The sequence below is a fragment of the Sphaeramia orbicularis genome, chromosome 19, assembly GCF_902148855.1.
Source record: "Sphaeramia orbicularis chromosome 19, fSphaOr1.1, whole genome shotgun sequence".
NCBI classification, from domain to species: Eukaryota; Metazoa; Chordata; class Actinopteri; order Kurtiformes; family Apogonidae; genus Sphaeramia; species Sphaeramia orbicularis.
In genome coordinates this window covers 33,870,053-33,989,036 of record NC_043975.1, presented here as the reverse complement: position 1 = coordinate 33,989,036, position 118,984 = coordinate 33,870,053, and the positions used below count along the sequence as shown (strand labels likewise).

Sequence of the window (118,984 nt, the reverse complement as noted above, 5' to 3'; positions counted from 1 at the left end):
AAGGAAAGTTGTCACCTTTAGATTAATTCTGTGCACTATTAAAAGGAGTATTAGAGGCTTTAAGTTGGTAGGACAGGATTAAAGAATTCCTAATAGCTTCACACTTGAGTAAATTAACTAACATTACACTGGCCTTACATAAATAAGATAAAAAGAAAAATCTCAGGAAATAATTAGTATTCCAACAACCTGCTTTTGCATTTAAACACTGAATGGTTTGCACTGAGTTGCTGATAAGAAACTGGATGGGCCTAAAGCTTTTTGAATGACGCAGTCCCTCCCACCCTGCAGCCTGACACTGTGTCTGACTTAAATTAATATGAATAACAACCACATATTTCCTAGTACTGCTTTTCTCTGGAATTGTATTAGTAAGCTTTACGAGACAAACAGGTTTTCAGCTCAGCACATCTGAAGAAGGAGCAGGAGTCACACTCGGATCACCGCGTAAAGAACACACCCTTATTTTAACTGTGAACCCAGTTACATTTCCAGACAACTGACTCCACACACAGTCATTGTTCTTGAGCTCCATTAGTACACGGTGCATGTTTAACTTGCTGTTTTATGCAACAAAGGATGCACAGGAAAAATAATGTAATGTGATGTGAGTCATTTCCAAGGACCTATAGTTTAAGCACAGAGTTGGTGGTGAACACTGTGCATTGAGACAGAGAATAGAGGATCAGGAAAGAGGTCAGCAAAGTGATGTGAAGTGGAAGAAAGAGGAGAGGGAAAGTTTGAAGGCTTATCTCGGTAATGTGCAGGGACAGTTGAGCAATGATGAGTGCTGCAGTCACCGCTGTCTCCTCCTTAACCCTTTCCAAACCTCCTCTGACAATGCCAGTTGATATTAAGCTTGCCTTTTTATTCTAAGGGTTGCATTTTATTTCTACAGATGTCACATTTTTGCTTTTTATTGCCACATGATCCGGCTTCTCAGTACCACGTCCTGCGCCCCCTTTGTCTCCTGACTGTTTCTGACATCCATGACTATTCATTACTCACTATCATTATTCACAATAATGAGCGAGACCTGTCTGCTTGGACTCTATTGAGGTTTATTTAAATCTCTTGAACGCAGCCTTCCTCCTCTGTGATGCCAGTGCGCCTGCGCTCTGCTGACACTCCAGTAATCCGCTGTTAGGAGGAGATTGCATCCTTGTCCACTGCGCCCAGGGCTTTCAGTGTGGAAGAATTAAAGCCGGTGGGAAAAAATAATATAGAATGGGAACATACGAATGTAAAAAAGGAGCGTAACAGTCCCACCTGAGATCATTAAACACTGCGATTCTTGGATGGAGCAGTTTTTTTTTTCTTTTTTTTTTTTACTATGGGTGATCTTCCATTCAAGGCGACAACGGGACTGGAGCTCGGATGTCTTCTAACATAAAACAACAAGGCTCAGCATCTGTAACAAATCCCGGGAATATGAGGTGAAGGCAGGCTGGAATAGACCCGACACAAGGCGGTTCATGCGGGATTGAGTGCGCCTCCCGGAATGACATCCTCACGGCTATTTTGACGTTTCGAGCAAAGCGTGTGTGTGTGCATGTCGCCTCTTGCACCCTCCTCTGGCTTGTGTTCCGACTGTGGAAGCGAACCCCCGACCACCTTTTCATGCACAAGTAATGATTTGCGGTGCAGACTTAATTAAAAAGCGCACATTCGCTTTCATTAACAGCGATTAATCGTCCCATAACGTGAGCTGAGCATGTAAATCCAACCCCAGAGAAGCCCATGTGATCTACTTCTCATATTATTGACTGTGTTCCTCATTTAAAGACTGAAGAACCCGGAATAACGCCGACTTGTGCTCCAGGGGTTTGTCAGTACTCATCAGAATGCACGCAAACGCGGTGACTCTTTGCATTCTTTCTCTGGTATGATACTTGTTTGCCTTCAGCCTGTGCAGACTTGCAATGACAGTCTGGGAAGTCCACATAAATCCAAGCGCAAGTTGATGAACTAGACTGGCCGGCCTCAGCTCTGGGATCAGACACAAATTAAGCTGTGCCTTTCAGACAGAGGAAACTAGGATCATCTCCCGTCCTGTCCTGGTGCTGGCAGAAGCACCGCAGCCTGAAACGGAACATTCCTCTTGGGTGTTTTATCGGATATTACCCAGAATATGAGGCTGAGCTGTAAACATTTTCCCTTCTCTGACACATTGGAAGTTTTCAAATCCAGCTTCCTGTATCTGGGCTGTGTTCATGTTCAATTCTGGAGTTCAAGTCTTTTTTTTTTTTTTTTTTTTTGTCTCATGTTGAGATGCAGAAATCTGGGAATACCAAAGTCATCTATTCACTAAGGGGTTTGAACACAAAAGCTTTATCCAGTGGGAGAAATGCAGTTGGGGTGTTTTACTGGTAACCTCCCCAGCAGCTGTTAGTCAGACTGGGTTTCTGAAAGATGAGACTTGGATATTAACATAGTTGTAGTTTTGCCAACACCCTACCCAGGAAATACACCGATGCGTCAATCTCCAGTGCCCACTGCTGTGAAGATATTCCTTTCTGCTGTTTATTTCAACAAAAGCCATCCCACTATTGAGCGCTGTCAGCTGTCTTTATGGGCTGCTATGTTGTTGCGATGTCCCACCTAGATATTACCTTTTCGACCGTTGGAAGCTTAAACACTCCGACAGTATACTGGTTAAACTGCTGAGATGCAGATATACAGTGAATACATTCACACACCTTTTCCTGTTCTTGCCAATCTGCTGAGCATGAGCAGAGGAAACAGGAGCCAGGCATGAGACTGCACAGACGTGGAAGATGTGTCAGAGGGAACGCTGGAGGAATTATGAGTGGCACTGTGGAAGACATGGTGCAGAGTGTTACAAGCTTAAAATCTACAAGAGAGAGAGAATTATGGGCCTGTGCTGTGAGAAAATAGTATTCTCCTCTCTGAGATCAACCGCTGAATTGGAATCGGTGTTTCATGAATCAATTTACTACTTCATTTGAGAACTTCTTCCCTGTGGTATCTTGGAAATTAATCCTAATCTGCGTACATGGACCCCTGCATGTTACAACTCTATTTTGAGCGCCCTCATCATTGATCACTGTTGGTGTATTTTTCTTTTTTTTCCATTCTTACTTCAGTGTGGGAGTTCTCCTATAAGAGTGAATTAAGCCTGTTTGAAGCAAAGTTGCCAACAGGAAGTTTATTGCGTGAACTGAAACATGATGAGGGTTGCAGATGTGGTCCAAATAATCACAGCGAGTGTACTGAGTGTAACTTAACTAAAATCAATTTCCGTGCACTTGGAGGGTAAAAAGAAACAGATATCTTATCAGAGTGCATTCAGAGACTTTTTCCCCTGGCCGTGGTGATGGGGAGCTCAGCCTCGTCTCTCACTGCAGAGACAGAGTCGGACCATGGCTTCCGAAGCACCCCGTACCCATCATCACCTCCTGTGGGCTGGCTCAGGAACAGCCACAGCAGCCCGGTGTGGGGTACCACCTTCATCACACGTCAGCAGCAGCACCCGCTCCCTCATCGAGAGCGCAGGTAAGGGAGCCGGTGGAATCCAGCACATCTCTCAGCTGAGTGAACTTGGAGCAGTGGGCAGTTGGCCGGTTGTTGTAGAAGTAGTAGTGTTGTGTTACATTGGATTGTGTCATTTATCTGTGAGTGTACACATCGCAGAAGGCATTACTTAACGGCCCTTTTGCTGATGACGTCTGTGGCTTCAGTGTGTATGTGAAATACACATCATGCTGTAAACACACTTTTCATCAGCATTGTTTACTTGAGAAACGTACTACTTTCTCACATAAAAGCAACTACTGTTTCACACTGTTTTGGAAAACATTACTGAGGATTCAATAACCTCACAGCTATGGATCAAATCCACTGATTCATCAAAGCTTATCTAATCAAAGCCTGCATTTTGATGTTTTTCTATGATGCGTCCAAAATCTGGCTAAGCCGGATTTGTGAACCAAAATCCCACCCCTTTGGTTTCTCTCAGCACATACAGCTGTGCTAGAGTTTAGGCTGAGTGGATTGCCTGGACTGATAGTTTGACCTGACCTTGGCGAGTCCACTGAAAAGCAGCCTGACGGTAATTATTAAAATGAGTTTTTGCTTTGTTTTTTGATAGGAAATGGCTACATGAATGCGGTGACACTCATTTGCTGCTGAGCCATTAAATAACCTCTGCTTGGGATCGACACAGCCTTCGTTCATTGGATTTTCTGAAGTTGTTAAAGTTTGCAGATAAAATACTTTTGAAAGAGTTTTTTTTTTTTTTAATTTAATTTTTTTTTTTTTTTAACTTTTTATCGAGCTACCAGCAGCTGTCTAATTTAGAAAGGTTTATGTCTAGCAGAGCAGCCTATTTGTGGAGAAGACATGCTGTTCAAATAGACTGTGATCCTTAGAATTGACTGCAAAGAAAATATGTATTCAGTTACTGTATCTACTAGAAAGACTGGACTGCAGTAATCCATTGTTCCAGTCACTGGCTTCTGAATCACTGTCAATTTATTGAAAGGCCTATCAGCAGTGTTTAAGAAGCTCAGTTTGAATGTGCAGCTCATCCACCACTTCTGAGTAAGTTTCTTCCAAAAGATGATCTTCTTTACCGCCCTCACAGAAACTTGTTTAGAAGTGTTTCCAGTTTTTCTTGTACGTTTTGGGTCATGTCTCTCAGAATGAGAACAGGCAGTTGATCGACCGCCTGTAGTGTATTGAAGTTGTTGCTGAGTCACTCAGGGCATCATGGTCCGGTTGTTAGTTATTGATTTTCAGAGAGCCCGATCACATTTCCCCACAATGGATGTCATTATTTATTCAGCATCAGTCTCCAGTTGGGCTTTCATCTTTCTTGATTCCTGCCCTCTGCTGTCAATGTTTTCCTTGCAGTTGCTCTACATTTAACAGTTAAGACTGTCATGGCTTCCACAGCCTGGTCCTCCAAGGCTTTTAAACAATAGACAGGATTGGCCTTAGCTCATGCATAAACATACCATTGGGGTTTTAACTGTATTTGATCAATTATTGTGCGTTATTATTTCATTAATTATTCATTTAATGGTGGGGAAAAACAGCCAATTGATTCCATCGATTATTAAAATAATTGACAATTATTGCCTTTGTAATTACTGATAGATCAATTAGTTGTTGCATCTCTAGATTCCACTAACCAAAGAATGAAACTGTGTAGCCTGTATTGTCAACATAGTTCTGCATCATAGAGTAAACTTGTTCATTTATTCAGCAGTCTGCTCTGTTGTGTACCTGTGTAGAAACAAGCCTCTGCCTCCATCACCAATCAGGGTCCACCCTCTGTCACTTGAACACATAAACACGTACAGATACACATCATTCCATTCCACTACTGTGAGGCAAACTCATAAATACATATTCTGATAATGGAGGTTTTAGACATTCTCTGCCGTCTCATACTAGAAACATGCGCTCTTATCTAGCCTCATTCGTTTCCTCCATGTGCACACTGACTGTCTCATGCACATATACACACAGCTGCATGAGCCTAACAACGTTAGGCAAGCTTTGCTGAGCTGTGACAGAGCATGAAATATAGAAACAACAGAGCAGTATGAACCCTGCTTAACTTTGGCCATGCTTACACAGTATATTCTGTAATATATTGTCCTATAAAACATTTTCTGTCCTTTCTTCTTCCCTAAGAGACTGCACAAACAGTCTTGTCCTTGGGTAATTTCAATTTGTTTTCACCCAGCAGTGACTTTGGAAAGTGTTTATGTGCACTGATTCAGTACCTCAACTGTAAAGGTGTCCTCAGAGGGTAGTTGTATGAACCACAGTGTGCCACAACTTAAAATCTTTCAAATAGCACCATAATATTGTTTTATCAAAATACAGTATTATTCAAGGCAGCATTATGGCTTTACTTCAGCACAAAGGTGCTAGTGTGCTTTTCTGCAGTGAACTTTGGAGCTGTGAGCTCTTAGACTCAGTGCAAGCTCTCTCCTGAGTTGGCCCCACTGTCTCCTACTGTTCCAATGTGATGGATGATGGCGTTTATCGTAGCTCCGTTCCACTGGCTCTTCTCCCTTTAATTGGATTAAAACTGGTCCACTTGGAATCGACCAGCATGGTCACTAGCTGTGTTTATATCTGAATTATTTTGAGCGTCTTTTCCCCTGGTATTGCCTTGTCTGATGAAGACAAGGCCACGTCAGGACAGCCTCTGTTCAAGCCACTAGAATAGATTTGGCACACAGGCATTGTCTCACAGTGTGGCTTTCTTTGGAAAACACTGCATTGATGCTGCAAAAAAAATAGCCTGTTGGCTCTACAACTGACATGATTCCAGATTCCCCCACTCTTGTTGCCATGGAAATCTGTAGCATATGTTCACTAACCTAATTCCATCAGGCCCTAGATAAGACCACACATGGTAACCTGGCTGTTACTCAAAAAGAAAGAAATGTGTTGGCAACTTACACCTCTGGCAGAATATGTTATGACCCACCAATTATTTTTTGATTTTGGATAAAAAGCAACTGACCTAGAGCAACCTTTTTATTTGTCTGCCTTTTGAGGGTTAAATTCGTGTTGTGATAACTGGAATTAAAACTCCACTCTGTGCTGCTTGTTTTTTGAGTAGTTTCCCCCTCTGGCTGGAGGCACCGCTGTGTCAGCAGTCCTCATGCCCTCCAGGTTTGGGCGCCTGTAGGAGCGTTATATTAGCACAGCGACAGTAGCACAGTGTCCCTGCCATCTCTTCCCCTTCTTCTTCGCTGATTCTGGAACTTCCTGCCAGTTTCCTGCTCACTCCAGCTTTGCTCTATGCCACTGTTGTGTGTTGAAACTTGGTCTGACAGTTTCCTCTGTTTAAAGATTCAAATGTCTGAAGTTGTCTCCACCACTGACAGATTCACTTGTCAAAAATGAACACTAGTCATGAATTTTTTACTAAGGCCACAGCTGGAGGTCAGAAGCTACTCCCAGTTTTCTTTTTCTTGCTGCTTCCCTCTCCTTGACCCAGCATTAGGCCACATTCGTAGCAGTTGTTTGTGAGAAATTTGTGTCAGGCTTGCATGGAGAAAAAAAAACAGTAACAGCAGTCAAGTGTCTTGAACTTTATGTCATAACAACCATAAATGCACTGAGATACTGTTATGCATTTAAACAACATCACCATTGTTTCTCAGGGATCCCACCATAAGCTTTTCTACAGCCCTCCCTCAGAAGAGAAGAGTATTTGTTGAGTTTTTAAAATAGTTAGTCTGTAGCCTCACTGAGGTTTATTATAGGAATGTCTTGGCCTAAGGACACATGTTCAAAAGACTCTTTGTCTCCTTTGCTTTGGCATAACTTTTTCTGCCACCATCAGCTACATAACAAGCCTTTTCTAAATCTATTCTGCCTTCAGATCCAAGTTAAGTGTTTGCTTATATTCAATTTATGAAAAGCTAAGCTAGTTTTACGGTGTGTTTTTCATGTGACTGTTAGTCATTGGCACTAATCCTGTTTATCTTGTCACCACATATCCGTATGTCAGAGTTGACATTCTCTCCCTTCTGCGACGGTTTGGGAAACTTGTTTCAGATAAGAAGTAGTTCCTGGCTCAGGCCCAAGGTGTTTGTTAATGAATAAATCCTGTCAGCAGTGTCTTGTCAGTAATGACTCATACACTGTACTTTACGTGCTGCAACATATTACCTGGCAGGTAGAAGGGAAGCTCTTACGGTTAATTTTGAGTCTGACCCTGAGTCATCAAGTCCTCTGAAAAACTGGAAGGAATGTTTGCCAGGGGAGAATGACTTTTAACTGCAAGGGTTCCTCCAATTTTTGCAAGCAGGAAAAATGCCACAAAGAAGTGATCAAGAAAAACGCATGCCAATAAAACTGCTGCAGACGAACCGCATTCATTACTAAAGGGGGTAAAATACATTCTGTCAGTTTTCTCAAGTGTGGTAAAGAATTTGCAAAAGTGCTGATCTCACCCCTGTCACTGGAGTTTTCTGGGTGTGTTCAGATGCAGCAGAATGTTTCAACATTCATTATCCTTTTTTTACTGCTTGTCTGATCCAAGGCTGTTTTTGGCCTCTGATAAGTCTCATTTTTTAATTACAAGCTCTGCTCTGTTAAACAAGAATCACTACTCTGTTGGCATTATCATTCTGTCAGCAAGTGTTGTTTGAGTGGAGGAGGTAAAGCACATAAAGAGACAAGGAAGCTAAAGACCTTGGGTAATTCCCTTGCATCTGGTAGTTTGAGGAAAAAAATCACTCCCTGCACCCTTGTCACTTCTAGAACTACAACATTTTTATCATCAAGTGTCCCACAGCCGAGATATTTTTCTAATCATAAACATTTTATAAGCCACAGTGTCCACATCCACAGTTCTTTCCCTTCTGTTCTCACAAAACAGCGCTTGTAAATATTTATCAGAAGAATGACTCACTTTATTCGAGCGTGTTTGTGTTGGAGGGTTGACATCTGGAACCTGTCTGAGTCCAACGCAGTCAAGTTCGAGTTATCAGTTTCATGCAGGCTATTCATAATCCCAGATAAATGATATTGCAATGTCTTTATCAAGAAATTTGTTGCCTAGGGGATTTGTAGCAAAAACAGAATGTTTTATGAGTGTAGGTGAAGATGTAGATTTCTGTGGCTAAAAGACCATTTTCCAGTTGCATAAAGTAACAGTTGGCCATAAGGTGTTGTGCAACACACATCTAACAGCCTAAAGGAACCAGTAGAAAATCCAAATAATCCAACAATACTTTGAAGAAGTGGAGACAAGATCCATTCATCAGATCATTTCCATTATTTTTTATCATTTGTTTGTCAAATCCATAAATTAATCCACACCATAAGAAGAGCCTGATTATTGACCACCCTTGTATGTTTTTGTTTAAAAAAAAACAAACAACAATTTCAGATACTCTACCAATCTACCAATTAGGCTGAAATTCATCAGTTTCCACACTGGTCTAAAAAATGTCCCACCCACAACATTATCTGATTGGTTAAATGTGAGAAATAAAAACTGATCAACAGTGAAATGAGAAAAGAAAATGCCTATATTTAGTTGTTATAATTCCTTAAAGATAATAGGGAAGAAATTCAGGATACACGTTGAAATCTTGTACTTTCATCTGATTTGACAGTCATCGTACAAGTATTTCAACATAGAAAGTTGACATCACGATTTTTATTTTTACTGCTATTGTGTATTGGTTCCAAATATTGGCTGTTGGTCACAGTAGTTGCTTTTCCATAGGATATATGCGCAAAACTTTATCGATATTTACTAAATGTTGAAAAACTGAAGTGCATTACATTGGGATTGGTAGGTAGGTAGGTAGGTAGCAGTTTTGTGTGATATACCATTTGCGCGATGCTCGAAAAACCACCTCTTGCTAGCGCAAAAACCTTTAATCGAAAAACGAGAGATTTGGCGAAATTGTCGTTTTTTCATTAGGTACATTTTTATGCGCAAGTTATACTATGGAAAAGCGACTATTGATGTTGACACTGTTTTCACATATAAGGCCTGGAAAAACATCCAAATATCCATCACTAAAACAATAGCACACTTTGTTTGCAATAGGTAAAAAATAGGGATGCACCGATACCAATACGAGTATCAGGCATCAGCCCCGATTCTCAGTGTGTGTACTCGTATTCGTACTCGTAAAAGATATCCGATACAAATGCACCGATACCACTTACGGTCATGTGACATTCACAGTTCAGTGCAGCAGGTACGCGGCGCTGGAATAATGTGTGGGGAGTGTGAAGAGTGTGGAGATTTTTCAAAATAAATGACGGTGATAAAAGTAACGCTGACTGCAAGTAACGTTAAAGACACAGACAGATACGGACGCAGCATTCTGTCTGTCCTCTGTGTACATTCCATCCGTTTTCCAGGTGCTGGTGGATGCGTACCCAGACAGAGAATACCAGTGGGAGTACAGAGCAGTGCAGACCGCCGCCAGCGGAAGTGAAAACAAAACTTATCACTCTTTTCTCTTTTCTCTTCCTGCTGAAGCTAAGCTTTTAAACCTTACTAGTGAAAACACTGCAACATTAGTATCACATTAGTGTTGCCTCTGTCGTCTCCATGTTTGTTATTACTGACTTTTTCTTCTTCTCAAAAAACTTTACTCTTCTTCCTGGTATTTGTCCAGTATGGTTAATTCAGAGCAGTGCTCCCTGGTGGATTAATTGACAAACGCTCATTCCAACACATTCAATGTCAGTAGCAGCACTTTGTCCCAGTCAGACTAATGACAACGACAATAAAGCACATTTACAAAAGGAACTAAGAACTGGATGGGATTATTAAGTACTCGTATCGGTACTCGGTATCAGCAAGTACTCAAATGTAAGTACTCGTACTCGGTCTGGAAAAAAGTGGTATCGGTGCATCCCTAGTAAAATACCTTTCTAAATTTGATGATAAACCATTCAACCTTCTAGTGATAAGCATCATACTTTAGTGATAAATATTGTAACAACAGAATAACTGCTGTTACACTATTTATGGCTTACTGGATTGAGTTCTTAATTTCTCTTATTTTCTTTCAGCATGTTTTTGCTGCTATTAAGCTCAAGTCGTAGCTATAGAGCTCCATCAAAGACACATGGAAGGTTTTCCGACAAGCTTGATCCTGCTCTGTTTGGACTGACTACATTATTAACGACGAGCACCCCCCATGGAGGCAACTTCACCACATCCTGCTGCACACGCTCACACAAGGAAGTTGCCTCCGTATGTTACCCTCAGATAGAGATCGCATACACGCAAAAAGATTAAGTGTTTAGTTATTAGCTTTGTGGGCAGGAGGTGTAAAGAGTAAACATTATGATGAGTGTGCTTGCAGTGAAAGCTTTCAGAAAGCCTACGTTTTGGTTTTTAAAGCACAGTCATAGCCAGTCACAAGATGAACTGCCATGGAAACCCTTGGTGACACTTGCTGTGCAGTGACTGACAGGCCATCTGTTATATCAGATCTCTGAGGTGCTGACTAACTCCTTTTATGTCCTGGCCCACACAAACGTGGGCACTCATTCACTATGAACAAATTCAAGTATTTTGTTGATTGAACATTGAGATTGTGATTTTTGTGTTGTGTTTTAGGCATCTGTTATCTTAATAATCATTAAACCACATCAATGTGTTCATCAGTGTAGCACAGGCTTGTTGTAGCACTTGGCATTCGGTAATACTCTATTCTTCTGAAATAGCTGACGGCAACGTAAGGGAAACATGTAAAGAGACACTATTAAATGTAGGTTAGAGAAGTGTGGCCTTTACTCACAGGGGGAAATGACTTAATATAGCCATTTGTTAACATATATATGTACTAATAAAATTCACTTCTGTGCTGATGCTCGTTTGTAGTTGCAATAAAAATAAATAAATAAATAAATAAAACAGGAAAACCCTGCTACCGTTGGTCAAGAAGGGGAATGCGTTTTCTTTGCCTCAGGCCCTGGGCTCAGGGCCAACCTTGGAAAGGCAGTGCTAATGACTGTCGCACAAAGGCCAAATGTCTCACAGTGAAGCAGGGAGAAGCTGGCGAGCCTCGGCTCACTTGATCTCGCACCAGACTTAAAGTGTGTGGAGGGAATCCAAGGAGCCAGCCATAGGTAGCATACTCCCTACCATCAGCAGTACTTGCATAGTCTGAGTCTATACTGTAGCTCTTTTAACCTTACTGATCTGTCTTACAGCCAAGATAATTTACACCGCAACTTATAGCTCCTGCTTTTTGTGAAGCGTCCTGATATCTCAGTTGTGGCAGTTAATTTGCCTTTATTCAACATCGTGAAAATACCACTTTGCTCAATTTCACTGAGAGTTTTAGAGCTTGCTCTGCTTAGAATTGTCTGCTGAAGTGCTCTATGATTGTCTTACATCCAGTGAAGCATTGAACAATTGTCCAGGGTTCAGTGGAGCTCTTACTTAAATGAATTTAGACTAGGAACAGGTACTTTATGGGCAGCAGGCTGTACACTGTGGACCTCATTGCAAAGAGATGGGCTTTCTAGAGGTGAGGCTGTCTTTCCTCTCTCTCTCTCCCTGTCTCTCTCTCTCCCCCTTCACTGTAAGCTATTGGCTATCCGCCCAGGTCTGCGACACTGAGGAACTGAGGAGCTGAAGTGGGCACTTTTAGAGCAGCTTCACTGAACACAGGGCCAAGGACAAAAGGTGTGTGTATACCATATATCTGTTTTGTGTGCAGTCCTTTCAGTGTCTGGAGCATGTACACAAAACGCAGACCCTTAAGTAGGGTCCAATGATGACAGGCTGAAGTAGTTTGTCTGATGCAGGCATGTGTGTTTGTGTGCATTTGCATTCACGATTTTTATCCTTTTAAGCCAGGACTAGGAACATAGCAGGTGTTCATGTGTAACTTGCATGTAATAAGCAGAGTAATAATGCAATAATTAGGCCAGATATTAGATTTTACTTAGGAGACTCCAGCTGCGCACAGAAATATAATGAATTTGCGATCCCCACTTTCCAGTGAGAACCAAATCAATTGCTTTGACAAAGTCTCCGTGTGGCTGACACCACGACTTTGCTCTCTCGCTGGAGATGAAAGAGAGCTGACAGTTATGAAAGTGGCCGCAGGGAGAAACCTGTCATCAGATGTGAGGTGTTGACACTTGTTGTTGTTGTTGTTGTTGCCGTCGTCATCATCGTTGCTGTTTGCAGCCCTCAGATATTCAAGCCTTTGGAAAGCGTAGCACAGTGCGAACATGTGCCGTCACTGCTCGCGTGGGGCTGCCACTCAATGCAAACACATACTGCTGAGAGGCTGGAAAATGTGTTACAGGCCCCTCTGTGAGGACACCACACAGGTTGATCGGGGACAAATATTTCCAGAACATATTAAATAATCATCATGGGCAAGCTGTTCACATGCTGCATTAATATTTCACCTATGCTTATGCTCTTTGTCACAGAATATATCATTGCTGTGGGGATGATATGACCAATAATATGCAGTGAAAAACTGAGCAAAACAAAGAGCTAGGTCCGGGTTTTTGCCTGTGTTTGTGTGTCTTTACAAAAAGGGTGTTTTCCTAGATTTGCTCATTGTTGTCATTGGAAGGCTGAGTTTCCGTCTCTCCCATGGGGGCCTAATTTATGTTGGACTGCCTACACCGGCCCAGGAGAATGAATGTAGCTCTAACGGCTTCTGACATTCATCAGCACTGGGACTTCCATCCTTTTGCTACCCCTAGGGCTGAGAACACACACAAAGCAAGTCACATGTACTTTCACAATAAAACAAGCTATATCTATGAATAAATATAGCTACAAGAATGCATACACACACTCATACTCACCCGGCAGCAAAGACACACACACACACAAACTCACACACACAAAGACACCCTAAGAGACACATTAGAATCTCTTCATGCTGTCATTCTCCTGCTTACCTTAGGGAGGAGAGCTGACAAGAGGAGAGTACAGTGTGCTTGTCTATAAGAAGTTCCCATGGGTGCTGAGGATTTGCCTGGTTTGAAAGGGTTTAATGGAGTTGAACTAGGGGCAGTTTTCTGGCTGGGACACTTGGTGCTACAGTCCAGAGGAGCAACACCTAACCCGACCAACTGGCAGTCACCTATAGACAGTAGTCGCTTTTCCATTGACCCTCAAATTGCACAAATATAACTTGCACATAAAAATTTACCTAATGTAAAAATGACAATTTCGCCAAAAGTCTCATTTTTCAATTAAAAGTTTTTGCGCTGGCAAGAGGTGTTTTTTTGGGCGTAGCACAAATGGCATGTCACGCAAAACTATGATGGAAAGACCTTCTTTCACAACTAGAGTCAGGTGAATTATAAAACAGGATGTTGACATACGTTACAACAAGCGAAGAAGAAGAAGAAACGTGTCGCGGTATGTGTGGACACATCAGGAAATCCAATCATGTTTTAATTTAGTATGAGATAGAGAAGTAATGTATAATAATAATGAATATATCTGTACATCAACACTATATTTACGTTCGTCACCATGTTTATGGAATGACTTCTCGTGTCGTCTCACGATAATAAATAAACAAATCATCGCATTTGTGATTTAATGGAAAAACGACATTACGCACTTTTGTTTTTCGACATTTAGTAAATATCGGTAAAATTTTGCGCACATGTCCAATGGAAAAGCGGCTAGTGTTAGTTATTCTGTAGTTACAGTTATAATTCAGATATGAATGAATGAATGAGTTTTTATTATTGTGTCCTGCACAAGAATATGCCCAGCCCTTACATGGGTTTATAAGACACCAAAAATACAAACCAAAGACCAAATACCAGACAATAAGCACAATAGACAGTAACAACACAATATACTGACCTATTTTAATAAACACATCGGCTGCTTTTTCCAAGCTTTACAAACAAATAATGCCAATTTATATACATTTGACCTAAACAACCATTTCATCTAAGATAAGTGGTGAAGCAAGTACAATTCCATTCTTACAGTAAATAGATTATTTAAAAGGATTATTTTTAAGTCTTTATTCAGGAGACGTCACTAGTTTCCCATAAGCCCCTGATTGAAACATAACACAAGCATATCTGCACCACATTGGCTATGTACACTGTGTAACTGTCCACACATAAGATGAGAGGACAGGGTTGAATATGAGCAGGGTTTATCGAACAGTATTTGTGTTCTTATTTATAAATGTTTCACCCGCTCCATGTGGGAAAAGTAAAAACAGTCTGTTTTTATTTTAGTTGCAAGGCATCAAAAAACACTTCTAAAATTAAGGGAAAACAAAATGTTCTACTCCAGAGCTGCAAAGTCACAAAGTTTTATTCTCATCTTTGTTTACTGTTTTTCACTACTTGAAAAATAAAAGGTCAAAGGAAAATTGGGTCTTCATGGTTTTTGCCAGACAGAACATCACACCGTTTTTGAGTTTACTTTCACCTCGCATCCCTATAGCAAGTGTTACATTCAATCACTCCTTTGTTCCGTCAACTGTGTGAATGCGACTTCTCAGAGACAATGTTGAATAATCAAAAAAACAAAACAAAACAGTATTTACTTTTATTAATCTGGTGGAAATCTTACAAATGACATTTAAGAATGTGTAATATTCCTTCATCTGTAATTAAATACATTTCAAAAGTAAGCCCTCTTCTCCACCTGAGAACAAAAAATGTCTCATGGACTCTGATATATTTTTTTTTGAAAGTCCCAGTTGTGCAAACAATGGAGATTTATCAGAATATGGGGAGTTTTGACGTTTTACACAGTGAGCAGTGTTTTTCCATGAAAGCCTTTTTAGGTTTCCAACCAAAGTGTTTTCCAACCAGGACAAATATGACCAGACAAGTTCTCTGATCGTTTTGTGGGCAACATCATTACCACTGGGATCTATTTGAAGTGATGCACGGTGTTCTAGATCTCTGCAGCATACCTTTCACTACCCCGTTATTTTTACATTATTTTCTGTGTTCACACATGAGCAGCCTAAGTGACAGTGACATTTATGGACTTGTCCAGGAAGCAGCCATGTGCATCCCTCAGGTCATCCCTCAGCATAGCCACCACTTTCCATGCACTCCAAAAGTATCCAGCTGTGAAGCCCCCCCTTAGCCCCACTCTCAAAACCCCAAATACGCCTAAAAATCAATAAGTCTGTTTGATTTAACTACAGGCACACAGGATGTTGAACACCAGACAGCAAACTGTCTAAGCTTGATTTGTTTTTCTCTACTGAAAATGCTTCTTTCCCCACACTGTTTACATCAGTCCTGTTACTTTAAATCCTGATCTGTGAAGAGTCTGTCATTAAAATATGCCAAAGCCATAAGTGCTGCCAGAATTATTAGACCCATGCATTCAAAATTCATTTGGATATTAATTTGGGCATGAGATTGACACGACCTTAAGTTGCCCCTGTACCCTCAGTGACGGGAAGAGAGGTGCTAATATGAAGTGTTGAACATCCCAAGTGTTTTCTTTCCTAATAAATGTCAGTCAGAAAGATTGTAGATTGCTTTACTGAGTATTTTCGGCAGAATTAGCCTCCTCTTCTCACCTCTGTGTGCTGTCTTCCAGGCTCTAATCATGTGACTGTTATGTATAGATTTACTGCCCTCAGTGCCTCTGGAGGGAGATTTGATTTTGTTTTTCTCCCTCTGCAGTGTATAATTGTTTTCTGTTCACACATTGCACTTCTTTTCTCATTCAGTCAATCTCCCCTCCTCTTGCAGCATCACTTTTTGCTCTTGCCTCCCTTTAAACAACCATATTTGTGACATGATCTTGCTTCTGATGGGTGATAGAACATTCAATGACAAATTCAATATATATCATTACTAATCAATTACAGCCTTATTCCTGTATTTATTATTTGACACTGCTTGAATTTGCCTTGACTCTTTATTTATTGTCTTCCAGCCACTCCCATTCGCCTGGCTCCATGGCAGCAGCAGTGCGAGGAAGTGAATGGTCATGTGGACGCTGCACCTTCTTAAATGCCGGCGCAGCACCTCGCTGTTCCATCTGTGAGGCACCACGCCAAAAACCAGACCTGAACCAAATCCTCCGCCTGAGTAGCACTGAAGAGCATCGCTGGGCCTGCCCCCGCTGCACGCTTAACAATCCCCAAGGATCTGGAGCCTGTTCTGTCTGCGGCTTTGGACCATCCCCTGCCACTCACACACCCCCTACCACCACCATAGCTGCCACTGCCAATGGCCTCCCACCAGCTCCGACCGAATCACCAACAGCTACTGTCACTCCCAGTGTGCTACTTGAGCCTCATGGACAGCATCCAGCCAAAGAGGAAGCTCTGCGACGTTCAGAGAGCAATGGAGAAGTGTGTGGTCCAGAGGGGCAGCACCAGGGATGGGCTTGCCCTCGCTGCACACTACACAATACACCTGTGGCGCTGTCCTGCTCCGCCTGTGGTGGACCCAGAAAACTGTCCTTGCCTAAAATTCCTCCTGAGGCACTGGTTGTGCCGGAGGTGCGCACACCTGTACTGGGGTTTCCTGTGCACTCAGCTGGCACTACACCACTACTTATAGACTTAACAGATGACTCTCCCCCACCTCCTCCATGTGATCCTCAAGAACCTCCCCATGTTTCCTCACAATCCCTCTCCTCCCCTTTTGCTTCTTTTTCCTCTCTCCAGAACAACCCTGTGCCACGCAGCAGGAGAGAGGTGCCCCCTCCAGGACGCCCACCAAACCCGGGCACCAACACACCCAGTCCAACATCACCCTCAACGGCCATTGTGCCACCCCAGCCCGGTCCACAGCGGCCAGCCAAGCCCAAACATGCGCAACCCCAGGAACCTTCATATCCAAGCAAGCGACTCAGTATCTTGGAAGAAGAAGACCCTCAACACCCCCCACTGACCACTCATCTCCCTGTTGCTCCTTCTGGTGCCCCCACCTGGAAGTGCCCTAGCTGCTCATTGCCTAACCCAGGTAACACGTCGAAGTGTGAGGCCTGCCGATCATCACGGGCTGGTGCTGACCTCATTGACCTAGTAGGCTGCGAAACGGTACGATTTACCCCAGCCAGCCCCTCCAGCCCAGATTTTAGCACCTGGGCCTGTTCAAAATGTACACTGCGCAACCCCACAGGTGCACCCAAGTGCTCAGCCTGTGGTTCTTCCAAGCTACATGGATTTCAGGAGCAGCAGACACCTCTACCCCGCTGCTGCCCAGTCTGTGGCCTAACGTTAGGGCCTAGTGCAACATCATGTTCCTGTACACCACCTTCTTCATCCTCTACGAGTCATAAAACACGAAAACAGGCACGAGGCTTCCCTTCATCCTCTGCTATTGCCTCATCTAGTTCCTCCTCCTCCTCCTCATCAGGCCTTCAGGAGAAGGTAGGACAGTGGGGCTGCCCAGCATGTACACTGCTCAATGACATCAAGGCCAAAAACTGTGCAGCGTGCCACACGCCCCAGCAGTACCTCACTCTACGCAAGGTGGTGAAACCTCTGAAAAGGAGGGAGAGCATGCATGTAGAGGCCCGCCGAAGAAATGACGAGGGCGAGGCAAAGGAGCTGTGGGAGAATATAGTCACCTTCTGCAGAGAGGTAAGAGAAAAGTGATATGATGCTGAAAAATATAGGAAGACAAATTGTCATGGCCACAACTTGTACGCTTTGATGGTTGTACTGTTTTGAATTTGTGTCATATTTAAAGCTTGTACTAGTAAATGTGTAGTCCAAGATCCAAGTTTTCATCCACAGACAAATGACATTATTATTGTATCTCATCATTAGGATTTCTTTTTATTTGATTTGGCTTGTTCAAGAATTCAAAGGCTCATTTCACAATATAATGCGTCATAGGGTGTGCATTGCCTTTCAGAGCACACTTCCCTCATTGTAATTCCTCTTTTTGTTATGGCACTGGCATTGTTCCCACTCCCTCAATCTCTTTAATTTCAGAAAAATGCTAATAGGCTTTGTCATTGCCTCTGTTTGCACTTGCTTCGTTAGCAAGTTTTAAGTGAGCTGCATTGTGAATGTTGGCCACCTAAATGAGCTGCAGATATCCAGTGTCTGGTTTTTCTGCCCAAATCTAAAACCTGCCCTCAGTCACAGAAAAGCCTCTGTTTCTATATTGTAACTTGGGAGATACATTGAGCCTGGTTTAATTTGCTTGTTCTGACTCTTCTAGACTCTGCTGGGATGACAGCTTAGTCAGACCTTCTATTTCCTGTCCTCAGTTGACACTCTAGCAGAAGTTCTTGAAGTCTTAACTTACTCTCTAAAAAAACATTATAACTCTATATATGTCTATGAGTGATTAAAAACAGTTTGAGAATGTAATTTTACTGTTAGTGAACTTTAGCACTGCAATTTTACCAAGTTATTAAAAGATGATAATTATGATACTTGTTTTAACGGGAGCAAAACCTCATTTTTCATCACACTTAAACACATTTTCATTAAACAGTGTAAATAGTACTTGACAAAAGAAGTGTGTGTGTGTTTTTGACAGAAAAAAACTAATTGCGCTTTTGCAATTACAGGCTTGCACGTTGTCATATCAACCTAATCATATTCAAAGATCAAAAAAGGTCATTCATGTGTCATGGAAGAGCTCTGATTGGCCTGGTTCACAGCTGTTTAGAGAAACAGAGATGCTTCCCCTAGCAACAGGACATTATCAAGAACCATTCTTGCTGTTTCTTTGTATCACACCACTTTATGTTCACTTTATCAGAGCCTTTGTTAAGCCTGTATTATGTTGTCATGGCTGTAGTGCTTGGGACTGTCAGAAGGGTTTAGATGAGAATGCTAGGGTCTGTGCGCATGACAAAGGCATGCTTGGATAAATGTAAACCTTAGTGAAATATGGAAACTGCATGACACACAATCAAAACCGTTAATGAGTTACGTTTTGAATCAGAATCAGCTTTATTGGCCAAGTATGCGAACACATACAAGGAATTTGTCTTCAGTTTTTACATTGCTCACGACATACAGTTCCAACATGAACCCAGACAACATGTGGACCTAGACATAATATAGACAAACATTCGACTAGAGACAAGGACAACAATGGGTTGAGATTTACAGTGGATTTATAATGTAATATGTACAGAGTGCAAATTGGAGTTTTTATCCAGTAAGTGGATGTGTGGATACGATCTATTAAAAATATATGTTTATGTATATATTGTTTACAGTGGGTTTTACATTGTAATATGTACAGAAAGTGCAAATTGAAGTTTTTATACAGTGAGTGGATATGTACAGGAATATGGTCTGTAAATATATGTTTATATTATAGTAGTGCAAATAGTCAGATTTTTTTTTTGTATTAGTTGCATATTGGTTCGCTCATTCAATCTGTCCTGATAATCCCACTTAATAATAATTTATTCTATATAATATTACTCTACAACTACTCTGTCTATAAGTAACAGTTTTCCCTCAGTAACCTAAGGAAGTTGTTATATATGGATAGAAGCTGTACAGGAAAAGATATTATAATTTGGGAATACACAGCATACTTTCGCAGTTGTCTCCTCACAGTCCAAATAAAAGGACTTCTAAAGATATATGGTCTGATGTAGTTTCATGCCAAAAGGACACAAGCCAAAGGAGTAACATGGGTGAGACAGGCTGGACTTGTACACAGCAGACCCGCGTTCTGGAATCAAAGGGGCGGAGACACAACATATAGTGTGACATATTACTTCCGCATCGGAAATACCCCGAGCATAGCGGTATTGCTAACTTCTCCAAAGTTGGCCCATCATTCATTTTTCCACAAATGTTAGCATGGATAGAGTCCACCTCCCAAAGTGACAGCAGCTTGTGGATCTCGGTGTCTGCCTAGTTCAGTATCTCTCTGGTCGCGATGATGTTTTGTTTATTGTACACAGCCTGCGCTCGTTTTTAAAACCCTCAGCGTGGGGGTCACACGCAATACGTCATCAAAACAACACCTTGGTTGCAGAACGAGAGGTGTTCCTTTTACACAGCGTTCCAGAATCATGATTCCACCTTTATCACGGCTCTGTTGCTACCCCCAGAAGCGTTACAAAGCAGCGATAAAGGTCGGACCAAACAATCCCACCATTTCGTTTACACAGACGTCGTTCCTGAATAAAGGCAAAATATTCCCGCAACAGAAGTGCTGTGTAAAAGGGGCCATAGTCTCGTCCAGGTTGCATCTGACAGAATCTGGTCAACAATTGGTCTTTGCAGCTGTCAATCACGCATTTAGCCACCTCAAGCTGTCTGAAGACACCTGTGACAAGAAAAAAATCTGGGCGTCACAGGGTAGATTTACCACAGCCTGAAAACACAGGGAAGGATTAGATGCAGTAGATTGAATTACAGTATCCTGAAAGGCATCCTGCAGCTCTAGGTATCTACCTTATACGTTAGTAGTACCCCTGCATAATAATAAATGTACAGAAACATCATTACAATTAAAAAGGAATAATAAGTAGGTTACTGAAGGAAAATTTAATTATAAAAAGGTAATTATTTGTTATTTGTACATTTCAGTCATGCAGTACAATAAGTATTTCCTAATGACCAATAAAGATCCAGTTTACTTCATCTGAACTCTAATAAGCAACACTGTCATATAAATGGGGGCCGTATGTATTCAGGGATTCTCTATCTGAATCTATTAGAGCGTCTGATGCATGCCCTCTTTAATACACTGCCTTGGCACCCACCATGCCATGTTTACAATAGCATGAAGTGATCTTTAGAATGCATTATTAATGGCTTCTTTGAAAGTCACAGGGCTCACTGCTGGGAGCGTGGGAGGGAGGTTGCTTCAGCAGGAAGAGAGGAAGGATATTGGAGTTCTATCATCCCCACCTCCCCCTTCTCTTTTTTTCCCCTTAATTTAAGATCGACATTTCAGCTAGTTTTTCTTTTATCATCTTCCCTTCTTCTCCTCCAAATATTTTAGACCTCCCTCTCACTGCCTCTGCCCCTCTGCACTCTTCAAAGTGTTTTCCCTTCTTCATCTCCTTTTCATCCCATCTCCCACCATCACATCTATTCCCACATTTCACTCTGTTTTTTTTTTCTCGCTGTGCTAATATCTCAAAATATGCTTTTCCCCTTGCCACTCGCTACACCCATCCCCCCCTCCCCATCCCCATCCTCCGCCCCCATCCCACCCTCTCCACACGACTGCACTCAATTCTCCAGTGTAGCAGTCAATGCGTGGCTGACTGTGTATGTGTTAAGGTGAACACAGGGGCTGGCCTATTTTTAGCAGCAGAGCTACAGAGGGGAGGAGCAGAAATGATTCCCTTCCCTATAGTGAATACAATCAGCAACACCATCAACAGCAGGAACTCAGGTTTAGGGGTCAAAGAGATGTACGGGGCTAAAATTGATGCACAAGAGGTGTTAGTCTGTCTTACCCCACCAAAACACCACTGGTGAAAATAAAACAACTCTAAAGCTTTTAATTCCTCTGTTGCAAGGCATGTGTTTCAGACTGTGTGCATCTTTTTAATGACTTGGAATGTTCTCTCTAGATTTGTTGGATTCTAGCAGAAAATGTTGCTGATGAAAAATGCTGTCTGAGGTACCAAAGTGTCCAATCTAGATTACAGCAATCAACCATGGCCCAAAGAGATGATGCTACACATATTCTCTCTTTAACCGAGTGTAGTTTGTCTCCCGTGCTCTTTACTTTTCTACTCCTCTTGATTGGTTTCAAGAGCGAGATGTGTGTGCTTGATACCAATGCCCCAGAGCTTGTCCGCTTACTCACTCAGCCAAACAAGTAAATGCTGCTAACAGGCCTCAGCCCTGCGTGTAAACTGTAAAACCCAGCATGGCTGGAACTCGTTTCTCTATTCCCATTCCATGTGTCTGCGGGAGCAACAAAAAGATGCTCCAGTGCGACAGATTGACTCTGATTTAATTCATTTTTCTTTGCTCTACTCTTGTGCCACATTAGGAATTTATCTTTGATTTGTTTAGCATGTTTTATTGGAAGTATGTCTGCCTGCAGTGACAGGTTTTCAGCGCTTGCCTACGTGCCAGGCTGTTCTGGGATGCTTTTGTCTGGGTTTGATAAGTGTGGCACTGTAAAATCCAGCTCAATACTCCCTTGTTAGGAGATTTTTGTGAGATCAATAGGTTGTCTGTAACATGTAGATATCTAGCTAGGAGCGTACTTCCCTCAAAGCAGGCCTTGTATGGCTGCCAGGTCTGTGTAGCCTTGGAGAGCAGCAGGTTTTCTTTGCTCAGCACTGAACTGGCTGATTGCAGTCTAAGGTTTACAGGCTGGCGTGTGCCCAGTGATAGAATCAGAGACAAGGTTTACCTGGTGAGGACTCGGCTAGACTTACACTAATGGACGTCACAACACTGCAGCCTGAATAACGGGAAAGTGTTCTTAGTGTAGGTACATGTACACACACACACACACACACACTCACAAAATAATAATCGTTGTTTGTATATTATACACAAACTATAACATTCATGCATCTTAAACGTATGCTTTAGATTTTGGTCCTGATGTAAATGTAACAAAATTTCACTTGACTCCTTGCACACTCTGGGAATGACTAAACTAATTGCAGCATGTGCACCACAGTCTTGGCCTTGTGGGCAAACTGCAGTAGATCTGATTATTATGTCTTTTAAATGACTCAGAACAATCCTTTCAAATGTGTTCATTATATTAAAGGATCCTCTAGTAGCAGTTCTTGCTGGTAGTAAAAGTAAAGAGACGCAGACATATGGCAGATGTTCCTAGAACAAGGGCTTTTGGCCAGAACCTCATATCCTCATATAAGTCACATCAAGTACAGGTAACAATACATATCTCCATAAAGTAAATTTCCTGTAAATTCATTGATTTAATTGTGACCAAAATGGCCACTTTGAAAGGCCTACTTCTTACTAAACTTATATACTCAAAAAATAATTCTTGTTTTCTTCCAAATACTAATTTCTTTTTACTAATATTTATTATTTTCCTTCTTTCAGACAATTTTCAGTTAAAAAGCAAATTATTTACTACTGTGTAAAAAAGCAGTAAATATGGAAAATACTTTTTAACCATATTTGCAAAGAATATAAAATAAGCAATGAGACTGTGGTGAAAAATATCCAAACCAAATGCATAATGTGCTGTTTGAATTAACTGTTTGAAATGAGCCCATTAAACGCTGAATGTTGACATGGAACAGTTTTAAGATGAATTTAAAACAGAAAATAGGGCTCACAAACTGAATCTGATTATGTGAAATACAACAAGTTAAAAATACACTGTTTTCTGGTTCGTGTCAGACCTGTCATTTTTGTTCCCTTTTAGATACGGGTTCCTTGTTTGGAGTCTCCTCCTGTTCAGAATTTCCTTGTTCTGTGCCACTTTCTCTCTCTTCCATGTTTGCAGTCATGCATATTTTCAGCCTAGACAGTGTATTACCTCTATCTGTGAAGTTAAGGTTCATCTTAACTCGGTCTCTGCATTCTACCCATCCTTATCAATCAAGTCAAAGTTTATTTATATAGCACTTTACAACATAACAAAGACCAAAGTGCTTTACATCTAAAAGCATGATTGAATTATAAAGTACACATTATAAAGTATAAATACTTATCAAGTATAATATAAAACTAAAGATATTTTTATATCATCACACATTGCATATATCATACCACACAACTTTACTTAACATACCGGGAAGTGCCATATAATTTCCTGTTTTACATGAGTTGGACTCAACTCTTTGTCTAAGGGCTCATTTATGCTCTATGTTAAAGACACAGATGGATACGGACAGAGCGTTCTGTCCATCCTCTGCATACATTACACGCGTAAGTCTGCCATTCTCCGGGAGGTTGCGAATGTGTACCCTGATGGAGAATATAGAGCAGTACCACCGGAAATCGTGGAGGCAGTGTTGAGATTTGAAGAGAATAATTTCCAGAAATAGCGATACTTTTTGAAGAGTAACTGTGTGAGTTAGTGAAAAACTATCAACATATGTCTGACAACTACCCTTCACAATATCAACATTAGTATCCACATTACTATTACGTCCTCTGTCGTCGCCATGCTTGTTATTATTGACTTTCTTCTCAAAAATCTTTATTCTTCTTTGTGGTATTTGGCCAGTATGCTAATTAAGAGCAGCACTCTCTGGTGGATTGATTGAGAAACGCTCATTCCAACTCAGTGGACGCATGGAAGTATGACGGCAGTGACGTTTCGCAACATTAGAAACAGATGTATCTATTTACGTGCGTAAAGTGAGCATAAATGAGCCTTAACCCTTTAACCCCTGATTTCAATTTGTGTCTGTAGAAGTGTCATAAAAGCTGCTGTTTTTGTTCCTTTGTGTGTTTTAAGTGTCAAAACACGGTGGAATAACAGAAAAAGACAGAGAGGAATTGAACTTTGGCAGGTTTTTACTAAATAAGGCACTCAGAATGTATATCAGTAAGAGATTTAAGATGCTTAATGTGAACTGTGAACTGGAGCACACCGAACAACAAGTATTTGAATTTTGGCCCAGTCATTTTTGTTTTGGGCTCTTTCTTTTTCTAAATCAGTCCAGCTGCTTTTTGACTCCTGGTTGACCCCTGAAAAGCAATTACATGGTCAAAACTCTGGAAAACTCAGTAAAAAAAAATAAAGGAAATCATGACAACACTGCAAACAACAGTAAAAAAAAAAACACAAGGAAAACAGTGTTAAAAAAAACCCAAAAAAAAACACCCAAAACCATCTATTTTTATAGCGAGTCAGTCTCCCTCACTGCTCTGTTTTACCTCCCATTACCCAGACATTGGGGGGTGTACTGAGCATGCTCAGATGTCTATGGAAAGCGCAACGTCTATTCTATCAGCACTTTTTTTTTTTTTGAGCAAACAGTTGCATTTTTATGAATATTTAAAATAAATCCTATATTCAGAACACTCACCACAGACATGTCAGGGGTTAAAGGGTTAAGGGTGCTGGAGGTGGATGGCAGTGAATGCATTTTTGAGTGGGTAGTACATGAAGATGAGTGTTTTTTCAATCTTCAGTTTCTTTTCTTTAGCTCCTCTAGGAACACTTTCCCAGTTATGATAATTAGCTGTCATTAGTAGTGATTATGTTGACATCTGTCAAACTTAACCTTGCGTTCTTTCGCCCTTTTTCTTTTTCGTCTCTTATTTATACGTAAGTGCCTGTTCACTGTGAGATTATGAGGCATGCTGTTTTAAGGTATTGGTTTGAAGTCCGGAGTTTCCCCTCCACCGCTGCACTAAATCCATTTTGGCCCCTAAGCCCATACAGTATAAGCCCGTACAGAGGTCATACATAATCTAGTGAAGTACACAATCAGTAAGCGACATGGAGACCCTGAACAGGCCGGGTGGTGAGGCAGCTTTGAAATGATTCTGTCTGGTAGCCCCTGCTTCATCGAGGCAACAGAATTGGATTGTGGGGGATGACGACTAATCAATTTGCTCCACAGTTAGCGGCCCAGTGGTGCGCCCACATTACATCCCCTGCCAGCCTCACAGCACGACCGCCCGAACCCCTCCTGACACCACAAATAGGAAACCGGATAGGGTTGAGTGTGTGGCTGTTTGTCCTCTCAGGTTTGTACAGGAGAGTTTTAGATGGACAGATAATGTGTCAGATTGGGTGTCTCCTAATGTATCCATGTAGTCCAGGTCATGTGTACAGTACGGCTACATTTCAGAGGCCTTTCCGGAGTGTTAAAATCCAGTTTGTCATTTTAAATGCTTGATGCTCAGCAGGAAACGTGTCAGAGAGTGTCATGCTTCAAAAGCTGTTTGCATATATGTCCTGTATCCCGGCTGTTGCATGGCAGCACATATGGACTCCTGCTGTGGACACATGTGATGCCACACTAAACAGCGGATGCCATTCCTTTGGCCACATGAATAATTAGGTAGGGAATGCATTGCCCTTGTTTGTCCCAGAATACAGGAAGTGTGTCTCTGCCAGGGACACCATGATAATGAAATTTTAGTTTACAGCTAATTTTCATGGAAACAGGTATTGTTCTTCTTTTCCTTTAAGCTAAATTAATCGGCTTTATAAGTTAATTCATGCCACTATTAAACTGTAAGTCTTTTACAGTATATAGTTTATACACATACAGTGAAGAAGGGCATTTTTTTAAGTATTGTTTTACCATCTACACAAAAAAGTTTTCACAAACCATATTTATCAATTAACTAGAAGGCATAATGCCGGTATCTATAGATACACACACACATCTGTGTTTCATGCTAAACATTTGGACGGGAATAGGGATGTAAACAGTTAATTGACTATCAATTAATTGTCGATAAGAATTTGCTCGATTTAAATTATTAATTGTCGGTTAATCGCCCTTTTCCACAGCGGGATTTGTGGTGTTGACAGTAGGGGGCGCCACTGCCCAAACTAGGCTTCAACGCTGAAGTTGAATAACGCTGCGGCTGGGATAGCTGGTCATCGAACCGGATCATGATGTTGATGAGTTAGAGGGGGGGGCATCATCTCCACTAAAATCTCACTCCATCGTGTCAGATAGTGATGCAAAGTCAGAAATTCCCAAGTCCTCTAAACTGCCCCTCTTCAGATCCATTTATTTTATTGAATTTTTCTGCAGAATTTATTTAGTTCTACTCCTTAAATGTCATTGTCTGTACTGTATCCAATGGTACAATAAATCAGTCATTAAGGAATATAACATGCTTTTTTCATGAAGTATATAAACAATATTTAGCTTTTATTCTTATAGACCGTATCGAAAGAGAAATTCAGGTTCACAGGAAAATTGCTGCTTATCAGTTAATCGTTGATCGATCGATAAGGTCAACCAACTAACGATTAATGGATTAATCGATAATTTGCATCTCAAGAAGGGATTAATGAAGTCTGGTTTTAATTGAATTTACTGATGTTATTTCCTGGTTTTGTGGTCAAAACCAGGTTCACCACTCACAGATAACTGAGCTAAGACAGAAAAACATTTCTTTCTATAGCTGTCATGCATTTCATCCATCTCATCATTACTTTTCTGAAGGATTTAAGTGAAAATCCAAGCTATACCGTGATATGAAACCACATGAATTTGCACCCACTTTTAAAACTTTCATATATCACCAGTAGCACGGACACCATCCTTCTCAACCAGGAAATAGGCTGAATAAATGTGTTGACAAAACAAAATATATTTCTCATCACCACGAAATTGCAAAGATGTTGATTTGCATGGTAGTATCATTATCACTAATATCATTTTTCTGTTTGCTGAAATATGGTAGGCAGTTTGTGGTGGAATTTTTCCTTTACAAATTAAAAAAACAAACAAAACATGATAGATTTACACAGTATTAAGATTAGCAAGAGACAAGACGACCTCTACAATTATTACAGATTACCTGAGGCTCACGGATTATACTACTCCCATGGGAATAAGGCTGAAGTCATTAAGACAGTGTCATTCAAATCTCACACAAAGGAAATGGATATGGAAATAGTGAATGGAATATTACATCTATATTAGTGTTATCCAGTGGCTTTTATAGAGGTAAATGAAGGAAGTTGTCATGATGATGCAAAAGAATCATAGTTTGCTTAAAAAATGGCAATATAAAATGATTATGTAATTATAACAGGCCTGGTGATGCGTTGTATTAATTACCATTTGCAGAATGATAGGCAAAATTTAAAAAAGCATATTTGCCAGCTGTTGCATAATGAGTCATGATTTTATTAGGAAAAGTAATTCCTGCATTTTATTTTCACTGACAAAACTATAAAGCACATTTGCTTCACACAGAAAGTTATGATTTGTTGTGTGATTCATCTCTGTAGCGTCACAGTGTGTCACTTCTAATGGTACACTGTGATACATTCCACTTTTATTTAAGAAAACTCAGCTCAAATTTTTACATTATACTCGGCTATATTTTGATGAAATGTTCAGTCCTAACAGAGTGTAGTAACAGTAGTGAAAATGTCTAAATTCTCAATTAAATATATATATTTATTTAGTTTAATTCGAATGAATGAATGAATGAAATCTTTATTTCGAACATGTAGACAGTGAAATCAAAACAAAATGAACCAACAAAATAAAAGTACTGGTACATAAATGATTGATAAGCAAGCAAACAACAAAATAAATAAATAAATAATAATAGTAATAGTAAATAATAATAATAATAATAATAATAATAATAATAATAATAATAAAACAAATGAAATGAAATTATACATGCTCGAAAAGGAGTAGGAAGAAGTAAAAACTTATGTACTCCTACCCCCAATTTCTATTCATTTCAAATATGGAACAAAACAAAATAATCCTACTTAGTCCTCATAAATGAAACAGATTATAAGAAAACAAAAACAAAAAACAAAACCTATGCATATACATGGCAACAAAATATGACTTCATTTGTGTATTCGAAAGGAGTGGGAGGAAGTATAACTTATTTAACCCTTAGGGGTCCACGGTCACGGCCCCATGACTCAATCACATGACATTTTCAACACATCGTAGCGTCGGAAGTCGGTTACGTAGACCACTGGGGACAACTGAAACATTCGAAAGTGTGGACTTGAAACTCTTTTATTTGATGTTGATAGAACAAATACAATCGGAGATATGACTGTTTGAAACCGGAGCAAACAAACGTGAATAAAAGTATGAAAATGAGGTGGGCGGGCGTTATGTTTCTTACCATATCTTCGTCATTTTTTGTCTTTTTTCAAAATGGAAAAACTGGCCGAATCTGCGGATTCTAATTCTAGCATTACAGGTAAGGTGAAAATGACCCCACCTGACCTGGATGCGGAAACCGGGGAGGACCGGGGGTGGGTGAGTGGGGGGAGAAGACCGGAGAACAGAGAAAACGGCTTTTATGTGAAATATTTGAGTATAGTTTGAATTTATTACAATTTTAATTTTATATACTGAATATTTGGAACTAATATTAAGTTTTAAAGTCTTTGAAAAGGTTTGTTAAACATCTTTGTGTTATTGATGCAATAAATTATATACATTTTTCAAATTGGATTTTATCTTTTTTGTGTGTTTTTTGGCATTTTGTGTTGATATAGAAGGTTAAAGTGAAAAAATAATAGGCAGATTACATAGATGAAGCTGAGCTGAAAAAAAAAAGATACCAAACATGGGTAAACATTTCTTTATATAGTATGTAAAGGCAAAATCAAAAGTACTCAAAAATGGCCAAAATAGGCTCAGACCCCTAAGGGTTAATCCCACCTCTTCTCCACACAACAGTCTATCGTTCAGCTTCCTATCAGTCTAATATATTGTGTTATTATTATAAAATTTGAAATGACGTCTCACTCCCTTGTGTCCTTTCTGCTTTTCCTCTCCGCCCTCTCCCTGTCATCTCCTGCATCCAGAACACTGTGAACTTCGTGGATGACAGTTTCCCCCCGGGACCATCGCTCTGTGGGCTTCCCTGACGGTGACAGCGTCCAGCAGCGAATCCAAAAAGTGGCTCCGTCCCCATGAGATCAACTGCAGCAACTTCAAGGACCGCGGTGTCAAGTGGTCCGTCTTCCGCACGCCACGACCCTCCGACATCTGCAAGGCCTGCTCGGAAACTGCTGGTGAGCTGTCAGAACGGAACGCAAGGGCACGCAGGACACCGCTGTTTAGGCTAATTAACCCAGATAGAAAGTCTAAGGACAACTGTTTACTGTATTTCCAGACAATCTTTTATGCGAACAAAAAAAAAAAAAAAAAAGCCAATTTGCCCGGATTAGTGCTCAGGGACAAACAAAATAGGCGAAAAGAAGATGATTTTATTCTGGTCAGTGTCTGAAAACTCAGACGAATATGAAAGAACAACAACAACAGTGAAGGCCTGTGATGTTTTGTGAGCCTACTTTAGAGGAACACTGCAGCCCGAAGCTAGCAGACAGAGAGATAGAGACAATGACAAACAGGCAGAGAGGCGGTGAAACAGTAAGTAAAGGAGGAAGCGAGAAAATGAAAAATTTGTGAGGCAGAAAAAAGGAAGAAGACAAGCATTAAATGAAAGTGAAAGAGGGAGTAGGTAGGAGTTGGACAGATGTACAGATACACCTGACAGGCAGATTATTCACAGGAATGCTGCTCTGGACACTTACTTATCTCCCTGCCCTTGTGTGTGTGTCCTTTGAGGTGTTGTGTGTGTGTGTGTGTGTATGTGTGTGTAGTGCTTTTCCCATCACACACATACACACAAATGAACAGTCACTCACAAATTTGTCCCGATACAAATTTCACTTCATCACCAGCACACTCTGCTTATCAAAAATAACCCTCCCCCAGAGTCGAATCTGCCTCACTCGCAACAGGATGTAACCCAAATTCCTCCTCTTTGGTTGTGTCTCTTCACTCTCTCTCTCTCGCTGACTTACCACACACACACCACACCACACCACACCACACACCACTTGTCCTAATAAACCGGCAAACAACTTGCTCCTGCCAGCCAAAAAAGAAAAAAATGCACACAAAAATACACACCCTCTTCCTGCAGCTCTCCTCTCTCCATCCTAATCTCCCATCAGACTAACGCAGGCGTATGCATTGTAGAGCAGCCAGTAGGAATGCCCTCTCTCCTGACTGCTGAAGTCCGCCCCATCACAGACCAGGTTTTTATAAAGGAGCGCAAAACACTACAGGCCTTCCACTAAAGACCGGTTATACTCGCGATCGTGAGGGGGAGACATGATAGCCTAATTAAATGGCCCAAGATTATGTCTGCCCCTCCCCCCAAAAACGGTCATTTCTTACCACTTTAATCTCTCATTTGATTAGTCACCGGATAATTGATCAATCAAAATATTAAACTAGAAAAGAAATCGGAAAGCGCAGACCTCCACCAGGGCAGATCCGCACCCCACCCCGATCACCACCAAAATTTAATCATTTGTTCCTTGTGTCAGTATCAACATTTCCTGAAAATTTCATCAAAATCCGTCCGTCTGCCCCCCCAAATCACCACCAAAATTTAATCATTTGTTCCTTGTGTCAGTATCAACATTTCCTGTAAATTTCATCGAAATTCTTCCATAACTTTTTGAGTTATCTTGCTAACAGACAGACAAACAAACAAAAAATCTGCCCCCTGTCCCCCGATCACCACCAAAATTTAATCATTTGGTCCTTGTGTCAGTATCAACATTTCCTGAAAATTTCATCCAAATCCATTCATAAATTTTGAGTTATCTTGCTAACAGGCAAACAAACAGACAAACAAACCCTGATGAAAACATAACCTCCACCGTTCCTTAGTGGAGGTAAAAAAAAAAAATCTAAATTCGTCTGACTCACGTCAAGATCAGACTTCTTAGTAATTTATTATTAAACTGAAATCAGATGAAGCGTAAATATCTATGAGGTGTTGTGTTTTTTAAATCTTTTTGAGCTATTATTTCCCTGTTTTCCAGTTATGAAGACTTATATCACCACTATTAGTACCCAACATCTGTTGACAGACTTTAAAACACTTTAGTGTTAACAGGTTTATCTCCAGTATACATATGTGACAATATTCATCCTCCTCTGCAGGGTGTGTATTTTCATCTTTAGACTGGCTGGATGACAGTGTGTGATTTCTTTTGCTCATGGCTTCAGAACGGTGGTCCAATGGTTCCACTACAAGGTCAAGACAGCCAATTGTCATGGTCCCCCCCCCCCCCCCCCCACACGGTAGCCTAGGACAAAATTTCTGAACAGGGCTACAGTAAAGCGAGGTCTCTTTTTTTCCCCCCCTTGGGCAGGACAAGGTCAACATTCTCCTCATCCTTTGATCTTGTTTCCATACATGTAAATACCACTATTTCAAGGTCTTATTTCTTAGTGTAGCTTAGCTTCTCTGGCCCTGTTCAGACTGTGTATTAACATACACCCTGAATAACCCGGTCACATGTGGACAGCTGTAATCACATCTTTTCAGACCAGAGTGTGTCTCTAAATGTGTCTTGAATGGTCACCTCTTATCTCACCCCACTCATGCAAATAGACAAGCTCATCTGTTGTGTTCTAGTTCAACAGACTGGTTTTAAGATGTTTCTTTGTGTACTTAATTCACTGTTAATCTCCAAGGTTAAGGGTAGCTTGTAAAGAATGTTTTCTTGCATATTACTCAGTTTAGTTGATGTGAATCAGTCAACGTTCCTTAAATGCCCATATGACAGCACTGTTTTCTTGCACAGCATACACTGTAGTGATGATTGAAACTTTAAGCATTTAAAATATGCATATGAATTGGTCATAAATTATACAAACTCAGGGTTTGTACAGGTGCTTGAAATCCTTGGAAATACTTGAGTTCAATGTTGTGTTTTCAAGGTCTGGAAAAGCGCTTGAATTTTAGTTGAGTGCTTGGAAAGTGTTTGCAATTCTAACTCTGTGATGTGATTTGATTGATTTACTTTAATATTACCTCTGCCAGGTTAGCTGCCAAGCCAAAGCTACTTCAGAGAGGTGATACAGTTTGAAAAATACAGCTTCATGTCAAAAAAGAAAATTGCCAGGTGCTCTCAGGTCGCTCCAGGTACATTTTTATTCTAATCTTGGCTCGGCGCGAGTGGTGTACTGAAGAATGTCAAGTGGCTTCCCTTTTTATGGCTAAACTGGTGTTCTCCTTCAATTTCTAAATTTTTGTTTTTATGAAACCTAATTTTAGATTGTTATTAACACTAATAAATGTCATCATTGTGATAAAAAGTGACAAAAAAAAAAAAGTATTCTGTAGGTATTTATTTTCCCCCAGTGATAAGGTGCTGTGCTGGAAAATATGAAAATGACCCTTGAAAGTGCTTAAAAAGTACTTGAATTTGACCGTGAAATGTGTACGAACCCTGCAAAACTGCTGAATATTTGTGTGTGCTCTCATCATTCAGTGTGCAATCGCACAGCTTTACACATACAGTCACGGAAAAAATATTAGACACCCTTGTTTCTTCAATTTCTTGCGTTCATTTTAATGCACTGGTACAACTTAAGAAAGATTTGTTTGGACAAATATAATGATAACAACAAAAAAAGTGATAAGAGTTTAATATCAGAGCCGATATCTAGCCATTTTCCTGGTTTTCTTGATAATAACCAAACTCACGTCAGTTCTACATCAGTTAGCTATGCCAACAACAGTGCTTTAAGCCTTCCATGTTTTCTTTTCTGTTTGTTTAGTCAAATGATACACACGGGAGTTAGTACTTGATTGCATAACCATTATTTTGATGACTTTGATGGTCTAATACTTTTTTTCCGCAACTATATAACCACAATATACAACAGCAGCTGTGTAAGACAGCCTTCAATCCATCCCACACACATTTGTGCATCTGCGTCCCCAGACACATCTGATGCATCCCCAATTATCACATCTCAGTGCATCCAAACTGGGGTCACACCTTCCATTAGGGCTCCAGTCCAGTTACGATCCGAAACACTCCAAACCCATGTTATGCCAGGTCTGAACAGCACCACTGTTCTCTGTTACAGTGACTCCACTGGGTCTTTGATTGATCTGTGTCTACATATTGCCAAAGCTGTAGTCCGCCATAGAGAATCGAAAAAAGCCAAGTGAGGTGCAGAGGACAGTTTCCGCTCAGACCACTTGAATAACACACTGAAAGTTATTATGAAATTTTTGGCCAGTGATGCCAAAAAAATTACGACTGACATTCGAGTCACATTATGACACGGCTAATTGGATTTTCATTTGATTCTTTTTAGCCGATTGTTTTCCATCAGCGGTTGAATAGTCTGATCGGCCTTGCTCGGCTGCCACTTGAACAGATTGGATATAGCTTTAATAAAACACATTTCCCAACACCAAAGAGTTCCAGTCTAAATACCTGTTACCACGGACCACACAGTGACAGATAAATGAAAAGGATATTTCTTACAATCTCTATATTGTACCAAAAACCTCTGTGTAGTGCAGTAACAAAAACTTTGTGTATGCAAATAAACAATGAGACAGTCGCATCCTTTTAGGTCCGTGTTTTCAAATCCTTTTCGTTTTCAGCGTATTCATCTCTATCTCTTTCATACTTTGAAATGTTACTGCGTTCACTTTCAAAAGTGTAGCTTTAGATGGATTATGTGTCCCCTGATGCTCTGTGTAAGTTTCTCTGAATTAGCATTTTCCAATGTATCAATGCATTTTTTGATGAACTAATTTTTCTCGCAAGTTAATTAGGGGGAGGCAAGTCAGTTTGTCATTGCGCAGGGTGAAAAAAAACAGTAAGTAGGTAACCAGAAGGGCACAGAGGCTTGACTCATTGAATGTGATTGATTTGAATGAGAGACAATTATGTACAGAATGAAATCTTTCATAACTGCTTGAGTTCACCTTGGTGAAAAGGATGTTTAATTCTGCATTTGCAGTTGATGGCTGCCTTTCAGACTGTTTTTCTTTTGCTTCATCTCTGATTTCACCTGTCAGTCAACATTCCTTCTACCTGCCCGCATTCAACATGCCAGCCTGTCATTTGCCTAATGTAGGCGTCCGTTCAGCCATCCACATCTGTCACAATCGGCCGATCATTCACGTCTCTTCTTCTCGCTTTGTTTCACTGCTCGAGTCACACTTTCTCTGCTCTTTGTTTCAATCACCTCCCCCGTCACCCATCTGTTCATTCTGATCCGACGTTTCATTTTGTGCTCATTGAGTTTTATCTCTCCCCAGGTTCCTGAGTGCGCTGGCGGTGCTGGCGGAACGTCCGGAGCTGGTGGAGAGGGTGATGATCACCAGGACGATCTGCCCAGAGGGAGCCTACCAGGTTCGGTTATGTAAGATGGTACGTGGACGACGGTGCTGGTGGATGACATGCTGCCTGTGACGACTACGGCTACCTCCTCCTTCTCCCAGGTCAGAAACAAAGACGTTAAAATACATAAACAAAGCTTTTAACACTGCGGATCCCAAACTTCTAAAACGATATTTATGTGTCCTCAGGTTCTGAATTTGCAAAAACATGTCATGAATTCCCATTAAGTCTACATTTTCAACATTGTTTTGTCCACCAATTCACTTGACACCAATAAACAGCTGCACGAATAAACAATTTGAAGGCTGTCACACACAATCATGACTGACTGACTGATGTTTCCACTATTAAAACACTGTCTGAAAGTCTCTTTTTACAATGTAGTTGTTTTGCTACATTTTCTCCACCCTGTACTGTTTATTCTGCTTTTTACATTGTTTTTATCTTTGTCATTTTTGTCTTGATTCATCTTGTTTTGTGTTTTTGTCACTTTGACTTGTGTTTTTTAGATTATTGTTGTGTTGTTGCGTCTATTTTGTTGTTGTTTCATCCTTTATGTTGTTTTCCTTTGTTTTTTCTTTTACGTTATTTTCTTCTTGTTTCATCTTATTGAATCTCATATTTTTTTCATCTTGTTATATTGTTCTGTCTTGTGGCATATTTTGCATCACTTTTACCTACACCTCTTTTAATCAGGAAAATTAACTTGTATATTATTATTATTATCATTATTATCATTATTATTATTATTATATATATTATCAGGGTGCTTGCACAGGCCTTGAAAGTCGGTAAAAGTATGGAATTTTAAACACTGTTTTCCAGACCTTGAAAAGTCTGGAATTTTATGTGACAAATTTAATAAAGTATGGAAAAAAAGTTTCTCTCATAGTGGAATTTTAAAGCATGCTCAAAGATAAGAAACAGCCTACATGAGGAAAGCATATGAAAAAAACTTGATATGATTTTGCTAACCAGTTGGTACTGGAATGATTCTAGTGAAACCTGTTTGTGTGATATATATGCACTTTTGTGATTTTCATATGTTTTAAAACAGAAAACATAATTTACTTTTCTACGGACACACAACAGGTACAATCGCAACCAAAAAAGTAGGAACGCAAGTATAAAAGTACATAAGTACCTAAAGAAAAAGTCTGGAATTTTTATTTGGATAAAGAGCAAAGCACCCTGTATTATGTATTTTAGTCGTCCTGTTGGTGACAAAGAACCTCTGAGTTTGGGAAATATTACCAGACGGAAAAAAAATACTAGAGGAAACACACAGGGGGACACAAGCAACACGCATACATGCAGTCCATGGATAATAGTTAATTTCAGACATTTGACCTAGACGAGCGCGAATTCACCTATGGGTAGGGTTGTAGCCTAACATCAGTGTAATATTATTCTTAGTAATTCAAGTACATGTTAATTCATTATCACAAGCCTGTCTCAAAGGACCAGTTGACAAATGTACCCACAAGTATAATTAATCAAAAGTCAATTACAGCACAAATACGTGTTACAATAAGCCACAAGTAAAGGGGAGCAAAACAAGACACAAACACTGGAGGGACGTAAGAAACACTCATAACAACATAGATTAATCAAGACCCAGAGGGGTCTGGATGCAGACCTCCACTGTCAGACCCCTCCCCCACAGACCGCCACTGTGAGACACCTCCACTGTCAGAACTGGAAAAGGTGGAGCTTTGATATGCTTCCACTGGAAGAAGAAGAAGATAGAAGAAGATATCCACACCTGAGCGAACGGTCTGACCATCTTGTCAAGACCTGTTACATTATCAGACTACACACTAAAACACTCATGTTTGTTTTGTGAAAGAGATTCATGTTGATTTTGAACTTAACACAATACAATCTGTTGGGGGTTCAGTATGACGACTATCCCAAATAGTGAATCAGTTATAATAAGAAATGATTTTCATGAAAATTTATGTAATGTAATTATATTAACTCCGCCTTCGCCCATAAGTAGCTGGGATAGGCTCCAGCACCCCCCATGACCCTAGTGAGGATAAAGCAGGTCAGAAGATGAATGAATAAATAATGATATTAAACTCTCAGTCAAAAACTATTTTCTTATAAAAAAAAAAAAAAATACTACAACAGTCCATACAAAAGACGATGTTCCTCTAGAAAAACAGGTTTATTTCTAATGTAGTTTCAATTTCTAACATTGTGGTGCTTTCAGTTTAATAATTGGAATGACTGAGTGGATCTATTTGTATTTGTCCTCTATTTTGTTTATTTGTTTTTTTTCCATTTGTAAATTTTTGTTGTTATGTTATCCTGTTATGTTTTCATGTGTATGTTGTTTGTCCATATTAGATAAATGTCATTGTAAAGATGCCGTGCCTGTCAGATTAAATGAATGAATTCTGAATGTTAACATGGATTATGACGATAACATAGGAACAGATAATTAATTACAACATTACTTCTTTTATGGTTAAAGGTTAACTCACTTCATTATCCTTTTATTTTATTCAAATACACGCAGCACCTAGCGTTAGCATTAGCACTTAGCACATTAGGAACAGTGAACTGCCATTAAAGGCGCTCAGGGGACCAGCACCGTGGTCAAGGCCACTGACAGAAGAATTAACCTATATGTACCTGTTTTTAATGGTGGTGGGAAACTAGAGGAAACCATATGAATGTGCTGCTACATTTGCAGTCGCCTGTATTAAAACAAGCCCCATACTACAGATATTCTGACACACACAGAAACTGACTATTTCCTCTTGGTTTCCTATCGTTCCAGGCTCAGAGGAAGCAGCTGTGGGTGGCGCTGATAGAGAAGGCCTTGGCCAAACTCCATGGCTCCTACTTTGCCCTGCAGGCAGGGCGTGCCATCGAAGGCTTGGCCACGTTGACGGGGGCTCCCTGTGACTCCCTGATGCTCCAGGTCAGCTCCACCAACCCACGGGAGGAACCCATCGACACTGACCTCATCTGGGCAAAGATGCTCAGCTCCAAGGAGGCTGGGTAAGAGGAGAACTCCCATAGGCATTTGAATTACAGAAAAAATACATATGTACTCTATATGGACAAAAGTATTGGGACACGTTGAATTCAGGTGTTTGTCATTGCTTTGTATCCCAGACACCTGTTCGAAAACAAACGTCATAATATAGTTTTATATTGTGATAAATATCATTGCATTGGTTGGTTTTGTTTAAGTTTTTATCTTTTCTTCTAAAGTGCCTCAGACATGGTTTTTACTTCATTTCTCTCAACATTGATTTTGTTTTTTTAATCCATGACTATGGTTTTAAATGTTCTACCTCTAAATTTCTAAAATATTTTTCATGCTCTGACTGTAAACAATAATTTTCTACCACATGATTGATGGACAAAAATATTGGGACATATCATGACTGCAGCTCATAAGATGTCCTGGTCATGCTCACTTGAAATATAAGCCCCTTTGACACAGCACTACTGTTATGGGAATATTTCACCTTTATTCCGAAATGGCATCTGTGTGAACGAAATGCTGAGATCATTAGGTGCCACCTTTATCGCGGTTCTGTAACACCTCTGGAAGTAGTAGCAGAGCCGTGATAAAGGTGGAATCATGATTCTGGAGCGCTATGTAAAAGGAACACTTCTCATTCCGCAACCAAGGTGTGTCGTTTTGATGACATTTTGCGTGTGCGACTCCCGTGCTGGGGGATTTAAAAATGAGCATGGGCCATGTACAGTAAACAAACATATCAACACGACCAGAAAGATGCCGAACTGGGGAGATTTCGAGATCCGTGAGCTGTTGTCACTTTGGGCGGTGGACTTTATCTGTGCTAACATTTGTGGAACGGTAAAAGACAGGCCAACTCTGGAGAGGTTAGCAACACCACTATGCTCTGGGTATTTCCGACGTGCAAGTCATGCATCACACTATGTGCTGCGCTGCCTCACTGCCCCTTTGATTCCAGAAACGCAGGTCCGCTGTGTAAAAGTCCAGCCTGTCTCACCTCTGTTACTCCTTTGGCTTGGCTGGGGAAATCAGTCAATGGTGGAAAAAAGGTGGGATCACCTTCTCACCTTTTTTCAGGAATCTCTGAATAAAAGTGGCTATAAGCATCAATATTTCCTTAAAGTTTAATGGAAGATTTTTCTTCCTAAGTAAGATGTGAAGAAAGTAGGTGGTTAGTTATGGGTGAAAATTATTATTCAAAATCAGTCACGGATAAAAAATAAAATCAATGTTGAGAGAAATTTAGTTAAAACCATCTCTGGCGCATTTTGGAGGCAAAAATAACAATTTACCCAAAACTAACCAACGTAATGCTGTGATATTTATTACAATATAAAACTATATTATGACATTTGTCCTTATTGTTTTGTATACCAGACCCCTGTTAGAAAAGAAACACCTGAATTCAACATGTCCATATAGTGTATGTGTGGAATTTGCAGATAAATAATGGTGGATTTACAGTATAATGTTTTTGAGATGGATTTCTGTATTATAGTTATCCAGAGGTCATAAACATCCTATTGGAGGAGACTGTAACTCTAAAGCTATGAAGGGTGAAGGGCCAACCTTGAGCTTACTGTGTGTCAGTAATAAAAGAGCTCTGGTAATGAACACTTTGATATCTGAGCTTTCAACTCACATGAGACAACTAGCAGAGTTCCTAAGGGGCCAAATTATCGGTGCCCAAACTGCAGGTCCATCTGTCAGAAAGCCTGCACTCTTTTTTTTATTATATCAAAAGGAAACAACCTGGAAAACCATGACAACATACAGCGCACTGCAGGAAACACAGACAAGCTGCAGCTGTCGCAAACTGGAGCAAGATCAACACAGTGTATCAGACGCATACACTCATTTATTGTTTTTTTGTTTTGTTTTTTTTGCTATTAGACAGATAAAAGTTTAAGGCAGAGAATATTCAGCTTTTCATGTGATGACAAATGGCCGCAGCCTTGCGTCATATATATGTTGTGTTCATCTCGTAGGTTTCTGATGGGTGCATCATGCGGAGGAGGCAACATGAAAGTAGATGATGTTGTTTATGAGTCGCTGGGTCTGCGGCCTCGTCATGCCTACTCCATCTTGGATGTACGAGACGTTCAGGGTTACAGGTGAGCGTACCTGCTCGTCTTTTCATGCTTCTGTCAGTCTCTTTAGTTTCTGTGCTCTTTAATTATTTACATCCCATCTTCAATCTGTGCATACTGATCGCCAGCTGCTTCTAATGGTACCTCATTTCACCTCTGTCCTTCCATCTACTCTTTACACCACACTACGTAGTAGATGGAATGAAGTAGAGTGTGTCATTTTGGCGTCCTGCCCACATATGGCCTGGCACATAATGTTCATTCACCGAAGCATCGCATTCACCCTTTCTGGTTGAGTGCTGTTCCGCCTACAAAATCCATATCCTAGTTATTATAAGGCTCAAGCATGTCCCATTTGTCTCCCTTCCCAGGACTATTTTCTATTAGTATATAATAAAATCCTGCAAATAGGAGTGGTTTCGTCAGGTGTGTACATTCACAGTCTGTTATGATGATTTAACTCAAACATGAGATTATTTTGTCGATTTCATAAGTGAAGCACCCAAAGTTTAGAGATGATCACGCAGGTGCACACTTTGTACTTAATTGGGATAGTCGCTCGATGCCAGTGAACAGCAGGTGCTCACCAGTTTGGTTTGATCGCTTTGATCAGGGATGCATTATGAGTCTGCACAATGGAGCCTTCTTCTTTCCTACCTGTGAGAGCAAGTTGAGTGTAGCCATAAATCCCAGATGTAATTTGCTCAAGAGCCACACACAGCCACTTTAATTTACTGCCATAAGCAATCGGATTGGAAGATTGGGCCACAGCGCTGATCTAAAATGAGTTGGAGTCCTCCTGCGTGGAGCCAGAGGAGATGAAAAGCAGCTTGGAAACAGTGATTCACCTGCCCTTCTTTTTTGGAAAGTGGGGACTCTCCAATATGGTTTTCTATTATAACTCCTAAGTTTTTCACTGTAGGGAGGACGCCATAAAGGGAAATGGGTTGTTAAGAAGTAGGCAATCATCCATAATAGGAGCAGTGTGAGTCTGCAGAGATGGAGATGCTGCATTGACTAAAAATTCTTGTCACTTTAACCAGAGGCAGTATTTTCCCCAGCTGAGTTTCTGTCCTTTCCGTCCCTCCATGGCTCCAGGTTGTTGCGGCTTCGTAACCCGTGGGGTCGCTTTTCGTGGAATGGCAGCTGGTCGGACGAGTGGGCAGACTGGCCGCAGCATCTGCGTCATGAGCTCATGGCCAACGGCAGCAGTGAGGGGGTCTTCTGGATGGAGTACACCGACTTCATAAAGTAGGATTCTTTGAGTAATAGGTTGATATGTATATAATTAGGCTAATTTATACAGACTGATTTCTAGGTTAACCTATGCTCCCCCTGGTGGTCCATCAGTGGAATGGTAGCTCCTATAGCCGTACCTTGACCTATTATGTCAACAAATGTTAGTCTTTTTCTGGATATATGTAATTAGGGCATGATAGATGTAAAGAGTAAGTGTTTTATAATTAATTTTGATCAGGGGTGATAAAATGATAATAATATTGCAATTTTCATTATCATTTAGTACCAGACATTTACACCCCCTGTGCAAGAAGGAGCGATTCTGCAGATCATTCCCCACAGCCATCAGACTCAAGCAGTTCCCAATTTTTTCCGTTATATTTTCATTTTCTCACTCGTTTATGGGTTGTTGTTTTTTTTATATACCTGTCTTTTTCTGTGCACTTGCTGGTTGTATGTTGCTGTTGCTATCTGTGAAATTTCCCCACGGTGGAATGAATAAAATCTTATCTTATCTTAGTTTATCTTAGCTTTACTTACTTATCTTTTATTTCTTATCTTATTACGTCACAACATAGTTTTTTTTAGTGTATCATGATGATTTCTGTGGAGGATAAAGGACTATGATGATCACAATATAATCTAGATTTTGTTTATTATTATCATTTTATTTTACATTATCAAATCAAACCCGAAATGTTTCAGTGTTTTAACGTACTTTTACTCATATATGCTCCGATGTTGAAAATCAACCAACATCTACCTTTATATTTCTGAATTTTCTGACTATTTATAAAAGCTAAAAAACACAAAAATAACCCTGTTGTTTCTTCACCTTCCACTCCATCTTACACTTTTAGCCGTTTCGCCCCAGTTCCAGCTAATGTGCTTGTAACTACACTTACCCTTGTGTTGATTACAGAAACATATAATTCTGTATGGATTTATTCCAAGAAGGATTTACCCAACAACTCTCAAAATGTCCCTTCATTTCATCATGATGGACATATGATGGTTGGCTTAGTAATCTCATACATTTGCGGATTTTAGTGACCATCTGTTATTGACACAACGCTGTGTGACAGGGCCTTTTTTTTTTTCTGTGTTTGTTGACAAGCACATTATACACTGGTTCCCACACCATTGTATTATAGAATCGTGGTGGTTTTTTGTTTTGCTTCTGGTTGCCAGGGATTTGGCAGGCAGAAGCTTGTCATAGCTCACAGTGTGTTTTGTCATATTAGATTAATCCTGTCATTCAGTCAAACACAGTATCAATTATTGATCGGTGTTTTTTTTCCCTGTTCTTCTTCTTTGCTTTTTAATACAAGCCTGAATATCCTTCCCTTTCTTTAAAACCGTTCTGTCTTTGGCTATCTAGAGGAAGTTGTGGGGTAAAATTGAATATTTTATGTATTTTATTTCAGCAAAAACATCGGAATAAATAAACCTGATTATACTTTTCCATGGCATAGTTTCACTGACCAGACTAAGGCAGCTCAGCAAAAGGTCTGTCATATTGTCAGCAACATATGTGAGCGATGGATTACATTAGTCCGCCTCTGTTGCAGGTCCACCTTAAACGGACAGTCTGAGTGTACATGGGGTCTGTTACTCATGCCGCTCCTGTCTAACAAAATCACAGCTGCAATAAGTCCAAAAGGATGACTGTAACTGTCCTCAACGACTCCAACCTGAAAAATACATTTGGCCCAGATAAAGATCCCATTTGTCTTGTGGCTGTTATTGCTTTTTCTGACAGACAAATAATCCGTGTGCTCGATGGCGTACGACAAATGTATAGCCTTCGACTGCACTGCATTTAATTTTTTGCAGCGGGCAAAATGAAAAAGTGAGTGTTACAGTTCTACAAATTGGGATAAATATGTCTAATTTAATATTAATAAATACATTGTTGTAGTTTGTTTCTCTTGGTATCTTGATTAAATAGTAACAATTTTATAACTGAGTTATACTATGTGTTTTATGTACATTTTTAGCCTGTATGTATGACTGAAATTTCAATTTTTTTTACTATCTGCTGCTGCTGTCTTTGTTTGGAGACTCTTGCAAACTAGATTTTTTTTTTTTCACATGTGTTTTTATTGAGTATCCTTTCAACTTATAAACCAAAGCAATATATAAAATGGGGATGATACACTTTTTTTAAAACATAAATGAACAGATGAAGAAAATAACAGATAGAGCATTTCAGATATCAACAATTAAACTACAAAAATACTGATGAAAATGAAAATGTGCATACTTTTAAAGATAACCATACACAATTAAATAAATGAATAAAATAAAATAGTAATTTACAAATAATTAATAATAAGTAGAAGAACAAAAGAAAAAGCATACATATATGCACAAATATACACACGTACATACATACATTAAAATAAAGAAAATAAAACCTATTAAAGGTACAGAGGATGTGTTACACAGCAAACTAGATTTTTTTTAAATTTTTTCCCTGATTAAAGAAAGATTAATAAATAAATACAATTAAATACAAACATAAGGCTCTAACAGCATAAGTACCTGACTAGCCATATATGTCTCTAGTGACCAAAATCCACTGTAAAACTTCACCCTACCTGCCTCTTCTACTTCTTCATGTCCTTTTCCTCGTGTTTTTTTCACGAGACAAAGGTAAGATGTAAGGCAGTTGTCAGAGCGGGGTTCGGAAGTGATGAAACTGTGAAAAGCAGACTGAAAGTAAGGAAGAAGGTGGTCTCTGGGGGGCTCCGTCTTTGAAAGAAGGTCTGATATCTTAGCAAGGTAAATGCTGTTTGTACAGCCCTCGGAGGCTATGCTAATGTTTAAAGAGTCACTTGGATACATACAAATAGACTCGGCTCATGACTGGGGGAGATCAACCGGTCCAATTTGCTGTAGTCTCAGTAGAACGCTATCGGAAAAGGTGAATGATATCTTTCAAATGCAGACACTCGCCGTGCTTATTTAAGGCGTTTCTTTCCACCCTGCCTCTCTAGGTACTTTGACTCTGTGGACATCTGTAAGATCCACTCAGACTGGCAGGAGGTGAGGGCTACAGGGTGCTTCCCCAGTAGGCGAGCGGGCCGGTCACCGTCACAGCCCTCACTGTGCTGGAGAGGACGGCGCTGGAGTTCGCCCTCTTTCAGGAGGGAAGCAGGTAAATGGAGCCGTCAGGAACACTCAGGACTCATACTTTGCTGCTGTCAGCTTTTAGTCCTCCTTCAAACCTTTATTTTCTTCCCATGCACAAGGGCGATCCATTTCAATGCTTTTCAAATCACTGGACAACGCAGGAGACCAAGAGGTCAAATAACTATATAGCTCCTCACTCTCTATTTTCGTTTCCTTTTTGCTTGGCTCCTATCTGTTATCACCTGTGTAAAATGTGAAATAAAATGTAAAAAAAATGATCAGACAGCAGTAATAAGAACAAGTGGTGCCAGGCACAACAAACCCCACCCCTTGCATGTATTGTAGCTTATTTTGGCATTAATCCTGCTGATGTCATCATGTCTATGTGTGCAGTGATGTCAGCATAACAGTTGCCTCTATATATATGCCAAGTTTGAACTAAATTGAAACAAAATCGATATTTTTCTTTTATAGACATGAAAATTCGCCCATTATAAGTAAATGAGAGAAGAAAAAGATTTTAACAATTTATTAAAAAGTTTGAACTAATAATAATGATACTGGATAGATTTATATAGTGCTTTTCTATGAACGCATAGGTTAAAGCGCGTACATTGGATCCATTATTCATTCACTCACACGCTGGTGGTGGTAAACTACATTTGTATCCACAGCTGCCCTGGGGCAGACTGATGAAAGCGTGGCTGCCAATTTGCGCCTACAGCCCCTCCGACTACCACCAAACATTCACACACATTCATACACCAGTGTGAGTAGCAGCACTGGAGGCAAGGAGGGTGAAGTGTCTTGCCCAAGGACACAACAGCACATGACTAGAACCGCCAACCCTTGGTTACTAGATGACCCGCTCTACCTCCTGAGCCAACTTTGACCTACTCTTCTCAAAATTTAATAACATCTGTTGCTGGGTCACTAGCAATCTATAAACGCACTTGGTTTGAATTCAACCAATAGTTTTGCTGCTACAGACATTTGAATTTGCACCCATTATGAGTAAATGGAAGAAAACAAGATTTGAAAAAATTCATTAAAATTTGAACTTCGACCTACGTTCCCAAAATGTAATCAGATCTATTCTTGGTCACTGGCAATCTATAAAGCAAATTTGGTTTGAATTCACCAATAGTTTTGCTGCTAGGGTGTTAAAAACAAACAAACAACCAAACCAAAAACAATACTCCTTGCCTCCCCTTCAGGGGGGTGGTGTAATAATCAGAATCATAATAAACTATTTCAAAATAGCATTAGCCTCATAGCATAATTGCTATGTCATATTTTTGGTCAAATTGTGAAAGCAGCATAACTTTACTCTCCTTAATACTGCCGCTTCATTTTATGCATGAATGACATTTGGCTAAAATATGACGTAGGCAATTATGGTGAGGCTAACGATATGTAAATTAAGTGAGTTTCTTGCTTTTTAAATAATCATGCACATTCTAAATGGATTCAACACCTTATTTTACTGTTGTACCTCAACTATAGACACTGTAAATATTCCCATCTATTAATGACCTGTATAAATGACTGTAACACACACATAAGTCATTCACTTGAAACGATGGTTTTTAAATAATGCTAATGCGATAATGATATGAGCATCCACAGTGATGAACGCTGAGGCCAAACATATGCTGTGCAATCCAGCTGTGCCTGAGTCCTAAAATGAATATTGATGATCCATTACTGCTTTAGGATGCACTGTGGAATATATTTGTTCCACACAAGAGCGCAGATTAGTACAGTGGTCTTTAAACGTATTCTGTCAGTATTAAGGCGGACTTATTGAAATGCATAGAATCGCTTTCTCCCCATCTTTGCATGCAGCGGCTATTTTCAACGAAATTCAACACTGTTTTTTGTTTTCTTATTTTGTAAATGACCTGTAAAATCATATATATGTTGTTTGCTGGTCAGGGTTTTCTAACGTTAGATTGCTCTGAGAGTCTGAATGTGATCCCAGTGATATGACCAACCCCTTCAAAACCATCATACGCACATTTTTCTTGGTAGTTCTTCTCTATTCAGCTGGACTGATTTTGCTCTTTTTGAAAATGTTTCATCTCTCATCCAAGACACTTCTTCAGTTCTGAAGTGACGATATGATAGTCTTACCAATGAGTCTATTTACATGCACATCAGTACTCTGATCATTATTCAGTTTCTGGAGTTGTCAGATTATTTAAGTGGCCATGTAAACAGGATAATCTGATATGTTTTATCAGATACCAACAGTAATATAACAGATACCAGATTAACACACCTGGATTTATCCCCGATACTCTGATATCATCCTGCATGTATACAGGTTAATTTGATTTATTTTGTTCTTTTACTACTGCGCATGTGTAAAAACAATTAAAATCATAGAGAACGGAAGTTACACAGTCAAATGTCAGCAGAAGACAACAGGAAGTTTAAGTCTAACATCACTATGTACATATGAATGTACCCGGAAAGAAATCTGATAACAGACTGGAGCGTCTAAACCAGGGTTAAGTGTATGTAAATTGCATAGATCTGACAATTACAATTATCTGATTAATCCCAGTTATCGGACTTTTATGGTCATGTAAACAGGCTCATTGTCGTATCTGTTCTCTAACCTGTTGGTTGACTCCTCCCTCCCCAGGCGCTCAGACACGGCCGACAGCCACCTGCTGGACCTGTGCATCATGGTATTTCGCGCGTCCTTCGGCAGCAGCAACAAGCTGACTCTGGGCCGACTGTTGGCCCACAGCAAGCGAGCTGTGAAGAAGTTCGTTGGCTGTGATGTAATGCTGGAGCCGGGCGAGTACGCCGTGGTCTGCTGCGCCTTCAACCACTGGCAGATGAACGTCAGCGGGTCTGGAGGTCCACCAACGCCAAGTATGTACAGACGTAACAAGACAGCGGTGTAAGTTTAACACAAACAGACATGAGTACTAATTCTCAAACCCATCACAATCTCCCTTCCAGTCTCGAGCCCTACTAGCGGAGCAGTACGGAGGCCCAGCCAGGACTTTCCAGGCTACATCCTCGCCATCTACAGCTCGCGACAGGTGATGGTGGAGCAGGTGGAGGCGACTGCCACCACGCTGGCCGATGCCATCATCCTCCTCACGGAAAACAAAGGCGAAAGACATGAGGTGAGACGCAACACGAGCAAACTCGCAGCTTGCATTGAAACTTTCCCCTGCTTTCACTTTCACCCCCCCCCAGACACGCACATGCACCTGTTCATCTTTTATGAATATAAAATAAGCGCCTCTAACACTGGAGGATACTTGTAACACCTCTGTAAGTCACTTTGAGATTGTACTTTTAGATTTTCTCAGCAGAGTCCCGAATCCTACTGTGCTTTACACGTGCATGTCTGAGCATGTAATCTTCTCACACACACACACATACACACACATGCACACACACACCCACAGGCACTCATACCCAGGGAAACAAATTATTCTGGCTCTCCTGAACAGCATCCTCTTGAAAGTGCTGTCACATTGGCTGATATTTTGGATGATGACAGAGCTTTTTAAACACACGAGTTCATCTTTGTTAAATCATTCAGATCCTCAGCTCTCCAGGAATTCACAACTCACTGTAGGTGGGCCCTCCGTGTTGGAATTCATGACAGCCACTACATAAACAGTGGTGATTTTGAGATGGGAATAAATGATTGGAACAGCCCCTGACACCTGAAACAAAAGCTTTTTACTTAGAGACGCAGACATTGTAAGACAGGAGGGTTTTTTGTTGTCTTCTTTTTGCAGATACGATGTGATTATTAGATGGTTTTACTGAGGCTCTAGAGGTGAAATGATGGCAGCCTAAGCCGTTTAACTGGTCCTTCTATTCACAATTACAGGCCCCAGAGGAGAGATCAGCAGCCACCACAAAAGAGATGGAAACTATCTCAGTTTAAGAGAGTCTTTGTGAATACATGTTGCAGCCTTTAAAGCAATTTAATGTAAATACAGTGACTGGTAATACACTTTTACAGTGGAGCTATCCAAAAGTTAGATTATTTTTCAGGCATCTGATGGTTTTGAGAGTTTAATATATCATTTGACAACTGTAATATAAAGTATTCTCACTGCACATAATAGATTCAGTATAAACTAAAATACAACACAAGCTCCAGTAAGTTTTACATCTGACTGCCGAAACTGATGACAGTAGAGATCCAGTAATTTTTTTGGTTAAATATATACTGTAATAAATGAACTGCATTCATAAAGCACTTTTCATTCAGCGGAATCTCCAAGTGCTACAGAGAGAAGGCAGTCCAATAAAATGAAAAAAATAAATAATGTACTATATCAAGACTAAAAGACTAAGCAAATAAAACAAAGCATCATGGTGGGCCTGTCTATATAGGAATGTCTTTAGCCCCTTTTTGAAAGAGTCCAGTGACTGTGGAGCTCTGAGGGAGTCAGGGAGGGAGTTCCAGATATGGGGGGTGGCAGAGGAGTATTTATTTATTTATTTTTAATATCTGCATCAAGTAAGTAAGTACGAGTAGGCCCGGTCTCCCATGGTCCGAAATTTAGTTCTGGGGGGAGAAGGAGGGTGTAGTTGTGGGGCTGGAGGCTGCGGGAAGAAGTGTCAGGGGTGAGGAGGTGCTTGAAGTAATCGGGGGCATTTCCATGGATGCACTTGAAGGTGAAGGTTGATTCTGAAAAGGATTGGTAGCCAGTGGAGGTTATGGAGTACAGGAGTGATGTGTATGTTCTCGATGGTTAATTGCAAATGTCAATCAGTCAATCAGATTTTATCTATACAGGGTGTTTAAAAAAAACTATACATTTTGAAAAATTACTCCCAGTTCTGCATTTAATAATTTTTTGGAATTTTGTTTTATGGATGTCGGTAGGTAGGGGATTGGTGGATATTTGTCCAAATTTACAGACCCAGGTTTTCATGCATGAGTGAGCAGGGTCAAATTGCGCAATCCAAGTTAAAACTGGTTTGCACGAAATAGCAGTGGGATTTAAATCCAATCAAAGGTCATAGGAGGGGACAATGGGCATCCATCTTGTCTTCCACAAAATTGCCAGGTTACAGCATTAACACTTTGGCCACCATGTCAATTTCATTTCTTTACCCATGGCAGCTGTTCCTGCCTTTCAAAGTTAATTGAACTTGTTTAGCCCTGAAAATGTCACTGAGGACAAGCCAGGTTAGGGTTAAGGTTGACATTTTCAGGCCTAAACAAGGGGAATATCCATCAATCCCCTACCTACCGACATCCATAAATGAAAATTCCAAAAATTATCAAATGCGGAACTGGGGGTAATTTTTAATAATGTACAGGGTGGGGAAGCAAAATTTACAATGTTTTGAGGCAGGGATTGAAAGACAGTGTATGACCAATTAGTTTATTGAAAGTCATGAGAGTTTATTTGCCACAAGAAAATTTACATAATAGAAAATGTTTTTATTCTGTGTGTCCTCCTTTCTCAATAACTGCCTTCACACGCTTCCTGAAACTTGTGCAAGTGTTCCTCAAATATTCGGGTGACAACTTCTCCCATTCTTCTTTAATAGTATCTTCCAGACTTTCTCGTAATAGTTTTGCTCATAGTCATTCTCTTTTTTCCATTATAAACAGTCTTTATGGACACTCCAACTATTTTTGAAATCTCCTTTGGTGTGACGAGTGCATTCAGCAAATCACACACTCTTTGACGTTTGCTTTCCTGATTACTCATATGGGCAAAAGTTTCTGAAAAGGTATGGATAATAGTGTTAGGTATGATTATGACATCAATATATGTTTGGTTTCAAAACAATTGACGTAGTGCCTGCTGAGAAAAAACAACTAAATGTTCATTGTAAATGTTGCTTCCCCACCCTGTATATATTTTTTTGATACACCCTGTATAGGGCCACATCATAACAATATCTAAACCAGACTCTTAATAAGCCAAGTAACAGAACCTCAACAGAATTCTCCAGGACCAAACCCTTGGTGACAGTGGTGAGGAAAAGCTTCCTTTTAACATGAAGAAGCCTTGAGCAGACCCCAGCTGGAGGATGGTTGTCTGCCTTGACCAGTTGGGGTTAAAGAAAGAGAGAGAGAGATATTGGGCGACATGGGAGGAAACGGGGGGCAAAACATGTCACCTAAGTCTTTCTGCTTCTGTTTCCTCAGGGACGCGAGGGAATGACTTGCTACTACTTAACCCACGGCTGGGCAGGGCTCATAGTGGTGGTAGAGAACCGCCACCCCAAGTACTACCTCCACGTCTCCTGCGACTGCACTGACAGCTTCAATGTAGTGTCCACACGTGGCAGCCTCAAGACCATCGACAGCGTACCACCTTTGCACCGGTACACCTTCTCCTTCCACATACACGCAAAACTAACTTTTTTTTTTTCATATATACAGCTGTGTTGAGATGAAATGCTCCGGAAACATATGCCACAGGTGCAGCAAAAGGTGCACCTATTGAGATGATTAAATCTTTACGCACATGTCCGCTTATATAAACGCAGTGATCCTGGAGGATTAGCAGTCTGTATATCTTAATAATCCACTCTAGGCTCGGTATAAGCACAGTTAGAGCTCCCTTTGTTTTATCTTGAACTCAGGCGTACACTAGCCAATTAAACCCACTGCTTTAAAAGCTCGAATATATTGTCGCCAGATACACACGTCCGAAATCAAGCATGGTAAAGCTGTTCACGTATCATTAGGTTCCTCTGAATTTAGATTTTTGGACATCCATAAACGTTTCAGCTGCAAATTAATATATATTTACTACCTAATCACCTCGATGTTATGTACCATATAATAAGAAACTGTAAAAAGTCACCATGTGTGAGGATCATGTCATTTTCTTTCTCAATTAACAAGAGTTTAATATCAATAAAGCCCCGGTTGCTGCAATATCACAGTCCCATTTTGTGATACTCTACTTCATTGGTTATTATACTGTCAGTCTATAGGCGACAGCATTGAGGAGCTAAGTAATCATTAAATGTAACTGTCTCTGAAGAGTGGATGTATAATTAGTTTGACATGAGATGGTGTAAATGATTGTATCAAGTGGTGTTTTCCTGTTCCTTCTCACCTTACTACCTCGTCGTGTTCTCAAAATGTATCCGGAAATTAAGCAAATCCACTGCTCATTAATCAATGTATCTTCCTCCAGTCCAAGGTTTAATCATTCAGCACAAGTCTTTAAGTGTTTCCACATCAGCGCAGTCTAATAGTTTGGAATTGTTCATGTATTTTTATTTAGTCAGTTTGGTTTTTAAGTATTAAAGTTTTTTGTCTTTGTGTTTTTTAGCTCGGTATATAACTGCTTATACATGTGCTCAAGTAATTTTAGTATTCATTAGTTTTAGTTTTAATACCTTGATTTTAGTATTTTTTTGTATTTATTTAGTTTTTTCAGCTGTTTTAAGGAAAGCCATGATTTACAGGACATAAAAAAGATATGACAGGATGCGTGACACTGAATCTACACTGAGGGAAAACAATGTTATTCATTTGCTCATGTTGCTTTTTTCATTGTAGTTGTTATTTGAGTTTCATGTTTTTTATATATTTATTGCATTTAGTCAAATCTTATTTTCACTATGCGGGTTAGTTTTTGTTTATGCTGTGGTGCTTGATAATTTTTTAGCATCACTACATAAAAATTCCCATTTACCTCTCAGCTTGACATAATTCAACTGGTCTGAGAGGAAACAAAAATGATACACTCCATTTCCAGGCTCTAGAAAATCAATGCAGCGATGCAGACTTTGGCAAATCATGATATTTTCAGACAAGTAGGCGGTTTCAGTATGTGATGGCACCTGTAATCCACGATTGCTCAGATTGTGATCCTGATCTACTGCACGGTTCAACGTGAAAATTTGAAAAAGTGTCTTCTCTTTTCCAACACTGATACAGTACAGAGTCGTTAATCTTTTTTACCTCCACCAAGGAACGGCAGAGGTTATGTTTTCATTGGGGTTTGTCTGTTTGTCTGTTAGCAAGATAACTCAAAAAGTTATGGATGGATTTTGATGAAATTTTCAGGAAATGTTGATACTGGCACAAGGAACAAGTGATTAAATTTTTGTGGTGATCGGGGGGGGGGGGGGGTGATCTGCCTTGGCGGAGGTCTCTGCTCTCCAAGTGCTTTTCTAGTTTTAATATTGTCTTTTAATTTGGACCTAAAGGAAAGAGCTGCAGAAAGACGGTTATTTTCCATCTCTGGCTCCTTTAGCTTTAACTGTAGCAAACCTCTGGATCCATGACTTACCACTCTTCATCATTTTCGATAGTGTGTTGTATTCGGACTGAACAATGGGATGCCTTGAGTAAAACCAGGCTGGTCTGTAACTAGACGCCTCTCTGTGCTGCTCTCTGTCTCCCCCTGCAGGCAGGTACTGGTGGTGCTCTCACAGCTGGAGGGAAACGCCGGTTTCTCTATCACCCATCGTCTGGCTCATCGTAAGGCGGCCCAAGCCTCTCTGGGAGATTGGACCCCGACCAAGGCCACCCACAGTCCTCAACTCACCCCGGACATTGACGGCTTGCACCGACCCAGACCCCTATGACCACCGCCCTCCTGCACACACACATGCACAGACTCTAAACCAATGAACTGTCAGAGCACTGGAAACCAGGCAGGGGGTAAACGCGGTGCATCATTAAAACAAGGAGTACGATGTGTATATGTGTGGTTCTTTTGGTGAACACACACCTGAATGTAAAGCATTATGGGCTGCATTTGTGTGCTCTCCTTCTTAAGCTCCATAAAATGCTACCGCTTTCATCCGGCCCACACACGCGCTCTGTTTTTGCCAAGTGGATGTGCCATGTCAGGATGAAATGAGGGAAGTGGGGCAACCGGGACTCCCCCTACTCCAGGCAACCCAACAGGATCCAGTTCAGACTACTTGAACATTTTTTTTTTGTTTGTTTGTTTCTTTGTTTTTGTACAAGCGCTGTATGTGGAACAGATGTCAGACATAAGTTTCATATGCTTGGATTAGACCCTGTTTTCAATGAGCTTCACAAGAGTCAGGGTGGAGTGCTGTAACTACTGAGCCATTTTCTGGCCCACAACCTATGAGCCAATCACCCGCCCCACTGAGACATTTCCCCCTATTCCATGTTGTCCCCAAGTACGCCCAATTGGAGAGCTAACAAACTGAGAGGCCCTCACCCAGCCCTCAGCGTGGTACTTAATGAGCCAAACCCAACAAGTAGTTCTACTCAGTCATGCGCGTGTTGTTTAATTTGTGACAGTACTGTCGTCAGTCTTAACTGTTTTATACACAGACCTTCTTGCTGACCCATCTATGTTTGTGAGTGTGTTTGAGGTCATACAAAAAGCCATCAGTCATACAGTACTGTCAGCATCCACCTCTCCATCATCTCTGCAGTGCTCTGTAGCGCTCTTTCTAGCTCAGGACCAAACCCATAATTTGTACATTAAGCCGAACTCAAAGAAAACCTCAAGCTGATTTTTTTTTGTGGCAGGTCTACGGTGCCCACATAGTTGGATTACCATCTTTCCTCTTCATCTGTCGTGTGTAACTTTGTAATCAGTCCGCTCTCATTTGATCACCTTGTTAAAAGTAGATTTGTGGGTTTTTAGCTTTGAAATGCTGACGAATTATTTTGTTTCCAACCTCTGTCTCTTGTGTTCCTTCTTCGAGTCATTTTAATTCACTCAGTCCCAGATTGGGGTGTGAACGCTGGAAGAAAGTCATTTAATGACTCGCTTTATAGTATTTTATCCCTTAGGCGCACTGGTTTCCTCATCCATTTCAGCTGCCAGTCCATCTCTGAACACATCATTTCACAGCTTAGGAACAACTCCCCTCTCTGGACACCATCTAGAGTAAAATAAAGTTGCATCTTGCACTCTCGGATTGTGACACTTTAAAATTTGTGTCTCATCTTTTTTCGGTACTGAAGGTCAGGATGTATTTGTCAATTTGTCACACTTTGGACAGTTTGCCAGTTTGTGGATTTACACTTTAGTGTACTTAAGGTGTACTGGAGGAAGTCGCTGTTGTTTGAACAGTTAGTTTGCCATAGGGGAGCTGTTAACAGGAGCTGTGGAGTTTACTTTGGGAGGTCAGGGACCACTTTTGTTTGCTTGGGTGTAACGTCCCCCCAGAATATACCGACAGCAACAGCAGAGTCCTCTTGTAATAACAAATTACCATTTTTTTTTCTGGCTCCGTGCACACATAACAAGAGAGAGAGAGAAGGGACCCCTGAGACATGTTGTGACACAGAAAATAGTTAAATTCCCTCACAGTTAGAGCAGAGCAGTTTGTCTGCAGCTGTTTCAGGGCCTCCTGTGACGCTCCACCACCTTGTCCTTTTCAGTTTCTTCAGTGTCAAAGCCATCATTCCTGTTTCAATAAGCATCTTTCAGTCCTCACTATGGCAACATAGTGTTTTATCAGAGGCAGAGGGGAGGGAAGTTCATGGTACTATAGTAACAGGAATAACATTATGTCTTATGATTATGTGGTTAAATTGAAGAAAAAAAAAACTTGAAAGCTGGGTACAGGCCTGTCGGTAGTTGCACAGAGAATGATTGTATGGAAAAAGAAGGTTTACATTTTATGTTAACAAGGTCATTTTAAGTAGAAAGATGTCTCCACCGGATGATTTAGTCAGATATTAAACTCAGCGTCCTCGTATGTAGCTGTTGCATAATCTCATTCATCGTCGTATTTGTTGGTGCTGATGCTAAATGGCAGCACTGTGTCCTGATGCTTGCAGTCTTACATGTTCATCTGTCACCTTTTCTTCTTCAAGTCTTTAAGACATTTTGTCAGAACTGCTACAACGGTGCAGTGTTTCTTTATTGAAGCTGAGGCAATTGTACAGATGTTTCTGATAACACCTTACATCCTATCTCAGCGATAACATGGTTATAGTGGTGATAAATATAAAGTAATACCATGCACTTCCCTGTGTGACCGTCATGTATAGCAGTGAAAATTCTTGGTGGTAAAAACAGTAATTACCTTATGTTCCAGATTTTCACGCTGATAATTGTTACCTGGAAACGCATGAGGTCATTTCTGTGTAATAACTGCGAATCAGGGCTCCAGAATGCAAAACTACATGTTGTATTAACACATTCTTAGCCTGGATCGATGGAAGTACTCAGAATAAGGCTGAATATTTCTGTTCACGTAGCCGCACGATTGTTATTCTCCCTCCTTCCTCTTTCTGTACCTTATTACTTTCGATATAGCCCTCGCTACGTGAAGGAACAACTTCCAAGCTGCAGTTACACCTCAAAAATGACAAGTTTTGACACACCGCTTTTTAAGCAGTGTTTTATTTTGTAAGGATTCAGTCATTTTAATACTAAGAAATGCTCCCTCTTGCACACGTTCCACTAGAAGAAATTCTCCCCGTTTTCTTAGGTGCAACATCCTGCACAGTTAGATAACATTTACCACTATTACCAGGATTATCTAGTTATCTGCAAAGTCAGGATATATAGGTCTGGGTAAGCAATACTACCAAACTGTCAGTCCCACTGTTACCATGTTGTTACTCAGCTCTGATGTAAAGTGCAACCATGTTTTCCAAAGAAACATAATGAGTATTTTTACCCCAACTGTGTGTGTGTGTGTAATGTCACAGCCAAGCAGCTGTGAATTTCTTATGAATTCATCTAACAAACCCAGTTAAATACTGAAGTGATGAATGACAGATTAAGAAATGTGTTAATTCATTATGGCCTCAGAATGAGTTTGACAAGAAATGAACCTGCACTGAAACCTGCAAAGACGAGGCACCTCAACATTCATTGTCCCTGGATCACCGTCATGTTCATGAGACTGAGTGACAGTTTCATACCGTGTGTTTTGTCATAATGTTTTTTTTGGCTCCTATACTGGTGTCCTTCGAACCTGCTTCTCCTCTATGAGTAAGTTGTGGTTATGACCCTTTTGTGCTTCAGGGGCGCCCCCTGCTGTTCAGGGCCTCGTTCTGCTACAGCCAGAGACCTGCACCTCAGTGGAACTGGTCGTTTTACACGCAGCGCCTTTTCTCTCCTTTGTCTGGTTTCCTCCCTGTAAATTGTACAGACTGCAGATGTAAGCCACACAAAAGAAAAAGATAGAAAAAAAATCAATGGATCCTTTTAAACTTGTAAAAAAAAAAAAGAAAAAGTATGGTAGTGAAAAAATTAAACCTAATGCTGAAAAAATGGAACTCTGATGAATGTGATATATATTTTATTGATTTTTTTTTTGTTTTTTTTTTCTGGGGGGGATATGGGTAAATGTGTAAAAATATGTATGTTTTAATTTTCAATCTCAGGTTCCAATGGACCAAATAAATTTTTTTTTAATTAAAAGGCAACATTTGTTGTTATTACTAACATAGCAGGTTTCCATCTGTCACACAGAAGCATGTAGGTTTGTGCAGATTGTGACTCACTGAGGGAGACTGTGAGAGCACAGCTGCTTCTCCTTTTTTACTGTTCACTGGTGTAATACGAAGAAATCAGAGATATCAAGCAATCTGGAAGAAAAAGACAAAGACAGGAGTATAATTACATTAGCATATCATAATGCACACACCCTTTCATACACACACATTCAAATCCTACATGAATACTCAGATACTGAAATCACTACTTCTTTACTATTTAAAGGGAGTTTTTGGAAGAAAAGAAACCAGATGTTCATGTATGATTTTTTTTTTTTTTTAGGGGTAGATCACAACAGGCACTTGAAATCTAACAGTAGAACAGTAATAAACTACTCCAGGTGTCTGGCTGTTAAAAGGAAGTTTTTCCTCACCACTGTCACCAAGTGTTTTCTCCTGGAGGTTTCTGTTGGGGGTCTAAGTTAGCTTAAGAGTCTGATCCAACCAGCTCTAAATGTAACGTGCCATGAGCTAACTTTGGTTTTCATGTGGCACTATATAGGTAAAATTTGATTGATTTGTTATACATCATAATATGTACAATTAATATTAATCCATAAAGACCCAAACATCCACTGGTGACAAAAATCATTTCCTGAAATAAAAAGAGAAATTCCTGTTGATCCACTAATCCTATCAGTCCATGTAAATAATTGTTGTAAAATACAATTATTCATCTTTTCATGGTCATCAGATATGACCCATTTGGACGTTCAGAGGCTCCGTAGTTACCATGGAAACAGTGTAATCTTCTACAACAGGGGTGTCAAACTCATTTAGTTCAGGGGCCACATTTAGCCAAATTTGATCTGCGGTGGACCAGTGAAATAATAACATAATAATACAGGGGTTGGACAAAATACTGGAAACACCTTAAAAAAATCAACAAAATATAATTTAATATGGTGTAGGTCCGCCTTTTGCGGCAATTACAGCCTCAATTCTCAGAGGTATTGATTCATACAACTTGTGAAGTGTTTCCAAAGGAATTTTAAGCCATTCTTCAGTTAGAATATACCCTCCAACTGTTTTAGAGACGATGGCGGTGGAAATCGACGTCTTACTTGAATCTCTAAAACTGACCATAAATGCTCAATAATGTTGAGGTCTGGGGACTGTGCCGGCCATACGAGATGCTCAACTTCATTAGAATGTTCCTCATGCCATTCTTTAACAATTCTAGCTGTATGGATTGGGGCATTACCATCTTGAGGTGAAGGTGTTTCCATTATTTTGTCCAACCCCTGTATATAAAAAATGTCAACTCTAAACTTTCCTCTATGTTTTACAGTGAAAAAAGAAAAATTATGCAATGAAATTGTTTACATCTACCAACTATCCTTTAAAACAATGGGAATAACATGAACAATCTGAAATATCTCAGTTTATAATTTTCACGTTAAATTACAATTTACAGAGCACAGTGGATCTACAAATACACAAAACTTTTAATAACAGGCAGAATATTGTTAAAATGACACTTCAGACATTTCAAAATATTCATATTTATTGAGGTTATTTGTGTTTGTGTGAAATGTTAGTTTGTTTTAGTGTAAATACAGTAAAATAGCATGAAAATGTTTACATTTAGAAAGGGAAAAATTTGGAGTTGTGAGTATTTATAGGTTATTATGATAGTATTTTACTGGTCCGACCCACTGGAGATTAAATTGTTCTGTTTGTGGAACCTGAACTGAATTATTAATATATTCAGTGTAATTTTTGCATTTCACAAATTCATCCCAGGGGCCGGGCTGGACCCTTTGGTGGGCCGGATTTGGCCCCTGGGCCGCATATTTGACACCTGTGTTCTACAGCACTGATTCACCAGTAAAACCCATGGAGTTGGATCAATGACAATGGATGGACACACTTGAGTTTATGTTCAGATAATGATATATTTGACTGAAAAAGTCCCTTTTCCTACAGTTTTCCCTGTTTTTGATATAGTAACCCTCAACTTTAATCTGAGCTTTTATGAACATCTACATGATCAGTGAATTAAATATAGGAAAACTACCTGATTTATCCTGATAAATGCAAAATACAGAAGACAATATTATAATAAATAGTGATTAATCACTTAAGAAAGGTTAGATATACAGATAATTTAATTTAGGAACTGACACAAAAGTAGCGCGGGCCTTTATGGGTTAAGGAAGACATTGAAACATAGGGATGCAAACAGATAAAGACCGTATCGTAACATGAAATGTATCTTAATGATCTGTTTTCTGATGCTTTTGTGATTAATTCCTCTTTGCCGTTCATTTCCCCTCCTGTGACTTTTACTTTCTGGAGTGACACTGTGAAGTCCATGTGACAGACCACTCCACACTCCCAAACGTCTCCATTTCCCCCCCTCCTTGCTTTCTAAAAATTCATTTGGTCCTGCCTACATCTCCTCACTTCTGTGGCCCCCACCCTCCTCCTGAACCTGTCCAGAACCAACAGTCTGAACCCCCCCCCACACACACACACACACACCCAACCCCCATCACTTAGTTCCCCTCTAAACCTCCACAGCAGATGCCAGGAGCAGTCCACAGTCCACCCCCCCCCCCCCACCCCCCTTGCCTACTCAGTCTCCTACTTTAGCTGTGTTGGGGGTACATTTTACAGGGGTAAGCAGTGGCACCGTGAAGGCTCCATGAGGCAACATCCAGCATAGGGAGCTGTCAATCACTTTCCCCTATCCTTTACAGAGAACCAAGGAATCATCTAGAAGGCGCTGTGTTTATCTGGAACTAAAGGTATGACTACTCAAATGTCTGTGTACGTCTTGGTGTTGTGACATTCCAGAATTATCTTCTTCTCACTCTGGGCGTGGTGAATCTAGGTGAAAATGTGATAATGCACGGACTAGACACTCAGCAGGAGGACTTTGCGTGTTAAAAACTCAGCAGTGTCATGGTCAGATATGTGCAGACAGAAAAGTAAAACCTGCCCTCTCGTGGGAAATCTGTTCATTTCCACCCGTGCCCCCACGGTGCTTTGGAGAAATGAGGAAAACTAATAGATATGGACGTTTTCAATTTTGTCTCCAGACGTGATAACGCCATTCCTCTGCAACACTTCCTATGAAATTGAAAGATACAGAGTGTCTCAAAGTAGAATTGGAAGTAAACTTGTTTTTTTTGTGAAGCTGGAAGGAGCAGCAAAAACAGAAATGTGATAAAGTGAAGCTGTTGAGAGTGAAGTTTACATCTAGAAGTACTTTCATTTCTTCGTCGCCGTACTTGTGTAAATCACAATCATATCCAAAAAGAACACTAAAAAATAAAAACTAGATTATATAATTAAAAAAAGAATGTAAGAAAGACATCTTAGGTTTACAAATTTCAGTACTTTGAGGATCCACATCAGTAAGGATTATATCATAAGTCGGTGTCAAACAAAATCATTTAGCGTGTGTGTTCTCTAAACCTTTAGAAAACCTCTCAGAGTGTGTGGTATGTGAGCTGGAGAGAGCTGAGTGCCACACTAGATGATCACATTTCTCTCCCCTTCTATTTTCCCTCATGTCATGTCAAGCCAAGTAAATAAATCACGTGACACAGAAGTAATGGAAGGCAGGGGATTTTTTTGTGTTTAGAGCAGAAGCACGATAAGACTGAAATCAGAATATATCTCAACTTTTTCTGAGATTTTTTAGCAAAATGAATGTATGCTCAGAAAATACCCTTTAACCCAGTGTTTTTCAATCTTGGGGTCATCTGGAATTTCTGATAATTGATAAAAATAAAAATAAAATTACTATAAAAAAGTATATGGTGAGTTGACAGAGACTATCACAATCCATAAAAGACATGACAAACTGTGAAGCTGAAACTGAAGCACTGTGGTACTGTTTATCTTTCAAATGTTCATTGTTTCTGGTTTCAGATGCTGCAGCTCTTTCATAATTCATAGTTTGAGTTATTGTTTGTTCAGTATTAATTGTCAGCCTTGTAAATCCAAGCTGGACTGACTGTACTTATCTTTGTGCAGTAATCTACACCTGGCTTTTCTGCCTCTGTCCATAATAATATACATTATATAAACTAAATGTCATCTAAAATTAACATTTTTTTGCAACATAGTACAGCAAACTATTACAGGATCAAAACAAATAAATTTTAGCAAAAAAAAAAAAAAAAAAAAAAGTCTCTGTTGGAATGTCTGGGGTCGCCAGAAATTTGTGATGTTAAAATGGGCTCACGAGCGAAAAAATGTGGAGAACCACTGCTTTAACCCGAAGATATTATTCCAGGTAAACGTGCTGCTGTGAATTTGCATCTTTTTCAGTGTCATAAAAGCTGCTGTGAGTATGTGCTTGTGTTTCTTTTCTTCAGGGGTTTTGTTTTACTGTGTGTTTTAGGGTCAAAACAGGGTGGAATAACAGAAAAAGACAAAGAGAGAAATTAAAGTTTGACAGGTTTTACTAAATAAGACACTCAGAATGGACATCAATAACAGATTTAGGATGTTAAACATGAACTGTGAACTGGAACACACTGAACAATAACAAGTATTTGAATTCTGGCCCAGTAGTGTTTGTTTTGAGGCTGTTTTTTTTTTTTATGTTTTTTTTTTTTATAAATCGGTCCAGCTGCTTTTTGACACCTGGTTGAACTCTAAAAAGTAGTTACACGGTCAAAACTGAGTAAAAACACAGTGAAAAAAAAAAAGAAGGAAAATCACCACAACACTGCAAACAGTAAAAACAACCAACCACAAGGAAAACGGTGCAAAAAAGAAAAAAAAGCCCAAACCATCTATTTTATAGTGAGTTGTTCTCACTCACTGCTCTGTGTTTTGCCCCCCATTCCACAGGTGATGGGGAGGGGGTGGGGGGGTGGGGGGGTGCACTGAGCATGTTCAGATATCTGTCGAAAGAACAAGGTCTGTTTAATCAGTACATTTGGAAATTTTGACGGTTTAATTTTTTGGAATATTTAAAATAACCCTACATTCAGAATACTCACCACAGACACGTCAGGGGTTAAAGCAGGGGTGTCAAACTCATTTGAGTTCAGGGGCCACATCCAGCCTAATATGATCTAAAGTGGGCCGGACCAGTAAAATAATGTAAATAATAGAATAAGAACTGATAAATAATGTCAACTCCAAAGTATTTTCTTTGTTTTTGACTGAAAAAGTCAAATTCCGTTATGAAAATGTTTACATCTACGAACTGTACTTGAACACAACATGAACAAATACGAACCTGAAAATTCTGAAGAAAAATAAGTGCAATTTTAACAATGGTACACCTCAGTTTATCGTTTATACATGTGCATCACAACTTACAGATCACAGTGGATCTACAAATATACAAAACATTTATTTATTTATTTATTTATTTATTGATCTATTTATTTAATTTCAAAAATGCAAAGAAAATAAGACAAAACAAACATTTAGTAACAGGCAGAATATTGGTACAATTCCACAGACTTCTCTTCAGAAATTTCAGGTTATTCACATTTTTTTTTTTTTTTTTTTTTTTTTACAAAAGGCTAGTCTGTAAATGTAAAAATTTTTGTGTAATTTTCCTTTTTTTTTTTTTTTTTTTTTACACTAAACCAAAGAGAAAAATTTGTAGTTTTCATTACTTACAGGTTATTATGATAGTATTTTACTGGTCTGACCCACTTGAGATTGAATTGACCTAAAATGATTTCAACACCATCGACTGTTCATATTTTCAGTGTAATTTCTGCATTTCATAAATTCATTCCAGGGGCCAGATCGGACCCTTTGGGGGGCTGGTTGTGGTCCCCGGGCCGCATGTTTGACACCTGTGGGTTAAAGGGTTAACAAATTTAGGAATATAGAGGTACAATATGTCTCAAATGTGTCAGGATCTACAGTACTTATGGCTCTGAAATAATCTCGTACCCTTGACAAAGTCATACTTTTTCACATCTTTTTCACTTTTGCCGTTGGGTCTTTTTAAAATGTTATCCCTAGTTCTGGCTGCCTTTTGTGAGTCCTGGCAGCAGTGATATATTATCAAGAGGAGCTTTTTAAGCCCTGTCTGGAGTCATGAAAATGAAAATGTGTCGGCGGTGCTGTGAGGTACTTGGTTGTCAGAGTAAACAGTGTAAATACCTCTGGACGGGTAGATGCGATAACCCCCATTTCCAGATCTGCTTCTTCTCATTTGTCAGACTTAACCAGCCAGGGGTCTCTGTCCAGAACATCCCACTGTCTCTGCTTTGTATCTGTCAGCATCCTTGTCAGCGCACTATCATCGGGCTGAACATAATCAAATAAAGTGTCTTCAACCAGATGGAACAAATCAGACTTTTAGTGACAGACAGTCTAAGAGCTGTGTTTATTTTAGTGTGTTTCTGTTCTAGTAGAAAACATGGCATCCCAGATCCCAGCACTCCCACAGTCTTTCGCTCCAGGGACTGACAGTGTCTTCTCTGACCAGTCTGGGTTTTTCTCTCTGGACTCCAACGTGCCAGGACTCTCTAAAGTGATTCTTAACAAGCTAAACATGAAGGACTATGGAGAATACAGGTAAAAATATATAGGACTGATAACACTGTCACAGAGTCACTTTATATTCATTTATATCCATAATAAATTCGTCGCTTCAGTGCATTCGTGGACATGTATATATGAAATGAATGAAGTGTCTGATCTAATAAGGGCTGCAGTCGAGGGAAAGCCTAAAGGGTTCGCATTCCGCAACTACAAGGAGATGTTCCAGAAGATGGAGGAGACCTTTAAGTTCTGCACCGGCTGTAACAAACTCCCAGAGAATCTCAGCGAGGGGCAGAGCCTCAAGCGCTGTGTGAAGTAAGTGCAAAGTCGCTCATGGAGAGAGATCGTTGAGAAAGATAGCAGAGATCACTGTTGTGCTTAGGGGTCGAAACATAGGGGTTCTTTAAGGATATACATTTCCAGTAAAATGAAAAATCTGTGTGTTACATTGTTAACTCCATAACAAAACTTTCTGGGAGAAAAGTTGAGCTCAATTCAACGGTGTTTATTGTCGCTTTTCACCTTAAAGTGAAGTGATTCTATTTGTGAATAAGGACATTTATGTTATTTTCTGCCAAATGTGGGCATTTATTATCATTGGATCCATTTAATTTAGGGTTTCTCCTATAATTTTAAGGAGTAGGCCCATCATCAAAGCCATTTTTGTTCAAAAACTAAGACAAATTATTGACAGATCATCTAATATAATACATATATTTCCCAGATTTAATGATTTGAGATAGTTCCCAGTTGGAGTTTTCTGGTGTTGCTGTTATTTTTGCAACTTTTTGTGCACAGACTGTATATGGTGATAATAGGCAAGGCAAGGCAGGTTTATTTATATAGCACATTTCATGTACAAGACAGTTCAAAGTGCTTTACATAAAACATTAAAAGCATTAAAGCAGGGAAGCAATAAAAAGTATAGGCATGAGAAAACAAAAACAAAAACAGATAAATAGATAAATCAGATAAACAGATAAAACAGATAAAAAATTTAAGCTTAAAAGAAAGTGCAGATCTGAACTTCTGAATAAAAACTCTGAATAAAAACTGAATAAAATGACCCAAAATGATTTGATGTTGAAAAATAGTTAATTCATTCATTTTATTTTCATATTTAACTGCTTGCTGAAGTTTTCCAAAAAATGCCGTGAAACTAAAAAAAACAAAATGTGAAAATGAGTGCAGTTTCTGATAAACCACAGCACATAAGCACCCCTGAAACCTAGGGAAAACTTTGGCTTTAAAAAACACAAACAAACAAAAAAAAAACAAAACGGGTTTTGTAAAAATGCTGCATAGTGAATATTGGTAATTGGCCTGGCCCATAATCTGTGACTCCCTAGTTGTGTTCATTTATGCTGCAATGTGGTGTAATATGTGTGTGTGTGTGTGTGTGTGTACACTGTAAGCCTGGACTTTGTATTTACTAAAATGCTTTAATTACAATGTACTTAAATGATTTTAGTTTTATTACGTTACTATAAAATGTTACGTATATTCTACTAATTTGTCAAAAGCATGTAAAAGTTTAAACTGAATGGTTTAAAAATCTCTAAATTTTAGTCATGACCACACCTTTTAATCTCTGCATTGCATTGTGGATATTGGGCATGTTGTTGAAAATGTGTTATTTTTCTGTGCAGGGGTTCAGCGGGGTTGTGGTGTTAGTGTTAATTTTGGCTTAATGTGTGTATGGCAATGTTTATTGGCCTTTTTTTTTTGTTTGTTTATTTGTGTATTTTTGTAAAGCTGCACCATGACTTAGAGCCATAGACCAAACAATGGCTTTCCCGTTCATCCATAATTGTGTTTAAATTGAGTACAAATCCTCAGATTTTGCCAAATCAAAAGTATTTCCTGTACTGACACATGGCATAGAACTAACTCCCTTCCTACTGACCATCCACACTACTTCATACTAAGGTGATTAATTATAAAATGCAATCTAAATTGCGAAAGATTTTAAATTAAATCAACTTGGAATTTAGTACGATGAACTGATGATATGAAGTCTAATAATTACCTCCGCCAAGGAGGTTATGTTTTTGCCAGGGTTTGTTTGTTTGTCTGTTTGTTTGTTTGTCTGTCCGTTAGTGTGCAACATAACTCAAAAAGTTATGGACAGATTTGGATGAAATTTTCAGGGTTTGTTGGAAATGGGATAAGGAAGAAATGATTAAATTTTGGTGGTGATCGGGGGTGGGGGGGGCCCACGGGGGGGCCCACTGATCAGCCTTGGCGGAGGTCTGCGCTCTCCGAGTGCTTCTAGTTATACAAAGCAATTGACATTACAACAGATTTTAAGTTAAACTAGAAGCACTCGGAGAGCGCAGACCTCCGCCAAGGCTGATCAGTGGCCCCCCCCGTGGGCCCCCCCACGCCAAGGAGGTTATGTTTTTGCCAGGGTTTGTTTGTCTGTCTGTTTGTTTGTTTGTCTGTCTGTTTGTTTGTTTGTCTGTCCATTAGTGTGCAACATAACTCAAAAAGTTACAGACAGATTTTGATGAAATTTTCTGGTCTGCGGCCCCCCCCCCCCCCCCCCCCCCCCCCCCCCCCCCCCCCCCCGATCACCACCAAAATTTAATCATTTCTTCCTTATCCCATTTCCAACAAACCCTGAAAATTTCATCAAAATCTGTCCGTAACTTTTTGAGTTATGTTGCACACTAACGGACAGACAAACAAACAAACAGACAAACAAACAAACCCTGGCAAAAACAAAACCTCCTTGGTGGAGGTAATTAACATTAGCATTTAGTGTGTTGTACTTAAAATAGTAATTCCATTCAAATCAAGCATTTAAGTTTAATACACTCAAGTTTTCATTACTCATTACTTAAATTTTTTAAGGCAACTGGTTTCCTCAATTTTTTAAAGTAAACTCAACTTATCCAGTCTGACAGTGTATGCATGATTTAGAATATTCTCGCATTAACACCTATTACCGTTAATCATTGTGTACAAACAGAATATTTTAAGGAAGTGAACTCTGCACTATCCTCTGGTCCGTTCTATCATCAGCTGCTCACTCAGGGTATAGTTTTCACAGTCGTCCAATTGTTGTCATGTGTGAAGCATTACCGGTTGTGATTGTATCAGTAGCATCATACTTTACAATGGTGGACGAAGGCCAGTAGTAAATATAGCAAAGTCCCCAAACTATGATTCATCGCTGTGCAACTCTGCAGCTTATTAAGAGCAGCTTAGTGTTACTTAGTGTTTCTATGATGCACAGTTTACTTCAAGGAATGTATCGAAAATAGGGAGTCTTGTACAGTATGCTGCATATTTAAGAGTGTGTTGTTTTTCTTTTGGCTCTCCGCTTTTCTGGTTCCCACTATCTCTTTCTGCCTCCTTCACACACACACACACACACACACACACACACACACACACACACACACACACACACACACACACACACATACACACACATACACAAACACACACTCTGTCTTGTCTTGTGCATTCCCTTGAAATTCTCAGCTGCCAGCTCCTGTCCTAGAAAATTCAGTGATAGCGGCAGACAGAAAACTCTGCATACACAGGCCTACATCCTCTGTGTGTTTCAGAGAGATAGAGGATACCTCAGCCTTAAGAGGAACGAATAAAATAAGAACGTAAAAAGGTGTTAAAAAAAAAAAAAAAAGTCACAAGCAGGACTGTTGGTCTATCAGTGGGAACTTTCAAGGGCACCTCTGCCTTCTCGTCCGGTTCTGACTGACTTTTTCAGTCTCTTTTGGATGATCAGTATGCCCAAGATGTACCACGACAGAAGACAGGAGCCTGATCTATGTTTTTATGTAAATCAGTGGCGTCTCTAAGGCTGCAGATGAAGGCAGGGACAGTGATATAAACTCCTGAAGTAACAACTGCCAGTGGCGCTCAAACCTCTAATCCAATCCAATACTTGACTACCTAACAACACAACAGCCAACGTCTATACAAAGCTGCAGTTGAATCACTAATACTGTAATTCTACCATGGCTGATTTTAACAGGTGTCGTCTAAAACTGGACTGAATTAATCTGTACAGTCATGAGTTCAGCTACTGGATGTCACATATAAAGACATGCTCTAATCTTGACAAATGTAAATGCTGCTTATATCAGACTTGTCTAAAAATAAAGCCTTTATCACAACATATGTCAAAACTCTTACAGTTATTTATTGCAAGTCACTGTATTATTGACTTTTTGTTTTTTTGGTTTTTTTTATTGCTTATATCTTATATCTTTAATGTCATTTTGCTCATGATTGTATCTTTTTATCTTTTATGCTTGTACTCTGAGAAACCTCTGCACAAGAATTCCTATGTGTACACATGGCAAATAACTTTATCTTATCTTATCTTAAAGGACGTTATTATGGCCTTTCCTTAGTTTATCATAATAATAATAAAGATAAAAAGGAAAACAAAATGATAAATAAGCCTCTGTCCCAACTTTTTTGTCCTGATTGCTTTGTAGGTATCAAATTTGAACTTTATGTCTGTTTTCTTTACAGTTCTGTCTGGCAGTGAACACATCAAAATCATTTCTTTGTACTTCTAGTGGGTAAATAAGGGTTTAAATGGAACAGATCACAGAAAAAAAAAAAGTTGCATTTTAGAAAATGCATTCATTCAGAAAATGGATGGATGGATGGATGGATGGATGGATGGACGGATGGGTGGATGGATGAATGGGTGGACAGACAGACGGCTGGATGGGTGGGTGTGTGGATGGGTGTATGTACGAGTGGGTGGATGGATGGACCGATGGGTGTATGTATGAGTGGGTAGATGGATAGATGGATGGATGGATGGATAGATGGGTGGGTGTGTGGATGGGTGTATGTATGAGTGGGTGGATGGATGGACGGATGGGTGGATGGGTGTATGTATGAGTGGGTGGATGGATGGATGGATGGATGTACGAGTGGGTGGATGGATGGATGGATGGACGGATGGGTGGATGGATGAATGAATGGGTGGATGGGTGGACAGACGGACAGATGGATGGGTGGGTGTGTGGATGGGTGTATGTCCGAGTGGGTGGATGGGTGTATGTATGAGTGGGTGGATGGATGGATGGATGGGTGTATGTACGAGTGGGTGGATGGATGGACCGATGGGTGGATGGGTGTATGTATGAGTGGGTGGGTGGATGGATGGATGGATGAATGGATGGGTGGGTGTGTGGATGGGTGTATGTACGAGTGGGTGGATGGATGGACCGATGGGTGGATGGGTGTATGTATGAGTGGGTGGATGGATGGATGGATGGATGGATGGGTGTATGTACGAGTGGGTGGATGGATGGATGGATGGACGGACGGATGGGTGGATAGATGAATGAATGGGTGGATGGGTGGACAGACGGACAGATGGATGGGTGGGTGTGTGGATGGGTGTATGTATGAGTGGGTGGATGGATGATGGATGGATGGGGTTTGTACTGTCTAAGTCAGACAATGATATTGCAGACTAATATCCTGAATAATGAACTCTAAATTAAAACAATCTTTGGACATAGTTTGTTTGTTAAAACTGTATTTTGGACCAAATTAGTCCAACAGTACTAGTCTGAGGATAAACAGGAAGGACTGTGCATTTTTCAGCTAATTAAGAATGGTCCCCGTTGTGTAACTTGTTTAACTTGAACACTTTTAACCGATCATTTGGGTTTGTTCTCTTGTGTGTTTTCCTTTTCCTGTTGTGCAGATGCTTGAATGTGTACTACTGCACCAAGGACTGTCAGAAAAAAGACTGGCCTCAGCATAAAAAAGTCTGCAAGACACTGCGCCTGGTGGCCATTGACAGACTAGTAGAGTGGCTGATGTTCACTGGTGAGAAATGAAACGGCTTTTCTGCTTAAATTAAAAAGTCTTAATAGAGTGTTTGGGTTCACAAAACAGGCAAATCACATTAATGAGATTTTAAAGCGGAGCCGCAGAAATTAAATGCCTGAGAGACAAAAAGTGACAGAAAGTCACAGCACAATATTGGTCCATTTTAGGAGATTTTAATTAAAGTTTCTCAGCCTTTGAGTCTGTAAACTTGTTAGAGACATCAACACTGTGTCTTCTGACGCTGATATAAATGTATACATATGAACAGGAGACCTCCCATTCCCAACCGAGAAGTGGTCTAAGGCAACCTCCGAGGTCAGGAACTGGGACGACTGGCTTCCGATGCAGGGGGACCTCACACCCCGTCTGGATGCCATCTTGTCAGGTTCCAACATGCAGTCCCTTTGGAAGAACGCCAGCAGACCCCAGCCAGATGACCCTGACCTGAGACAATCTTTGTGGCGGATTCAGAGCGAGTTCCTGTCTCGGGTTCTCACAGTCGGGATGGCCATACAACGCTTTGGCCTGGACCCATACGCTAAGCCCATCACTATTCACATAGCGGGGGCATCCCATAATGAGACCATGGGAGCCAGGCTGACGGACTATGACGAGCTGAACTGCATGTTTCCGGGACACCAAGGCATTGAGGTGGTCATGGTGGGACCGGAAGTTGTACATGGTCCCATCGTGAGGCCTCCTCTCAAGGCTTTTGGCCCAAGGCAGAGGGTCTGGATCAGTGCCCACAAAGCCCTTTACCACCAGTTCTGGGAGGACCTGGTGGAGAAAGAAGAGGCAGCGAGGCCAGACCTGGTGGTTGGATTTCATCCCGGTATGTACCACAGTTAGTGTGTTTTTGACATTTTCCCTTTTTTTAAAAAAACTGATTTAGTCTTAAAGGGGTTATATTTTGCTAATCCCACTTGTAGGTTTTCCAATAAAACCTTCCACCAGAGCTTATGGCTGACTCGTGTTTAAAAAAGTAGGTCCTCCACAAAAGTTTGTCTTCTCAGATTTATTGAACAAAATACGAAAAATAAAAAGTAAAATACATACAGGAATCCACTGCATACGTTTTCTGTCTAAACATGGCCAAATATATACAAATTTAACCACACAGTCCAAACACGGTCAGAAGAACCGTGAGCTCCTCTCGGCTCTAATGCCGTATACCCCCCAGGCACGTAGCACCTCCCAGCTCACCAGACCTTCTTAAAGCTACAGGCTCTTATTTTATTGTTAGCAATTTGTCAGTACATTGATATGAAATAACCAAAATACCATGACTGTGCAAATAATACTGCAAATATTAAATTACAATCATGTGATACCTTTTAAAAAGAAATTAAATTATAAAATTACTTATTAATTACTAATTAATAACAGAACTGAAATTGCCATCAATTACACAAACCATGCATTCGGCACCTTTACCACTTTTATTAGTCTTTGGTTCATTTATTTGTGTATTTGGACCCTAATATTTCCCAAAGTTTGAATTTGAACCCTCCAGGTGCTGCAAAGCTATTTTTATATTCATTTTTGTCAAAAATCAAGTGAATTTCTACAACTCTTTTTAATTCCTTCTTAATTTTTTACATCTATAACTAGTTATGTTTTGACATTTGCACATACAAGGTCCAGACTTCTGACGAACATTTCTCCAAGTACGACATAATTGTTTGTCAGCGGCAGCGGTTGTAGTCCATACTGAAAATATGTCTGAACTTTGAGCTGATTACCTAAAATGTTCAGTTGTTGGTTGAACGGAACAGAGCAGTACAGCCAACAACCTGAAGGGGGAGGGGTGTGAAGTTGTTCATTTACATTTAAAGGGCCAGCGCTCAAAACGACCTTTCTGGTGTCATTTCTCAGAAATAGGGTTGAAGATGGACCTGTGGAGTTGAATTAAAGAAGAATTCAGACCCAAGCATAGCATTTACAGTTTATGTAGACCACAGGGAAATATTTTAAATTGCATAATTCCATTTAAAAAAAGCAAAATGTCACTCCTTTAACCTATAAAGACTCAAACATCCACTGACGACCAAAATCATTCTCTGATATAAATAGTTAAATACCTGTTGATCCACTAATTCTATCAATACATATAAATAATTGGTGTAAAATACAGTTTATCATCTTTTCATGGTCATCAGATTTGATCCGTTTGGACATTCAGAGGCTCTGTAGTGAACGTGGAAACACCGTCATCTTCTACAACATTGATACACAAGTAAAACCTATGGAGTTTGATAAATGACAGTGGATGGAGACACTTATTTTATGTTCAGTTAACAATATATCTTGCAGGACAAAAATGATCTTTTTCTTCAGTTTTCAAGTTTTGGAAATAATAACCCTCAACTTTAATCTGAGCTTTAATGAACATCTACATAATCAGTACATTAAATATAGGAAAATACCAGATTTTCACTTAAAAATAATAAAAACAGAACATAATATTAGACTTAAGAAAGGTTAAAAATAGAGAAAAATTCCTTTGGGAACCGCCACAAAAATAGCACTGGGTGTTTATAGGTTAAAGTCAAGGTTAAGTTTATTTCTATAGCACATTTAACACAACACAAAGTGCCCAAAGTGTTGTAGAAAGATATAGATACAAATACAAGATATACTAAAAGTAGTAAAACAAGACTATATACAAGGTATACTAAAAATGATAAAAACAGATACACAGTAATAGGATAAACAGCATCTAAAACACAATCAGAGGATAAAGCAAATAAAGCCAGTATTGTATTAGTAGTGTATTAAAAGCCAGTGCAAACAGGTGCATCAAGTTTGTTCATAAATTTCCTTTAGAAATCTTGTCTATCACATATGTTTAAAAAGCAAAATGAACTGAAAACATTTTGGATAAAGGTCAAGGTTGCTGTGATTGCACTAAATATGTTTTTTTGTTTTTCCATAACTCAAGTCTGCAAAGAATGATGCAAGGATAATAAATGCAGCTGACTGATTTTAGTTTAGTTTCAGTTTTACAGTACAAGTGTGTCTTATTTAGTTTTTCTTTTGAGGAGCTCACAGGCTTTTATTGAGTTTTAGAGTTACTTTAACTTTTCAGGTTTTGTGAGGAAAAGTCTTCATTAATGGAGACTCAAAAACACTGATGAAACAGTACATGACATCAAAATGCTTTACAAAACACTGGCTTGTTGAAGGCCCCGCAGTGAAGGCTATTTTATTCTTGTACAATGTGAATCATTAAATGAAAACAAAGTTGTTGTTTTTTTTTTTATCCAGTTTAGAAGCTTCATGTTTCTTCAGATTATACAACATAGTTTTATTTATTATTTTTTTTATACTTTTGCTTTCACTGTTAGTTTTATTCTTAGTTTTTTTTTGTTAACTCTTATAAATCTGATACGTTCAATGTCTGTCAGAAAATACCCAAACTGCGCAGACTGTGATGAGTGGTTATACAGTATATCAGGACTAAAATCTTAAGATAAGTACCTGAGAAGAGTCTCCTTCAAGATCGCTTAAATCAACCTGTAAAGAGCTTGACGACCACTTTAACTATAAATAGAAACAGCTTCACTTAAGTGGTCAGTTGTCTCGGAGAACCGATGCCGGACTCTTTATGCTCATTTAACAATTACCTCTTTGAGAGAACGGAACGAGTAGGAGAAGTGTAACACACTCGATCTGGCCTATTCATTAGCGCCTGGCTTTTATTGGGGATTTGGGTGATTAATGGGAGCAGCTGGGAAAGAGTTTGGCTTCTGATTGCTGGACTCAGCATAATGTCGGTAAGCTGCCCTTTAGAAAGGGGACTTTCACTGTTCTCCTTGCTTTCACAATACTGCACACTGGAAGAATCTGATCCCAAAAACTATTTAAAACAACCTCACTGTGTCTCATTTTCTTTTTTTTTTTTTTTGTTAATAATTTTATTTTTTTCATTTGGTAAAAAAACTTTACAACAGAGTAAAAAAACTAAGCACATTTGTATATCATGTCTAAAAATCAACGGTGGTAAAACCTGAAATTTAACATAAACACATTCCATATAAGTTCTCTGTCTTCCTTTTTTTGTTATATTTTGTTAAATAACATACATTAGATCAAAAAGATGTCACATTTTCCCCTTATTTTCACTATTCTTATTTCAAAATCCACACAATTTTCAACTCCATTACATTCATCCAGTACAAATATAACATCACTTCCAGTTAAGTTAAATCTGGCCTCAACGGGGTGATCTATATGCAATCCATTTTGACTACATTTCCATGAATTTATCCTGCTTTACTTTTAACCCTATAACGCCAAACATGTCATATTTGATACATGAGTTTTGAAGCCCTCTACATGATCAGTGTGATATTTTTTTTTATTGAAAAACCTGATGTATACCATTAGATACATGCAATACACAGATAATCCACCGGGGGGAGGAATTCGTTCACCAGAGGCCTTTCCAGTGACACTACAAGACTGTCATTAATGAGGAGGGAGGTAGAGCTTTGACAATTTTGAAAAGGAATTACCAATTTATTAGACATGTTTGTTTTATATTATGTTTTTGTTCAAAAATATTTGAGCATTGAGACCCAATGTATCAAATATGATACAAAATTGAAACTCATACATTGAAAATTGACATTTGAAAGAAAGTTTTAGGGGGTTGTTCAGAAGGACCAATAAAGGCCCCAGTTTCAAAGCACTGGAATTTTCTGTCAATAATTTAATGTTTCAGGCTTTACAGGGTTAATGAAAAGGACAGTTTCTCCATTACATAGATTTCATAGATTACTTTTAACCAGTCTTTACGTTGCGGTGCAACTGGTTGTAGCAACTTCCTCGTCAGAGCTTTTTCCCTCCAATGAGTAGTACTCTCTTTAAATATTTGAATGTTCTGCGTCATGACTGTGTCTCATTTTCAATCTGAGGGCATACAATTTTCTGACTTTTTCTGACATATTTTTTTATTTTGGCACACAAATGACAACCTGTTCTCTACTTGATGACAAAAAGGCATGATGGGACTCTCTCTGTTCACTTTGTCTGCCCTCACAGACAACCACCTCATTAAAGTGGCACTATAGGCCTCCACCTCCTAAGCTCTGCACTGAATCGCTTCTCTGACCTTTTAACCTGCGAAGTAGCAGCAAAGCTCCGACCCGGTCGTACCCATAACCCCCGGCTCAGTTGTCGCTCCAGGCTCCGCCAGAGCTAAATATACAGGAATCAGTCATCCTGCGAGTAAACTGTCTGAGTGCCTGACTGCATTTCATACTGCAAAGCTGGCAGAGCACTGCATTATGACACTGTTTAAGTGATAGGAGAGCAGGCAGCATGACAAAAGGGATAAAAAGGAAGGTGTGTGTGTGTGTGTGTGCGTGTGTGTGTGTGTGCAAAAGGAGAGGGACAGACTATTAGAAAGCAGTGAAAAACAGATAAAAAAAGAAGCAACGGGGAGACACTGCCCTTAGGGAATATAAAGGGATAGGGATGTTAGCTATCAATTGTCACAAAGATGGATGTGAGCTAAGTCATGTTATTAACCCATAACGACCCAAACATCCACCGTCGTCCAAAGCCATCTACTGATTTAAACTGTTTAATACCTGTTGATCCACTAATCCTATCAATCCATGTAAAGAATTAGTGTAAAATACAGTTTGTCATCTTTTAGTGATCATCAGATATGACCCTTTTGGACGTTCAGAGGCTCCATAGTGAACATGGAAACACCATCATCTTCTACAACGTTGATTCACCAGTAAAACCCATGGAGTTTGATAAATGACAGTGGATGGACACACTTGGTTTATGTTCAGTTAACGAGAGATTTTGCTGAAAAAAGTCACTTTTTCTTCAGTTTTTGATCAAATAACCTTTGAATTCACTCTGAGAATTTATGAATATCTATATGGCCAGTAAAGTAAATACATAAAAACCCCAGATTTTTACTGAAGAAACGCAAAATAAAGATGATCATATTACAATAAATGGTGATTAATCACGTAAAGGGAGGGTAGGAGATGTTTTCCTGAAGCATGTTTTACTATATTGCTTAAAATACCCTTCACACCCCGATTGCAACCAATTAATTAAATACTCTAACACAAAAATAAAAAAATTGAAGTCACCTGTGGAACAGACAGGACTGAAAAAACACCATCCAATCATTTTAACCGACCCATCGAAATGATTGAACGGTGACATGTCTATCAAACTCAAATGCCATTTGTCCCTCCCCCCTCCGCCCTATGCAACTGCATTCCAGTACTCTGGAGGTGTGGCTTGAATTTATGAATATCTACATGACCAGTAAATTAAATACATAAAAAACCCAGATTTTGACTAAAGAAATGCAAAATAAAGATGATAATATTCCAATAAATGGTGATTAATCACTTAAAGGGAGGGTAGGAGATGTTTTCCTGTAGCATGTTTTACTATATTGCTTAAAATACCCTTCACACCCCGATTGCAACCAATTAATTAAATACTCTAACACAAAAATAAAAAATTTTAGTCACCTGTAGAACAGACAGGACTGAAAAAACACCACCCAATCATTTTAACCGACCCATCGAAATGATTGAACGGTGACATGTCTATCAAACTCAAATGCCATTTGTCCCTCCCCCCTCCGCCCTATGCAACTGCATTCCGGTACTCTGGAGGTGTGGCTTGAATTTATGAATATCTACATGACCAGTAAATTAAATACATAAAAAACCCAGATTTTGACTAAAGAAATGCAAAATAAAGATGATAATATTTCAATAAATGGTGATTAATCACTTAAAGGGAGGGTAGGAGATGTTTTCCTGTAGCATGTTTTACTATATTGCTTAAAATACCCTTCACACCCCGATTGCAACCAATTAATTAAATACTCTAACACAAAAATAAAAAATTTTAGTCACCTGTAGAACAGACAGGACTGAAAAAACACCACCCAATCATTTTAACCGACCCATCGAAATGTTTGAACAGTGATATGTCTGTCAAATTCAAATGCCATTTGTCCCTCCCCCCTCTGCAAGTACAATCAGGTACTCTGAACATGTGGCTTTGGGGGGGGGGAGTCTAAAGAAAGGGTTTTGGACTTTTTAATTGTGTATTTTCAAAATATAGCTTGCTCAAACTGTTTTTCCAGGATCTCCTACCGTACCTTTAAGAAAGGGTAAATGTAGAGAAAAATTCACAAAAGTAGCACTGGGTCTTTATGGGTTAAAATAAGATGAATCACCCAAAAGAGACAACTGGATATACGATCAGAGCCTTTTTGTAGCTTTTTGTTTTCCATGAAATAGTAAATAGCAGTAATTCCTCTTAAGAAGTACTTGGGTAACAAATAAGTGTATCACCATTAGCTGCAACTCCATCTAACATACGGCCCAAATTTGCTCTGAAGCCAGGCAATTATTGCAGTCATTAACAGTCCGACTGTGGCGTGTCTCTGTCACCTTACCTCCTGCAGGTCTAAATGCCTGCGCGCTTACTCCCTCTTAAATGTTTTATAATGATGAGAACCTCAGGGATGTTCGTATCATGACATACATTATTCAAAACTGAAATCCTTTCTGTCTGTAGTTTCAGTTCTGTGGCAATTTGCGAATAACATGATACCATCTGTGTATATGAGTCGTATCAGGGGCCCTTCGGTTCTGCGCCTCAGTGACATGTTCTAAAGCCCCCACGGCACAAACATACAACCAGTGCACAAACACATGTCTACTACCGAACAGATGAAGCTTTGATAAATTTATAGCTCACAAGATAGTTGTGTTTGTGCGACTGTGCAGATCAGTGAAGTCCTGTTTTGTGTTGCTGTCGTTTTATCTCACTTGTGGACATTTATAAGCATGGTGGATTTGCTCCCATTGTGGTTTTAGTCATCGGGATGAAGGGCGAGCTTTTCAACTACACTTATGGCTAAAAACCAGAGTCGGGCCAAAGTGACATCTGTCAGTGAATATGCTCCAGGATTATGTACCCAACCCTGTTTAAATATAGCTGTTCTGCCGCACCGTGTTAATATGCGAGAATGTCACTATGAGTTTTCATCAGATGTGGTGTGAGTTATGTAGAGTTTGAGCGTGTTTTCTCAAGTTCAGCTCAAACTTCTTTAATGAGGTTAGGCGGTGAGGAGCAGTAATTAGGTGGCGATACATCAGAGAGATATGTATGCAAGCTAACGAGAAAAAGACACGGCCAGTTGGATGCTAATCAGGTGTAAAGTTTTTCTTTCTTCAGGCTGTAATGGACACGGTGAAAACAAACAGTTCAATATGTTTCATTTAGCTGATTCATTTTGCTGTATGTTTACTGGTCGGAAAACTATCATCGGGTCTTTGCTCACAGTTTATTCACCATGACATTGTTCTTTTTTTTTTTTTAACCCATAAAGACCCAAACATCCACAGGTGAACAACAGCATCTACTGATATGAAATGTTTAATAGCTCATGATACACTAATCCTAGCAATACATGTAAATAATTGGTGTACAATGCAGTTTGTCATCTTTTCCTGGTCATCATTTATGACCCATTTGGATGTTCAGAGGCTCCATAGTGAACGTGGAAACACTGTTATCTTCTACAACATTGATTCACCAGTAAAACCCATGGAGTTGGATCAATGACAGTGAATGGAGACACTTGGTTTATGTTTTGTTATTGATATATTTTGCTGTAAAAGTCAGTTTTTCTTCAGTTTTATCTGTCTTGATATAGTAACCTTTAAATTTACTTTGTGTTTTCATGGACATCTAAATTAAATATAGGAAAATACATGATTTTTCAATGAAACATGCTAAATACAGAGGATAATATTACAATAAATTGTGATAAATCACTTAAGAAAGGTTAAAATAAAGAGAAAAGTGTGTTTGGGAACTGACACAAAAGTAGCACTGGGTCTTTATTGGTTAATTTATTTGCAAACAAGTGACATTTGACTAGTGGAAAACAACCAAGATGCAATGTAGAGTACAGACACTCAAATAACGCAACTGTTACAGATACCAGAAGACACAACATACTTCTAACAGACCAAGAAAGACAACAGACAAATCAGAACCAAACAAGTGGTGCCAGGCACAACAAACCCCGCCCCTCGCACATATTGCTTTTTGCTTATTTTGGCATCGATCCAGCTGATGTCATCATGTCTATGTGTGTGCTGATGTCAGCATATCAATTGCTTCTATATATGTGCCAAATTTGAAGTAAATTGAAACAAATGTGATGTTTTTATAGACATTTGAAATTTCGTCCATAATAAGTAAATGAGAGACGAAAAAAGATTTTAAAAATTCATAAAAAATTTGAGCTTTGACCTACTTTTCCCAAAATGTAACCACATCTATTCTGCGTAACTGGCAATCTATAAACCCAATTTGGTATGAATTCAATCAATAGTTTTGCTGCTACAGACATATGAAATTTTGCCCATTATAAGTAAATGGGAAAAAAAAGAATTCAAAAATTTAAAAAAAATTTGAAACTTTGACCTACTTTTCCCAAAATGTAACTACATCTATTCTGGGTCACTGGCAATCTGTAAACTCAATTTGGTATGAATTCAGTCAATAGTTTTGCTGCTACTGACATTTGAAATTTCGCCTATTATAACTAAATGGGAAAAAAAAAAAAGATTTTAAAAATTCATAAAAAATTTGGTGGAAAAGGGTAAAAGGGAGAGAAAGGTACCTGTACTGTGTGTTTGTGAGTACCGAGTATGTGTGTGTGTGCGGCTGTGTGTGCGTGCACATAGTGTGTCTGTGCATGTGCGGTTGTGTGCGTGTATATGCAAGCAGTTTATCTTGTTTATGAAAATGGAAGTGGGCTCAAGAGAAGAAAAAGAACTCACTCACTCACTCACTCACTCCAGATCCCACTAAATTTTATGGCAGAGAAGGACACTGATGTGTAGTTGTAGATACATTTCAGACAAAGAGGATGAATGACATTGTTTCTGGTCATTATTGTTGTTTTGTTTTTCCACCAGGGTTCCATGCTAATCAGGGTCTCGTCGAAGGCTGGTTGCCCACCCTCCTGCTGCTAAGAGATTACAACATCCCTTCCTTCTTCACCATGTACAAGTAAGTCTCATCACTGGACCTGTGAATATATACAGTTTACTGCACAGATAGAAAGTTTTGGAATTTATTAACTCAGCTGAAACAGAAACTCTTAAAGAAACATTTTATATTTGATGAATATGTGACTTGTGCTGCCTTCATGTGCTATAGGAATTATAGTAAATGCTAGTAACAAACTCAAAAATTACACATGAAGACACATGGAGAACTGGGAAAAAATTAAAATCAAAAATTTAAATAACCTTTGACTTTTCAACAAAGCGGAGAACAACAAGAGATTTATCACGGATGATAAACAATGCTTTTATTAGCGTTCTGCTGCTGTTAGCTGATGATTTTTACACATTTATAGCATACACAATTTTTATGAAACAATAAAAAAAAAATAAAAATGCTGCAGCAGATGAATTAACACATCCCAAACTGTTTTACCTAAGTAGCAGGTCACGGTAAATTGTGTGTCAGCCATTTTTCAACAGAAGCACTTGAACACAACGTATTCACAAGTGGAGAGGATCATCTTCCCAACAGCATGTGAAGGCAGCATTAATGAACACAAGAACCGTCAGTTGTTGCACTCCTGTGACACAAACCTGTCATTCACCCACATATCATGCTTTGTCCCTAATCCACACCCACCTGACCCCTCTCACCACGGTCCTCAGTCTCAAAGCCGACACTTTTACCCACAATGACACCACCTGTTCCTCACTTCACAGCCCTTCACTCTGGTGGTAAAAGCCGGCTTCCCATTTCAGCCAAAGCCAAGTCAAAGACAATATTTATTCCCCCTGCTGCAGGCACCCAAAATAACCCCCACCATAAGCTGTAACCTGACCAGGGAGGAAAACTATTGATTACATCTTCTTCATCTTAACTGTTTCAATGTTTTCATGTGGTTTCCTGTGCAAATAATGCACACATTCAAAGATTCAGATGCTTTATTGTCAGTTCACTAGATGAACAGAACATACAGAGAATTCAGATGCTGTTTCTCTCACCTTGTTATTAAAAAGAGGTAAAAGGAAAAAAAAAAATAGAACAAGAATAAATAATAGGTACAAACAATCTATATTATAAAAGCCAAGTGGCCTCTGTGTGTGCATGTGTGTATGTGTCTCAGGAATCACACAAAATCCGGACAGAGCTGACTGCTGCAGTTTGGCATATTTGAATGTTTTTTGGTCAAGGAAGGGACTAGTGAAAATGACAAGTTGATAGGACCAACATTTTGGGAGATATTAGTAATTTTGGAATACAATAGCCTTACAATGATGTTGCTATGGCCAGAGCGCTTTGGCGGTGACTGCTGGACAAATGTGGTACAGCATGCACAAATACACAACAGCATAAAAACTACCACATCTTTTTTTTTTGTATTTTTTTTAATATTAACTTTCTTTATTGGAAGCAATTTCACAGGCAACAGTTTCACAGGCAACAGCCTGTGATTTATATATATATATATATATATATATATATATATATATATATATATATATATATATATATATATATATATATGTGTGTGTGTGTGTGTGTGTGTGTGTGCATATATATATATATATGTGTGTGTGTGTGTACATATATATATATCTATATCTATATCTATATCTATCTATCTATCTATCTATCTATCTATCTATATATATATATATATATATATATATATATATATATATATATATATATATATATGAACCAATACATCTAGAACCTGTGGATCCCCATTGGTCAATGTGCTAGTAAAATATAATAGAATATAAAATGTATACATCAATCTATTTACAGTGGCAGTGATAGTGCTAAACAGTAACAGCAGATAGGTGCTTGCGTAGGTCTTGAAAGTCTTAAAAAGTCTTAAAAAGTCTGGAATTTTGAAACACACTGTTTTCCAGACCTTGAAAAATCTGGAATTTATGTGAGTCTTAATAAAGTATGGAACAAAGTTTCTCTCATAGTTAAATTTTAGAGTATGCTCAAAGGCACATAATCTGGTAAAATAAGAAATACATGACAAAAGCATGTAAAAAAAACTTGATATAATATCACTAACTGGTCAGTTCAAAGCTCATGTAGCCTACATGTTCAACTTGAGGAGGTCATCATTCATCATGTGTCTGAATCCGGGAAATAAGCATTACACTTGTGGGAAGAAAAATTGTGATTTTCATATGTTTTGAAAAGGTTTCTGTCAGTAAAATATAATTTACTGTGAATTATGCATTCATTTGTTCATACATGTATTAAAATCCACTTTTCTACTTCACACAACAGGTACAATCTCAACCTAAAAAGTAGGTGTGCAAGTATAAAAGTACATAAGTCAAGGTTTTGGGGAAAAAAAAGCAGTTTTGAAAAAGTCTGAAATATTTATCTGGATAAAGAGCAAACATCCTGAAAGTGCAGCAATGTGAGAATATCACAGAATGTAAGTTTATTGATTCTTGCGTTCAAAAACAGCTGAGATAGAGTCCTTGTGTAAATGTGGAGGTGGGTTACAGTCTGGGGGTGGGGGTCAGAGGGGGGAGGTCATCATCATTATATCTTATCGCACCAATGCTGACTCCATTCCCGGGCAGTGCTATTTGCTTCCCGAAGGTCTTGGTTGGAGCAGTGAGGGCCCAACAGGCACCAACGCAAGATGTGTTCCATTGATTGGACTGCTGCACCACAGGGGCATTCAGGGCTGGTGGTGAGTCCCCAGTGGTGGCAGTTGTCATTAGTTTGGCCGACCTTTACTCTTACTCTGTTCACTGCAACCCAATCCCTCCTGGAGAGGGATGTTCCTCTGGGCAAGCTGTCTTGGATGCTTGGGGGGCAAGTAGCAAACCTTCATGTTGGTGCCCCTGGTAACCCGTAAGGAGACCGATTGCTACACGGCCTGATCACAGTCAAGGGTAACAGGAAGGGTGCACAGATAGATAAAAAATAATATTGCTCTATCAAAAAATCAGACAGGCCATTTTATTTGTCTGATATTTCTCTTTTAAAATCCAAAATATTTTTTTTATTATGGTGTCTACTAAAAATTTCGCAGGCTTGTACTCCTGTCAAATCAGAAATTATTGGGTGTACAGACACTCCAGCCTAATAGTCTCCATATTTAATGCCTACAAAGATATACAAATGTTTCAGCACTCAGGATAATCATGCATTGTTTATTGCATAGATGTCGTGTCCAAAGCATGCGTGCTGAAAAATTCCATATATTGACAGAAACAATAAAATTAGACCCACGTATCTGATATGGTGTACGGACACTACTTGGTGTACGGACTCTACAAGATTGGAATGGAAATCTGGTTTACCACATGGTGGCATCTCTGTTAGATCTGTAACTAAGTCTTCCTAGTACAGGAGGAAATAAACATTTGTGAACAAATATATCTATAAGGCATATACATGATATTATTGATGGAAGTATATTGGTGTACAGACACCACATGAATCTTGGTGAACAACGCGCCATTGAAAACATGCGGTTCGATGTAAACATCCATTTTGACACATTGTAACCAAATTCTCTGCAGCCAGGGAGCATACCAAAATCTGTCTAGTTGTGCATATTTAGTCAAAATAATACTGAAATAACAGGTTCTCATTCTATTATTACAATTAAAGGGCTGTAAAAGAAGGGTTTTCAGAACAAAATGGTTGATTGTCTTAATACTGAAAAAAAGAATTGATAATCAAACAGCTGTTTAACAAAAATGATCAATAAATGAAAAGCAACGTGATGTGTGTATTTTGTAATAAAAAAAGACGCAGGAGTTGAGTAGGAATTATTTATTGTGTTACAAAACATTATGTACAATAATTTTGCTCTCTTATAACAATAAAATTGTGCACATCATTTCACGCTCATTGGGTCGCCATTTTATCAGTTTTTATCTGATTTTCTTCAAATTTGGAGGATTGCAAGATCTAGTAATAAGATGGCCAAAGAAACATGAATGGTTTGAATGGCAATGGTTTTGGGGGTATCTTTTTGCAATACTGATTAATAACTGATGCAAATATATTTGTGCACCTTGATTGTGATCAGGCCGACAACACACAAAAAAGCCAAATACCGTCCAGGGGTGGTAAAAGGATAAACCCTCGGCCCCCAGACAAGACAACATGATGACCAACTTTAGAATCATCAGAGGGGGGAGGTAGTGGACAGTTTAGAATTCACACGTCAGTTCTCATGAGTCCCATGTGGACAATAAAACCAAACATACTTAACTGATTCCCTCGTGTGTTCCCAGTGAGATGGAGCTCAAATACTCCCTGGAGATCCTGCTGGAGCTGGAGATGCACATGAGGGACAGCGGACCCAATCCATTCACTTCCCAGAAACCAGAGCAGGTCCAGGCCTGCCCCAACAAAACCCCAGTCTACTGCAACTCCCACTTCCTGTGTTTCCAAGGGCTGCTGCCACAGGAAGGTTGAAGAACCTCACGCAGAACATCCTCAACGTTAGAAACGTGGCTTTGAAAAAGGAGTTTGGGGACTTCTTGAGTGACTTTCAGTTGTGCTGCCAGATTGGAGAACAGCTTTTTTCTAATGAGGAATACATGTCCTTGTTACCATAAAGCATTAACATTGTCCTTTGGATGTGTTAATTGTTAATTAATGAGGCAGATTACAGAAATCCCTTTGAGCTTCACTAAGGCTTACTTTGTTGTGTGGTGACACCTGAGGGAACCAGCAGGGTGCGACGGTTTGTACACAAACACCGCCTCGAGGTAACATGGATGTAAAATACAAAGGGACAAACATTCACAACAAGACCAAACGTGGTTAACTCATTATTTTATATGGTTTGTTACGCAGATTGACCTAAATCTCACCATTAGCTGCATGGAAACAGATAACATGTAGACTAATATAACATATTATTAAACCTAAATAAAGGATGATGTTGTACAGAGCCTGAATTTACAGCCTTTTGTTATTATTTTATCTTTATTTTACTATTTGGTGCCTCATCTATAGATACTGCTATATTTTAATCTGTCAGTCCTTATATTCTGGAGTATTGGTGTTCATGATTGTAACACTTAACGGATCACTATTAAATTTTATTATATCCTATAATCGTTGGTGAACTCATAATAAAACATGGGCTGATTTAGTTTTATACACTGGGAAGAACAGAAAGAACAAGGAATACATTAAATCATCCAAATCCTGGTCTTTCTAGTTTTAGTGCCTCCATTACAGTTTGGAGAATCTGTTCTACCTACTAACTGATGGGAATTGGTTTAGTCTCATTATGACCAAATTAATTGTAACATAAATATTTGTCCCATAAGGACAGACTTCAAGACGACCGGATCACATTAATCCAAATGAGGTCTGTGGGAATTAGAGGTTTGTTAGTGAGGATCCTGCTGTCTGTGGCAATGACAAACATGAAATCCTCTACCGCATCTGTGTGAATGTGTGAAAGTAATTAATAGGGCTAAATCCTGACACTGATACGCACGTGTTGCACATTTCATCTGTATTATTTCACAGTATTTGCACAAAAGGGAGTTTTGAGATCGTTGGTGAAACTGTACAGTACGACACTGCCCTCTGCTGGAGGAATAGTGCATGAACCAGACTTAAATTAGAATTAAGACTTAAAGATGTAAACGAGCTGATATTTATTTTACTCTTTCATGCATAGTGGTCACTACAGTGGACAGCTATTCTACAGCTATATTCATGGGTCAATATACACGCGAAAAGCTTATAATGTCGTACAGATAACACGCCAATTTACCGTCAAAAGTGACGTGCATATTGACGCAAAGTCATGATATCACGTTGCATGGATTTTGTTTTAGTTCCATATCAGCCGACACAGTAGACTCTTATGCACCATCCCATACACTGACATTCATGCCATTACTGTATCTTTGCTGTTCTTGATAAACCTGATCTGCACTAACATGTTTGAGTGTAAATCAATTTTCAGTTACTAGACTTTAATTAACGGGTTACTTAAACAAAAAGGTTTTTTTTTATATATATATTATCTCCATGAAGTGAGTAATAACTAGTATTAGACTATGATAAAATGTGAGAAAACATCAGATCTGCTGCATTAAAAATATTATTTCATAGTTTTCACACAGTATATCACTTTCTGATATTGCATTTTAATACACTTTTCTTTGCTTCAAAAATGACACGTAACACCTGGTGTGCCGCTAAGTGGACATTATTGTAACTCCATGAAAAATAGATTCATTAAAAAAAATTCTATTGCATTGTTTTTTTTTTTCAAGCCTAAAGAGGAAAAAATCTTGACTATGGTCCTCCTAATTCATGCATGAAAGGGTTAATCAACATGATGTTTCTCCTTTAATTTACGCTTTTGTCATCTTTTATCTCTTTCCTTTCCTTTCCTTTCATTTATCATTTTCCCATCTTTTATATTTCTCTGTTTTCATTTCCTTTTCTCCGATTTTTCCTCATTTATTCATCATTTTCCTTTCCTTTTTCCTTTCATTTATCATTTTCCTTTCCTTTCCTTTCCTTTCCTTTCCTTTCCTTTCCTTTCCTTTCCTTTCCTTTCCTTTTTTATCTTTAAACTGATGCGTTCATTGTTGTGAGGAAATCTCTTCTTGGCACATAAATGGATGTAGCTGTTGATCTTATCTTTGTCCGTCCTGTAAAATCAGGAATACTGTGGACTTGTTGGACGTTTCTAGAAGGAACAGCACATGTGCTATATCTGGCAGGAACAGCCCCCCATCAGGGTACTCAGATAACACCAACCCAAAGCAGCAGCAGAAACAGATGAAGCCACAGTGAACGTCTGTGGGACACTTCCAAAGGGGAAAAATGGCAGAAGCAGAGAGGTAAGTCTACCAAACTAACTTCATTTGGATGAACATTATCACATGCACATGGCTGTAGAACACTCAGAGCTCATAGTGTCCTTGAAGGCACGCAGCAGGAATAGAAACTTCTGGTGGTCAGCTGACATGACTCAGTATGTCAGACAACAGTAATAAATCCAGCAGGCATGTTCCAGGGTTTGTCTCATGGGTTCCATTCATTTTGTCTTTGAGTTGTCTTAGCTTGGCTCCAGACTCAAGGTTCTTTCTTGTCACTCTTCAAGTAGAAACTATGTCTGTCTAAGAATAGAAAACAGTAGGTTCTGTGACGTAGCTACACATTAGGCTACACTAGATAAACTCTAATAAACAGGTGTCAAACACGCGGCCCGGGGGCCAACTCCAGCCCACCAAAGGGTCCAATCCGGTCCTCTGGATGAATTTGTGAAATGCAAAAATTACACTTTAGATATTAACAATCAATGATTTCAAAATCATTTTAATTCAGGTTCCACATACAGACACATACCGTGCGTTTACATGATAACTGTTATTCCTGGTTTAATCTGAATAAACGTTAGATCCTATTTAAGATGACCATGTAAACAACTTATTCCAGTTGAAAAAGAATAGTTTGGAATAAATTTAAATCCGAATAAAGTCACTGGTTTAATTCCCTTTTAATTCCGAACTAAATTATTCCTCGGACATGTAAACCCTTTTTTCCGTTTGGACTTTTTTCCTGACATTCTGCACATGCTCGTTGTCTTGTCCTGTCGTGATGACACACACATTCTGCGCTGGCAGAAGAATATGCAATGCAGTCTAGTCTTACCAAACCGTTCCAGTGGGCTATTCTGATGGGATCTACCAGCCTCTAAAACCCAGAAGGAAGAGTTCATCACCTGTTTTTTTTATTAACTCATTTGTCATGCACTAATGAGTTCCATAAGTGGGCAAATCAGTTTGCACTGCAGTGCACCGATTGCCTGGTTCTCACAGCCCTTCTGTTAGCTTATCTTAGCCTAGCTTAGCATAATGGCTTCATTCCTATGGTCAGACGTAGCCAGGCTTTTATAGGTGATTTGTAGTATTTTATGAGTGATTTTGTGAAATTCAGTTCTCCCTAATCATTACTTTAGTCCGGTGGGGTCAATATGATCACAAATTGAGGCTCAAATCATGGCGATGTGACTTACTGCAGGAATAAAATCTTGGGAAATAAAAACTAATGCAAAGCTAAAACGGTAAAGCAAAGCTAATTTAGCGCATGCATCCCTTCCAACAAAAAGATTTTCCAACTTTCGTCAACACAACAGTCCCAAGATTGTATGAGTGCAGTAAGTCGCGGATATAAAGAAATAATTAGGGAGAATCGGATTTCACAAAATCGCTTGCAAAGGACGACAAATCACCTTTAAAAAACTGGCTACATGTGACCATGGAAATGCAGTGACTATGCTAAGCTAAGCTAACAGAAGGGCTGCCAGAACAAGGCAACGTGAGCACTGCAGCGCAAACCCTTTAGCTCACTTATCTACCTCATTAATACCTCATGTAAACCTTTATTCGGGTTTAACATTTCCATGTAAACAGAAGAGAAAATACTTTAGTTCCGAATTAATTTCTTCTGGAAAAATAAATCGGATTTAAAAAACATCATGTAACTGTACCCATACAGTCCAATTAGATTTCAAGTGGATCAGAGCAGTAAAATATTATCTAAATAACCTATAAATAATGACAACCCCAAATTTTCTCTTTGTGTTTTTGGTGTAAAAAAGTAAAATTACATGAAAATGTTCACATTACCAAACTATACTTTTACAAAAACTGTGAATAACCTGAACAAATGTAAACAAACGGAAATGTCTTAAGAAGATTCGGCCCGTTACTAAATGTTTTGTGTGATTGTAATGCAAGTTGTAATACACTTGTGTAAATGATAAACTGACAAATCGAGGCATAATATTGTTAAAATTGCACTTGTTTTTCTTAAGACAATTCAAGTTGTTCATGTTATTCAGATTTTTAAGGAAACTCTGTAGATCTAAACCTGATCATATTATAATATTACTTTTTTCACCTTTATTATTTTACTGGTCCGGCCCACTTGAGATCAAATTGGGTTGAATGTGGCCCCTGAACTAAAATGAGTTTGACACCCCAGCTCTAATACCTATCAAGTTTTCTAAGGCAAATGGAGCGTTATTTTATTATTATATTATTCTTTTAATTATACCAAATCTTTTAATTAATTGTAAATTTGTGATGAAATTATCATAGAACTTGTCCATTAGTAATCTTCAATTTTCTTAAATCATACACAGTAAAAGCAGATACTGTATTTATTCACATGTAATGTATGAATTTATTTTTGGCTTGTTTTGTGTCTTGGTTTGATCACCCTTTGAAAAGACACTTTTAATCTGAAGATTTCAACTGAAGATTCCTTTCCTTTCCTTTCCTTTCCTTTCCTTTCCTTTCCTTTCCTTTCCTTTCCTTTCCTTTCCTTTCCTTTCCTTTCCTTTCCTTTCCTTTCCTTTCCTTTCCTTTCCTTTCCTTTCCTTTCCTCAGACCTCTTCCACAGACCACGGCTAAACCCATGGCCTTCCAGTCTCAAAAAGACATGTTTGAGAAGATGGAAGAATCATTCAAAATCTGTGCAAATTGTGAAAAACGGCCAAAGCAACTTTCAAATCCACAGAACTTGAAGCGTTGTGGCAAGTAAGCAGAATTATATAACATCCAAAAAGTGTGATATTCCACACAACAGACTTATTCTGTCTGTCTGTCTTATGTTTGCACAGATGTCTAAATGTTTACTACTGCTCTAAAGAGTGTCAGAAAGGAGACTGGGCCAAACATAAGAAGTTGTGTTCACAGCTCCGTCTGGCTGCCATTGACAGGGTAGTGGAATGGCTTCTGTTCAAAGGTAAAGCGTCACATAAACACTTGTCATGTATCAGTATATGAAATTAACAACACTGATACTTTAACATGGAACAAACAAGACTCCTGGATCGTCACTTTTTTCTTTTGTTTTGTTCTCTTATCATCAGGAGACCTTCCATTCCCGACAGAAAACTGGTCAAAGCCTCAGTCAGACGTAAAGGGCTGGGATGATTGGCTGGCCATGCAGGGAGATCTCAGTGCTCGCCTTGATCCCATTCTGACTGGAGCGAACATGACAGAACTGTGGACCAGTGCCGGCAGACCCCGGCCTGATGATGAGGACCTGAGGCAGTCTCTGTGGAGAGTTTCCAGTGAGTTCTTCTCCAGACCGCTGACAATCGCCTGGGGGATGAGGCTGTTCGGCCTGAACCCTCATTCAAAGCCTCTCACTATTCACCTGATTGGAGCAGCAAACGCAGAGACACTGGCAGCCAGACTGACAGACTATGATGAGCTGAACAAGATGTTCCCTGGACACCAGGGCATAGAGGTGGTCATGGTGGGACCAGAGGTAGTGGAAGGGCCCATTGTGAGGCCTCCACTCAGGGCTTTTGGCCCAAAGCAGAAGGTCTACGTCAGCGCCTATAAAGGTCTGTACCATGAGTTCTGGGAGGAGCTGGTGGAGAAAGAGGAAGCAGCCAAGCCAGACCTGGTGGTTGGATTTAATCCTGGTGAGGACACTTTCTCTGTTACTGACGACCAAAGTCTTTCATGTGACTTTTTTGTCTTATGTTCCAGTTAGGTATTATGTTATTTATATCAGTGGGTCTCAACTGGTCTGGCTTCAGGACCCACCATCACCCTTCAATGACAAGGCACGACCCAAACTGATAACAGTTAAACTTCTCAAATTGATTAAATAAAAAGATGGTGGGTTTTGAACCTGAGATAATACAGAATATCACTGAATGAAAACACAGAAGACAAGTTTAATGATAAACCAAACTGACCAGCAGGTGGTGAAGCTAAATATGGAAATATTCCCTTTAGCACTAAATTAAGTACATTTGAACCAAAACCAAAAAAGTGCACCAACTTAAAAAATGAAGAGTGCATCAGTCACTTATTCAAGAATTAAACACACTGAGGTTTTTGTCCTCAATGTAGGTAAAACCATATCTGATGGAGCTGTTGTCTTACCTGAGTTTCACTGTTTTAAAATGCCTGGTGTTAATTAGCATTACAGCGCATTACCTACCCCTACTGTCAGGGAGTGTGAATGGACAGAGCTCAGCTCCATAAAATATAAAGCACAGGATTGGTTTCTTGACATTATTTTTTGCCTGCAACCCACTGAAAATGGGTTTACAACCGCTGACCCACCAGTTTAGAATCACTAATATATATATCACCAAAGGAGATTCTTGTTCACTACAAATTTTTTGATTCACTGCAGGATTTGATGCCAGTCAAGGCCTCGACCAGGGTTGGCTTCCAACACTTCTCCTCCTCAGAGACTATGAGATTCCTTCACTTTTTACTGCACTCAAGTAAGTAATACAAACACACAGTTAAAGTCCTTCTATAATATTACATAATAGCATATTTTGAGGGGACAAATATCTTGCAAAGTTTAACATACCTCATGCTCATTGTCAAATTACAATGTTTTGTTTGAAGAGTGACACTAAAATAAAAGTATATTAAATCTATTTAACTGTATCATACATTTAACAAGTGACTGAAAGCAAGTAAATATACCAAAATTAACAATTTTGTCATTGCGTTTTATAAAAACAATAAGATTACAAGATGTAGGTCTGAAAAATACAATTCAAGTAGTAGTAATAATAATAATAATAATAATAATAATAATAATAATAATAATAATAATAATAATGATAGTAATAACTCAAAAGTTAATATTTCATACTCATATTTCTTAAAATTACTTCAGAAGTTCAGTTCCATATTATTGATTGATTACTTTTAGTTTAATGTTTGTTATCTATTTATTTCAGTAATTTTGATTTTGGCTTATATCAACTATTTTGACCCAGTACCAATAAAGTAAATGATAGTTAATCTCTAACATGTATAATATGTTTGTCATATACTATATTCTATCAGGCAATAGTATGTAGTATATGACAAAAGATGACACAAACAGTGTCCCCTGTTATTTAGGACACAGATCAGAAACAACCTAAATGAGCTGAACTGTGACTCTTGCGTGGGCCTTATTTTTCAAGGTGAAGGATATTAGTTATTTTAATTATTTTAATACAGATATAGAATTTGAGGTTCGTGGTAAAATTACAACAAGATCAGGTTGAATATGGATATTTAGAAACAATTTTGACATCAGAATTAGAATACTTTATTAATCCCAGGGGGACATTATTATGTGTTACATTCACTCCATTCAAGTACAATTAAAAGTGGCAAGAAAGAAATGATCAATACACACACACACACGCATGCACACATACACACACACACACACACGTACGCACGCGCCCACATACACACACAAGCACACACACAGCTCTGAATTTATATATATATGTAAATGTATATATACTGTATATCAAATATACACATTAAAAACACAATAGAACAGCAATTTGTACAATATGTACAAGACATTATATTATCAATATGATCATTACAGAAATATACATAAATAGTTGTATAAAAATATTGATGTGTTTTTAAAATTACATGGTTAAGGTGGAATTATTTGAGCGAGTCTGTTGGCATTGGCAACAACATAGAGGATAGTACTGGCCTCCACAGACTCATAGAAGAACAAACACATATGTGGTCTAATGTCTCTGTATCCAGAGCCAGTGTGTTGTATCACATACAAAGGACATATGTGGTTGAACGTCAGCATTAAACAGAGAATGCTCTTTATCTTTTCTTCTCATGCCTCTCGTTCTCCGTCCACAGTGAGACAGAGATGACCTACTCACTGCAGATCCTGCTGGAGTTGGAGATGGACATGAGGGGAAGTGGAGCCAACCCGTTCACGTCTCTGAAACCAGAAATGGTGGGATCATCACCCAACAAGCCTCCTGTTTATTGTAACTCCCACTACTTCTGTTTTCAGGGTCTGTTGGAGACAGTGGAGTTTGAGGACCCAGATGAGGCCTGAATGGGCTGCACATTATTACACTGAACACACACACTATGGGCATTCATCACTAATTGTTCTGACCTGTGAAGAATCTTCTCCTAAAATGTAATAATCTGTAATTCGATTAACCCATAAAGACCTAGTGCTACTTTTGTGGCAGTTCTTAAATAAATTTTTCTCTGTATTTATCCTTTCTTTAGTGATTTATCACCATTTGTTATAATATTATCCTCTGTATTTTATGTTTTTTTCAGTATAAATCAAGTATTTTCCTATATTTCATTTACTGATCATGTAGATGTTCATGAAAGCTCAGATTAAAGTTAAAGGTTATTATATAAACTGAAGAAAAAGTGACTTTTTCATCGATATCAATATAACTGAACATAAACCAAGTGTCTCCATCCACTGTCACTGATCCAACTCCATGGGTTTTACTTGTGAATCAATGCTGTAGAAGATGACAGTGTTTCAACATTCACTACGGAGCCTCTGAATGTCCAAATGGGTCATATCTGATGACTATGAAAAGATGACAAACTGTATTTTACACCAATTAATTACATGTATCGATAGGATTAGTGGTTTAACAGGTTTTAAACAGTTTAGATCAGTAGATGGTTTTGGTAGATGGTGGCTGTTTGGGTCTTTATGGGTTAATATATACGGATTTGTATTCCACAGGTTGTACTGTCTTAGTTTGACATTTGTGAGTATTTGCTATAATATTTGCATTTGCTATCTCAGTTTATGGTATTTAACTGTTTGAGATGAAGATTTGAATTTACGGCCTCTAAGCTAGGAGTCAATAAAACTTTGTATAAAGATGTAAATGTCTACTGGTATTTTAAGTGTTTATCATTTTCTACGCTGATCCAGTACAATACAGTATAGAGCTGACTACAATGACCACTCTATTCTGATTTTGTTTTTCTATTTTTCTATACATCACATGCTTCTTTTCATTTCTATAAATTTGACAAAGTAGTAAATAATAAGGGAAAGACTGCACCTTCTTTTATATCAAACTGTAATTAAAAGCCAATGAACATGGGTTTATTATAAAGGTAGCTGCTGTGTTGAGCACCAGCTTTATCCATGTTCTCCTGAGACCCAGCAATGCATTTTTGTCCTCTGTAGGGGACAAGAGTTTCACAGCTTTACTTAGAAAAAACAAAAAACAAAGCAAACAAACAAACAAACAAACAAAAAAAACGCTGTCCACTGCAAAGGACATTTCATAAAAATTTTAATAATGCATCTGAAAAAACTGTTGCATCATGCTGATTCCCATAAAAGCAATTATTTAACCCTTTCATGCATGAATTATGAAAGCCTTAATCAAGACTTTTTTTCCTGAGTGTTTTTATTCGTCTTTAGGCATGAAAAAAACAATGCGTTAGAATTATTTTTATGAACCTATTTTTCAGTAAGTTACAAAAATGTTCACTCAGCTGCACAGCATAAGTTTAATTTTTTGAAGCTAAGAAATATATATTTGAAACCCATCATCATAAAGTGATATACTGTGTTAAAACTATGAGAGAAAAACATTTTTAATGCAGCTAATCTGATGTTTTCTCACATTTTATCATATTCTAATACTAATTATGGAGATAATACGCCAAAAAAAAAAAAACTTTTTGTTTGAGAAAATTAGCAGTTGATTTACACTCAAACATGTTAATACAGATCAGGTTTATCAAGAACAGCAAAGTTACATTAATGGTCTGAATGTCAGTGTAGATGATGCATGAGCGTCCACTGTGTTGGTTGATATCCTCCTGAGATCCAGTCAAGTGAAAATCTCTAGCTTTTTTACATTAAATAGTCATCTTGATTGGAAACTGCATAATGCAACAGTTTTTTCAGATATATTTTTAAAATTATTTTCATTTATTTATTTTTTAATGGAATGTCCTTTGCAATGAACAGCATTTTTTTTTAATTAAAACTGTCAAACTTTAGTCCACTATAGAGGACAAAAATGCATTGGTGGGTCTCAGGAGAACATGGAATTAAAACAAATAAACCCATGAATATACAAGTAGAACAGCTGAAGAATAGCTGTCCACTGGAGTGACCACTATGCACGAAAGGGTTAATGTAAAAAGCCAAAACTTGTACTTTCCTGGGTCTGAGGAGGATCTGTTTTATTAAAGTAAATGCAACATCTATACACATATACTTGTATCAGTCACACATGAAAATAACACCATTTCATTCCAGTGTCGTCTCTTTATTCGTCTATAATCAGACATACATCTCTAACGAGCTCTGATAGATGCGCATAGATCTACGATGTAAAAGAGAACATTGACAGAGGCTCCAATAGTGACACAATTCAGATCTTTAAAAGAACACTTGTCACAAATGTAAGGATTGTAGTTGGAACGCTTGTAACCGAAGACAGCCCAAAGGCAGATGGCCACCAGGTACAGGATCACAGCCACAACGTTAAACACCAACTCCATTATCTTCAGCTTGAATGCGACTAAACACTGCAGTAGTTTGAGCAGATTCAGAACTATGATGAGCACAGTGGCCACGAGGCAGACAGCGAAGACAGCGACACTGCATAACATCCCAATGGGGCGATAGGCCCACTCCACGGTGATGAAGTGGTCAGCGGCGGCTGTGATGATAATACATGCAATGAAGGCCTCTGTGATGCGGAGATTCCCTCGTCGGCTGGATAAGTAGCCACTGGGTAACTTCATGGCTTGCATTACAGTATCAATCAGGAAGATCACGGTGGCAACCAAGGAGATGATGACACACAAAATGTTGACAATGCAGGACAGGCAGAAGAACACGACTCCGAAGATGATGGTGGCGGAGAAGATCATTGTAAAACACAGTACAGTCAGACCACAGGTCAGGTCAGACCAGTTGGGCAGAAGGGCCACGAAGAGGATGTGCCAGCCGTTGTGCTCCACTATGATCAGCACCACAGGCACAATGATGCAGAAAACCCAGACGAACTCACACCAGATGCCCCATGGACTCACCATCTTTCCTCTGAAAATGACGATGATGAGAGCTAATGCACAGAAAATTATTTCCAGGAGGCGCAAAATGCCCTGACAGCCCTTGAAGGGGCCACACATGATGCTCAAATGAGTAAATCCCAGATGTTAACGCCAAAAAAAAAAAAAAGGATGCAAAAGCATTTACAGTAGGTTTTTAGATGAGCTGTACCCCCTTCTACTTTCTCATACAAGTGCTTCAGTGCTTTCTGCAGCTGCTGGACTGTCCCTGCATTAAGGTTCAGTCAGTGGTTTTATAACAGGAAGGCATCATTTACACACAGCCTTTTATTCAAATTTCCTGCTCTTGTTTGCTTTTCATATTTTTTAATCTCAATGAGTGTCTGCTAATGCTAGTACAAGAATACTGTTACACTTCCATTTTCCTGTTGGCATGATTATTTATTTTGTGGGTAAATATGTCAAAAGATGTATTCTCTACTGGTGAAGATGAATGCATATCTTCTCTCTGTGTTATTTCTTTGACCTTTAACTGCCTGAATTACACTGAATTGAAAGATCCTTAATTAACTGAATGAAAGCAAAATGTTTTTACCTTAGAAATATGACTGCAATTGAAAATTAAAAAGGGTACTTAAAAATATTGAATGAAAAATGAGGTGCCCATTATTACAGTGACTATTTTAAGAACATATTCAGAATTTTCCTGCTGTTTTAACCATTTTCATCTGGCCAAAGAAAAAATAGGCATTTAATCAACCTTTTTGGTATTGTTTGCTTATTTATTAGATCACATAGAGACATGTGTTTACTTGTGTGTTAGAAAACCACAGTTTTATACAAAAATGCCTTGCAATTAATATTGCATAAATAGTCACACAACTTATATATATATATTTATATTTATATATGTATATATAAAATTAAATACAGACAGTGGAAAATTAATTGTAATGCTGAATTGCTCCATGGATGTATACAAAATATTAAATAACAAGTGGTGCCAGGCACAACAAACCCAACTCCTTGCATGTATTGTAGCTTACTTTGGCATCAATCCAGCTGATCTGACAGCAGCCATTTTAGCCATTTTTGTCATTTTATATGAGATTTTTTTTTTTATGTTAGCAGAACCAATGGGGTCTTTTTGTCTTTTGGTTTGCATTGGTATTTATTGATTATTTATTATTGATTATTTAAATGCATTTATGCATAGTTGCTTTCAATGATCTTGTATTTGTGCACTGATTTATTTATGTTTGTCACATTACACTTTGGATGTGGGCTGATGTCTGTGGTAAGCTGGGAGTGAATTGCCCGTATGGAATAAATAAAGTTTTCTGTATCTGAATCTGAAATGTCATAGACATAGACAGCATAGACAAATTTCAGCCATTATAAGTAAATGGGGGGAAAAAAGATTTAAAAAATACATTAAAATTTTTTAACTTTCACCTATTTTTTCCAAAATGTAATCACATCTATTCTGGGTAACGGGCAAGCTATAAACCCAATTTTTTATGAATTCAACCAATAGTTTTGCTGCTAGAGTGTTTAACAAATAAACAAATAAACAAACTGAACCAAAAACAATACCCCTTGCCTCCCCTTCAGGGGTTGGGGTAAAAATGATCTTGTTCATGCCATTGATAATTATTTTCAACCACTCCAACCAGAAATAATTCAGTTCAGTCTCAAGCCAACACTGATACTGAACCAGAAAAATTTTTGTATTGACATAAAAGTACATGTTGCATGATGATAATTCTTCCACTTTTTGTTTCGTCATCACATTTGTAAAGAAATCTCAACAATATGTTTAAGTACGTTTAAAACCACAAATCCCAAGCAGAGTAAAAATGAGATCCAGTGAGAAAAGAATAAGGTTGACATAGGTCATAAATGTGACTATGAACTGTATGGCCCAGATACAGAAACTGGGTGGACAGTGGCTGGGACGAGGATTGTCTTTAAAGGTGAAAATGGGCCAGACAATAGCAGCAAATATATACAACACAACAGAGATCACCAGGAATATAAACACAAATCTGTCCAAATTAAAGGGCAAACAATTCTTCAGTTTCTTCAAAATGTTGACGGCTATGATTACTGGGAGGATGGGAAAAGGAATGACATATGCAATGATGCATAAGATCAGAGCTGGTTTGTCTCTGTATCCAGTCAGTGATATAAAAATGACACAGCTCACAAAGGCCTCCATTACTTTGAAGAATCCAGGCAGAGCAGCCAGGTAGCTCCCCTTCTTCTTGTCCAGGATTTTGTCCTTCACCACTTCAAGTGTGTAGACAAAGCCACACAAGAAAGCAAATACACTCACTATGATGCCATATAGACATTTCAGTTTCGTGCAAGTGTAGAAGTTAGCGTAGGTGATGGCGATAGAGATGGTCATGAGGGTAGAGGACATGGCCATCCCAGTGGTGAAGTCAGACCAGTCCATGCAAAACAAATTGAGGACGACATCGAGTTTGAACATCTCAATGACGGTGATGATGAGGGTCATGATGGGGCAGAAGGCCCAGGTAAACATGGCATAGTTCCAGTAGGTATGGCTGCTCCCTCCTCTGAATATTGCCAGAACAAAGGTAAGGAGTGATAGAATGATCTGTGCCATGTGCAGCCCACCTCGTCCAGACAGCAGCGTAGACGGAGTGAACACCGCCTTGGACAAGGTGTTCTTAACCTCATCAATTATCCCCATGTCTGCTCTTCTCAAATAATCTCTCCTGTCGCAATATCTTAATACGTTTGTTCTCCCACGCAGCTGCAAGGCAAGTGGATGTCGATCAAAATTCTGCTTTTCCTTGCTTTGCCGACTTGTTTCACTTCCCTTGTATTCCCTGTTTAGTCTTTTATTGTCTTTCAGCTTTGCATAGCACTCATGAAATGAAGTGTGTGTAGTGATAAATTTCAACTGCAGCTGATATGCAAAGACATTTTTACAGTGTGACATTGCAAAGTCATGCTTAAAGATGAGGAACAGTGAAGCCACTACAAGTAGTTTTACAAATATTAGTCTGTGTTTATATCATTTTAAAATAAAACTGATATACATGTTAAATCCTCCCAGAATAAAAGTAATGAAATCAGGTTTGAGTCACAAAAAAAAAAAAAAGTCAATAATACTGGTTGGCTGTAGTTTCCAAGATACAGTCTTGAGTCAAAATGTGAAATTCTGAGCATTAATGAGAGAATGGGTTTTACTCAAAAGGAGTGTTTGTCAGATCTACTTCAAAACACTGTCTGCACATTACAATTCACTTTTCAGGTTCTTTCTCGTGGAAGATTTACAAATCTGTTGTAAATGTACATCATAGACCATTATAGGTGTACACACTTTACTGTATACGTTGAAAACATCAGCTAACCAGCACTTTGGTCATTTGTTTTCCACTGCACGTATGTAAAGTATGTAAGATTTAGCGTATTTAATCTTTGAGATGGATAATTTCTAAAAAAATAAAATAAAATTGAAGACTAATGAAATTTTTATCAAAACGTATCATGTCTAGACATAAGACTCTTCACACCCAAACAATATCTGCTCTTTTGATCTGATTTGAGTCACATAAATGCTTCTTCAACCTTGGTAATGCACATGATCCGAAATTCTATTCCTGGTCATTACTAACAATGTAAGAATGAGGTTGAGTAACAGTAAAATCCACATTTACTACACTTCTTGGATCAACTCAGTAATGTATATCCACTGCACTGTGGTGTATATTCACTGATCAAATACTAAAGTGATAAAGAGAACTGTTGCTATGATTACTGTTACTGCAAAAGCATGTTTAAAGCTCCTCTGTATGTATCTGCATTGGAAATGTAATTATGATGCTCGCCTGCAGATGGAAGCAGAGTGCATACAATTATATTGTATTGACGATCACCCGCATTTACATTAATTACGATGACAATAAAATCACCAAATAGTTTATTATCCGAGCAGACTTAGGTATTACACACCATACATGTAAGGAAGAAGTGCTGGAACTAAAAGGGTTTCTTTAAACTGACATTTCTACACGGGATTAGTAATGTGTAACACTGCTTCAAGCTAGGTTTCCTGTCCCCTTCTGTTCTGTCCCTCGGTGAAACGTGATTTATATACATAATTTATTTAAAAATTATATTTATTCATATTAATTCTTTAATTCTTCTTAATTCTTGTTTTGCTGACTAGATTTTTTCCGGTATTCGTTTGTTGTGTCGGCGCTTGTTTCCGGGGAAGGTAAATAGAACGCACAAACCGGAAGTTGTTGTCATCTCTTTACAACAACCAGCATCAAACGGTTAATTCTCTTCTTTTAATGTTGTAAACCTTTAATTTTAATTCTGGAGGAAGCCGTTGCCTTGTTGGAACTATATTTAGTTGTAATGATCATTTCATTTTCCTGGGCTATTTATTTTATATTCGTTTCGAAGCCTTTATTTGGTAAAAACTAGCTAGTGGTAGCAATGGGTCGATGACATAGACTAACAGCAGAAGAGATTCACACAGCCCTGCTACGTGAACTGCCGACAGCCAAATGGATTTCTCCAAGTTTCTGGACGATGATTTTGATGTGAAAGACTGGGTGAACGGCGCCTTCAAAGTGGTGCAGAAGGACGCGCCGGGGAAGACGGATACACACGCAGCCACACTGGTCATGAAGCTGCAGCTGTTCATCCAGGAAGTAAATAATGCCATTGAAGGTAAGACACGTAATGACACCAAACCTATAACCCTGTGTTGGTGTTTGTCCACTCCATTTAACCCTCACGGACCCCTGAAGCCATTTTTGTTCAGTTTGTCATTTTTCTTTTTTTTGATTTGGTGATCATTATGACTGTGTTGCAGCTTATGAGATTAAATTCTGCAAGAATCTCTCTTTTTTTGACATAAAAAAAAAAAAAAAAAAAAAAAAAAATAATAATAATAATAATGTCAGTTACTTTTACAGGTCTGTTTTACTTTATAGACACTTTTTGTACCCTCTGGGGACCCACAAGCCAAAAATGTACATGCAAAAGAACTACCATAAAATCATCATATATCAGTATTGTTTGTTTTTTGTCAGCATAAATCTCTTAAACCACTTCAGCTCAGCTCAAATCTACCAAATGTTCAATAATTTTATGGATTTTAAACCTTTAAATGCCAGTTTGAATACGTGATGCCACCTACATACAAAATACAAGATATTTTTTATAGGCTAGTACATGTTGGAGGGATGTGGCTTTGTTTACTATCAGAGTGTTGGCACGTCAGAGATTAGCTTTAACACTGATTTCAATGCATTAGTAATTTTTGTGCAGTGCAGGACCCTTATAAAGGCTTCATCAATTTGTATCAGTGGTTCCTAACCTTTTTTGGCTTGTGACCCCATTTTAACATCACAAATTGATTGACTTTCAAAACTGAGATTTTTTTTTTTTTTTTTTCCTAAAACTAATTTGTTTTTGATCATGTAATAGTTTGCTATATTATGTTGCAAATACATATTAATTTTAGACAATATTTAGTCTATGTAATGTATATTATTATGGACAGAGGCAGAAAAGCCAAATTGAGATTACTGCACAAAGTGAGAATTTTATTTTCCTTGGTCAGGATTTGTACAGTCAGTCCAGCTTGTATTTACAAGGCTGACAATTAATACTGAACAAACAATAATGTAAACTATGAATTATGAAAGAGCTGCAGCATCTGAAACTGACCACAATGAACATTTGAAAGATAAACAGTACCACAGTGCTTCAGTTTCAGCTTCACAGTCTGTCATGTCTTTTATGTATTGGGATTGTCTCTCTCAACTCACCATATTTTTATTACTAAGTTTTTATTTTTATTTTTTTTATCAATTACTAGAAATTTCAGGTGACTCCACGTGGGGTCCCGACCCCAAGGTTGAAAAACACTGATTTGTATTGAAACCACCTTTTTCAATATCACATAAAAAATACTAAATGCAATTAAATCAATGTTGTATCTACGTACTTTTATTTCAGTTGACCTTCAAAATCTTTTCCCACAGGTTACACAACTAGTAAATTCATTTGATCCATTCTTTAAATTCATACTGTTTCTTTTGGAAACACATTGGGGGTGGGGTGGGGGTGGGGGTGGATGTTAAGTTTTTTGTGTATCATTCTGGCCATTTTTTTTCTTTTTACCTCGTAAAATTCTCATTGTATTGTTAACATAAAACTTAACCACTGTGTGTATTTCTATAGAGAGCAGCAACCAGGCCCTCCAGAACATGCCCAGGGTGCTTCGAGATGTGGAGGCTTTGAAACAGGAGGCTTCCTTTCTCAAGGAGCAGATGGTCCTGGTCAAAGAAGACATCAGAAAGTTTGAGCAGGACACTGTGCAGTCTATGCAGGTGTGTGACCCAGAGCATAGTAGTGAGTGACATCAGTAGATGATTCTTAGAGGTTGCTTGGTGGGTTTAACTTATGTTTTATTGTTGTATTCCAGGTCCTGGTGGAGATAGATCAAGTGAAGAGTCGGTTGCAGCTGGCAGCTGAAGCACTGCAGGAGGCAGACAAATGGAGTACGTTGAGTGCAGATATTGAGGAGACATTTAAAACACAGGTAAATATGAACTGGTATTAAGTAATCATAAAGATTCTTCATAAGATCTTTTTCCACACTGTTCAAAGTCAAATGACATCACAGTTAGAGCCATTTCATCTAGTATGATTATTAGTGTTCTGTCATGCATTCATTTTAATGCCTGATTTAATGCCAACCAAACTTTACTATAATTTGTCAGTGACATACTCAATTAAGCCTGTCTAACATTTCATAAGTAAGAGCATAGGGATGAGCACTAGTAAATGTATTACTAATATGTTCCTTTTCTTTCCAGGACCTTGCATTGATCTCATCTAAGCTGACCAGCATGCAGAACAGCCTGGCCATGCTGGTAGACACACCAGACTACTCTGAAAAGTGTGTCCACCTGGAGGCTCTTAAAAACAGACTTGAAGCTCTAGCCAGCCCACAGATAGTTGCAACCTTTAATTCCATGTCTATAGGTAAGAAGCAAAGGCACATTTATAGAGGTCGATTGATTTGAATGATTTTTAATAATCATCTTGTCAGTATAAATGCTTAACTTCGATGGTTTGTCTGCATTGTTTTTACAGACCAAGCCAAATTGTTTGTTAAAGTCTTCACAGAGATTGATAGAATGCCACAACTCCTAGCATACTACTACAAATGTCATAAAGTAGGTATTAAAGGTTTTATAACACTAAATAAATAAACTCCCAGTTATATTGTTCTGAAAGTTCTCATCTGTTTGGCTTGAGTATGCTTGAGCTTTAAAGTATCTGTGTGATGTCATCTTCAGGGTCAACTGGTTAGCATGTGGCAGGATATCTCTCAGAGTGAGCTCAGTCTGAACCAACAGCTGGCTGAATTTTATGACACCTTGCTCTCTACGTGGCATTCTCAACTCCAGTGGAGCAGCCAGGTAAGACACAGAACACTGCAAAGAGAACTAAATGACTACCCTTAGATACAAAAAAATATCCATTTAGATAGTAAGTTTAGTAAGTTTTGTGCATGGGTGATGAAAAAGGAAATTCTGACAGCTGTGTAAACATTGATTAACAAGGCTCTAATGTGGAAAAGTGGCCAAAATTGCATGATCCATTATGTTTTTTTGTGTCGAAACATGATTTTCACAAATTTTCTAAAGGTGGTTTTTCAGCTTTATTCTGAAATGATCTAATTCAGAATATCCAAACAGTTTACATGGCCTGTAAAAATGTGGAATATTAATGTGAATGTCAGCAAATATCAAACTAATACATTTAACCTCCGTAAGTGTGATCCTTATCTCCGCCAGGAGGTATTGTGATCACTTTGCTTTGTGCGTTTGTTTGCGTGTTTGTTTGTTTGTTTGTTACCAACTTTACGGGAAACTATTACAACCATCTTTACCAAATTTTACCCACAGATAGGCCTAGGCCCTGGGACGACCCCATTCAATTTTGGGCCAAGTAGGCCAAAGTTAAATTCCCAACAAGGTCACAAAATGTCAAATTTTCCTATCTCATTGAGCAATTTTCAAAAATTCATAAAAAATTCAAAATGACTCTGATTAGCCTCCAATTTGATATACCCATAGCTTCTAACAATATCTTGTATCTGGCACAAAATTGTCTACATCCACTGTGGAATATGGACTCTGTGGACATTTCAATTTAACACTGAAAATCCCATTTACGACACATTTTTCATTATAACTCAACAAATATTGATTGGAATTTAATATAATTTGACATACACATGACTGGTACCAAGCTTCAACTTTTTCTGCTGTATGGAACAACCTTGAAACTGTTTAATTTAAAAAGAAATAGTCGATCCACACATGCACACCGTTCGGGGTTTGCGTTCTCTGAACACTTGTTTACCCATAATGTGACACTTGATAGGTGTTCAAGAATCCGTATGAGGTGGTAACAGTGTTGCTGATCCAGACTCTGGGGGCCATGGTCCCATCCATCCCCGTGTGCCTCAGCACCGCCATGGAGCGTGCAGCACAAGAGCAGCGTCTTAACACCTTGTTGGAACTTCATGATACTACGTCTACTTTTGGACACAGCCTGGAGGCCGCCATGCTACCACACCTGGGTCTGTGCAAAGCCGTAGAAGCCATAATCTGTACAATAGATGTGGTGAATTACATCCTCATGTTCTGCCTGTGCTTTCCCTACAGGTGAGACTAACCTTCTGAAGGTGAATGAGTTGGTCTGTTCGCTCTATGACCCCTATAAATCTTATCAGCTGCAGTATGGAGACCTAGAGGAAGTTCACCTTCTCATCCAGATCAGTGCTGTACCTTTAGTAAGATCACACACAAACCGACAGTAATGTTTCTACTTTCTATTTGTATTTTTGTCTATATTTGTATTCCTCTCTCTTCACAGGAACATGGGGAAGTTATTGATTGTGTGGAGGAGCTGAGCCACTCTGTTGGGAAGCTGTTTGGCCTGGCTAGTGCTGCTGTGGACCGCTGCGTCAAACTGACTGATGGACTGGCAGTGTGTGGACTCCTCAAAGCCCTCAAAGCCCTTTTCACCAAGTAATGAGTCTTTCCTTTCATACATATTCGTACAGGAGATATTTATAGTGTCCCATTTTGCTTTGTCAGTTTAAAAATGTTTGATTATACGTATCTGTAATCAGGTGTCCAACTTTAACTTTGTGTTTCTAGGTATGTGTCTGACTTTTCTACAACACTGCAGTCGATCAGGAAGAAGTGTAAACTAGAGGATGCGCTCAGCTCATCTGTTTTCCAGGAGGACTGGACTGCCTTTCAGAACTCTGTCAGGTTACTGATTTTTATTCCTTTTGAAATCAGTTCATAAAAGTAAGTTAGTTTTCTCATCTTACCAGTTGTCTGGCTCAAATGTAGCCTTCAAACTGCATAGCAGTAAGTGCTGTCAGTGCTCGCAGCTCCACCAGACACACTGCTGCACGTTTCAGAAGCATCCCATCGTGGCTCTGTGCTCTGCTAAAAATACATGCCAAGTCTATTTTTGATGGAAAACACATCAGGTTGCAAACAGACAGGCAGGAAGTCAGATGGCACAGAGCATTTGGACATTTTCAATATGACACCTCATGCTTATTCCTTATTTCCAATCATAACTGATACATAAGTGGATGATACATCACAAATGCATAGGAAATAACAACACAAAGCACAATTAACCCATAAAGACCCAAACAGCCAGTAGTGACCAAAATCATCTAGTGATCTTAAATGTTTAATACCTGTTGATCCACTAATCCTATCGATACATGTAAATAATTGGTGTAAAATGCAGTTTGTCATCTTTTCATGGTCATCAGATGTGATGTTCATCCATTTGGATGTTCAGAGGTTCCGTAGTGAGTGTGGAAACACCGTCATCTTCGACAACATTGACTCACCAGTAAAACCCATGGAGTTTGATAAATGACGGTGGATGGAGATACTTGTTTTTATATTTACTTATAGATATCTTTTCTGAAAAAGTAACTTTTTCATCCGTTTGGTCTGTTTTTGATATAATAACCCTCAACTTTAATCTGAGCTTTTATGAACAGTTAGATGATCAGTAAATTGGATGCAGGAAAATGCATGATTTTCACTGAAAAAACACAATACAGAGGATAATATTCTAATAAATGGAGATAAATCACTTGAGAAAGGTTAAATCTGGAGAAAAATTCATTTGGGAACTGTCACAAAAGTAGCGCTGGGTCTTTAAGGGTTAAAACGGACAAAGAAGAAACCAACTATGACTTGGTAGAGGGATAAAAATGAAGGATCAAAATCAGAAGTCAACAAAACCATGGGTCTGAAAGTCTTCTGAAGTGGTATGAAGGAGATACAGTCAAACTGAACTACAACAAGAAGCAGCCATCTCTGGTTGACATGAGGTATTCTATTATACAAGATGTTTGGACATTTTCTAACATGTTCACTTTGTGCCTTACAGGATTATTGCCACCTGTGGAGAGCTACTAAGACAATGTGGAGCTTTTGAGCAGCAGCTGTCAAACAAGTGAGAAAAACTTTTATACTGACGTCTCTTTAATCCACAAACGACACAGTGTTCACATTTTAAGCAATCCAACGAATTCTCATTGATCAACCCCTGCAACAGGATCCTGGGCACAGCAGGGAAGTACTTGTCAGAGTCTTACAGCCCTCGTAGTCTGGCAGGGATCCAAGAAGCCACCTCCACGGACCGGAAGAGCACCGCCAAAAACCCCTGGCAGGAATATAATTACCTCCAGAGGGGAAACATGGCTGAATACAATAGCCTCATGGAAGTGCTTTACTCCTTAAAGGTATGGAGTGAAGCTTGGTGTCAGAATATGATTTAGTCAGTTGATGTTTACTAAATAGAACTGAGTTAGGAGTAGCTTATGTGGATCTTCTTTGTGTTGTGCAGGAGAAAGGCACCGGTAACTCCAACCTGTTAGCTGAACCCAGAGCAGCTCTGACCAGACTCAACCAGCAGGCGAACCAGCTGGCCTTCGATTCAGTCTTCCTACAGATCAAACACCAGCTCTGCCTCGTCTCCAAGATGGAGGTGATGAAGTGTCATGTTTCTTGATTATTTGATTAAAAAAAACCTGATTGACAGGATTTGAGTGCATGAGTGCTACGAGCAGTCAGATTGTGTGAATGTGTGTATGTGCATGCAGTGAACATTTGGGTGTCTTATTTCATCTCACATCAAACATTCCCCTTGTTTGTATTCAGAGCCAAGAGGCGCCTGGATTTGGAGAGAGTTACACAGAGGACCTGCCTACATTCAGCCTGTCACCGCAAGAATACATTACAAATGTGAGTCCAGTTTGGCTTTGATATAAGCTTCATTTAATCTAAACAACTAATAGTATTAAACTGCATACTATCAATATACTATACACCATGGGTGTCAAACATACAGCCTGTGGGCCAAAACCGACCCGCCAAAACGTCCAATCTGGGCCCATCGGATGAATTTGTGAAAAGCAAAAATTACACTTAAGATATTAAAAACCATTTCAGTTCGATGTCAAGTTGGTTAGACCAGTAAAAGACTATCATAAATTCACAAACTGTGACTACAAGAAGCACAAATGGACAAACAATGGAATAAATGGACTGATTACAGAACCTGGAATGGTGGAAGGACTGAATAATGGGAATGTAGTGTCGTGTAGTGTACCCAAGCAAGGTTTGTGTGTTTGTTTTTTGTTGTTTTTGGTGACTACGTGTCTATAAAATTTCAATAAAAATGTAAGCGGAAAAAAAAAAAGACTATCATAACCTGTAAATACTTACAACTTCATCTGGGTTCCTGTGTGGTCTTAAAAAGTCTTGAATTTACAAATCTGCATTAAATACCTTAAAAAAGTCTTTAAAAGGTGTTCATTTTGATATGGTTGGTTTTAAGTTGTGTTGCCATAAACTTGTTTGCTGTACTGTGTTTAAATGTGTCTGGGAAATATCCAAGCTGCAAAGAAAGTAACGTTAGTCTACTCATTTCCATCCGTTCCAATCTGACAATTTATACTGAAATTGGGAACCAACTATTGCTAATTCTGCAGCCCCCTTTGAGAAATGATCACAGAACAATCAGCCCAACACGTGCAGGAGTTAGTTGTGTGTGTCGCCCGAGAAAACTGACTTTAGGAAGTTTAAGGGACAAACAAGTGAAAAGTAAATATAGGGAAGTGCAAATTTAATAATACCCGATTGAAGAAAAGATCTATCTCGATCTGGTTGGCACGAGTAGAGGGGAACGGCTGGGAAATGGGCATTAAATTCTGTTCTAAGTAGTCTTAAAAAATCTTAAATTTAACTTGAAACCTGCAGGAACCCTGTTCAAGTATTTTTTGTTTTAGTGTAAAAACAGTAAAATTACAGGAAAATGTTTACATTTACAAACTATACTTTCACAAAAAATATGAATAACCTGAACAAATATGAAGAACCTGAAATGTCTTTAGAGAAATAAGTGTAATTTTACCAATATTTTGTTTATTGCTAAATGCTTATTGCATTTATAGATCTACTGTGATCTGTAAGTTGTAATGTACATGTGCAAATGAGAAGCTGAGACATTTAATATGAAGATAAATTGCTCTTATTTTAATAAATTTCAGTTTGTTCATGGTTGTTCAGGTTATTCACATTTTTTTAAAGGATAGTTTGTAGATGTAAATGTTTTCATGATGTAATTTAGGTTTTTTTGTCCCTCTAAAACACAGAGAAAAGTTTGGAGTTTACATTATTTATATATTATTATGCTATTATTTCACTGGGGTGCAGATCATATTGTTGCTGAATATGGCCCCTGAACTAAACTGACTTTGACATCCCTGCTATACACTATTATTTTATTCATATGTCACTATGATTCTAGATGTTTGTGTGTTTCCCTCTTCCAGATTGGGCAGTACTTGATGTCGCTGCCTCTCCACTTGGAGCCATTTGTGACACAGGAGGACCCTGCTCTAGAGTTGGCTTTGCATGCCGGGAAGCTGCCTTTCCCACCAGAACAAGGTTACTGTCATGCAAACCTTTATTTTTTCCCTCTTTTTTGTTTCTGTTTCTACACAAAACCTTGTTCTGCACTTCATTCATTCATTTTTGTGACACAAAAGCACAGTCTCAATCATTCAACCCAATAAAAATTAGGCATAATGTATAATATTTCCCTATTAGAATATCTAAAACCTATGGTCTATTTCATCTGGTTGTCTCAGTGGTGTCCTAACCCCTCTCCTAACATTAGCACTTAACATTACTTGTGGCTTTATTAGAAAGAAGTATCATAATATCAGTTTATGCCACCTTGTGTGTAGTCATAGTTTTGATCAGGGCCGTGTCAAATAGATTTTCATCATATACTACCTCAGATGGTTCAGATGGGTCAGGTCCACAGTAGAGTCATTTCCTGTGTCTGTGCCATGTGGGTTTCTCTAATATCCTAACTGTAGGAGATCAGCAGCAGCATTTTATCCCATTCATTCCAAGGGAACGTGATCTCAGATTATGTTGGATTTAGAGTTGCACAATATATTGTTTGAGCATCGGCATCACGATGTACGTGTGTGCAACAGTCACATCGCAGGTCCTGTAATGTTGAAGGCAAATGAACTCAACATGTTCTCATTATGGAATTATTTTGGCTACAAGAAGGATGATATTGAAACCTGTGTTCTGTGTCGATAATGCCTTGCACCTGTCGCCACAACGAGAGGAAACACATCATATTACAATATATATTGCAGGGTTTAGATTATCGTAATGTCAGTTTTTTCCAATATCGTGCAGCCCTAGTCTGATTCCTTTTCTCTGTTGTCACATGAATAAATATTGGAGACCTTTTTCAAAAGCTATGTATTTACTATACATTCTGTCATGAAAATGGAATTTGTCAGAAGAAAATGAAGTTGAGACCTTTTGAGATGAGATCTGGTGAAATGAATCTCGTCTAAATGGTGTTATAGCAAGTGAGGAAAATAAAGTGAATCATAGTAAAGTAAAATAATTTTAATTACCTGTAAAACTCATAGTGTTAATGTATTTCATGTCTTTATACAGATGTTATTGATCTACTTTCGTCCTTTTGCACAACATTTTCAAACCTTATGACTGTACCTAATCAGGAGAAGGAAATACAATTTATTACCATTAGTGGCATTTTCAGTGCATTATCTTTGTGTACAGGATCTTTCCTATTACTATGCGTTTTATTCTTGTTGTAGAGCCTCGTAGTAGCAGAAGTTAAGTCAAAATTCTGTCATTTTGACATTTATTCACCTTTTTCAGCCTCCTTTTCCCCCTGATACTTCTGTTCAAACCCTACCTGTCTGTAATAGGCCACGACACCATGCTCTTATGACTTGTTGCAGTCTGGTAACATGTGTCTTCTGTCTCAGGTGATGACCTTGCAGAGCTGGATAACACTGCAGACTACTGGTTGGGCTCCATCGCTCGAGCCACAATGCAGACGTACTGTGATGCCATCCTACTCATCCCCCAACTGAGTCCTCATTCCACTAAACAACTGGCCACAGATATTGGTAAAGAATACTAGAAGGCCGCATTTCACTGCCCACAAACGAGCAGTTTCTATAAAAAAATATATGATTACTGTTAATAATAGGAAAAATACAGGGCCACATTTTTTTTTGGAAATGATCTGCTTCATAGATAAAAGTGAGCCATAATTTACATACTTTAATGAGATTGGAATAGACAAAAATGTTGCTTAGCTGGTGTTTTCAAGATGTATGGGTAAGTAGTATTATATATATACAGGGGTTGGACAAAATAATGGAAACACCTTCTATGATGCCACAATGTTAGGTGTTTCCATTATTTTGTCCAACCCCTGTACTGTATACACATCTATATCATAATACTGGAAGGTCTCAGAACGTCTGTGTGTGTGTATCTGCACAGTTCTGAGAAATTGAGATGCTTTTAACTGGCCAGTTTGGTATCTACAGTTGAGGAATAGTCCTATCTCTACATTAAATATCTCCTCAAGTTGATAGGACCAATATTTTGGGAGATATTAGTAATTTTGACATACAAAAGCCTTACAATCACATTGTGCCCATGATGGTTTACTGGAAGTGCAGTATCACACTGCATGATGGGAAATGAAGTTAAAAACAGGAACAATACAATTACTAGCTTGAGTCCATGATGATTGACAGGAACCGCAGTTCCATTCTGCATGATGGGAAATGAAGTTAAAAACGGGAACGACGCATTTACTAGCCTCAGTCCCTAGATATTGGTAATAATATGACCTGTGGTTCCCCATGGGTCAATGTGCTAGTAATATACATATTTAACAAGTGGTGCCAGGCACAACAAACCCCGTCCCTCACACATATTTGGCCCATTACTAGTAAATTTGAAGATTTAAAAAAAAAATCATAAAAAATTTGGACTTTGATCTACCTTACCCAAAATGTAATCACATATATTCTGGGTCACTGGCAATCTATAAATCCAGTGTTGACAAACAAAGAAACAAACAAAATGAACCAAAAACAATACCCCTTGCCTCCTCTTTGGGGGGCAGGATACTAAATGTTCCACTAGAAGAATCTGAAAAGTGAAAGTAGTCGAGCTACAGGTTTTGAAGCTGAACCTGTAGCTCAGAGATGAACCACTCTGATTAATTCATAGAATTTTCTATTTTGACCCAATACTTTACATTGAAAGCTACAGCCAACTTGCATTTTCGACTTAATTTATCTCCATTAGTGACCCAGATTTGGCAACGTTTCACTATATCTGGAAGCATTTTACTCATAGATCAGTGGAATTGGTTTCAGTGTGTAAGATGTTTTAGCCGCTAGTGGTGAGGTTTTCGATTTTGCTAGATCTTACCCTCCCCTTGCTTGAGTCAGAGTTTGCTTTAGTTTTATCTGATTTGAGCTTTTTAATTCCAGCGGGTTAATAACTCCACCCACTATAAAACTGAGATAAGGACAAAAATAATACATCTTATCTGAACTTCTGTAGAAACTTAATAGGCTCCTCTGAAGGGGACCTGCTGACTTTGTGGATATAAATTCTAACCTGATCAAAAACACACTGACACATGATCCTCAAAGCTGCTACAGTGTCAGAAAAAGGCAGAGATGGAGGTGATCAGGTGTAGATGTGAGACAGGAGTAGTTCATCTGTTTGACAGACAATCACCTGACAGACTATAGAGCCTCTGATGAATGGGTTAATGTGAGTGTCTGCTCTGGTTTTAGCCTCCAATAAAGGCAAACCTAAAAATCAATGTCACTTATTTGCTCTTAAACCTACCAAACGAAAAACAGCCTTTTTGTGAGTCCCGTGTTTCCGAATACTGATACAATGGCTTGAGGAAAATGAACGAGGCTCAGCAGAATCTGACTGAAGGACAGATGGACTGAACACCTCTGATTAGAGGCCGTAACTGTTTTTCTTTATACAAATGCCATGATGCAGAGTCATTCTAAAACAATACTGAAAGCACAGCCCTTTTTCATTAAATGGGCAACATGGCTCAAAAATATCTTCAAACAGCAAGTGGTGAGATGAGCTATTTTCACCTACATTATTCAGATTTTTATATATTTGTCCAATTTTCTGTTCATTATCTCCAGCACTGATGCATTTCTTTACAAGTGAGTCGTAAGATGCTGTTTACAGCTCAAAAAGCATGCTCTAGTGTTCAGTTTCTTCTTAAATCTTCCACTTGGAACTTAAATATACATGTATGTAATCTATATACATACAACATAATTAGCTATTTATTATTATTATTATTATTATTATTATTATTATTATTATTATTATTATTATTATTATCATTATTATTATTATTATTATTATTATTATTATTATTATTATTATTCAGGGTTCCTGCAGGGTCTTGAAAGGTCCTAAAAGTCTTGAATTTACTAATCTGCATCTAATACCTTAAAAAGTCTTTTAACAGTATTACATTTAATATGGTTGGTTCTTAGGTTATGCTGCCATAAACTTGTTCAGTGTACTGTGTTTAAATGTGTCTGGAAAATGTCCAAGCTGCAAAGAAAGTAACATTACGCTGCATTCCAAAGTGCTGGGAGGTAGAATATATCTCACCTGGAGTTAACTACATCCCACCTCAAAGCATTCCAGATGATCCATGTTGAACATAAATAACAAATATGGAGGACCACAGATCTAAGATCCAATTTGCTTTCTTACTGAAGAGGCATTTTGACTGTCAACAGTACAGTGTTGTCATATACGCAAATGAGATGGAAGAGGCAAAATGATGGACAAGCTGATTATACATTGTGCAGTTTTTTTTCCATTGCGAACTTGCACACTGTTCGCTGCCATTGTTGTGTTGACATCACGTTGTAGTTTGCAGTGAGGTTGGGGTACTTAAATCTGGCCCCACTTTGCAAATAGGACCTCCGGCTTCGATAGACGTTCCAGTGCATTTTACCAAGTTGGATGTCAGAAACTTCCCACCTCCCAGCACTTCGGAACACATCATAAGTCTACTCAGTGCCACCTGTTCCAACTTGACAATTTATATTAAAATTAGGAGCCAATTATGGCTAACTTTGCAGTAGTGGTGTGTGATACTACATATTTTGGTATCGATCTGATACCATGCAAATACAAGGCCAGTATCACCAATATCAGTACAGATACGTTTCAATAATTAAGGTGGATGCAAAATCAGCTTGATAAATCTCAATTAATTTCATGACCTTTAAGTGTTTTGTGATGTTTCCTTTTTTATTATTAAATAGTTAAAACCCAGGACAGAATTTGGACAAAGTTTATAATTAAATTGAAAATACTTTATTATCAAAATAAGTTTTTTTGAGAAACAATTAAACAGTAACAAAACAATTTTCCCCCATATGTTGTCATGTCTGGAATTTTTTTCCTTAAACAAAGTACACAAAATGATCACTAGGAAACAAATTATTTTTTTCAGGTAGGGTTCAGAAACTGTGATACAAAAAATTAATAAAAATTATCTCTACCTTACAGACTTTTAACAAATTATTCATCTTGCCATTGTCTCATTTTTGGCCTGAAAATATAACCACATTGCGCTCCTCCTCCATTCCATTTTTCTGCTCTATGTGTCAGTCGGTGCATGCGTTGTGTGTGTACTGGTGGGTGGGCACACCTGAGCTAGTGGCTTGCTTGTTTACTTTGTGCTGCTGAGTCACGTGATGGCACAACATCAAAACACAAGAGGGGGGAGGAGAAGCAAAGTGTGCCTGCTCCGCACTAAGACAGAAGCAGCGAGTCTGGCGACCTAGCTGTCGCCTCTTTGATGAAACCTCAGCAATGTGTACCAGAGAAAAACTGAAACTAAAGTATCAATCTCACCACACTAGTATCGATCTGATACCGATACCGACTTGGTATTGATGCTATTGATATTTGGATCGATCCGCCCACCACTACTTTGCAGGCCCTGGTGAGAAATGACTCTGAACGGTGGAGTAGATAAATACATTTCTTAAATTCTAGGAGTCACGAATTTTTGCCATGAATAGACTGTGAAATGGGCATTAAATTCTGTTCTAATTAGTCTTAAAAAGGTCTTAAAAAGTCTTAAATTTAACTTGTAGAAACCTTGGGAACCCTGTTATTATTACTTTATTCTTACCACCTTGCTACTTGTTGTTTCTACTAGTACTTTACAACGTGCAATTGCCTGTTGTTCAGTACTGTTTTTCTTTTTTAAAGCTATTTTCTTATAGTGTTTCTTGTGTGTGTACAGGGTGGGGAAGCAAAATTTACAATGAACATTTAGTTGTTTTTTCTCAGCAGGCACTACGTCAATTGTTTTGAAACCAAACATATATTGATGTCATAATCATACCTAACACTATTATCCATACCTTTTCAGAAACTTTTGCCCATATGAGTAATCAGGAAAGCAAACGTCAAAGAGTGCGTGATTTACTGAATGCCCTCGTCACACCAAAGGAGATTTCAAATATAGTTGGAGTGTCCATAAAGACTGTTTATAATGTAAAGAAGAGAATGACTATGAGCAAAACTATTACCAGAAAGTCTGGAAGATACTATTAAAGAAGAATGGGAGAAGTCGTCACCCGAATATTTGAGGAACACTTGCGCAAGTTTCAGGAAGCGTGTGAAGGCAGTTATTGAGAAAGAAGGAGGACACATAGAATAAAAACATTTTCTATTATGTCAATTTTCTTGTGGCAAATAAATTCTCCTGACTTTCAATAAACTAATTGGTCATACACTGTCTTTCAATCCCTGCCTCAAAATATTGAAAATTTTGCTTCCCCACCCTGTATATGGTGGTGTGCTGCTTTTGGAACCTCAATTTCCTGAAGGTTCTGCCCAAAGGATCAATAAAGTTCAATCTAATCTAATCTAATCTAATCTAATCTAACCTAATCTAATCGAATCTAATGCAAATTAAATGGTTTCTCCCAGTTTGATTAACATGTATAAGCATCATGGGATGTTTTTGCATCCGCAGATTATCTGAGCAACGTGATGGACGCTCTGGGCCTTCAACCCTCCCGGACCCTGCAGCACATCGTGACCCTGCTTCGAGCCAAACCCGAAGAATACCGACAGACGGCCAAACTACTGCCTCGACGACTGGCCTCCTCCATCGCCGCCCTGCGGAGCATCGACTACTGATCATCAGAGCGGCAGAAAGGACGGATCCTGAGAGTACAGGTGATCGCCAGAACATCAACCGGGGGACTCGTGACGTCTCTGATCCACCAATGGAAAATATATCTAAACGAAAAAGCATGTGATAACACATGTCACAGCCCCATTCTCAGAATTTTCAATGAATTTTCCCCTTTCAGCGTTCTAGAGACGAATGAGAATGTGTAGAGAATAAAATCAGGGTGGCTACTTTTTGATATGTTGTATAAGTGTATTCTGTAATAATGTCTCAACAGAGATGATGCCTTCAAGTCAAGCCAAAAGGGAAAAGTGTCTTGACTCTGTCTGTACTCTCCACATTTTTACGTTGCTGAAGATTCAAAGGTAATACCAAATTCTACATCAGGGAATATGTGAGCGCATTTAATCTGTATGATTGATATAGTTCTTTATGATTATTTGTCACACTAATATTCATCTAATGTTATTGTATTAAGGTAATATACAAGGTTCATTGCTTTCTGTTAACCAAGCTTTACATTCAACATTGTTGTGGAGAAGTGAAGGTGAAAGGTCTCCTGGGGCTGCACAGGTATGGTGACGAATCTCCACGATGACTATTCCCACATTATTTTTATGCAGTATCTTTAAAATCTGTACATAAATCACTTACATAAACACTGTAACTGAGGCTATTGTGTTATTTTTATTCAACAATGTTCAAGTTCGTTTGTAATGTAGGATAGAGTTTAATAAAGTCATACTAGGTTCTGCAAATCTTTATGAACCTCACCTTGGTTTTACTGCGTCTTCACTGTCTTACATATACGTCACTTTTATGTCCTCAGCTGATGCAGACCGTATTTTCACCCTGCAGCCATGAAAATGATTGTGTCTGTCACAATCTGCTGTCAGGGGACTGTTGCAAAAATAGAAGACAGGTAAGACTTTGAAGAATCTGAAGAGGTCACTGATTGTAACAAATCACGGGAACTAGGAACTTCTTCAAACAATTGCTCAGGTGATTAAAAAAAAGATAATATTTTGGCAAAAATGGAAGATACAGGATGATATGCTGCTTTCTCAAAATAGAATATTGTTGCCATACAATAAATTACCCAGGCTGTATCCGCAAAAACCCTTACATAAACACTAAAATGATGAGAAAGCACAAATCAGAGCATAATAATAAAAACATACAATAGAGCAGAGAAATATACTGATTTAGTACTGACATGGTACACAAAATGCAAGGTCTGAAAATGAACTCATTACTTAAATACACACATACACATAGAATTAGCCCAGTTATTTTTCTTACAGATTCTACTCTGAAGTTCTCAAAAATAAACTGTATAGTGCTGTGCAAAAGTTTAAGGCCACAATAGGTTTGTTTTAGGAAGACTACACTGATATTTTATAATGTATGTACTCATCTCAGTCTCTATAACAAAATACAACTGAAATAGCCAAAAGTATGTTCTAATCTAAAATGTTTAATAACTTTTTGACCACTAATCCAGTCAATACATGTAAATAATTCAGGTAAAATGGAGTTTTTATGGGGTAAGGAAGCTGTCAATATTCGTGTGCATTAGACAAACGTAGGCATATTAGCCTATAGTTGGGCAAAAATAAATATAGTTGTGCAAAAAATAAATACCTGTAAACTCTGGAATGAGTTCAGCTGTACATAAAATGTATTGTGTGTATTTTATGTCAGAATAGGAATGAAAAAGTTTTGACATCAAGAATTACAAACACAAAATGCAACTTTACAATTGTGCTTTCTCCATCACAAATACAAATTCACCAACATGACCACTGTCAAAAATACATAACCTATTTATCGAGTAGGAGATGCATTGATTCCACAGACTGCATGGGTTCAGGTTCCCTTTCCACGGCAAGATCGGGCCGGATCACTGCAAGATGGCTGATGAGTGACGAAGGCAGAGAACGAAATCGGGTCAAATCAAACCATTTGTACGGAGAAGGAACCTGAACGCATGTGCAGTCTGTGGAATCGATGTATCTTCTGTTCGATAAATAATGCCTGTGAAGTGGTGACATATTTTTGACAGTAGAGTCAGGTTGGTGAATTCGTAAAGTAGCATTACGTGTTTGTAATTCTTGTCAAAATGTATTCAGTTGTATTCAGATAAAATAAACATTATACAGGGTGGGGAAGCAAAATTTACAATGAACATTTAGTTGTTTTTTCTCAGCAGGCACTACGTCAATTGTTTTGAAACCAAACATATATTGATGTCATAATCATACCTAACACTATTATCCATACCTTTTCAGAAACTTTTGCCCATATGAGTAATCAGGAACGCAAACGTCAAAGAGTGTGTGATTTGCTGAATGCACTCGTCACACCAAAGGAGATTTCAAAAATAGTTGGAGTGTCCATAAAGACTATTTATAATGTAAAGAAGAGAATGACTATGAGCAAAACTATTACGAGAAAGTCTGGAAGATACTATTAAAGAAGAATGGGAGAAGTTGTCACCCGAATATTTGAGGAACACTTGCACAAGTTTCAGGAAGCGTGTGAAGGCAGTTATTGAGAAAGAAGGAGGACACAGAATAAAAACATTTTCTATTATGTAAATTTTCTTGTGGCAAATAAATTCTCATGACTTTCAATAAACTAATTGTTCATACACTGTCTTTCAATCCCTGCCTCAAAATATTGTAAATTTTGCTTCCCCACCCTGTATTTTATGTACGACTGTACAAGAGTTTACAAATATTTATTTTTGCACAACTATAGGCTAATATGCACACATTCCTGTGCTATGCATGTGAATATTTTGATAGCAACCTTACCCCATCAGTTTTTCAGCTTTTCATTGTCATTAGCTATGACCCATTCAGACGTTCAGTGGCTTCATACTGAACATGAAAACACTGTCATCTTCTGCAGCATTGATTCACCAGTTGCATCAGTGACAGTGGATGGAGATGCATGTTTGTATGTTCAGTTGGTGATACATTTTGCTGAAAAAGTCACTTTTTCTTCAGTTATCTGTTTTGATATAATAACTGTTGAATTTACTCTGCTTTTATGAGCATGCAGGGGTGTCCAATCCTGGTCCTGGAGAGCCACTATTCTGTATGTTTTAGATATTTCCCTCTTCCAGCACACCTGGTTCAATTAATGATCAGCTCGTCATCAAGTTCTGCAGAAGCCTGATAACCATGTAATGGCCTCCAGGTGAGATGGAAGAGGGAAATATCGAAAACATGCAGGATACCAGCCCTCGAGGACCAGATTTGAATACCTACACCTATTTACTGATCATGTCATGAACATGCCATGATCAGTCACTATAGAAAAAATATATGATTTTCATAGTAAAATGCTGTGAAACTCTAACTCTTAACCCTACAGGGGACACAAACTAAATAAATGATGATAAATCACTCAGGAAAGGTTAAATTTAGAAAATGAACAGGTGTAGTGGCTACTCTCCATGGTGACTTTTTCCACATTATTTTTATGAGAAAAATAATGTGGAAATTAGAGGGAAAATAATTTAGAAGTCACCACAAACAGTTGTGGGTCTTTATGAGTTAAGTTTGTGGATACTGCTGGAATTTGTGAATTTCCTGTTGGGATGAATAAAGCATCTAATCTAATGTAATCTGATCTAACCTTATCTAATCCTAACAATAGTATTACGAAGAAGGCTAAAAGAAAATGAATGATTATGATAATCAGAATCCAAATACTTTATTAATCCCAGGGGGAAACTGTTGGGTGTCACAGTTGCTCCATTCAAGTTTAATAAAAGAAATAGCAGGAAAGAAACTGTCAATACAACAAAAAAGAAAAATTTTATGTAAATATATACATG

General features: G+C 38.8%; 6 protein-coding genes across 7 annotated transcripts; 4 read left to right on the top strand and 2 right to left on the bottom strand.

Annotated features, from left to right (window-relative positions):
* The first annotated feature begins 1,120 nt into the window (after positions 1-1,120).
* capn15 (calpain 15) lies at positions 1,121-56,906 on the top strand. The gene is given in 17 exon segments (XM_030163198.1): positions 1,121-3,516; positions 16,403-18,062; positions 29,875-29,916; positions 29,918-29,962; positions 29,964-30,054; positions 30,057-30,084; positions 35,169-35,272; positions 35,275-35,351; positions 38,042-38,265; positions 40,246-40,371; positions 41,446-41,598; positions 44,589-44,662; positions 44,665-44,749; positions 47,378-47,613; positions 47,704-47,873; positions 50,885-51,063; positions 53,112-56,906. Coding segments are annotated over 17 exon segments (3,651 nt in total). The 5' UTR covers positions 1,121-3,337; the 3' UTR covers positions 53,290-56,906.
* Positions 56,907-59,765: 2,859 nt separating this feature from the next.
* On the top strand, positions 59,766-84,478 carry LOC115439363 (putative protein MSS51 homolog, mitochondrial). Of its 2 annotated transcripts, none has more exons than XM_030163201.1 (7): positions 59,766-59,904; positions 63,502-63,664; positions 63,797-63,946; positions 69,342-69,466; positions 69,738-70,301; positions 79,468-79,561; positions 83,818-84,478. In XM_030163201.1, exons 2-7 carry the CDS (start codon positions 63,507-63,509, stop codon positions 83,999-84,001), a joined length of 1,275 nt encoding a protein of 424 aa, XP_030019061.1. In that variant the 5' UTR covers positions 59,766-59,904; positions 63,502-63,506; the 3' UTR covers positions 84,002-84,478. The 2 variants fall into 2 exon arrangements, with proteins under 2 accessions (XP_030019061.1, XP_030019059.1); XM_030163199.1 differs by having other exon boundaries at positions 63,499-63,664.
* Positions 84,479-86,324: 1,846 nt separating this feature from the next.
* On the top strand, positions 86,325-92,647 carry LOC115410463 (putative protein MSS51 homolog, mitochondrial). Its single transcript, XM_030122119.1, has 6 exons — positions 86,325-86,406; positions 88,963-89,112; positions 89,196-89,320; positions 89,448-90,011; positions 90,737-90,830; positions 92,236-92,647. Exons 1-6 carry the CDS (start codon positions 86,390-86,392, stop codon positions 92,438-92,440), a joined length of 1,155 nt encoding a protein of 384 aa, XP_029977979.1. The 5' UTR covers positions 86,325-86,389; the 3' UTR covers positions 92,441-92,647.
* Positions 92,648-94,689: 2,042 nt separating this feature from the next.
* On the bottom strand, positions 94,690-95,532 carry LOC115439421 (myeloid-associated differentiation marker-like protein 2). Its single transcript, XM_030163260.1, has one exon. It carries the CDS (start codon positions 95,530-95,532, stop codon positions 94,690-94,692), a length of 843 nt encoding a protein of 280 aa, XP_030019120.1.
* A 1,699-nt stretch (positions 95,533-97,231) lies between these two features.
* Positions 97,232-98,134, bottom strand: LOC115439657 (myeloid-associated differentiation marker-like protein 2). Its single transcript, XM_030163525.1, has one exon. It carries the CDS (start codon positions 98,132-98,134, stop codon positions 97,232-97,234), a length of 903 nt encoding a protein of 300 aa, XP_030019385.1.
* Positions 98,135-99,685: 1,551 nt separating this feature from the next.
* Positions 99,686-115,912, top strand: cog7 (component of oligomeric golgi complex 7). The gene is made up of 17 exons (XM_030122162.1): positions 99,686-100,131; positions 101,653-101,801; positions 101,897-102,013; positions 102,291-102,459; positions 102,571-102,653; positions 102,777-102,899; positions 103,870-104,068; positions 104,154-104,281; positions 104,365-104,519; positions 104,652-104,768; positions 105,925-105,990; positions 106,093-106,279; positions 106,384-106,524; positions 106,698-106,781; positions 108,374-108,488; positions 109,871-110,014; positions 114,973-115,912. The coding sequence occupies exons 1-17, from the start codon at positions 99,966-99,968 to the stop codon at positions 115,137-115,139; spliced, it is 2,310 nt and encodes a 769-aa protein (XP_029978022.1). The 5' UTR covers positions 99,686-99,965; the 3' UTR covers positions 115,140-115,912.
* The last annotated feature ends 3,072 nt before the right edge of the window (positions 115,913-118,984 follow it).

Coding starts and splice junctions, on each gene's coding strand:
- LOC115439363 (XM_030163201.1), top strand. CDS start 63,507: ATGGCATCCCAGATCCCAGCACTCCCACAGTCTTTCGCTCCAGGGACT. Junction 70,302..79,467: donor GGTGGTTGGATTTCATCCCG/GTATGTACCACA, acceptor TTTTTCCACCAG/GGTTCCATGCTAATCAGGGT. Junction 79,562..83,817: donor TCCTTCTTCACCATGTACAA/GTAAGTCTCATC, acceptor GTGTGTTCCCAG/TGAGATGGAGCTCAAATACT.
- LOC115410463 (XM_030122119.1), top strand. Junction 89,321..89,447: donor GGAATGGCTTCTGTTCAAAG/GTAAAGCGTCAC, acceptor TCTTATCATCAG/GAGACCTTCCATTCCCGACA. Junction 90,012..90,736: donor GGTGGTTGGATTTAATCCTG/GTGAGGACACTT, acceptor GATTCACTGCAG/GATTTGATGCCAGTCAAGGC.
- LOC115439421 (XM_030163260.1), bottom strand. CDS start 95,532: ATGTGTGGCCCCTTCAAGGGCTGTCAGGGCATTTTGCGCCTCCTGGAA.
- LOC115439657 (XM_030163525.1), bottom strand. CDS start 98,134: ATGGGGATAATTGATGAGGTTAAGAACACCTTGTCCAAGGCGGTGTTC.
- cog7 (XM_030122162.1), top strand. CDS start 99,966: ATGGATTTCTCCAAGTTTCTGGACGATGATTTTGATGTGAAAGACTGG. Junction 102,654..102,776: donor ACTACTACAAATGTCATAAA/GTAGGTATTAAA, acceptor TGTCATCTTCAG/GGTCAACTGGTTAGCATGTG. Junction 106,782..108,373: donor CGCAAGAATACATTACAAAT/GTGAGTCCAGTT, acceptor TCCCTCTTCCAG/ATTGGGCAGTACTTGATGTC.